General features: G+C 35.9%; 9 protein-coding genes and 1 pseudogene across 16 annotated transcripts; 8 read left to right on the top strand and 2 right to left on the bottom strand.

Moving 5' to 3' along the window:
- Nucleotides 1-4,594: 4,594 nt before the first annotated feature.
- LOC103947613 (probable serine/threonine-protein kinase At1g54610) lies at nucleotides 4,595-11,890 on the top strand. 3 transcript variants are annotated; one of them, XM_048585615.1, is made up of 9 exons: nucleotides 4,595-4,886; nucleotides 5,287-5,757; nucleotides 6,644-6,928; nucleotides 7,152-7,469; nucleotides 8,156-8,383; nucleotides 8,908-9,008; nucleotides 9,692-9,803; nucleotides 10,505-10,960; nucleotides 11,163-11,890. In XM_048585615.1, exons 2-9 carry the CDS (start codon nucleotides 5,350-5,352, stop codon nucleotides 11,367-11,369), a joined length of 2,115 nt encoding a protein of 704 aa, XP_048441572.1. In that variant the 5' UTR covers nucleotides 4,595-4,886; nucleotides 5,287-5,349; the 3' UTR covers nucleotides 11,370-11,890. The 3 variants fall into 3 exon arrangements, with proteins under 3 accessions (XP_048441572.1, XP_009356809.2, XP_009356808.2); XM_009358534.3 differs by having other exon boundaries at nucleotides 4,595-4,917; XM_009358533.3 differs by having other exon boundaries at nucleotides 4,595-5,757.
- Nucleotides 11,891-12,600: 710 nt separating this feature from the next.
- Nucleotides 12,601-13,516, top strand: LOC103947669 (lectin-like protein; the record flags this gene model as incomplete). Its single annotated transcript, XM_009358597.3, is given in 2 exon segments — nucleotides 12,601-13,077; nucleotides 13,079-13,516. Coding segments are annotated over 2 exon segments (687 nt in total), but the record flags the coding sequence as incomplete, so codon positions are not given.
- A 7,136-nt stretch (nucleotides 13,517-20,652) lies between these two features.
- On the top strand, nucleotides 20,653-26,505 carry LOC103947612 (protein SPA1-RELATED 4). Of its 3 annotated transcripts, none has more exons than XM_009358530.3 (8): nucleotides 20,655-20,963; nucleotides 21,246-22,305; nucleotides 22,457-22,614; nucleotides 23,280-24,222; nucleotides 24,300-24,446; nucleotides 24,578-24,889; nucleotides 25,430-25,489; nucleotides 26,027-26,505. In XM_009358530.3, exons 2-8 carry the CDS (start codon nucleotides 21,412-21,414, stop codon nucleotides 26,213-26,215), a joined length of 2,703 nt encoding a protein of 900 aa, XP_009356805.2. In that variant the 5' UTR covers nucleotides 20,655-20,963; nucleotides 21,246-21,411; the 3' UTR covers nucleotides 26,216-26,505. The 3 variants fall into 3 exon arrangements, with proteins under 3 accessions (XP_009356807.2, XP_009356805.2, XP_048441619.1); XM_048585662.1 differs by having other exon boundaries at nucleotides 21,148-22,305; XM_009358532.3 differs by lacking the exons at nucleotides 25,430-25,489; nucleotides 26,027-26,505 and having other exon boundaries at nucleotides 20,653-20,963; nucleotides 24,300-24,492; nucleotides 24,578-24,736.
- A 2,318-nt stretch (nucleotides 26,506-28,823) lies between these two features.
- LOC103947611 (beta-glucuronosyltransferase GlcAT14B) lies at nucleotides 28,824-32,086 on the bottom strand. Of its 3 annotated transcripts, XM_048585734.1 has the most exons (6): nucleotides 31,758-32,057; nucleotides 31,398-31,461; nucleotides 30,385-31,113; nucleotides 30,223-30,298; nucleotides 30,007-30,122; nucleotides 28,824-29,447 (listed from the first exon to the last, which is right to left on the bottom strand). In XM_048585734.1, exons 3-6 carry the CDS (start codon nucleotides 30,953-30,955, stop codon nucleotides 28,948-28,950), a joined length of 1,263 nt encoding a protein of 420 aa, XP_048441691.1. In that variant the 5' UTR covers nucleotides 30,956-31,113; nucleotides 31,398-31,461; nucleotides 31,758-32,057; the 3' UTR covers nucleotides 28,824-28,947. The 3 variants fall into 3 exon arrangements, with proteins under 3 accessions (XP_048441691.1, XP_048441692.1, XP_009356803.1); XM_048585735.1 differs by lacking the exon at nucleotides 31,398-31,461 and having other exon boundaries at nucleotides 31,952-32,086; XM_009358528.3 differs by lacking the exon at nucleotides 31,398-31,461.
- An 8,382-nt stretch (nucleotides 32,087-40,468) lies between these two features.
- Nucleotides 40,469-45,605, top strand: LOC103947610 (proton pump-interactor 1). 2 transcript variants are annotated; one of them, XM_018647545.2, is made up of 8 exons: nucleotides 40,469-40,776; nucleotides 41,412-41,806; nucleotides 42,492-42,680; nucleotides 42,808-42,975; nucleotides 43,105-43,299; nucleotides 44,289-44,387; nucleotides 44,481-44,981; nucleotides 45,083-45,605. In XM_018647545.2, the coding sequence occupies exons 2-8, from the start codon at nucleotides 41,441-41,443 to the stop codon at nucleotides 45,389-45,391; spliced, it is 1,827 nt and encodes a 608-aa protein (XP_018503061.2). In that variant the 5' UTR covers nucleotides 40,469-40,776; nucleotides 41,412-41,440; the 3' UTR covers nucleotides 45,392-45,605. The 2 variants fall into 2 exon arrangements, with proteins under 2 accessions (XP_018503061.2, XP_009356802.2); XM_009358527.3 differs by having other exon boundaries at nucleotides 41,403-41,806.
- Nucleotides 45,606-49,457: 3,852 nt separating this feature from the next.
- Nucleotides 49,458-51,590, top strand: LOC103947668 (receptor-like protein 2). The gene has a single exon (XM_048585621.1). It carries the CDS (start codon nucleotides 49,458-49,460, stop codon nucleotides 51,588-51,590), a length of 2,133 nt encoding a protein of 710 aa, XP_048441578.1.
- A 13,140-nt stretch (nucleotides 51,591-64,730) lies between these two features.
- Nucleotides 64,731-68,046, top strand: LOC103947609 (receptor-like protein 2). The gene has a single exon (XM_018647544.2). It carries the CDS (start codon nucleotides 65,188-65,190, stop codon nucleotides 67,459-67,461), a length of 2,274 nt encoding a protein of 757 aa, XP_018503060.2. The 5' UTR covers nucleotides 64,731-65,187; the 3' UTR covers nucleotides 67,462-68,046.
- Nucleotides 68,047-86,756: 18,710 nt separating this feature from the next.
- On the bottom strand, nucleotides 86,757-87,267 carry LOC103947607 (protein GRIM REAPER). The gene has a single exon (XM_009358524.3). It carries the CDS (start codon nucleotides 87,246-87,248, stop codon nucleotides 86,796-86,798), a length of 453 nt encoding a protein of 150 aa, XP_009356799.2. The 5' UTR covers nucleotides 87,249-87,267; the 3' UTR covers nucleotides 86,757-86,795.
- Nucleotides 87,268-93,882: 6,615 nt separating this feature from the next.
- On the top strand, nucleotides 93,883-98,866 carry LOC103947605 (dynamin-related protein 5A). Its single transcript, XM_009358523.2, has 8 exons — nucleotides 93,883-94,329; nucleotides 95,075-95,266; nucleotides 95,345-95,551; nucleotides 95,723-96,151; nucleotides 96,544-96,771; nucleotides 96,855-97,050; nucleotides 97,361-98,030; nucleotides 98,462-98,866. Exons 1-8 carry the CDS (start codon nucleotides 93,952-93,954, stop codon nucleotides 98,646-98,648), a joined length of 2,487 nt encoding a protein of 828 aa, XP_009356798.2. The 5' UTR covers nucleotides 93,883-93,951; the 3' UTR covers nucleotides 98,649-98,866.
- Nucleotides 98,867-109,045: 10,179 nt separating this feature from the next.
- Nucleotides 109,046-110,104, top strand: LOC108867255 (annotated as a pseudogene).
- The last annotated feature ends 6,879 nt before the right edge of the window (nucleotides 110,105-116,983 follow it).

Below are 116,983 nucleotides of genomic sequence, written 5' to 3'. Positions count from 1 at the left end.
TCTGTGGCGGTAATCGCTGTGGTTGTCCTTTTCGGGATGATGCGGCCTTTTTCTTTCTCAATTCTGGGGCTCTTGCAGGCGTGATCTCTGGTGCTTGTGGCGGGCCACGATCAATTGCAGTTGTGGCACCAACAGAGTTGCAAGGATTTTTTATTTCTATGTATTTGTTGTGGGCTCAACCATTTTTTTCTAAAAGGAGACAACTGGTGGCAAACTACAATTATTTATTTATTCTGGGTCTGGGAAGGCTGTGGGGAATTTCATCCTACTCGTGGCCACAGTTAAACGGACTTACCAGCTTGGAGCATCGAAGCCAAGACCTCCCAACTTTTTTTATTTTATTAGAGAGCCGCAATTATTGTCCTAACCACTAGACCACTTTATGTAATTTGGGCTCATTGTTTTGGGTTGTTTTTGCTCTGTGAGTCCATCTTTTAATCTTAGCTTCAGCTCATCTGATAATCTTAATTTAGATATTTTTTTTTTTTTTTTTTTTGGAAAAAAAAAAAAAGCAGAGAATTGGTGAGTAGCTTTGCCTTTGCCTAGTACATGTAAGAGTCGACTGCATAGTGGCCAAGAGCGTGGGGCCCCAAGCAAGAAGTCTGAAAATTGATAGGGGTCGGGTGGGATTGAGATTCTTTCTAAATCTCACACTTTGCCAAGCAATTTGAAACGTTCAAGAGAGATAAAAATTTAGGCTTTCATAAGAAAAATTGTACAAATAATTTAGCTGTAAAATAGACTAATTGGGACTACAAAATTTAAACCGAATTACTTGATTCGCAAACCCCGAGTATAGGATCTCAATTTAGAGAAATTTCTAGTTATGACGTAAACCTATATTACATCACGTATTTTTATTTAAGTAGTGAAAAATTTTAAGTTTTAAGTTATTAAGCTTTTAACACACATAACCTATCATTTATATAAAACATATAATATACTATCTCGTGTGACGGTCATATTAAAAAATATCTTCCCAATCCGATGGATTGATTCCCACGGACTAGTTTATTTGTCCGAGCGGGAGAAGAGACGGCCATAAATTTCATGGAAGCATGATGACGTGGCAAACTGGTAGTATATTAAATAAGACAGGAGACAGCTCTCGTTGGGTCATTCATGGGTTTTGTAATCTAATGCACCATTGGTGGACCCACCCATTAATGATTATTAGCATTCATATTATTAACTTATTTACATGTCTCCTCACTCGAACTTTTTTATATGTCTCGTATCACATCAAATGGGTCCAATTATTATGAACCCTAAATTTCACACAGAATCATTTCATAGCACGCAACATTTATACCAACGTAATAAGGTTCGTAGGAATATGCCTAAATTTACAATACTTATGAGTATTGAATAATTCCTCACTTATAGGCGTACAATCCAATCTAATGGTTCTAAAAATTGGATCTAAGTGGTGGAATATTGTGGCCTCACTCAAAAATATGAATCCAAATTACCATGTTTTCGTTGCACTTCTTTTGGAAAATGATTTCGACATTCATTGTTTTTCACACATTATTGTATATTTTGAAATTGGGTCGAATCGAAAAAAAACAATAATAAACAGAAGTGCATAAAATGAGAAAAAGAAAAACTAATCTTGAAACTGGGTGAGAGAGAGAGAGAGAGAGAGAGAGAGAAAAAAAAAAAAAGGGCTCAGGTGTATATCACCTCGACCTTGTACCTTCATTATACTAATTATAATGAGTTTTCTTGCCTTATAGGTAATACAAAGCTTATAAGGATTTTATTTCAAATCCTATTGAGATTGTACTTTAAATTTACACAATCACAATCCTAAATGAAACACGCTAATTACAATACTCTCCTTGAGTATGTACAACTTAAGATGTAGTCCCATTAGGTTTTCATGATTAAGAGATGGCGATTGTTGTCGCTAATTCTTGGTAGTTACAATAGTTACTAACACGAGTCTCTTAGTAGGGGGCGCGTATCAAAAGAAAATTTCACAAACTCTAGCTAAGGTAATTAAACTAGCAAGACAAACTCATAGTCTAAGAAGAAAAGTGAGTTACTGTAGGCTACCAATGTTTCGCATTTTCAAAATGATTATTAACACACACAAGGTTATGGCCAGCCTAGAGTAAGTGTCTCATCAAAACCTTGTCAAGCTAGCAAAAACTCAATGGGAGAAAATGCTCCTGATTGTAAGGCTACTTATTTATAAGCCCATGTAAGGTTCATCCTCTCATCAATGTAAGATTCATTTTCAACACACCTCACACGTGTGACAAATTTTCAAGCTAAACACCTGGATAAAACAAACAAGGTGACATGGAGCGCGTGTGGCCATTTGCTTCACATGTGAGACAATCTGTTCTGATACCATGAAGAAATTGAGATGCCACTAAGAAACTAATTGACAATATGAGAAATAATGCAACTTTTTTATTAGTCCATGCAAGTTTCTTTGTCTAATCAATGTTAGATTCTTTCTCAACGGTAACAGATCAGAAGGTAGGGGACATGACAACTGACATGTCGTTCATGACCTGGGCTAGGTGACGACTCAGCGGCTCATGTGATTCAAGGTTTGGAATCCTTCGTTTTTATCCTTTTTTGATATGCCTATACATATTCATCAGTAACATGCATATACAGGGACATGATCTAATCACGGGGTAGTATTATATCATGAGCTCGAACTTCGTGAAGAACTCCGTTCTATCTCTCCCTCGTTACGAACAAAAAAATGGTGGTGTTCTACACTGGCAGTGGTACACCACCTCGTAGAACAATAATAGTACCACCTTGTAGAACAATAATAATAGCATGTCATAAATTAAATTGGAACCAAATAGATTAGGGTTTAGGATTATTTGAATTTTAAGATGGCAAAAAGCTCTCGTGGGGTTTCCTTCGGAATCCTCTCCTTCCTAGAGATATACTTTATGCTGATAACGTATTGTAAAATTAACTTTGAGAGTAGGTGAAAAAGAGAAGGTCGACTGATAATGTATTAGTTCATTTATTTTATTAATCATGATCGGTTTTCTTGTCTTACAATTAATACAAAACATATAAAAATTTAATCTCCAAATCCTATTGGAATTTAATAAAATTTACACAATTACATTTCTAAATAAACGTACTAATTACATTTTTAATTCGATTGAATGAGGAGCGATTTTGTTAGGCGAGTGAGAGGAGTGATATGGTTGTATGGAGTTTTACCGTGTGAGCCGAGTCGGACGGTAATTCCGTCAGTTAAACAGTTTTGACGAAGCTGAGAAAGCAGTGGAAAAGCCATCGACATGAATCCTCGAATCGGCGAAAAACGTTTACATCGCCAACCCAGATGTTTTCTCTACGGACTACGTTGACAGTAGACATAGACCAAGTGTATTTGCAACAGTTTCACTCTCCTTGCAAGCATGTGAAATGCACTCGCGACTTCTGAAAAGTGCTGCTCTGCCATCACTCAGACACTCACCCCAAAGGAAATAAGTTATTCATGCTTATTCTAGTTTCTTAATTATTCCTTAATTTATGTTAACATGGTCTGAACTTGGACGTTGTTTCATTACATAAAAAGATTAATAAAACTTTCTTTTTTATAATAACGTTAGTTATTAAGAGAAAAATGGTTGGTAAGAATCAAACTCGCACCATAATAGATTGGTAAGAATCAAATCTGCACTATAATGCATATGTATTATTATTTTTCGCTACTATAGTAAAACACTCACTTTGGCAAAAACATATCTCTAATTTGAATCCTTCACTCCTAAGACCATCTCCAACTTCCTTTTTTATTCCACCCACCTTCACTCCTAAGACCATCTCCAACTTCCTCCCACACACCCCCCCTTCCCCCCCCCCCCCCAAAAAAAAAGAACCCAACCCAAGTGGAAAATTAGACCTAAAACTTAAAACCTAAAACAAAGTCAGAAATAGCTCAGGATTTAGCTTAGAAAATGGTGTGGGCACCATCAGTGGGACCTCACCCACATGGGCATGTCCCCCATGATTTATTGAATCGAACGAGACCGTATATAATCAAATCTAACGGTAAAAAAAGATCTAATGGTCTAAATTTAAATCCAATGACTAAAATAATTAAATCTAACGGTACCAAAAAAAGATCTAACGACCCAAATTTAAATCCAACGGCTAAAATAATTAAAAAATTATTTAACTCAAAAATCATCCAAATTTAGTGATTTTTCAATATTTATTGGAATCTAAATATTTTTAGGTTAAAATGTTTATAAAATTAAACTAGGATAGTATACATAAATTTTTTTTTAAAAAATTACTTGAAAGAAAAAAATTAGCCTAAATTTATTCTTTAATAATCTCGGACTAAAAAATTTAGGCTATAGAGTTAGAGCTGGGTTAAAAATTTTAGGTTTTAGACTAAGAGTTGGAAATGATCTAATAGAAAATAAATAATTTTTCTTAAAACGGTAAGAATAATTACTTAATTTGTTTAAGGTAGACGGCGCGTGTGAAAGATGGTGAAAGAGAATGTCATTTTTGATGTGTTGGGACTCTACAAACTACACAGTCAGTCGGTCAGTTTCCCAAAAAAAAAAAAAAAAAAAAAAAAAAAAAAAAAGACTAGAGAGTCAGTCATTTCTCTTTCACTGAAAGCTGCTGCTACTGGTAGGGGACACTCCCCCCTTCTTACTTTACCAGTTTTTTCTTAATTTTTTTTTTGCTCAATTTTATTATATTATTCCAGAGATTTGATGTTAATTTTTGTTTAATTTTTTTAATTCTCTGAAACTCTCCAACTTTACGTGTCTCTCTCCATCCCCCGAGAGCCCTTTGATCCATGTCCTTCTTCTCCAAAAGCCCTAAATAATTTTCTAGGGTTTCAGTAAAAGAGGTGCTTTATCTTCAAGGTACTCAACATTCTGCAGATTCTGCAAAAAGGTTTGGACTTTTTGGAAATTGGGGTTTTGTTTGTTTTGAATTTGTGGGTATTGTTGTCATTGAGAGTCTGCATTCTATATTAAAGAACTGGCATTTTTGAAGATTTTATGTGCTGAATTTGAACCTACTCTGGTGAAAGATTGAAGATTTTCAAGATTTCTAGGGTTTGGGTTTCTGAAATTGCGGGTTTTTGCTTCTGGCAAAATGTATGTTTTTGGTGGGTTTGTGAAGGGGTGCTTGTTGGATTATATATATATATATATTGGATGAGTTGATTTCTGGGTTTTTGTTTTGAGTATTTATATTTTGAAGTTTTGAACTTTTTGTATATGGGTTTTGGTGATGAGGATTGTATTGTAAAAATGCAAGATTTCTGAGGGTGTGAGCATTGGTTCGAAAGGAGGGGATTGTTGGGGGTGGTTTTGGTGCATAATGGGTTGCATTTTCTGTAAGCCTTCTGCAATTGAGGATAGCAAGGAGAGCCCCAGAGAGAGATTGTCAAACATGGGGGCATCAGACTCGCGGACGACATGGGTTGCTTCATCCAGGAGGGAGGAATCTTATCGAGCGAAAGATCGATATGATGGCAATGATGGGAGAGCAATGTTGATTGATAAGCAAGTGAATGGGCCTGTTCGATTGAACGGGGAGAATTTTGAAAGGAAGAGGGAAAAGATGGAATATGTTGTTGCTCAACATCCTGGGATTGGTATCATTCCGAAAGCTGCAGAAGGGGAACAGGTTGCAGCAGGGTGGCCCTCCTGGCTAGCTGCAGTGGCTGGAGAGGCCATCAAAGGATGGGTGCCGCGACGTGCAGATTCATTTGAGAAGCTAGATAAAGTATGCTTCTTTTCTTGTTTAGTTCTCAAGTACTTTATGGTGCAAATCAAATCTTCATTCTTTCCTAGTCTTTGTTGTTATTTAATCTTTGATTTTGGGTTATCCTATTTTTTATTATTGAGATTGAATTTGGTATTTTCTATTTTATTGAAAGCTGTTTCCTTGTGCATCATAACTTATTGAGGAACAATTTCTTACTTAGTAGTTTGGGGTCACAAGACAGTATTACTGTTATTACTTTTTAGTTATTTCCGAGTTTAAGAATGTTGTGTCAAGGTATACTTATGAATAGGCACATGGAATTCTTGTGGTGCAAAATTCACTCTTTACTTTCCTGTGAAAGTATAAGAAACCACATTCACTAGACTTTGAGACAAGAATATGTGTTACATTTGCTCCTCTTCTTTACTGGCATGCAATTAAATCAGTTGACATGGATAAGTAGTTTAAGCATAACGGTTTTACGTTGGGAGTCTAGACTTTATGTTGGTGGAGTAGTTGGGTGTGCAAGTTATGAGCCTGGATTATCAAAACTTAGAGGATTTTGTTGATTTGCATTTAAGCAGATTTGCGTTTCTTATTTTTTTAAACTCTTCCAGTTTTATGTTTTGGGTGCTCTATTGGATGCTACCTAGAATCATCTTCCTCTTATCTGTTTTTTGCTTGTTGGTTACTATGCTTATATACCTAACTGGTTTTGACAATAACACTGAGAAAAGCAATAGGTTTGTGGCATTCAATAAAGACTATATCATTCTATCGGGTTCTTCCATCTGGTGATATGATATTTCTGGTGTTTTTGTTTATTTTTCCTTAGCACTATCCTCTTACAATTTCTGTAACTGTTGGCTGGCTTTGGTTGTGTCCTTATATTTATATTTTGCAGATTGGTCAGGGTACTTACAGTAATGTTTATAGGGCCCGTGATCTTGATCAAAAGAAAATTGTTGCTTTGAAGAAAGTGAGGTTTGATAACCTAGAGCCTGAGAGTGTTCGCTTTATGGCAAGGGAAATTCACATTTTACGAAGGCTTGATCATCCAAATGTGATAAAACTAGAAGGTCTAGTTACTTCAAGGATGTCTTGCAGCTTGTACCTTGTTTTTGAGTACATGGAGCATGATTTGGCAGGGCTTGCTTCACACCCTGGTCTGAAGTTTACAGAAGCACAGGTATTTAGTGGTCGGTTTTGCCTCATAGACTAAACATAACAAGTTAGTGGGGGTTTTCGTCAGTTCTTGCTTCCTGTGTCTGCAGTTCATGATGTTCCTGTTATGAACTTTCTCTCATCAGCACCCATTATGCTGCTTGTGTATTTTGTTTAATTTTATATATAGGGAATATAGAGATTGTTCAGGTGGATGGAGGATTGAGATTCAGTTGATTTATTGGCAGGTTAAATGTTACATGCAGCAACTGTTATGTGGACTTGATCATTGTCATAGTCGTGGTGTTCTGCATCGTGACATTAAAGGTTCCAACCTTTTAATTGACAACAATGGCATGCTGAAAATCGCTGACTTTGGTCTGGCAAGTTCTTTTGATCCTTGTCAAAATCAGCCTCTGACAAGTCGTGTTGTAACTCTATGGTATCGTCCACCTGAGCTTTTGCTTGGTGCTACTTACTATGGGACGGCTGTGGATTTGTGGAGTACAGGTTGCATAGTTGCTGAACTGTATTCTGGAAAGCCTATTATGCCTGGAAGAACCGAGGTATTTAGAGTTTTTTTTTCCTTGTGGGCATGTAGAGTTGATGCTCTTCACTAATATTTATCTTCCGACTATTTGGTGGCAAAAACACACACACACACACATTTCTGCATTTAAATTGAATACTTTCTAGTTGGTGGAAGAATAAGAAATCAGCTAGGAACCTTTTTTATTTAGTGGAACTCACCATAATGAATCATCTTCATAAATATGTTCCATACACTTGTTCCCATCCGTACTCCTAACCTGGTTTGCTGTGATTTTACAACATAACCCTAGTGGTGGCATGTTTCATGTCTGTCTTGTGGCTCTCTGAATTATTGTTCCTTTTAGATTCATTATACACTATGAAGTAGTTTGAGTGTAAAATTTCAGTTATTCTTCCCCTTTCTTAGAAATGGTTTGCTAGATGTGAGATGGCTCTTTAGAGGTGGCTTTGTAAGTAACCTCATTGGGCCATGCAGCCATGAAAGATTTGTGGTTATTAGCTGCTAGGTTAGGGATAGTTTACGAACTGTTTCTAATTCCATTCAAATTGCTTAATTTCTCTGTTCCCTGTAGTTGTGCCGACTTTGTAATTATTAGGATGTCCCCTTTCTGATTTTTACTTTCAGAATCTCTTTTGCTTCTCTCCGATTTAAAGTGTTGTGCAACTGAATAACCGGAGCTTGTGGATTTTTGCCTTGTAGGTGGAGCAGTTGCATAAGATTTTCAAGCTTTGTGGCTCACCTTCTGAAGAGTATTGGAGAAAATCAAAGTTGCCTCATGCAACCATATTCAAGCCTCAACAGCCTTATAGACGCTGTGTTGCAGAAACTTTTAAGGACTTCCCTGCACCAGCTTTAGCACTTATGGAGACCCTTCTTTCTATAGACCCTGCAGATCGTGGATCTGCAGCTTCTGCTCTCAAGAGCGAGGTTTGGATCTTAAATTAATTCCTATATCATTTCGTTATGCTGTCATTATTTTTGCTGCAGTCTTTTAGTTTTTCATTTAACACCATTCTAGATCTCTGTGTGTGCCAGTGCATGCTTACATGTGCAGTAGATATTTTTTTTGTGCTTTTATTCTGTTGCCTATGTTGCTTTGGAAACTTCAACTTAACTAGTTAAGTCCTTTTCATAATGTTCTCTTATAGAATCTCTTCTCTTTTTCTGCCATTAACGACGATAGCTAATTACTAGCTCTGAGAATCATGTCAGCCAAACCACCAGATTGCAGCAAGTTTCTTTTGGTTTTCTTATTCTTGACTTGACTATACTTTGAAAATTGTTATAGTCCACATTGAGTATTTCAATTGGCAGGAACATTTGTTAACTCTTTTCAGTGTTAGCAACTATTTAGATTTAGAATGATCATGTTTTCATTACGAGTTTTTCTACCGTAACTTTGCTTTGGTGTTTTCTCATGTGTTATCATTTTGATCCTTTGTTTTTCACAGTTCTTTACAACTAAACCTCTTCCTTGTGATCCGTCAAGTTTGCCAAAGTATCCTCCAAGCAAAGAGTTTGATGCTAAAGTGCGTGATGAGGAAGCTAGAAGGTGAATATTGTTACACAAAATAGTAACTACTTATTTACTCTTTCTCAATTTATAGTTGGAAAGCACTTGCACCAATTTACATTTACTTATATGTACTATTTAAACTACTTAAATTTGCAGCATGAATGGTTCAAGTTCCCAAAAGACGCAAAAATATATGCCTAATGATACATGCACTATGAAAATTGAACAAGTCAGGCACATTTGATGAGCTGTGCTTCTGTGATTTAGCAATGAGCTTCTGAAAAGGGGTTGTTGGGCCTTGACATCAAATAAAGGGAAACTAAAAAACTTATCAGCTGTTTGTGCTTAGCACACATCATGGCATGGTTTAAGCTTGGTAATTAGTAAGTGAGATCATAAGAGTCTGGACTCTGGAGTTTGCCTAAAGCAACTGAGTTTGTACATATGTTTCTGGTTGGGATTATATATGGTTATGATAGTCTCATTTCTGAAGTGCATTGGTGTAAAACCATTAATTATTTCTGAGTACATGTTCATACACTGAAGATTATTTGTTGAATTCTGTCTTCTCATTTTCTTAAGATTTAATTTGAGTATTGTGAATCTGATATCAATTTTGGCCCTGTATGTGTAGTTTTTTCCTCTTTTATTTTTACCACTGAAAGTGTGGGTGATGTATATACTATATAGTAATAATCTTTTTTTCCACACATTGGTAGACAAGGAGCAGCAGGGAAGGGCCAAAGGCTTGACCACGAAAGGAGAGGAACAAGAGAGTCTCGAGCCGTACCAGCACCTGATGCCAATGCCGAATTAGTCATGTCAATGAAGGTAACCTGAGGTTATTTTAGCTAAAAACACTCACTTAACTCCATCATTGATTTATGTTCTAATTGTTAAGCATGATGATTTTTTTTTTGACAAACGATAGCGTTAGTGGGTTAAATTGTTAAATATTAGGAGAGAGGGGGATCGGTGGGGGTCAAACCAGCACCAGGGTGCATATGCATTTAGCATGATGATATTTATGCGTTGCCTTTTTGCTTTTTTGCATGAACTTGCAGTATTAAAATGACATATTCAGTGCACTGTTATTGCAAGGAATATGTTGGAAATTATCCTCTCCTTTCCTCTTCGATTTCTTCTTTAAAAATCAAGGTTTTTTTTTTCTGTTCTATTACTATGAAAAGGGGCTTTTACGGTCCACCCAAAATTTCCCTTGAGTTATATATACCCAAGGCTTGTGTTTTCTACCAGTACAATAACTCCACATAACATTGATGGTCTTGTTAATTAATAATTACAGACTTGCTGTTCTTCAACTATGGAATAATGTATTTTTCCAATCAGCTGTGAAATAATTTCTTTCACTTATAATCTTACGTGGTTCACATTGCACGTTATTATTCAATGAAAAGGACTTTTGGACTCAAATTCCTCTTGGAGACCCTTTGTTGTAAATTATTCAGTATTGTTTATGGTACCACACCATATGGGATATATATCTCAATACAAGGGTTTTCTTGTTACAGAAAAGACAAGACAGTTCCAAGAGCCGGAGTGAGAAGTTTAACCCTCATCCAGAAGAAGTTGCTTCTGGCTTTCCAATTGATCCACCTAGGCCATCACAAGCCGTAGATGCGAGTGTAGCACATCATGGACATAATCATAATCGAGCTTCTCATTCAGGGCCATTGGCTCACCGGGCTGCATGGGCCAAGTCTACTAAGAACCCAGATGATGCTCCAAAGGTTTCAACTGGGGTTGACTTGTCAGCAATGTCAGGTTTAGTGGCAGCAAGGAGGAGTATGTTATCTGAGGAACGCAGAAAAAGGTCTAGTTCTTCGCAAATGGAAGTTCCAAAAGCAATAGGCAGGTTTCCAGGCTCCTTCAAGGAGGCATCAGATCCCTTACAACACGATCAAAAGCAGGCCAATGCAGGTTCTTGTCAAAAAGAAGATATTAGAAGCAACAAAGATCCAATTATTGTGAGTAGTTGAACTCATGCCTTTTCCCCTATGATGGGGATTCCTCATTGATTTATAATTTTCTACAATTAACCTTAAGGGTGTGCCTACTGTTTTGATTGTGATTTGTGGGTCAGAAGCTATTCTTTTTGGTTTATGTTTCTTTTTTATTTTTGTTTACTCTTATTGCCTAATACAGCGTTCTTTATATTGGTTATTTTAGGTTGGTTACGGATCTACGGGTCACAAAATGCACTACTCAGGTCCCTTGCTAGTACCCTCTGGCAACACGGATCAGATGCTGAAGGACCACGATCTCCAGGTCCAAGAAGCTGTTAGACGAGCACGCCTAGACAAGGCAAAGGTCAGAAAATTCCACGCTGAGGCGAACCAAATATCCACCAATTCATTATTTGTTTCTGGTCGTTGAGCTGGCATAAGTAGAACTGAAAGCAGTGCATCACCAGCAGATAAAACTGCTGGTTTTGTCTTGTGAAATATGAGTCATACAATGGTGGGGGTGCTTTTCTTTTTCTGTATAGGAGGGGCACCCGTGGAAGAATAGCCGGTGCCCATTTTTAACTAAGTTTATAGCTTAGAACACACGCTCGCTTACTCTCTCACCTGTATCGTAATCATTGTCACCCCCTTGCTACTGAAAAACATGGCCCATTCATGCAGAGCTTGTTATAAGCCATAAGCTGTAGAGTATGTGGGAAAATGAAAATTGTGTTTTGTGATGTAAAAGCGTAATTTTCCATTGTACTGTTAAAACACCTTTCCCTTTATTTGTTTACATTTTTGAAGAAAAAAAAGGAGGGGAAAGGATGACTCTGTTTGCTCTTTTGAGTTCGGATTTCTCACTTCCACATGTAATTATGATTACTCCCATTTCGTACGGCTTGACTGGAGTGCTATATGCATCAATAACAGTTGCTGCAGAATTTCCTAGTTCTCCTTTGATTTTAAATAATATTTGATCTTGAAAAGTGTGACTACCCTGATGATTACCTCGACAAAGACTTGCCTAAATTGTTGGGGAGATTGGCAGACTAAGACTTGCCTGAATTGTTGGGGAGATTGGCACTTTTAGGTTGAAAATTTGTCTGGTTGTGTTTAACTAGGCGTTTGTATTTTTCTTCACACGTTATTCTAATCTAACCTAAAGTACGGGAAGGGAAAAATTTGAACTTCAATGGGAAAGGAGAAGCATATTACTCTAGCCAACTTGGTTACGTTCAGGTCTGCTCCTATTGTAGACATTGAAAGACAAAACTTTATAAGGAAATGATTTCCGCACAACTTTTTTCGTACCTTGAATCTCCTTTGATTTTTTAATCTAAAGGTCAGAAATGAATTGGAGTGTGGAAAGAAATGTGCGGAAATCAATTCTCAAGTCTCTATGCTTGTTCACTCTCGTGTTTTACCACGCAAATGTTGACTAGTAAAAGTTGGGTTTAATTCAATTTTGTTGCTTGTGGAAGGCAAGGCAAGTTGTATATATTTTGACCGCAGGATGATGCAGAAAACTCAAAGCTTGGTGCAGGTGCCATAGAATTCAATGGAGTCCCTTCAATTACTTGTACTATTCCTAACCAACCTCTTTCTCCTCCAATCGAGTTTTGCAGTTGATTTCTCCTCACTGGTTTCAACTCATCTGATATCTTGCTCTTTGGAAATGCAACAACAGATTCTGGTGTTCTTTCTCTCACAACCAACACCACATTTTCCATTGGCAGAGCTCTCTACAACGCCAAAGTCCCACAAGGTATCCAAACTCCTTAAACCTTCTGCCTTTCACAACCTCCTTCACCTTTTCCATAACCCCACACAAGGACTCTCTCCCCGGCCATGGATTCGTCCTTGTTTTCGTTCCCTCTCCCGGCATCCAATCCGCCTCTCCATCCCAACATCTCGGCTTCTTGAATAAAACCAATGACGGTAACCCCAACAACCACGCTTTTGGCGTCGAATTTGATGTGTTCCAAAACAAAGAATTCGGTGACATCAACGATAATCACGTCGGCGTTAACGTCAATTCTCTAACTTCTCTGGCTTCTTACAAAGCTGGATACTGGCTTGGTGAGGGCAGTAACGACACTAACTTGCCTTTCAAGGAAATAAAGCTGAATAGTGGAGTACAACTATCAAGCTTGGATTGAGTACTGGAATTACCAGCTCAGCATAACATTGGCTCCTGAAAATGTGAAGAAGCCTGAGCAGCCTTTGATTAGGGTTCCACTTGATCTCTCTGAAGTTTTTCGTGATGAAATGTATGTTGGTTTCACTGCATCAACTGGCCAACTCATTGAAGATCATAAAATTCTGAGCTGGAGCTTCAATAATTGAAAGCTAGTACAATTTTGAAAGTAGTTTGTCGATATACTCCCTGAACTTGTTGGTCACTTTCGATTTTTCACTTGACTGTTTTTTAGAATAATTGCGAATCGAACTATAACAAAAATAGCCAATTATCTCTCTGCCGTTGTATTTCCTACCGTTACATTCAATGTTTATCATGAATTTGTGGGGTTGGAAGATTTGTACCTTCATAAACAAGGCTCATGACATGCCTCATCAAGTTGGCTTAATGGAGGCAAGAAATATTTGTTTCTTGTTTTGATTTTGATTAAGTAAAGTTGATGGTATTGTAAAACGATTGTATTTCTCAGTTCCTTTTGTGACTTTATATTTGATATTTTCTTATTAAAGACTATATACTATTATAAATTATTCTAATTTATAAGCGAATTATTATTAACACTTTAAAAATCACGTTTGAGAGTCTCAATTTTTTACAATTAGAAAGAAAAATACACTTATATTGTTTGGTACGTGGGACGGGACGGAAGAGAGTGGGACAAGGCGTTCCGTCCCACGTTTGGTGCGTCTAAAACGGGTGGAACGAGCTGTTCCACGGGACGAGTTTTGGGTGAATTTTCGTTCCACCTTACCCCCCTGGAACGACTCATTCCACATCCGTGGAACACAAAATTATAACCTCTCCGTCTCCTTCTTCTTCTCCTTGTTTCCATCTAAGGGCATCTTTGCTCCCGCTCCGTTCCGTTCCATCCTGTCCCGTCCCGTCCCATCCCATTTCGTTCCGTCCCGTCCCGTTTGCATACCAAACGATACTATAAAAAATGTAGAATGAAATTTTTAGAAGTACTAATAACCGTTTTTATTTACAAAGAAAGAAATTAAAATTCGGTGCAAGAAGATGTGATCGCACTACGTTAGTCAAACTATACAAATTCACATTTGTTATGTCTGCCATTTTCAAAGTAGCATTTGTTGCATATGGCCCAAAGGCCACAAAACAGTAGATTTGAATGTTTATGTGTCCAACTAGGGCGTAAATGTCCACCACATATGATTCAAACGTGTCTAGTTGGGCAAACATGTATGTCCACCACCCACCGACAATTTTATTCACCAATTTGATCAATAATGTGCACACACACACACAAGTCCCTACCAAAAGACCTTCATTCAAAATAAATAAATAGGAGAAATAAAAAGACCTAAAATGAACTGAAAACAGACCTAACTCTAAGACCAAAGTCCCAACCTTAAATCCTTTTTTTGATCTACATACTAATATTTTTGCATCAAATTTGATTGATTAAATGAAATAATGTTGTCACGGTTGATGTGACATCCCACATCGCCCAGGGAAGTAATCCTTAAATGTATATTCCCATCCCTACCTAGCACGAGGCCTTTTGGGAGCTCACTGGCTTCGGGTTCCGTAGGAACTCCGAAGTTAAGCGAGAGGAGGGCTAGAGCACTCCCAGGATGGGTGACCCTCTGGAAAGTTGCTCGTGAGTTCCCAAAAACAAAACCGTGAGGGAATGGTAAGCCCAAAGCGACATATCGTGCTACGGTGGTGGAGCGGGCCCGGGAAGTGGTCCGCCCCGGGCCGGGAATGTGACAAATTGTATCAGAGCCTATCCCTGGCCGGAAATGTGCCGACGAGGACGTCGGGCCCCTAAGGGGGGTGGATTGTGACATCCCACATCGCCCAGGGAAGTGATCCTTAAATGTATATTCCCATCCCTACCTAGCACGAGGCCTTTTGGGAGCTCACTGGCTTCGGGTTCCGTAGGAACTCCGAAGTTAAGCGAGAGGAGGGCTAGAGCACTCCCAGGATGGGTGACCCTCTGGGAAGTTGCTCGTGAGTTCCCAAAAACAAAACCGTGAGGGAATGGTAAGCCCAAAGCGGACAATATCGTGCTACGGTGGTGGAGCGGGCCCGGGAAGTGGTCCGCCCCGGGCCGGGATGTGACAGTTGATCTTAAATCAACAATCGATCACATAACATATCACACGATATGATTAGAGAATATTATTATATGGGGTAGGATCATTAACAAATTCCCTTTGGTGCTAATTTTATGCTTATATCCAAAACATTATTATAAGTTGGGTAATGTTAAATAGACTAAATTTTTAAATCAAATAATGTGTCATCAATAAGAAATAAGCATGTTAATCAATACTTAAGTAATAATCAAATCATCAACAACCACATCATTTGGTTTCCAAAATTTGGTATAAAACTTTGGCCTCCCTAGCATTGCCCCTATAGGTTTACGGATTAAGCATTTTTTAATTTTTTTTATCGTAGTATGCAATCAAACTTCTCATTCTATCTTCTCAACTTGCAATGATGTAGGATGATTCAAACTGTTCATTTTCTTGGTCACCTCTTTAAACATCATCTCTCCAAAACTTAATTGAAACCAAAATTGTTTACTCACCTAGCAGTTATCCAATAAATAGACAATCCATTTATCACTTAAATATTGAAAACATTGTTCAAATAGTTAAATGATTTCTAATTAAGTTTTTTTTGTTTTTTTTTTTTTGCAAAGTTAATTCTTAAAGGGTTAGGCTTCAATGCTAGAGAAGACTTGTCCGATATGCATTTGACCGACCGCAAGGGTTATGTTGAATTGTATGCTTCAGTGCCTACAGAACCAACCTTATTTCCTCGTATTTCAAGGAAAAACTTCTCTGTGTTTTCTTTCCCCATTTTTTTTGCTAATGAAATTAAAGGGTGATCTAGAAATTAAAGAGTTTTAATCATCAATAGCATTGCAAGATAAAAAGAAAGTCGAAAACATACAATGAGAAGGTTCGAGTGATTTAGTTTTGTTAGGTTGGAAGTTCAAATTTGATGCTTAAACAACATACAGTTAAATGGATGGATTGCTGACTACCGAGCACTAAATCTAATCAAATTATTTACATTATCCGTTCTAGTAGGTATTTAGAATTTGAGGACATGGACATGTACCAAACATGTTAAATGTTGGGTACCTTTCAAGGGAGGTTCTGTGGTGGGACAAAATATTTTTTCAGTTTTTATATTTTTGTAAATTATTTATGAAATCTCGTTTGATAATTATTTTTAGCTTTAAAAAAAAATTAAAAACCAAAACTTGAAAACTCAAGTACAAATTTTGAAAATTCAAGAGAGTATTTTTCAGTTTTCAGTTTTTTTTTTTTTATAACCAAAAGTAGTTATTAAAATAAGATTTCGATTTTTAATTTTGTAAAATGTAAAAATTGAAAACGAAATGGTTTATTAAGGTATAATTTTTCCTAAAGATAAATCACACACATGCATGCTTTTATAATCGTGATATTTCCGTTGCGGTTTGCATAGTGTAAGAGTGGTTAAATAAAATATGGAAACACACATGCTTTACAATTTTTTAATACAATAATTATATGTATCTTTATATTAAGGAGTAAGAGTATGAAAGTACAGAATGATCAGCTATAATAATTTGGTTTAAATTTGTCATCCCAAAGAGTAGAGTCTAAGATTCTCACTTACATGTTTATAATTAACATTTTCATTCCATGAGAGCGATTAAATATGGACACCGTTTGGTCATTTCTCTTTTAATGACGGTGTGACATCTTTTCATCGTACAAACATTATAATCAAATTTCAATATATCATAAGCGACGGTTCACCTTGAAAATGTTACTTGTTAACTTAATCGTCGTCGATTTGTTGGACACATGGATGACTACATGGTCTCTAAATTGAATGAATCTTCTAGAGATGATATGCTAATAAAGATAATGAACAATTTTGATTATAACGTTTATACGATAAAATGATGTCACATCGTCATTAAAGAAAGAGTAGCTCAAGCCATAGTCTAAGCTAATTATCATAAAGGTTTGAGACTAAAAGTATGAAAATATGGTAATGACAATATATCATGAATTTCCTACTAAAACCAAGGAATCTGCAATGTTTGATATATGCATGAATATGGGAAGATGACAATATGCAATTACTACTGATGCAAAAAGGGCCACAACTCTCAGTCTCAGCCAACTTACAAGAAACAAGTATTTCTCATTCAAGTGCTTTTACAATTTGTCACAACATAACTTTCTCCAAAAATGATATACTTTAAAATATCTCACATATATGAAGAGAGGCTTCAATTAATGACAAGTAACACAGCACAGAAAACTTCAGTGATGATAAAAAACTTGCTACTTTGATACCACCACACAATTTATATCTTCATTACCAAAAATAAAGCCCAAAACTTCAAATTCAAGTTCTACAAGTGCAAGCATAAATATCTAGAGTGAAGGACAAACGAAAGTATTAATCAAGTATACAGATTTGAAACATGTATTAGATATTCGTTGAAGAATGCTAACAATACTCAACATTCCCGTCAAGGGGGTCCAAAATGTATTGTGAACCCTAAATGCATCAACAATCAAAATCAACTTACGCACGTGTGTATGTCCGAATCTTATATTTAGTTGTATTAGTTGTGAACATATTGAGTTTTGTGGTGGTTATGGTCTTTAGGAATAGTAATATCTAAGAGTTAGGTGTGTTGATTTATTACTATATTTACAATTCGTGCGTGGATAAGTGAGAATGGAAGGGTTAGGGTTTTCTGGGATTTTGGGTGGTGGGATGGTGTGTAGCTTTTGGGAGATATGTCCCTTTTGATTTGAGGTTAGGGATTGTGTTATAATTTCTACTTTAATATTTAATTATTAGGTTTACGGGGAAGATTAGGGTTAGGTTCGCAGATGGCATCCTCATAAAACATGGAGTAGGATTATCTTATCTTTCTTTTTTTTTCCTTTCATTCTCTCTCATTCTATTTAAATAGTTATGATTAAACCACATCAACATTACATTATAATTTTTTATAGAAAGAGAAAGATAAAATAAAAAATATGAAAAGACAAGATAGAAGGAGATAGAAAGAGAATGAGAAAGAATCTTAGTCTACAAGACATAGTCCATAAGATTGATTTTTCTATGTTAATCTTTAAATTATTAGGGTTTAAGGGGAAGATTAGGGTTAGGTATGCAGATGACATCCTCATAAAACACAGTACATAAGATTGAGTGACAGGCCAACCACTTCCCTAAATAAAATGTGGCTTTTCCAATTAGATTAGATCAATTGTGTTGAGTTTTATAGTGAGATCTAAGTAATCATTTGCTTATTTATAAACTACTTAATCTTGTCCCTTTCTTTCATTTGTTTATTAGTTTATAAACCCATAGTTTATTGCTTTGCTTTTCAACCTAGATGGTTTACTACTTTCTCCTTTGGGAAAGAAAACGTTCGTTTTTCGATTTTGGGTCAACGATTAGCCGTTTCTTGGTAAACTAATCAAAATTAACTCCACTAATGAAAGTAATTAAAAATTATAGTGACCAATATTACGAATTCTGATCATTTGAGTTCTTTTTTTTTTTTTTTTTTTTCACAAGAAATGATAACAAGATCTTTGCCGTTCTACCGAGAGATGAACTAAGGACCGGCAACCCCTATATCTCTGAACGACTGAACAAGGCTTCTTTCAGCAATTGAGGATCACTTTGTGCCTACTTAGGAGTACGGTTTAGTGATATTCCTTTTTACTTGTAAGTGAGAGGTCTTAGGTTCGATTATGACCAAAGACGAATTTGAACCATATTATTGCTAGCCCATTGTGAGGCTTAGCCCACTCGACCTATCCTCTGAGTGTAGATAATAACGTTTATTCAAAAGATAATGAGATCATTTGAGTGAATTTGAAACATTGGATTCATTTAAAAGGCTTTTAAAATGACTGAAAGCGTTTTTAGAGAAAATACTCTTTGGTATCAAAGATTCAAAAGTACTTGAAGTACTTCATTCAAGAATACGTTTTCAACCATTTTAAAAGTACTCCCAAACAAGCTCATTATTTTGTCACGTAAAATATGAGAAACACGTACTCATAGGGTGCTATTGTTTGGACTCTACTTACTGCTATTTTTTTATGATCACCTCTTGAATACAAGTAGATCTCACATACATAAGTGAAATTTATCAAGGTCAGCAATAAATTTCAAATATTTTTATGCCGTATGTTCTAACTTCAAATTCTATTTGGAGAGATTTAATTAACTCCTAGTTAAAGAATTCAAAATGAACGAATTCGCTTATTTTTTATAATATTTAGACGTGCAAAATATAATTATACTGGATATTCCGTACTCTTACCCCATTAGAAGATACAAGCAATCAGTACACTATTTCTGCATGTGCAACTAAGTATGTTTTTTATTTTACTGCAACTTATCATGACTACGGATGACAATTGAAAAATAGAAAAAGAAAGCAGTGCACAAACTGATCCGTGCGTCTCTCTCTTCTCCATCTTCCCACGTTCGTTCGCACTATACCAAACAACCGAATCGCTTCACGTGGCGCCATGGTTCCACTGAATCCTCCAACTTCCCTACTCGTTATTCCCCACTTCTCATCGCCCCCGACTATACCGGTTCATGTAAAAAACAACCCATAATATTTGTTTCTATTAAGTTTTGATTAGAGAGTTTGAATGATAGTTTTATGAAATTTTAGTTGACAATTAGGATTATATTAATATGTAATTAGTATTTACCTACACATTTTATGTGGATGAACATATTTTTTTAGAAAATGAGAAGAAGAGAGGAAAAGAGAGAGAGAAATTGGGAGGTTTTTTTTTTTTTTTTTAATTTAATTTAATTTTAATATTAGAGGTATTTTAACATCACATGTAGGTAAGACTTCAATAAAAAACAGTAAAATTTAGACTTGTGAAATTATATTATTGACCATCAATTTTTTTTTTTGCAATACTCGTTCCTGTATTTATAACTGTTGGATACCTATTCAAGAAATAATTTAAACAAAACTAGGTAATACTCATTACTGTATTAATAACCGTTGGATACCTAGGGACTAGGGTGGTGAAAAATATCACCAAGCATGTTGAACAAAAATCCAACAAGATCCTCTCCGGATCCTTTTGATGAGGATTCTGGGATCCGTTCATCGTATATTATGCGATCAGTTTTTGTAGGTACTGTTTGTATTTAATTTTAAATAAAAATATTTAAAACAATTTTTGACCACACGATGTACGATAAACGAATAAGATTCACAGATCCTCGGAATCCTCACAATGAGAATCCGGATTTAACAAAAATGCACTAAAAAGGTAATATAATATTTTTCTTCTGCTTCCAAGTTTATAAATTGTTTTATAATTCCATGATGGCCCACAAAGGTTTAATATATTACTGTTTTGCCTCTGATCTGTGAAAGGAAGAGGTCTTTGTTGAGCCACGTTGGTAGTTTGGAATAAAGCGGGAAGATAAAGAAGATGGTAATGCTGAAAGTTGAAAGAGTGGCCTCTCTTAGCTGCACGCACAAAAAAGTAATGTAATAGGGAACTTGACAAAAATTATATAAATATATAAAAATTATATAAATATATAATCTTTTTTTATTTATTTTTCTGGGTTTCTAATTTTCAAACGGTCTGTGTTTTTTCTGGGGAGATTTTGTATGTTTTCTTGTCGAGAAATATTGGGGAATTTGTAAGGCTGTGGAGGTTTCGTTTGAGCAGTGCTGCTGCTAAAAGTTCTGTTTCTCTTCAGGTTAATAACCTAGCAGAACACAGAACACGGAACTCCGTTTTCATTGTGATACCGGTAACTCACTCTCTCTCTCCTCTCTCTTTCTCTCTCATGCAATATATTGAATTGTCTCTGTGTTTTGAGTGTTGGGTAAGAGTTTTTTCTTTGTGGGTTTTTGTTGGTGATGGTGGTTGAGATTGTTTCTTTGTGTATATGATTATGAATTAGGTTTTGTATAACTGTTCTTACTTTTTGTCAGATCATTGTTATTGTGTTGGTGGTGGAAAGCTTTTTCCTGTTTTCTGTGTTCAAATTTGCGTAGTTAAGGTAATTAATTAGTTTCGTAATTGTGGGCAGCTGGGAATCTGTCATTTGTTTGTGAAGTTAAGAACTTGCTGTGCCTGATGAGAGACTCGATTTTCGCCGTATCTGTTTACGCTGCGGAAATGAGCTTCTGATTCAAGATGGTAATGGTGGAAGTGAGGGAGTGCAATACAAGTCGGAGAACTCCTCTGTTTGTTGGATGTGTGTGTTCTGGCTTTCATGCTGCTATAGGAGGATAACAATGGAAGGCTCATCTGAGTCTGCTTGGCAGAATTCTGATAGTTCTAGAGGATTGAATACTTCCAGAGTTTCAAACCGGAATCCAAGGCTTCATCGTGGTGGAAGGTTTGGCTTGTCGGGTGAGGCATCTCAGGATTCGGACTTAAGAAAGGATAGAGATAGAGTTGTGGTGGCACACAATGATGACCTTACAAACCAGGGTGGGTTATCAGGGGTTTGTGAGGATGAGGTGGCGGTTGACCGTTTTGTTGGAGCTATTGAATGGGGTGATGTTAGCTTGAGGCAGTGGTTGGATAAACCGGATCGATCTTTTGATGTATTTGAATGCTTGCATATATTTAGGCAAATAGTGGAAATTGTTAATGCAGCACATTCCCAAGGGATTGTTGCTCATAATGTGCGACCTTCATGTTTCGTTATGTCATCTTTCAACCACGTCTCCTTTATCGAGTCTGCCTCTTGTTCGGATTCTGGCACTGATTCTCCCGAGGATGGGTTAAACAGCCCAACTGAAGAAATTAAGGATTTTCCCTCTCTCTTGCATCGTAATTTGCATCAGCAACGAAGGAACTTAGGAAGAGAAAATTTTCAGTCTATGACAACTCCAAATGCCTTGTCGGAAACGAGTTGCATGCAGTCAAGTTCAATCTATGCAGCACGTGAATCATTGGTACAAGAGAGTGAAAATAGAATCAGAGACCGAAATGTTGAACTAGAAGATAAGAGACAACCATTTCCAATGAAACAGATATTGCTTATGGAGACCAGTTGGTATACTAGTCCCGAAGAGGTTTCTGGTGGATCAAGTTCATGTGCTTCAGACATTTACCGATTAGGGGTTCTTCTTTTTGAGGTTCGTAAATAAAAGCTTTCAATTGTTTATAAGTTAGATAAGATTTTCAGATGCATTCAATTATCGTTTTATATAATGGTAAAAGATGATTTTGTTCGGAGTTCGTTTTGTTTTTGTTTTTGTGGACTAACGTGGTTGTGCTTGTGACCAGTTATTCTGTCCATTCAGCTCAAGAGAAGAAAAAAGCAGGACAATGTCTAGTCTGAGACATCGAGTTCTTCCTCCTCAATTGCTGCTGAAATGGCCGAAAGTGGCTTCATTTTGTTTATGTCTACTGCACCCGGAGCCAAATAGCCGGCTAAAAATGGGGTGAATACTTCTTACAAAATGGCCTTCTATCCCAGACTTTGATTTTTCTTTTCGAAAGTTATATATTCACCCTAAAATAATACCGTGCATAAGTGCCAATATATCTTGAAAGTGGAATTCCATTCCCAAAGAAGTCCGTGCATGTCAAACTTAGGTTAGGTCAGTCAGTAGGAAGGTTTCCGTAGATTTTCCAACAAGTGAAATTGATATATTCGAATAAAGGATTAGAAGCATTATGAGAAGAAGCCACTAGATTAGTGTGTCTATATAACTGGATGTACATTTTTCATTTTCACTTAGAAGTTGGTTGATTGACTTGATGTTACAAATTTTCTCGGAACGGAGGATATCTAGTTAGCAACTGCCTTACATATGCAGGTTTATCTTGTATGGTGTAATAGGAATTTTGTCCCACGAGTTTCAAGCAGTAATTGCTGTTTATTTAAACTCCGTTACATGTTTCTGTAATTCACTACGTCATGAAATACTCCATTTATGCCACTTTCTATAATTTGGACTTGTAATCCCCTTGTATCTTTCGCTTTATTCTGCATCTTTTCCTCTTCTATTGACTTGTAAAATAACTCTCTCCTGTTTCTTTGGTGTTATGCACTATACCTCCAGCGAGGTCACAATTTCTAAATCTACTTTGTCATTTGTTTCAGTGAGTTGCAACAAAGTGAGCTTCTGTATGAACCACGAGATGATTTAGAAGAACGCGAAGCAGCAATAGAGCTTAGAGAGAAAATAGAGGAGCAGGAATTATTACTGGAATTCCTGTTGCTTATACAACAAAGGAAACAGGAATTTGCAGATAAGTTGCAAAATACTCTTTCGTTTCTGTGTTCTGATATTGATGAAGTTATGAAGCACCAAATAACTTCTAAGAAAAAGAGCAGTTCAATCCCACAACTGGTGAAGGAAGATGATTCAACATCAAGTTTCCCATCTATGAATATTTTTGATGATGATGATTCTGCTAGTGGGTCCAGAAAAAGGTCCAGACCAGGCATCCGGATTCACAATGTAGAGGAAAGCGATGATAATTTGGAAGGTCAGAAGACGGATGCTGAAAATAAAGAAGGTGTTCTCTTGAGAAGTTCTAGATTGATGAAGAACTTTAAAAAGCTAGAGGCGGCATATTTTTTAACGAGATGGAGGCCTGTAAAGCAGTCAAACAAACCGGCTAAACATTCACCAATAAGTAGTTCTGTTGTAACTGAAAGAAGTTCTGTCAATAATTTGCAATCAAAAGAACAACAGAGTGAAGGTAGACGAAGTGGTTGGATAGATCCATTTCTTGAGGGGTTGTGCAAGTATCTGTCTTTCTCTAAATTAAAAGTCAAGGCAGATTTGAAGCAAGGGGATCTTTTAAATGCTTCAAATCTAGTATGCTCACTTAGTTTTGATCGTGATGGAGAATTTTTTGCTACAGCCGGTGTTAATAAGAAAATTAAAGTATTTGAATGTGACACAATAATAAATGAGGATCGCGATATCCACTATCCCGTGGTTGAAATGGCTAGCAGATCAAAGCTAAGCAGTATATGTTGGAATAGTTATATTAAAAGCCAGATTGCTTCAAGTAACTTTGAAGGTGTGGTGCAGGTAAGTCAAACCTTACTTGTGATTCAAGTTACGACCTTCTATTAGCTTGTTTTAACTAAATTGCTTAACATGTTCAGGTATGGGATGTTACAAGAAGTCAAGTTCTTACGGAGATGAGAGAACATGAAAGGCGTGTATGGTCCATTGACTTTTCATCAGCAGACCCAACAATGTTGGCCAGCGGGAGCGATGATGGTTCTGTAAAGCTATGGAGTATCAATCAGGCAATTCTACTTTTGCATTTGGTGGATGTCAGCTTTGAAACTAAACGTACTGCATTGATCTATATGGATGATGTGTATGTCTAATTCAGGATGTCTGATAAGCTGATTCTCTTTGTGGGTTGCTTCTGCAGGGTGTAAGTATTGGTACAATTAAAACAAAGGCGAATGTCTGCTGTGTACAGTTTCCATTGGACTCTAGTCGTTACCTTGCCTTTGGTTCAGCGGATCATAAAATTTACTACTATGATCTTCGTAACTCAATGGTTCCTCTGTGCACATTGACCGGACACCATAAAACCGTGAGTTATGTCAAGTTTGTAGATGGGACAAATATCGTTTCTGCATCCACTGACAATACTGTGAAGCTTTGGGATTTGTCAATGTCCTCATCTCGGGTCATTGACACTCCAATTCTATCATTCACCGGCCACACAAATGTGAAGGTACTGCCACTCATTTATTATATCATAGCAATTCTAGGCATACTTTATGAGATTGATGTGAGAATGGTATGTGATAATTTTGTGTTCTACTAGATGCAAAATATTTCAGAAGCTTAAATACATGATAACATTTGCATCAAATGTTTTCGTGTAAATATTTCAAACCCTCCAAAATAGTCTGATTCTATAACATAACCCGTGTGGTGAACAATGATATATTGTTCTCCATTGACCAATATACTAATTTAAAACTTTTTGACCCTTTCGGATGACCAAAGTTTTCCACCACGAGTTCTTTAAATGCAAAAGCTTGTCATTCAATTCCAATCTTCATTGTTATGGATATTTATGAAGGAAAACTGCTAAAGAGCATCGTTTGTAAACAAGTAAATTCTTTTATACAGTTTTTCGAAGTTAGCCATTTGCATCTACACAATATTACTTTTAGCTGTGATGCATTATTTTCGTCTATTAGATGCAAGTTTAATATGGGCCTAGTGGTCTATGATTTATAGCTTATTTGTGTTTTCCTCGTTGCAGAACTTTGTGGGGTTGTCAGTTTCTGATGGTTATATTGCTACAGGCTCAGAGACTAATGAGGTAATTTAGACAAACATCTTTACTTTACCCTACGTGCAGGTTGTTCACATCTTGCTTCTATCATACTTCGACCAATGAACCCAAATTTCAATTTTCTTATTTTCACTGGAAAGCTGTCTTTTGGGTTCAAAGGAGGGCTAATCTGAGAGGATGAACTTTCATTGTGGGTATGGAGACGAAAAATGTATAGTTAGAGGTTTCCAAAGCTTTGTTCTAAAAATTTAAGAAAAATGACCTCTTATAGTTGTAAAAACTAGGAAGAAACATGCTTTGAGAATAGCAAATCAGCTAGCTACGTAGTTTTCTTCGGTGTCAGTGTTCTAGTGAGTAGTAACTCATTTAAAAAGAATTTGATGTGCTGGTTGAAAAGATAAGGTAAATTGCAGAAGTTACCTATGCAAGCCTAAGAAGGATCTTACCTATCTGTTTAGTAATCAAATGTCTCCTAAGAAAACTGTCCTACGAATTTTGAACAGACAATGCAATCTGTTTTTATTCATATTTAATGAACAATGATTATGTGCTTTGATTCATCAGGTTTTCATCTACCACAAGGCTTTTCCAATGCCAGCATTGTCGTACAAGTTTCAGAACACAGACCCACTTTCCGGCCACGACACAGATGACGCTGCACAGTTTATCTCTTCCGTTTGTTGGCGAGGCCAAACGTCCACTTTAATTGCTGCAAATTCGACCGGGAATATCAAAATTTTGGAGATGGTTTGATGGTCTCCCAAGGAAATTCTTGCATCTGGCAGGATAATGGGGTGTTGAGAAGCTTGTTAGCTCAAAGGGGCTTTAGAAGGTGATAGGAATTCAATGCTTGCAAGCAAGATTGCAAATTTTGGTATTAGATGATAGCGGGATAAGTGGTTAATGTGAAAAGTGAGAATGTTCTTGTTGAAATGCCATGTGTAGATAGAAATTTAAAGGAAATAGGAGGGTACAAAAATTGGTATTTCTGTATAATTTGTAATACAATTCAAATCAAATTTTATACTATAAGAGTTTTCGAATTCTTCTCTTTCGTTGTTTGTCTTCTAAAATGGTGATCAAAGATACCACTTGACATTTGTAACGGAAATTTTATTTGAACCAATATAATTTTTTTCTACATTCAACTTAAACTTTAAATATGAAATGTTTATATAATTCTATTGCATAATTACCAGCAATTATAATATACAATTTACAATAAAAATAAGGTTTATCAATAAATCCACACCTAATAATCAAATCCTAACAAAAAAATGGCAGCATCCAGTACAAATCATGTTATTAAAAAAATGATCAGCAATACAATTTTTATGTTTATGTTCATACGTCTTTCTCTTACACCAAAAATGAAAATATTCAGTACAAAATTCTTAACTCAAGTCCCCACCCCTTAAAATATGCAGTTCAACAAAATTCTTGTATTATAGTTGACTTATTGTGTGATTAATGCAAATTACCTACCTTTAGTGTTATAATAAAGATGTATTTAAAAAATACTTGACCAATTTAAAGCAGTAAGCAATTTACTCGAAAAATTCAAATTCAAATACCACATTTAAATAGATTCTCCCTTTGTTCAAAAAAAAAAAAAAAAAAAAAGATTCTCCCAAATGGACCAATTCTGTTTCTTTTCGGTTAATGAGGTTTTGGTCATGCATGTTCATGTTTTTATTACCAGTTCTGTCCTTTAAAATTTGATTTTGTTTTAAATTTAGAAAAAAAATTATTCAAATGAAAGTTTTATTTTTTATGATTTATAATTTTTTACACATCTATGTTTATTTTTGGTTATTAAATTTAATAAATCAATTGGCGAACAAAGAACAAACATAAGCGTGCATAAGACAAAAGTGTATAAAAATCATTTCTCTTTTCTTACGAGATTATTGCTTCGTTTGAACTTGCTTTTAAAATGACTAAAACTGTTTTTTTTTTTTTTTTTTTAAATAGATTTTGGGTCCGAAACCATTTTAAGTGTTTTTTGTAAGAAGCACAAAACATGAAGCACTTTAAAGTACTTTTTCAGGATCCTCTTTAATTTTTACTAAAAATTGATTTCAAAAGCATTTTACACCAAAAGCGTTTCCAATTATTTTAAAAATACTTTCAAACGAAGAAAAAAGATAATTCAAATTTGAGCAGCAATAGATCGATTAACAAAACCTAATTCACTACAACATTTGCATTTAAAAAATGAAGGCTCAATGATGGAAGTCCGGCCACCAATTTTCCTAATTAAAACAATCAGTTCTTGATTTCTTTTAATCTGGAAGGGTCGAGTCAAACAGTTGATATCTTCAGCCACCCAATTTGATGTAAACACCACAACTAAGTTAATAATTATTTTAAGATTTGGTTTACAATGGAGGATTATCCTCACCCACCTTAGAGTCTAGTCAGCGTGATGTCATTATCATTCATCACTATTCACTACGAGTGCTTAAAATTGCTTTTGTCAATTTCTAATTTTCATTGCCAACGAAAGTTAGGTAAATTTCAGACATGTCAAGGAATTTTTAGGTCAATCAGAAGGAGTGAGTCAAGTGAAAGCCAGCAAAAGTTTGAAATTCCAATCTTAGTTATTATTCATTAAGGATTTCGGCTCTGCTTTGGTGTAGTATTTAACTAGGAGACCGAAAGATGATATCGCTTCATGTGTTACTGAGGTTGCACGAGGAGAGAAATTAATCTGTCATCAATATGTGATGAGATACTTCTTATATTCAAAACGACTTACCTAAAACTTAGAGAATTTGAACCACTCGATAGGTGTTCAAGCACTGCTCAAGGGCCTCAAGAGGGATCCAGAACTGCTCAAGGGAGAGAAAAAAATAACGAAGAATGAAAACAAAATCGAAGAAATGAAAATAACTTGGAACGACTTTTGCTTTTTTGTTTTTAGTTTTCACTTGGTGTTCGTTCCCCCATCTTTTATCTCTCATCACCCTTCCTCCACTTCTCAATTTAACCAATGTATTTATACCCTTTCTCTAACGTCAAAAACTAAAACACAAACTAAAATCAAAATGGTTATCAAACCGACACGTGGTCGAACTATTAAGAATACAAAGCAAGGCCAAAATTCAAGTTCCATAGAACATCCAAGTTCTGAAGAGAAGATTTACCCAAAAGGATAAGAGAAGCAAGGTGGAAGAACAGTAAGAGTATCCAACATATAATAATGTATGATTGTAAAAGTTGCAGATATAGATCAACCTACAGAAACAATGACTACGACGACCAAACACCTGTTTGGTTTCAGGAATGTGACAACCTATGGATATGCTCAAATGGACACTAATCTTAATCTTCCTCATCAACCTTAATTCCATCAAAGTTAAGCATAAAAAACAGATGATCCCTTTAAATTCCCAACAAACTGCTGTCTTAGACTGTTGATACAAGTATAACTTCTATTCTTTTTCGTTCACTAGTTCAACTTCCAAGAATGTCAACACAAACTATTTACACTGGTTTTGACCAAACTTGGCTGTCAAGGTAAGCCTACCCACGAGGTGGCGAAGCCTGTCGGCGCCTGGACTTGGTTTGATCTTGTTCAGGTTCCCAACCCTGGAGCATTTCGGTTTGCCAGCACACCAACCGCCGGGAGTGAAGCTCCCTTTTCTTCGGTGAAGTAATTCCTTGTCGATCCTGTCCAGGACGGGGTCATCGTGCCCGAATTTTCGAGCAAAGGCAGCACCACTTGCAATCATCTTGTTTGTGTCATTAATGTTGAGGGTATGGGGATGCTGCTTGGGAGGAATGTCCCAAGAAATGTAATGCAAATCATGGTTGACGGCAGTTTTAGCAAACTCCGGCTCATTGCATAAAACAGTGTGAAAGTAGCCTTCTGGCGAAGAAACAAAGTTTGTGTAGTACATGAGAAGGGTCCTCGGAAGATTGTCCCAACCCCAGACACAGTACTCAACAAACCAGCGTGATAAGACCATCCATGCCGAACCTGCAACAGAGGCGCATGTTAATTGATTGTGCAAAACAAAGACCAAAACTGGCAATCTAGAATGAAATGATATATCCTAAGTTACAGCCAATACTATCGTTTTATACAGAGTGAAAACAAACAACTCTATATCAATTTGAGAGCTACTTATCAGCTAATGTAGTCTGCTCACTAAAATTGCTCGAAGTAAATACATCTAGTTTTCAAATTGGTTCACTGATCAAATGTTGAAATTACAAATTTCATCCCCTGACAAACGGGGTAGACATGTTACACAAAAGGTAACAAACAATGAGATTATCGCACCAAGTTGTATGCTATGTAAATCCCCCAAAAGACTCCCTAAGAATTCCAGCAACCAGGCTATTTCTTCTCAGCAGAAGAAAGAACAAACTAGGCAACAACATATACAAAATATCATTAATCAAAACATACATTTCACTGAATTTCCCATGTTCAGATTCATCAGTTAAGTCTTCTCGTACATGAAGATTTTGAATTTACCAGGTTACAAATTTTGTGAGCGACCAGAGATCTAGGAACTAAGTAAATTACTCACCAGTAAACAATTTAAACGAAGTGGGCAATGTTCGCCGTGGTGTAACCCAAAATACATCTTGTTTTTTCGATGAGTAGAGGCCAGGGTCTAAAATCAAAGGCATTGCTCGTTTATCCCTGGAAGGCAAAAGTAAACATAGCATTAGTGATAGTAATAAATATGTAAACATTCTGTATATGTCCAGAGAGAGAGAAGAGAGAGAGAGAGAGAGCTCACTCCTTCCAGCCAAGTTGGCTTGTGTGCTCAATGAAATTCAGATTTCGGTTTAAAGGTGAAAAAGTGTTAATAAGATCTGCAAAAAACAAATCAAACAGTTTCTTTTAGCACAAAAGCTCACACTTTAAGAAAAGTTTACAACTATAATTGATATGGACCTACCATCTTGGGTAACAAGGGGATAATCTGAGGCGCTGAGATTGATAAACCAATCCCAATCCTTACTCCTCCTGAGAAGAATTGCGCAGGCATGAAGAGTATTAGCAACCATTGTTGGTCCTCTGTAAGTTACCATATTAGCTTTCTTGATCATGAAAACATTCCCAACTGTATTAAAGAGAGTCTCGTTGTCCACTCGCGAAGCAAGCTCCAATCTTTCTGCTAATGGTGACTCAAGGTCTAAATGAAGAACATATTGATTCAATGGATGGTATAGCGCTTTGAGAGTTCTCCAAAGCTTTTCCAAATCCCCCTTTGACCCGGAAATTAGATAAGCAAAGCGGGGAATCGATGGCACTGGAGGAGGGGGTGGACCTTGTGAAACTATAGTCTCAGCAAAAGCTGGACTAGATTGGTTTGTTACTACCCTAGATGGTAAAAAGGAAAAGATCGAATTGATTGCTTGTCGTGAAGAGACGAGACCCAAGTTCAAGGAAGTGGCTAGAAGGAATATGCATATGACAGAGCTTATGACAAGAGGGAATAGCCATTTCTTCTCCATTGCAGACCCCATTACCAGACCTTAAGATGGGTTGTTCCAATCAACAACTATGGCCATATAACCCTTTTCCTCAAATGACCAAGCACGCTCGCAGATTTAAACAACACCGATGAGATGCAGATTGAGACTCCTTTCTCAATAATATTCCAAAATCCAGACTTTTGAAACAGCTGTTGAATCAAACACCAAATATTAAAAAGCATGCATTTGATTCATAAATTGTACTTTATAACTCTGGTAAAACAAAGAATATTGGAGCTTTGCCGTATAAATTCAGCAGAAGAATTGGTGCTAAGAACTGCCAAAACAACACTTATTTTATAAAATTTTAACCAAGCAAGCAAAAGCAATAGCAGAAGAGACACAATTGAAGCATCAAGAAAATCGACAAAGGAACAACAGAGGATTCAAGCTAACAAAATCAGAAATATATAATTAAAGAATTGATTGTAACCTTGTTTCCAATGAGTCAATACAAAAAAACCATCAGATATGTGCGTTGACAATGACACAATTGGCTGCAAAAAACTATGTCTAATCAGAAGAAAATTCCTAATTTTGTATCCCAAATAACAAAATGCAATATCGGCGGAGAGTCAAAGAAAAACACAACCCTATTGATTCAGTCATGCAAAACAAAGAAAACCCAGATCAGAATATTACAGTTCCGTGTAATCCAACCAAAACAGAGAATCAGATGTCACATGCAGCTGAATCGTGAGCTCAAAAATAGAAAATAAATAAAACCCAGAAAAATTGGAATGCGTTTCGATACAAAGACTTTAGTGAGAGAGAGATGTGAGAGAAGTAGAACCTGCTGATTTTTTTTTTTCTGGTGGAGAAGATGAAGAGCGTCCGTGCACGTTGTGGAATAAATAAATGGAAAAACAAAAACAAGATTTGGAGAGAGAGAGACAAAATCATGCGAGAGGAGAGAGAAAGAGTGGGGAAGTGGGGAGATTGAAGATTGATTGTTTTTTATAGGGAATGAATGTGTTTCTCTCTCACCTGGACTCGGAGACTCAGGGGTTTCCGTTTTGCTGGGTCTCCTCTATCTGGGATTCACCAACACGGCAACTGATTTCAACTGTTTTCCATCTCTTGTTTTATCTGCTGTTGTTTTTGTTTCTCAGTTACAATCTCTGCGGTTTCATTCCGCTCTCCCTTTTTGCTGTTTTTCCTTTTCTTTTTCTTTTTTTTTTTTTTTTTAATAAGGAGAAACGGTAGCATTTTTATTACTGTTAAGAACGACTACGGTCTTGGTGAATAACGTCACGGATAATATCTGGAGGTTCATCAAACCAACGAAAATTAGTTTCTTGTTTTAACTTTTTTTCCGCATCAATGTGTAATTTTCAGCTGTAATTGCTAGTTAGTGTGGTGATTCCATGTGGGGGAAAGTAATGCAGATCAAATGCTGTCGTTTGTCATGAATTGAGTGTTTGATTTCATGGAATTTGTTATCTTTGCCATAAATTTCATCAATATTTCATATGGTAAAATTAAGGAGAATAAATGATTGTTTATTTGGTCAAACCAATATCATAAATGATGAAAGAAAGCAGTTACAAATAATGATCCATTTAAGGAGAATTAAAGGTAGAAGCATCTCTAACGGAGATGTCAAATTTTAAATATAAAATTTAAATTTGACAGTTTATATGATATTTTGACATCTTTTAAAGTTTTGACATTCACTTGATATGTCAAATTAAATTATTATTTTATTACATTAAGCTATTATAATTAATGTTTTAAAACAAAAAATAATAATAACTAATCAAATTTGTTTAATAACCAATTAAAAAAAATTGAAGCTGCTGTCAATTTTGATAGCAACGGTGAGAGTTGCCAATCCATATCACGCTACATCTGTTTTGGCGTTTCTGATAGAAAACACTGTTGTTGTCTTGTTTTTTACTATTACTACTGATTTGGACAATTTGACGTCTCATTTGGAAATACACTAATTTGTTCTGCAAATACTCTAATTTGTTTGGTCAAACTAAAATCTCCTATTAACCTGTTTGCGCTACGTTTGTAGCGAGTGCATCTTTGCTCCCCTTTCCTCTTGGTTACCATTAGATTAGTTTGGTTAATTGATCTAAGACACGAATCTCAAAATTTATACTAATTTAATGGCAATCAATGAGGGATGAGCATCACCCTCACTTTAGGGGTGAACAAAAATTTAACAAGACAAAAATTTACTATAAATATTTTTACTATAAACATGATGAAATTTAACTAGAAATTCAAGCACTTCTTGAAAAAAAAACAATTTTGGTTGACATAAAAAACATCTAGTCCTGAAGGAAACAGGGTGCATTTAGAAGGTTTGGCTTCAATCTAAGGGATTTAATGAAGAAATATTAGGGTATCTCTAAAGTTAAAGAGTCAATATAACTTTTGACTTCAAATTTAACTCAACTTCTCTGCAATGCATTAGAATATTTGTAGTCATATATAACTCAGGGTCAAATATGACTCTCGGAATTAAATGCAAAGTCATATTTAATTCTTTATGTGACTCTAAGCTCTTCCATAGTATGCCAGAAAAAGTTAGGATACATAGTGTTCATACTATTGATTGTTTTGAGCCATTTCAAATCCAAATTAGTTTACCTATTTGTTTATATCCAATGATAAAAATATTTTTTTTCACAAAAAAAAAAAAGAGGGAAATATTTTGTTTGGTGGTTTTCCAATATTTGCCACTAGGAGCATAGTTTATGCAATGATTATGAAGTTTGGTAAAATTGCATATAAAGTCAGATTTTGGAGTGGAAAATTATGTTGCTAATAATATTACTAGCATTTGCTTACATACTTTGTGTGTATGAACACATTTTTTAAGAAAATGAGAAGGAGAGAGGGAAAGAGAACATAGGGTGAGTGGGATGTTTTTCTTTACTTTTATTTTTAAAAAATTAGATATATTTTAACATCACAGGTAGGTGAGGCTTTAATAAAAAACAGTAAAATTTGGACATGTGAAATTACATTATTGCCCATCATTTTTTTTTGTATGATAAAAGATTAAGTTGTCTTTTCACCCTATTTTGGTTGACAAGGAGGATTTTATTAATTAATAAAGATAAAAGACTAAACTCTAAAATTTGACAAATAAATCAAGTAACCAATGAAATTTTAGTTTTAAGAAAATGAAAATGACAACCAATCAGGCAGTGGGATGCCAACTCTTCATAGGCTTTCTACTTGTTTGACTTATGAATTTCTTTTCTTTTATTTTTCTTTTATTTACTTTTTTTTTTTTTTTTTGCCTCATTGATGACATATAAAAGTAGGACCACAACTTTTTTGAATCAATACCGGACCATAATGCTTGACCTATATGCGAATTTGTCCCCTAAGTTTTAGACTTTTTTCACTTCGGTCCTTCCACTATTTTCCGTTCCAAGTTTGTTCTGAAACATTTTAAAGTCTGTTTAACATGAACTTATTTTGTCACAGTACTACAGTCTAATAGTATTCCTCTTTATTGGTAAATGAAAGGTCTTAGGTTCGGTTCTGATCAAGGGTGAATTTGAACAACATTATTGCTAGCTCATTGTGAGGTTTAAACCACTTCTCCACCCTTAGTATAAATAATATTGTTTGTTTCAAAAGTTACCACTTCATTTTAATGATACCTCTAATTTGACCAAAATGCCCTCGATCTAGACCTTTTAAACGAAGATGAGTATGTTATCGGCTAGCCGAGTGGGCACTTTCAATTGGTACCATTTGTGGAAAGAGGCTCCTTATGATGTTATCGAGGATGTCCTCCTTCAAGTAATGTTATCGTCCCCTTTTTCACCCAAAAATAAAAAAAAGTGGTTAAATTGTTTTATTCTCGCTTGTCATCGTTGACAACAAACATCACTATTGTCCTTATTAATTACATTTAAAATAGGAAACAGTTATTAGCATTCAAAAAATCTTATTACACATTCTTCACAAATGTATTTTTCTTTTTAATTATAAAATGAGATTTTTTAAGATGTTTAAATGTTTAAAGACGTTTATGTAAATAATGAATTATCCTAATTCATAAGATATTTTTTCTATAATTCATCACGTACTGAATTCAAACGATTTCTCTCCTCTTATAACTTTATATCGCTCGTAATAATATATAAAACCAACATTAGACTCAAAAAAATTTGGAGCTCAAAGTGGAAGAATCACCAAAAGGCCCGAATTTATATTTAATTACAAGGATTCACCGTGGACCCGACAACATTGCATCTGAACGCCATCAATTAATATGTTACACGTGCATTGTCCTCTCATGAACATTAATTATGATGGTTTAACTAGAACCAAACCTTCTTAAAGAGCTTTTATGGTGGTCTATATATATAATCTCATTCTACACTATTTACAAGTGTATTTTTCTTTCTAAATATAGAAAGCTTGAAGTGTAGAATGAAATTTTTAAAATGCAAATAACAATTCTCATATATATATATATATAAATCGAAAACGTATGCTCTCAGTTACTTGCGTTTACTGTGGAGGCTGTTCCAAATCTGATTAGATTCAACGTCAAGTGCAACGCATTGAATTTAATGCAGTAACAAACTTTGTGGACTAGTGTTGAATTTTTGTTTTTGATACAAACGACAACCGTGAAGGAGAAATTGAATCTAAGATTTCAGGTGCTTCACCATCGTTCACCTTTCTCTATCTATATCTTCTCCACACCTGTATTCGTTAACATAAAATGAAAAACAAAAGCAAAACCAACATAGAGAGACAAAGTACTGAAGCGTAAGGAATAAAAACATCAAGTACATTGTACGTTATTGTTTCAGTCCTGATTTTGCGTATGTACACACACTAGTCCTTCATGCTTCTTTGAAAAATGTTAATTTGTATTATCTCTTTAATAAAAATTGATTTTACCAACACATGTGGATCTCATCTCTATTAAAATGACATTACAAATATATAATGATATAACATTTTTTAACTTAATTTGTTAGACTAACTCCAATGGTTGGCTAAAAGCCAAATTACCCGTCAAAATTTTCCCCCAAACCCACTCTAACCCAAGGGGAAATTTTGGGCTAAATGCTAAATACTAAACCAATGCCAAATTCCCCCCAAAATTTAGCCCAGAAATCGAAGTGGACTCCACCCCATATTTATCGGAATTTAAATTTTTTTGGATTAAAATGTTCAGAAAATTAATTTACGATAGTCTACATATTTATTTAAAAAAAAATTAATTTAACAAAAAAAAAAGCCTAGATTCATTCTTTAATAATCCCGAGCTAAAATTTTAGGCTAGAATGGTTGGAGCAGAAAAATTGTTTCTGTGCTAAAAGCTAAATTTTTCGGGCTAAAAATTTTAACTTTTAGCCCAACCATTGAAGATGGTCTTAGCCTAAAAACAGTTTTTCTGCTCCAACCATTCTACCTTAAAATTTTAGGCCGGGATTATTAAAGAATGAACTTAGACTATTTTTTTTGTTAAATTAAATTTTAAAAAAAATAAATATGTAGACTATCGTAAATTAATTTTATGAACATTTTAATCTAAAAAAATTTAAATTTCGATAAATATTGGGTAGAGTCCACCCCGATTTCTGGGCTAAATTTCGGGGGGAATTTGGCATTGGTTTAGCATTTAGCAATTAGCTCAAAATTTTCCCTTGGGTTGGAGTGTGTTTGGGGGGAAATTTTGAGGAATAATTTAACTTTTAGCCCACCATTAGAGTTGATCTTATAGAAGTAAGCACTGCAAGTAAATTGGTAAAAATAAAACATTTCAAGCCGTGGTAAAAAAATATGTTATTGCGTGTAAACATGCACCGCGTTGGACCCAACGAACATTCTTTGCATTGAATGGCCAAAAGATTCCACGTGGTCGTCACGTTAATCAACCATCCAATCATTACATTTGCGCCAGTACGGCACAAAACTTTCTGGCCGTTCGATCAGCGGACCAAATGTGGATGGAAAATTATTTTAAACATTTTTTTAATGTTCTTCTGGAAGATAAACTATTATAACATGTTGGAAAATTCAATAGAAATATTTAATACCAAGTAAGAAAATGAGGGTTGGTCTGCAATTTAAATAGGCCTCAAGTTGAAATCTTATATCTTCTGGTGAGTGCATTTTGCTCCCACCTTCAACTGGGTGGTATTGCTCATCATCTTATTTATCATTGTCGAATATGTAAAATTTTAAAAATTGTGTATACTTATTATACATATTTCGAAATTTAAATTTATTTAACAGTTATAAATAGGGTATTGAGTAAAATTACTCTTTTACAGTTATTAGTATGACAACTTTATGTTTGTTCTCAAATTGTTTTATTCAATTTTTTTTATTTTAATTTTTGTCACAAATGATCATTTTGGTCTGTGAAACAATTGATAACACGTTGCCTTTGAATTTGATTAAGGACATCGATGTCGTCATATGATTTAACTTCTGTCAAATATTCTATTAGTGTGAAGCTTACAAGTACAATACATTTGAACTTGGTGTGGGATGAGAGTCCGATGGCCAAGTTTTATTTGTAGTTTCGCCCACCCAATCCTTCATATCTTACCAGTTGTTGTTTCTTCTTATTTTGGATTGCTAATTTTCTTCAATAATATCATATCGCCATTTCCTTCAAATAAAAAACTCTTTATCTTGATTATGTTTAAATATTGAATTTTTTTAGTTACATATCATATACCCAATACTACTTAAAAAGCATAAAAGTAGTGTCACGCAATTATTTCATTTGAGTGTTGACAGATATGCACATAAATTATATCAGCTAACCCAATATAGATTGTGTTTAATACTTACAAGAAACAAAATTCCAATTGATTTTCCATTTTTTGATGATTTGTCTATCCGAAAATTAGGGGAGATAATCCACATATTACCACCACTAACCTAAGCAATACATTTGGTATTTATTATGTGTTGTATACGTGAACATGGATAGCGATATTGAAAAAGAGAGACGTGTTGATGCCAGAATCACATTGGATTGGTCAAGGAAGGTTAGAAGGATGGTCTAAAGCCGAAGGCTTCACCAAAGGGACTAGAAGATTCAAGTGTCGAGGAGATCCGGCCTCACAATTCATGTGCGACCAACACTTCGGTGTTGCCCGGCGACATCTTGCACGCAGAGATCCAGGCTTTTGTCACTCTATGTGAGGTCAATAAAGAATGTCAGGTGGTAGATATTAGTGGTGTACCTCTCGCCTACTATTGACTATCATCTCGAAAAGATAACTACAAAGAGAGTGCACAAAAACTAATTTCCTTCATCAAAGTACAAGAACACTACTTCCAAAAGCTCTTGCGTTGAGTCATTTCTATCACCATTTGGAATATAATTCTGACATAGGAATGGAGGAGTTTAAAACACAAAACTTCATCTTTAAGTACAAGAGTTAATGCTCTTAAACGATCAATGTTACAAACCCCTTGCATGAAAATACTAATTTTTAATATGCAAGACCTTTAACATTAGAGATACAAGTTGGATTGGAAATTCCGACTCCAATTCAAATTTCCAACTTTTTTTTTTTTTTGGTTAAAAGGTAATATTATTACCAAGAAGAGAAAATCACAGAAACATTAAACACAAAGGGGTCCAAAACCACAATAATTACAAAGAACAAACATGGACCTCCAAAAACAAAAAGCAAACAAGCCCAACTCTACATTGGAGCCCAGCATACACAAACCACAAAAAACAAAACACAACCCTAAGTTTCTAAAGCTAGAAGGAAGCTTAAAGCTAATCTCCATCACCATCCAGAAAACCAAAGTTGAAGAAGAAGAAGGCCGCACCATCCTCCACGAACCACCAAAACTTATGCCACCCAGAAACAAAGGAAGCCCGCAGGAAGAAATATTCGACAAGCGACATCACCAACATGCAAATTTGATATAACGTGTTCAATTTTTCGTTTTGCAAAGTTTGATCTTCAACTTAATTTTATTCACGAATTAGTGAGAATATGTATGATTTTCTTTGATATATTACATGAACACTCTGCTGAAAGAATAACAATAGTTGTTACTGAACACTAATCATAGGTGGACATGTGTCCAAATAATTGAAATTGAAAACTATGATCGAACACGTCCATCTGTGATTGGAAGTTTAGCAACAATAATTGCTGTTCTTTCAACAATGGTTGCGAAGTAGTGTTCCAATCTACATTGTGTCAAATGTGTATTGACTAAATTTTACTTATACACAACTTGCAAACGACCGTAAATTTTTTTTTTTTGGTTGTTAAGTCCACTCAACAAAAGATAAAAATTGAATAAAACCTAATGCAAATTAGTCCCTAAAAAAGCAATAAATCCACAAATACCATAAATAGCGAATCATCATCAAGATTCTAAACCAACCGCCCATTATAGTTTGACTTTTACCACTACACGTGTACAAAAGTACCCTTTTTGTAGACCATTCAAGATGGCTACTTTCGTACTTTCATCATTCCATGGTATCCGCATCCGTGTCTAATCTGATTTTCCTATGCGCTTCCCCGTGACGCGCTGCCAAACGAGGCGTAGTCAAGCGCGTGCGAAGGACACGTGTATGTACTTACCATCGATGACGTCAAGTCCCCTTCCAAAGCCGCGTCGTTTCGGGAGCTCTAACGCGTTCTATTGGTACTTCCGTAATTTCGAATTTTTTATTAAACGAGTTTTAATGAAAAATCTGTGGTACTTTTTATTTTAACAAAAAATCATATTTTTATTCTAAAAAATCAAACCTGATACTATTTACTTTACATTTTATTTTGTTTTTATTGTTAAAACTTAAAATTTTCAAGTTTTTTTCATTGACTCTGACTCTATTAAAAAAAAGGAAAACTAATGAAAAAGTTTTGAAAACTGACTTTTAATGATAAAGGCAAAATAAAGACTAAAGTGAATAGTATGAGATTAATTTTTTAATGTAAAAATATAATTTTTCATTAAAATAAATAGTATTGATGACTTTTCGTTAAAACCCTCTTAAAAAAATTATTTTGATATTCTTCCTCATCCTTAGGCTACGTCTGGTATGCAAGAAAGAGAACTTAGAATGAAAAAGTGTTGACTTTCCCATGTTTTGTAAGTCCACAATTGAGAAATAATTTCCTGGATCGTGAGAAAAAAAAGGAGTGGGGAGTGAATTCCTCCTCCCTCTTGGTATGCACTTTTCTCATCCATGAGAAACCAGAAAAATACGGGCCCAATTTTTATTTTTTATAATTAGAGATATATTAGTATTACATATAAACAAGTTTTGAAATAAAAAGATAAAAAATTTGGTTGTATGAAATTACATTTCTGCTTCATATTTCTTATTCATGTTCTGTTTTAATTAAAGAATTAAATTGATAATTTTATAACTAATAATTTCATATGATTTTGATTGATAATAAGTAAATTAATTAGTAAAGATTTGTTGGGGGTGAGACAGGGAAAACGCTTGTCTATTAAGGCCAACAATTACTGGATGCAGAAGTAAAAACAAAAGAAACCCCAAATGCTGTTGCCTTACCAGAAACGTTTCTCTACAAATAAACACCGCCTTCTCCTAGTAATTCTCCTTTTCACCTCTCTCTCTCTCTCTCTCTCTCTCTCGGAAATAGGATTCAGAAAGAGAGAGAAATTGGAGGAGGGAAGGAAGGAAGAAGGGGAAATAATAAAAGGGTAAGGAGGAGATCTCTTGACCATATTCCTTTTTTTCCGTTTTCTGGGTTTTCCTATACTTGGATTTGGGGCCCTTTTTCTTTTACCAAAAGGATATTCCTTGTCTCTCTCTCTTTTACTGCTTCCGTTTGTTTCTGTTCCTGGTAAGAATCTCCCCTTTTTTTTTTCAATTTTTTGTTTCTGGGTAAATTTTGGTTAATGGGTTCGATCCGATTGGTCTCGATTGTTCTTGTCAAAGAATTGTATTTGGATTGTGTATGTTGGGTTGATTTGATTGGATTTTGTTGCTTGTTCGATGTAAAGTCCGAATCTTTTTTGCATGAATTGATTCCGTAATTCGATGCGTTTTTCTTTTAAGTCGTTAACTGTATACGTCTAGTCTAATGGCTATTTTCATCTTGTGATTTTGATTGTCGGATAATTTTGTATCGTTAATTTTATGATATGGGTTTATCTTCGTTTGGTGTTTGAATGATCTATGAAGCGTTTAGATGCCCATGCACTGCATATTTCAGCTGGGTTTCGATCCAATTTTTTAAGATTTGTTTCTTTTGACGATCTGAATTCAAGGGTGTGTTTTTAAATCTGCAATTTTTCAGATTTTATTTTGTGATCAGTTAGGTATTCCTATGATTGACTGAAATGTGATTTCTTGAAGAATGTGTTGGTTAACCCTGTGATTTAACTTGAACCCTGGTAAAAAAAATCTAGTTTTGGATTTGCGTTCGTTATTTTCGTGATGTAACATGATATTTGCCTTCTACATCACGAATTTCAGTTTTGTGAGGCTCTTCTTTGGTTGAAAGCATGGGTGTTGAAGTTGTGGGATTTGAGGCGATTCAAGGACCAGTGGGGGATGTCACCGAAGGAGGGAATTCTGCCATGGAAAATGGAAAATTGGATCAAGGTCCGGGCGGTAATGAGCCCATACAGTTTGGATCTCATGGTGATGAATCAGACAAAAAGGAAGTGAATGAGGTTTCGGTTTCAAACTTCCCAAAGGATGCAGTTGATGAGTGGCCTGCCCCCAAGCAGATCCATTATTTCTATTTTGTCAGGCACCGAACAATTGACGATCCAAAAATAAAAGCCAGGATTGATCATGCTTCTAAAGAGGTGAATGAGAGGAATAAAGCCCGTCAAGACATCATTGAAGAACTAAGAGCAAAAAGGGTTAGTCAAATCTTCTGACCTTATTAGTGATTCTCATTTGTTTGAGCGTTGCAGTAAACATAACGTAATTGTTTATCTGTTTGTTTAGATTGTTGATTCCTTGTTGTAGCGATTGTTTACGATATATGACAATAGAATAGATGCTAATAGACATCCACGATTGCCTAAGTTGTCATTTTGCAACAACTAGAATGGACCCTCTTTTGTGTGGCCAACTGGAGAAATTAGGCTGCGACATCCTGTTGGAGACAATGTGGTTTGGGCGGGGGATGGGTATAGCTCACATGTTTATTTCAAGGTTATTAATTATGTTAGTTGGTGTCTTAGTGGGAGCTGATCCCCCATCCTCCCCCCAAAACCAGTTGTACTGGTACGTGCAAGATTTTATTTCCAGTTGGTTTGTATTATATGATGATAGAAAAAGAAAATTACATTTTGATTTTAAAGAAGTATATGAAAGTTCTACGTGTGAAAATATCTTATAGATTCAAGGGGGTCGTACTTGTTTAATGTTGTGCTATTAAAATTATTAAAATTCTGCTCTATCTATTTTTTAAAAGGATCTAATTAGTATCTTTCTGAATGCAAATTGGAAATTTGTGGATCAATGTACTTTTGTTTATTTTCGATTTTAGAAAAATGACTGATTTGACTATGTTATTGGCTCCACTTTTTATTTATGCAGATTGAAAGATCAGAATTGATTGAGAAGATTAAGGCTCTGAGGAGTGACAACAGGCAAATTAGGTCAATTGTGGATGAGAAGTTTAAGGATTTACAGCCTCTACGACAGGCTCTTGGAGAGCTGCGCAGTGCAGACACTGCTAGTCGCAATGGTGGTTTATGTTCATCTGAGGAAGAGCTTAACAGTCGCGTATGTTTCTTTTCCAAACTCTGTGCATCACCAAATTCATCAGTTTTTTTTTTTCCTTTTTCTTTCTGTCTTTTCCTACTCCTATGACCTCTTTGTTTTTTCACTCATTACATATTGTTGGAAACAGATCCAAGGGTTGCAGTATTATATACAGCATGAGAGCATTCCATTGTCTGAGGAAAAGAAAATACTTAAAGAGATGAAAGCTCTTGAGAACACAAGGGGACAAGTTATTGCACGTGAGGCTGAGCTAGCTAAACTGCTTCCTAAAGAGGCCCTCAAGGACCAAGTTAAAGTAAGGGGATTCTGTTTTACTTGTATCTTTTGGTCTTTTATGCTTCATTGAATTCCCGAAAATGTGTGTTGCAGATTTGCATCATTTTTCTAATGTGTACTAATCATTTACAAAATCTTGTTAATGTAGCTTATGGATGGTGACTTAAAGGAAGTAAAAAAGGAGCAAGACAGTGTTAGGTCCAAAATTAAGCACCTTGATGATGCAGTGAAGGTGATTGACAAGGCAATTGCATCATTGCAGGAAGAGCTGAACATTGCAACTGAGAAGAGGGATAAAGCATTCGAAAATATTCGTCAGCTTAGGTTACAGATTGATCAGGCGGTAAGCCTTGAATTGTTTTGGCAACATTTTCAGTTACTCTCTCTTTCTCTCTCTTTATCTCTTCCCCCACCTCCCCCACCCTCTCAACCCCACCCCCCCCCCCCCCCCCCTCCCTCCTCTCTTTTTATGCTTCTGTATCAATTATCTAATTTGGGGTACTCAAAATCTCATAGTGTTGACTGTGATTTTAATTCCATCAATTTAGCAAGCCAGGGATCCTTGGGTTTTCACTGTAAATATGTGGCATATTTGTACTAGATGAATTATTGGGTTGAATCTGCTCTGCAAAAATTTATTTTCAGAATAGCTGTAGGTGCTGTTGTATCTGACTTTTAACAATCAGGATGAAAACCGTATCTCTTTCTTGAGATGCAATTTAAATAAACAAACATTGTCAGTCTGTTATGCTGAAAGACGAAATTTTTAGCAGGGAAACCAGTATATTTGGTGAAGGGTTGAGTATATATAAGTAGTTGTAACTAGAATTACCTTAGCTTTCTTTTTATTTTTTCATTTGGACATTGTTTATTGTTTCTTAAAATAAGTGCTCTCTTTGTCCATCAACTTTCGGCAACACTTCTCCATCAGTCCTTTTCCTTGTCCTTTTTAAAAATCTAGTGATCTTAAAAAGATGAAAAGGCACATTTTGAAGAATTATATTGGAAACAAGGTGTGTGAAATTTAGTTCAGTTCTAATTTCTTTGCTTTGTTAGAGTTGAGTAATTTCGGTTGGTATGTAGCCTCTTATTTGGACCATTTTGCAATATGAAACGTAAATCGTGCAAATAGGTGTGTATATATAGTTATATAGTTATATACATTTTTTTTTTGGGGGAGGGGGGGGGTGTGGTGATTGGGGGTTGCTGTCGTCTAAATTGTAACGAGCCCTCAAGATTAACAGTTATCCTTCTGACATGAAGGGGTGCATGTAATGGTTGTATTGTACGTGTGATATTATCACCCTTTTATTACATTGTTCTGATTTTCAGAATGCTGGCTTTTACCATAGCCGTGGGGTCATGACCAAAGCGAGAAATCTTGCTGCTAAGAACGATGTTAAAGCACTTGAAGCACTTTCACATGAAGAGGTTTGTTATATGACTTTGCATTGTTTATAACAAGTTAACTCCTCCATATAAAGTATAAAAACTGCATTCTAAATATTGGTATTTTTTCTTTAGGTCGAGAAATTTATGGCCCTCTGGAACAGTAACAAGGATATTAGGGATGATTATGAGAAAAAAATTTTGCCATCTCTCGACAGCCGGAACATGAGTAGGGATGGACGTATAAGAAACCCAGATGAGAAGCCGTTGGTGGTTGTGGAAGCACCTGTAGTAGAGACAGCACCAAAAGCTAATGCAAAACAAGTTAAGGAAGATACCAGATCTGCTCCATCAGATACTTCGCCTGTGCGGAAAGTTCAGAAAGAAGCCAAAAATAAAGCAACTGCTCCAAAATCTACTTCAGAGGATATTGACGTGGCAGACGAGGAAATATTTGTTTCTGAAAAGGAAACCCTAAATGAAAATAAAATTGATCCTGCCAAGTTGAAGGAGATGAAAAGAGTAGAGGAGATTGAAAAAAATAAGCTGGCCTTGGAGAGGAAGAAGAAGAAGGCAGAGAAAGATGCAGCAAAAGCAGCTATTAGAGCTCAGAAGGAAGCCGAGAAGAAGCTGAAGGAAATTATCTATTTATTTTTTATTTTTTTTGTAGTAGTTTGCTCTATTTAATATTGTTGGAATTAGAAACTGACAGGGGTTACCAATTTGACTTGCTTCAGGAGCGTGAAAAGAAGGCAAAGAAGAAATCATCTGCACCCGAGAGCAATCCTGAGGAACCGATAGAACCTGTTGCCGAGGTTGCAGAACCCGAAAAGGTAATTGAAAAGGTTGAAGCTCCTGTCCCGGCAAAGGCGAAGGGGCAAAAGGATAACGGTCCGAGGAACAGAGGTCGAGCAAGAGGTTCCGACGCACTACCAAAAGCCATCATGAAGAGGAAGAAGTCGAGTACTAACTATTGGCTATGGGCCGCTCCTGCTGCTTTGTTAGTTGTGTTGTTTCTCGCACTTGGTTACTACTATCTTCTTTGAGGAAGGTAAGCTGGAACATCCCGAGGTAGAGGAGAGTCGAGAAGTACAATTTTCTGCTTGATAAAGCGTTCGATAATGCCTAGGTCTATCTGTTTAGTTAAACTAAGTTATTTCTGATCTTTACATCCATTTTCGGGGTGGACGCAAAACTCATAATGTTGGTGGTAGTCAAAACTATCTTTCAATGGAGAAGAAGAAACACACATTTTCTTTTCGTTGTCATTTCAAAATAGAGAAGATCTTGGTTCTGTTATATTTCAAGCAGTCATCTGCAATCATTTGAGACCGTTGGATGTCCATCTCGTTTAGCGGAGTGATTGATTTTTACACTCCCTGTTTACCTCTTGCATTCCTCTGTTTTGAACCCTAAGAGCACTTCCACCTTGTGCTCCAGCCCGAGGGACAGGCACAGGAACAGGGCCAAAGAGCCCGAGTGATGAAGTCCAGCGTGTGCTGGCGAGCAAGCCCGAGCAGGCCCGAGCGAGAGGCCAGGCAGGAATCGACATCCCGAGAGCCTGAGGGCTGTGTGACGTGTGGGTGATGTGCGGCATCGGTGCATGCACCGACCTTGACATCTCCCTGTCCTCCTTCCCCTCATTTGACCTGGATCTACACAACCAAACCCTCAATTCGAACGAAAAACATCAAATATGTAGAATCAATTTCAAAAAATTAAATTAAACTAAATTTTCTAATAAAACTGCGGTTCTAAAACCACTGCATATGGGATCAAATTCAATTGGCAACAAATAAATCAAACAAGAAATAAAATAAAATAAAAGAATGAAAGCAGAGAAGAGGAGAGGAAGACGAAGATTGGAGAAGAAGGAGAAACCGAGGAGGGAGGGAATGAAAGCAGAGAAGAGGAGAGATGATGATGGTGGAATGAGGGAAAAACGTAAATGAGGGGAAGAAGGAAAAGAGAGAGAGAAAGAAAAGAGAGATAGAGAGAGATGGAGAAAGGACGAAGAACCGGTCAAACAAAAAAAAAATAAAGGGAAAGGGTGATGGGTTGGATGAGAAAAAAAAATAATATTTTATTATTCATTGCCAAAGCTATTCAAGTGCAACGGAGATGCAAAAGACGATTACTGTTCATCAATGACAGTTACTGTTCATTGAGTGGATTAAATAGTGTATAACCTGGAAGGAGGGTTCCCACGCTGGAACTGCTCTAATGGAAAAATCTCTTTTGTCGACCGAGAGGTCTGCTTGAGGAGTTCCAGGTGGTGGCAGTGAGCGACGTAGAGGTGCTGATCTACGAAATCAGCGTGGACGGAGCTCTACGTCGAGGGTTGAAAATCCACTATTTGTGAGACAATAATGGCAAATATTTCTTAAAAAATAAGTGAAAAACATTTCATAGCCCTATATTCCATAATCAACTATTTCTTAAACTAATAGTGGCAAATATTTCATAACCGACTCTCTCTTAAAAAAGTGGCAAATATTTTAAACATTTATGGTTTATAACTTCTTATTTTATTTTATTAATATTAGAGAGAAAAGAGGTTAGAGCCTAAATGCATGAGTAAAAGTTTAACAACTTATCTCTAGGATATTAGACCACATAAATAACTCAGATGATATCAGCTCTCTTCTTATATCAATCTCATTATTTTGTAAATTTACATGAATTAAATTAATTTAATTATAAATATAAACATTAACTTAATTTTAATTAAAATCCATCTTTTGCTTGTGCGCGATAATGACTAGGTCTATCTGTTTAGTTAAATTAAGTTGGTTTTCCTTTTTTTTTTTTTTTTTTTTTTCTAAAACTTCGACGGTACGAGAAATTTTTTTATTGATAATAAAAAAGAAGTTACATCTAGTCAGGGGGATGTAAACCTAACCCCTTTTGATACAAGAAAAAATGATTAAAAATACATGAAAATGAAGGGGAGACATAAACATTACCCTCTAGAAATGAAAACGACAAAAATACAAGGAAGAGGGGAAGGGAAGAAGACATGAAACCTAATCCCTCCAAAGCTAAACCTAAAAACCTAGACCTGCAAAATAGATTAAGCAACATAAGGTTAAAAAAAAAAAAAAAAAAAAAAAAAAGGTGAGTCAAACCTAAATTTTTTCTGATCTTCACATCCTTTTTCAGGGTGGACTCAAAACTCATAATGTTGGTGGTACTCCAAACCATCTTTCAATGGAGAAGAAACACACATTAGGTTTTCTTTAAGTAATTTCAAATTTTGATGGATGTTATCTTAAGAGAATATCATGGTTCTGTTATTTTTCATGAAATTCTGATTTTGAATGTCATTTGCAATTCTTTGGGACCGTTGAATAACCATTTCGTTTAGGGGAGTGATTGATTTTTACACTTCCTGTTTTACCTCAACGACAAGTTTGCCAATTTTTTTCTTTCCATTGTTTGAAGTATGGCAGCTTGCACTCGCTGTCTGTTTTGCAAAATGTCATTTACTCTAAAAATAACAAGGTCCTTTTCAGAGTGGAAAATCTGGCTTTGACGCATAAGGGTTGGGAAATCTCTCTTCGACGCATTCAAGGGTTTGCAGATGTACATTCAATTTGTGGTCATGGTTGTTTGCCAATTTTCTCAGTTTGGCAGTGCCATGCGATCATGTCTTCTATGCTTGTTTGAAATTTTGTTTGAAATTAGACCGAAAAACTATTAATGTTTTTGAGTCTTTAAGGATATGTATAAGTAATGAATGAACACTAAATTAAACCTTTTTGATGACACGTAATATTATTTGCAAATTTGGTCTAAAAATTTAGTCTACGTATTACTCTTTGCTGAAGATTAGACTTGAATTGGAATGGATATTTAAAAATAGCAACGTACACAGCTACTAGCTAGTAAATAAATTAACAACCAAACAAAAATTTGTAAAAATTGAAAAAAAATAAACATGCACATGGCATTTCGAACTTAGAACCTCTTGTTAATTTTAAACAACAAAAATCATTGCTTCTAATTAAACTTCTTTATCATTTAGCTAAATTTTATAAATTTATACTATTATGAAAAGAAATTTGTAAAAATTGAAATGTAAATAAACGCACACGGTGTTTTAAACCTAAAACCTCCTCATTCATTTTAAACAACTAAACCATCAGTTCTAGTTAAAATTTCTTTGTCACTAAACCAAATTTTATAAATTTATACTCCTATAAAAACATATATAAATATAACACCCTAATAATTTTGGTGTCCTCAATATTTTTGGACCCCGGACGGTCGTCCCACCAACACTGGGCCTGGGCCGGGCCTGGTGCCGGGGTCATGGCTGCCACCAGTTTCGTTGCAGCGTCTGTTTGTCAAAGAGCAGTTGTGGCTTTTGCTCTCTCCCATCCTCTTCCCCTGATATGCAGCAGGCTCTGTTACCACCACTGGACCGTTAACACCTTTCCTCTCACTCTCTCGCTCGAGTTCTTCAGGTGCCAACATAGCCCTCTTTTGGGTAATTGATTGTTGAGCATAAATCATGTTTGTTTCCCTCTCCATTCTCCAATTTCTTGTAATTTTGACTACCCATTTAGCTGAATCAATTATAGCAACCAGATAGACGGTTCTTAATTCTTTTTATTAAATCCGTTTGTTTTTTAGATATAATTTTTACCTAGTGATTTATATATTAATAATTATGATCATAAGCATTAAATTATGTGAATCGGTCATGTAGTGAATTGAAGAGCCAAGTAAGTTTCGTATTAAAATGGGGTTGAACAATATTTTTATTGAACTCACAATTTACACGAATTTAACTTAAAATGTTTTAATTATAGATAAAAAAGAATATCAATAGTAGTGATAAAACAACTTTATAGTCTCTTTATTTTTGGCAAGGAGCAACTTTTTAGTCTTTAGCTCTGTTTAGTTATTCATGTGTGGCCCCATCTTATGAGTTATGACGCTTTTTAGAATTTGTGTTCAAACATGGGTTTGAATAATTCAAAGCTAAAAGGAAACAAACAAATAATAACTAGAAAATGAAATAAATAATCGTCATGCATAGCTACCTTTAGTTGCTCCTATATATAGATGTAGGCTTGTTACTGTAAGCAATATCGAAGTTAAAAAATGGCTCATGGCTTCCTCCTCATCTTCTTATTCTCTTGCATGATATCGATAACAAATATTCATGCATGCAACCAAGCTGAACACATCTCTCTCCTGCTCTTCGCCCGCACTCTATCTTTTCCTCCTGTAAATTGGAGTAGTCTAGTTGATTGTTGTCATTGGAACGGCATCACTTGTAATCAAGAGGGTTGGGTCATACATTTGCTCTTATCCTTCAAAGGGCTCAAAGGAGGTATGTTTCTCTCATCACTTAGAAATCTCACACATCTCACCCACCTGAATCTTTCCCACAATTCACTTCATGGTGCACTTGAAACTAAATTCTTCTCGTCCTTGAATCGCCTCAAAATCCTTGACTTGAGCTATAACTTTTTTCTGGAGAGATACCGTTTTCTCTACCACCCAAAAAATATTCAAACAATAGATTTGTCAAGCAATTACTTTCATGGTGCAATTCCATCTTCTTTTTTCCAACAAGCTTGGAATTTGACTAGTTTCAATGTCAGCAACAACACCTTCTCTGGGCCTATCCCATCATCTATTTGTCTCCGATCATCCCCTTCCATAAAAGTGTTGGATTTTTCCTACAATAAATTTAGTGGAAACATTTCTTGTGGGTTTGGTGGGTGTTCCAAACTGCAAATTTTTCATGTCGGTCATAATAATTTGTCAGGATCACTTCCAGAAGATATCTACAACGTTACCAAACTTGAGGAACTTGCATTACCTCTTAATTCACTAAATGGAGTCATTAGTGAAAGAATTACCAACCTCACCCACCTTACAATCCTTGACCTCTTCTATAATCATTTGAGTGGTGTCATCCCTCTCAATTTTGGGAAGCTCTCCAAGTTGAAATTCATGAATCTTGGTTTCAACAGCTTACAAGGTAATGTGCCCCCATCTTTGATGAATTGCACAAACCTTGTAGAACTACATTTGGGATTCAACTACTTGGAAGATGATCTCACCAAGCCTAATTTCTCCAAACTCAGCCACCTTAGCAAACTTGACCTAGGTGGGAATAACTTCACTGGTATCTTGGCAATAAGCCCTTACTCATGTAGGTCCCTAAAGGCAATTCGGTTGAGTGTAAATCCTTATCTAAAAGGACAAGTACATCTTGAGATTCTTTCATTGAAATCATTGTCATTCCTCTCTCTTGCTAGTGTACAATTGACCAATATCACAGGGGCAATAAAGATATTAATGCGTTGCAAAAGTCTTCATGCACTCTTCCTTGCCAGTTCGTTTAGCGGTGAGGCAATGCCAACTGATGATGACATGGTTGACTTTCATGGATTCCAAAATCTTCATCTCTTGAGTTTGGGCGGATGTGGGCTCGCTGGTCAGATACCTGGATGGTTATCAAACCTAAAGAATCTAGAGATGTTGTATCTGGGTTTCAATCAAATCTTAGGGTCAATTCCAAGTTGGTTAGGGACTCTTCCAAAACTCTTTTTTGTGAGTCTATCATCCAACCAAATTTCAGGTGAATTTCCAAAACAACTTTGTAGCTTACCAATGTTAATGATGGATGAATCTCGACTAGACGATTATGAATTTGAACTTCCTCTCATCAGCCTCCCAATTAAAAATCCATGTTTTTGGCCACGTAGGTTGTCTAACTTTCCCGGAACAATAGACCTTGGGCTCAATAATATTAGTGGTAGTATACCTACTGAGATTGGCCAATTGCTATTTCTTCGTGAGTTGTATCTTAACAACAACAACAACAACTTCTTAGGAGACATTCCCGACCAAATATCTGACCTAAAATATTTAGAGGTTTTGAACCTCACCACGAATCATTTGTCCGAAAAAAATCCCTGGTCAATGGCGAGCCTTAATTTCTTGAGAGAATTTAATGTCTCGTACAATAATATTGAAGGACAAATACCAAAGGGCACACAACTCCAGAGCTTCAACACTTCTGCATTTGATGGGAACCCTAAACTTTGTGGTGCTCCACTTCCAAATGAGTGCAAAGAAATTGATGCGGATAATAAGAATGACAACCAAGATGCGAACAATGAAAGCGATGAGCATCCCTGGTTTTATATCTTAGCAGCCCTAGGTTTCATTGTTGGATTTTGGGGAGTTTGCGGTACTTTAGTTCTTAAGAAGACATGAAGGCACACATATTTTCAGTTCCTTGATAATGTACAAGATTCGCTCTATGTGAAGACTTAGATACACAAAATTAACACACTTGGTGACACGCTTTCTAATAAAGGATAGTCTTACCGTTGTATTTGGACCGCACTTGTATTAGAGAGTGTGTCAACAAATGTGTTAGTTTTGTATATCCAAATAGTATGACTCCTTAAGACGAACTGTTTGCTCCATGCCTGCTCTTAGTTCTCAATCTAACGGTTACATACATCTTTGATTACTTGTTTGGTGTAGAGATTGATTACTAACCCAGTATTTATTTATGTTAATTTCACTGCAATCCAAGATGGTGCGGTACAATCGCCCATCTTGAACTGCAAATTTATTCTTACTGCGATCCAAGACGGTGCGGTATCATCGCCTATCTCGGACTGCAGATTTAATTTTAATGCAAATTCTAGGTGGAGTTGTATAATCGCCCACCCTACCCTGCATATTTAAATTTACATGCTGTTTAATTTCATTGCAATTTTATGTGGTGCGGTATAATCGCCCACACTGCTCTGCATATTTAATTTTCCTGTTACTTGAGTGGTGCGGAATAATCGCCCATTCTATATTACATTATTTCAATAAGAATGGTGCGGTACAATCGCCCTTCTCATTCACCCTGAAAATCTCGAACCAGAAGTTTCGAGTGCTTATCATTTTGGCCTGAAGATCAAAATAAAAAATTTGTAAGAACCAGAAGTTCTAACATCATATTCCTCCAGGAATACATATTATTGCAAGTTCTTACACATCTCATTTTCTTTCAGAAAAGAAAATGGCGAACTTGGCGAAGCTTGAATTTGCTGCCCTGAATATTACCGGGAAGAATTACCTGACCTGGGTACTGGATACCAAGATCCATCTGGAAGCAGGGAATCTTGAAGATACCATCAGGGAAGAGAGCAACTCATCCTCTCAAGATCGGGCAAAGGCCATGATTTTCATTCGCCGCCATCTTGATGAGGCGTTAAAGAGCGACTACTTAACGGTTGAAGATCCGTTAGCTCTCTGGAATGCCTTGAGAAACAGATACAATCACCAGACAACGGTGATTCTTCCAAGGGCCCGCTATGAGTGGACTCATCTGAGGATCCAAGACTTTAAGTCAGTGGCAGAGTACAATTTTGCGTTATTCAGAATTACCTCTCAGATGAAGCTCTGTGGGGATATTATTACTGAAGAACATATGCTGGAAAAGACTCTCAGCACATTTCATGCCTCCAACGTGCTCCTGCAGCAGTAGTATAGAGCGCGAGGCTACACTGAGTACAACCAGCTGATATCTGTGCTCTTAGTAGCTGAACAGAACAATGAGCTCCTGATGAAAAACCATCATTCCCGACCTACTGGATCTGCACCATTCCCAGAAATGAATGCTGCTTCCCTCGAAGTGAACGCCACATCCTCTGGTGATGATAATCATAAACGAGGACGTGGCCACAAGCGAGGTCGATGGAATAAGAAAGGCAAGAACCATGGAGTTCAGTTTCATAACCAGGTTCCTAGGCATAATTTAGGCCCGAGCTTCAAAAATGCGAATCGCCACAAAGGCAAAGCTCATATGAATAATGCTTCCAGAAACTCTGAAGGAGCCTGCCATAGGTGTGGTGGCAATGGGCATTGGGCACGTACTTGTCATACCCCAAAACATCTAGTGGATCTGTATCAAGCCTCCCTCAAGGAGAAGGTTGTCGAGACCAATTTTCTCAACCAGACTAGACTAATGGATATACCTGATCCAGTATTTGACTTATTAGGGCAGTTGAACACAACTCATCTAGATGTTCCAGACTTTATTGTGGAAAGGGGAAATGAAGTATACCAGTCCGATTGAATCATTAATGTACTTTTGTTATGCTGAACTTGTAGTATTTCAGATTCAATAAAAGTGGCATGTAAATTTCTTGTTATAACTTGCTTTTAACTCTGATTCTCTTACTCAGAGAGCATGGATAAAAACTGTGGTTATTCTCAGAACATGAGAAATGGCGGAGATATTTGTCTTGCAGACAGTGCAACCACACATACAATACTTCGTGATCGAAAGTATTTCTCACGCTTAATACTTACAAGAGTAGGGGTAACAACAATATCAGGACTTTCATATGTAATTGAAGGTTCAGGGCAAGCCCAGATTATGTTACCAAATGGAACAATATTGTCCATACAGAATGCATTGTATGCTACTCGATCTACTCGAAATTTGTTGAGTTTCAAAGACATATGTTTAAATGGATACCACATTGAAACAAAAAGTGCAGAAAATGTGGAGTATCTATGCATTACCTCCAATGATACCCAGAAGTGTATATTGGAGAAGTTGCGTGGTATGTCGACTGGATTGTATTATACATACATAAGGACAATTGAATCACATACTGTCATGAACCAGAAGTTCATTGATTCAAAGGTTTACATGCTTTAGCATGACCGTCTGGGTCATCCAGGATCTACCATGATGGGTAGGATCATTACCAACTCTAATGGACATCTATTAGTGAGCAGACACATTGCTGCCTCAAATGATAACCCTTGCAAAGCTTGTTCTCAAGGGAAGTTGGTAATTAGACCATCTCAACTAAAGGTTGATGTTAAATCCCCATCATTTTTGCAAAGAATTCAAGGGGATATTTGTGGGCCTATTCAACCATCATGTGGACCATTTCGATATTTTATGGTTTTGGTTGATGCATATACCCGATGGTCACATGTTTGTCTCTTGTCTACTCGGAATGTAGCCTTTGCGAGACTTCTTGCTCAAATAATTAAGTTACGAGCACAGTTCCTAGATTATCCCATTAAGTCAATCCGACTTGATAATGCTGGTGAATTTACGTCTCAAACCTTTGATGATTATTGCATGACATTGGGCATTGATGTTGAACACCATGTTCCTCATGTCCATACTCAAAATGGTTTAGCAGAAGCATTGATCAAGCGGCTTCAGTTAATAACCCGCACTCTGCTTATGAAAACCAAATTTCCAGTCTTTGCATGGGGACATGCCATCTTACATGCTGCATCATTGGTTTGATTGATACCTATAGCCAACCATCAATACTTTTCAGTACAACTTGTGTTTGGACATCAGCTAAACATTTCCCATTTACGAGTTTTTGGTTGTGCTGTTTATGTGCCTATTGCACCGCCGCAACGCACTAAAATGGGACCTCAGCGTAGACTAGGAATTTACGTGGGTTTTGATTCATCATCTATCATTAGATATTTGGAACCCTTGACAGGTGATATGTTTACAGCTTGTTTTGCTGATTGTCACTTTGATGAGACAATTTTCGCGTCGTTAGGGGGAGAAAAGACCGTTCCAGAAGAACAGAAAGAGCTGACATGGGTTGTTCCTACCTTGTCTCATTTTGATCCTCGCAGCATTCAATGTGAAAATGAAGTGAGAAGGATCGTTCATCTTCAAAGCATTGCCAATCAAATGCCAGATGCATTTAATGATGCTATGAAAGTGACAAAATCACATATACCAGCTGCAAATGCACCTGCAAGAATTGATGTCCCTGTTGGACAAAATAACGTGGCAGCGAATGATTCATCTGGTGCACGCCTGAAGCGTGGTAGACCCCCAGGTTCAAAAGATTCAGCCTCTCGAAAGAGAAAGTCGAGGGCACAATTGAATCCAAATGAAGTCATTCAGGAAGAGAAAATGAATGATACATCCACAATTCATGATTCTGGACTTCCAGAAAAAGAAAATGTCCTTAATGAGACATATGTCCCTGAAGAGACAGAAGTACATGAAAGCAAAGAAATCTCCATAAATTATGCATGTACAAATTAATTGTGGGATCAGAATGAAATAATCATCGATGATATGTTTGCATTTGCAGTAGCCACTGAAATCATCTTAAGTGATGATATTGAGTCCCGCTCTGTTGATGAATGCAAACAGAGATAGGATTGGCCTAAATGGAAAGATGCAATTCAGGCAGAATTAAATTCCTTGGAAAGGCGGAATGTTTTTGGACCAATAGTCCAAACCCCGCCTAGTGTAAACCTCGTGGGTTACAAATGGGTATTCACAAGGAAACGCAATGAGAAAAACGAGATTGCAAGATACAAAGCACAACTTGTTGCACAAGGTTTTTCTCAAAGACCTGGAATTAATTATGAGGAGACATACTTCCTGTAATGGACGCAATTACGTTCCGTTACTTAATAAGTTTAGTGGTTTCAGAAAGACTTGACATGCGACTTATGGATGTCATCACTGCGTATCTATATGGAGAATTAGATATTGACATCTTTATGAAAGTCCCAGAAGGACTTAAGTTGCCTGAAACAAGTAATAAACCACGAAGTATGCTCTCGATCAAATTAAGGTGATCATTGTATGGTCTGAAACAATCTGGACGAATGTGGTATAATCGTCTCAGTGAGTATTTGATCAAAGAAGGGTATATCAACAATGTTATTTGCCCTTGTGTGTTCATTAAGAAATCCAATTCTGGATTCGCTATAGTGGCAGTATATGTTGATGATATGAATCTAGTTGGGATTCTTGAAGAGCTCAGTAAAACTGCTGAATATCTAAAAAGTGAATTTGAAATGAAAGATCTTGGAAAAAAAAAAATATTGTCTCGGCCTGCAGATCGAGCATTGTACTACTGGAATTTTGGTCTACCAATCAGCTTACATTGAAAAAATTCTGAAGTGATTCGGTATGGACAAGGCTTATCCACTTAGCACGCCAATGGTCGTTCGTTCTTTGGACATTAAAAAAGATCCATTCCGTCCAAAAGAAGATGATGAACTGGTCCTTGGTCCAGAAGTACCATATCTGAGTGCAGTAGGTGCTTTGTTGTATTTAGCACAATGTACTAGACCAGATATAGTTTTTTCAGTTAACTTGTTAGCAAGGTATAGCTCTGCTCCAACAATTCGCCATTGGAAGGGTATCAAAGATGTATTGCGATACATTCGTGGGACAACAGACATGGGTCTCTTCTACTCAAAGAACTCCACAAATGATCAGGTCCTTGTTGGATATGCAGATGCTGGTTTCCTCTTTGATCCGCATAAAGCCCGCTCACAAACTGGATATGTGTTTAAGAATGGGGATACAGCAATCTCATGGCGCTCAACCAAGCAAACATTAGTTGCTACATCTTCAAATCATTCAGAAATACTTGCTTTACATGAAGTAAGTCGTGAATGTTCTTGGTTAAGATCAATGATCCATCATATCTGGAATTCATGTGGTCTAACTTCGAAGACAGACAATCCAACTGTCATCCATGAAGATAATGCAGCATGTGTTGCCCAAATGAAAGAAGGATTCATCAAAGGCGATAAGACTAAACACATATCTCCAAAGTTTTTCAGTGCACATGAGCTTCAGAAGGCTAAAGTTATTGAAGTCAAACAAATCCGTTCAAATGAAAATCTGGCAGACTTGTTCACCAAATCTCTACCAAAGTGCACATTTCAGAAGTTAGTGCAAGGCATCGGATTACGTCGACTTACCAAACAGCTAAATTTGGAGAATGCGGAATCAGGGGGAGATACATATCAGGGGGAGTATCCATGATACATGCTTGTTGTACTCTTTTTCCTTCGATTAGGATTTTTCCCACTGGGTTTTCCTATCAAGGTTTTAACGAGGCAACATCAGCATACTCGACACTATATCAACGATCCAGGAAAGTTGTACTCTTTTTCCTTCGCTATTGTTTTTTCCCACTGGGTTTTTCCAAACAAGGTTTTAACGAGGCAACTCATGTTGATATGTGGGCATCCAAGGGGGAGTGTTGAAAAGTCTGATGGGCAATGAATGCCCACAGTTCATTAGCAGAATTCTTCAGCATGGGCAGAAGTTTTCAATGCCCATGCAAAGTGAAAGTTGAAAATGTAAATACATAGAAATTGTATTGTCAAAGGAAGTGTCGTAAGTTTCAAAATGCATTAACTGCATCAGTTTGGAGTTGCTCTATAAATAGAGCACTCCATATATTTTCAAGTTACAGAAAATATAAGAAGAAGAGAACGAGAGAAAAATATTAGTAACATCATCTATTCATCTGTCTTTATTTGTTATCCTCTTGTGCTATATTTTAGTGTGACATTTTACATCTATCTCGTACCTACCATTTAAAAAGGTTATCTCTCAAACTTTGACCTATTTATAACACTTTTTGATTTTTAAGCAATTATTATTTATTATTATCATTATTATTATTATTATTTCCAGAAAATTTTGTGGATTGGAAGTCTAGGATGGAGCCACATGGCAAACATTCTTAGAGAACTTTAACGAAAAAACAAATTTTTATACTAAAAAGTCAATTTTGGTACTATTTATTTTATTCTTTATTTTATCCTTATCGTTAAAACTTAAAATTTTCAATTTTTTTTATTAGTTTTCCTTGATGAACATTGCAAGCGAATCCCACACCTTCTTTTCTGTTTCGCATGCGAGTGCTAAAAAAACTGGACTAGCGTGACTGACGTTACCCTAAAGGCAACCAAAGCCGGCTGGGCTTGGGGGTAGAATCGCCAAGGCTGCTGCCAAGGGTCCAAACAACCAAGGCATGGAAAGGTGGATGGAGTTTTGGAGTGCATTTATTTTCAGAATAGCTATAGGTGCTGCTGTTTTGTGACTTTTAACAATCAAGATGAAAGCATATCTCTTTCTTTAGATGCAATTTAAATGAAAGAAAATTAATGAAAAAGACTTGAAATTTTTTTGTTTTAACGATAAAGACAAAATAAAGAGTAAAGTGAATAGTACCAGAGTTGACTTTTTAGTGTAAAAATATGGTTTTTGGTTAAAGTAAACAGTACCGTGAACTTTTCGTTAAAACTTCCTTAAATGTACAAATTTTGTCAGTCCGTTGACGATGAAACTTTTGAGCAGGGAAACCAGGGAAGTTCGTGAAGGGTTGGGTGTATATAAGTACCTTAGCTTTCAGTTTATTGCTTCTCGTTTGGACTTTGTTAAATGGTTGCTGATAACAAGTGTTCTCTTCGTTTCTTAACTTTCGACAACACTTTTGCATCAGTCCTTTTTCTTCTTAAAAATCGGCAACAGGGCTTGGGGGGTGCTGTCGTCTAATTGTTGTAACAAAAGCCCTCAAGATTAACAATTATCCTTCTGACATTAAGGAATGCATGTAATGGTTGTATTGTGTGTGTGATACTATCACCCTTTAATTACATTGTTATGATTTTCAGAGAGTAAGAGTGAAAGAGCTCCCGATAGAGATTTTTTGGGAATTAGTGTAATAGGGTGTACAAGAGTTTTGGGTTTGCGTTATGATAACTTAAGTGTATCTTATATTTGTTTGTGGGTTCGGGTTCGGGTAATATAGATAGGATTTTGCTTAATCTCGTAAAATTTTCAATGTTTTTACATCTTGTTTATTTTATTATGCTCAACTGTGGTTTGTATTCTGTTGTAATTGTGCAGAACTGAGATTCAAATTACAATCTCATGAGAATACAAACCAGCAAAACCACATTTGAGCATAATAAAATAAATAAAAAATAAAGATGCCGACAAATTTAAGAGATTTGAAAAAATCCGTGTTGTGGCGTGGAAGTCTTCCAAGAGAAGACATGATTTGACTGCTGCAAGCAATGTTGGAAGCAGGTCTTGACTTTGTGGGCTTGCATGCAATTGTGCATGCATTAAGTGGCAAATGGAGAAAAGTGTTGCACGCTATAAGCTGGCTAGGTACAACGTAAGAGTTTAAGTATTGCGTGCGAACTAAAGACCAATTTGGTCTTAGTTGTTGACATCAATTTAATGGGTTACTGGTGGATACCTAATTAGATGCACTATTTGTGCATTTATTAAGCATTCGACGTTGAGAGAAAATTAGAGAGTAAGAGTGAAAGATCTCTTGGGAGAGAGTGAATACTGTGAGAGTATGTACAAGGTTTCCAGTTTGGGTTATGTTAATTCAATTGTATCTTGTAGTTGTTATTCTTGTAAAGAAGAACAATATTTCTCCTAGGACATAGGCAGAATTTTGTCGAAAACTTCTCGATGTTTTTATTTCTTGTTTATTTTATTCTACAAACCTTATGGTGAGGTTGTAAATTATATCTCAGTTCTACATAACTATACTAGAATATAAACCACAATTGAGCAAAATAAAATAAACAAGAAATAAAGACACCGAAAAATTTACGAGGATCAACAAAATCGTGTGCTTACATTCTAGGAAAGATATTGCTTTTTACTATAAAAATATTAAGTACAAGATATACTTGAGTTAACATAACACAAACAGAAACCCTTGTACAGACTCTCACATTATTTTCCAAAAACTCTACTCTCTCCCAAAAGATCTTTCTCTCTTACTCTTTGATTTTATCTCACCCCGTGTTCGACTTCGAATGTTTACCAAATGCACAGACATTGCATCTGGGTATAGACGTACACCGGCAATTCATTGAATTGACGCCAACAACTAAGACCAAATCAGTCTTTTTGTTCACACGCAATACTCAAAGCCTTTGTTGTACGTAGCCTATAGCGTGCAGCTCTTTTCTCATTGCCATTTATTGCGTCCACAATTGCGTGCAAACCCACAAAGTCAAGACCTACCAACTTTGCTTGAATCATGTCTTCTCTTTGAAGACTTCCACGCCACAACACCAATACTAGTTGAACTTCGATTGTTGTATAACACAATATACATAGATAACAAATACATGAGCTAATCCACATTTTGATGAACTTTGTAAATTTCTCGTTGTTTTTAATTTTTTTGTGTATTTTATTCTGCTCAACTATGGTTCGTATTTTGGTGAGGTTATAAATTTCTTGCTGTTTTTATTTTTTTTTGTCTATTTTATTCTGCTCAACAATAGTTTGTATTTTGATGAGGTTGTGTCCGAATCTCGATTCTGAACAAATTGGAGACTTGAGAATCAAGTATATACTCTTTGTCATCAATATCATTAGGCCTGGCAAATGAGTCGTATTTGTCGTGTTCATGTCATTTTCCTGTAACACCTATTATCTTAATAGGTCATGTCATGTCACACCTGTTATCTTAACAGGTCCTTAACAGGTTGGGTCACTTTACCCAAGTGACCCAACCCGATATGACCCGTTAAGAAAAAAAAATATATTTTTCTTAAATTTGCACATACCACACATTGCTACATAAATATGACTTCAAAACATTAAAAAACATTTGTCGTTTAAGTACTACATTTACACTCGAAAATAAGAGCCTAATAAACAAACATCCATACACTACTAGTCTATTACAAAATATTAAATGTGCAAGGATATGCAAAATGAAAGAGTTTTTGTTTTCAAAGTTGTGAAGCCTTTCTCAAAAGTTTAAACCTTGTCAATGAAACTCAAAGCTTGCATGTTATTCCTTTTACAAAATCCTCAACTTTCATTAAGTATAGCATAAAATTTTGTGGTATCCACTAGTGTAATATTTTAAATTGAAGATCGAGTTCATTCATTATATTCATATAGGGTCAAGGAGTGTAGCTGTAAAAAATCATTAAAATCGGAGTTCAAATAACGGTTAAATCGTGATTTTTCGTTGATAATTGCCGAAAAGTTTTGTCCTGTTACTTGATCTTTGAATGTTCGTATTTTGCAATTTTTGGCATATGCGATCTCGAAGTATATACAAACATCTTTGACGGTTGGATCGTTGAAACTAGTTTCGTAGAATGCGTATCTCATCAAAACAATAGATTCACTAACATTTAATAGTTTATTTATACTTTCATTAAGTATAACATAAGATTTTGTGGTATCCACTAGTGTAAATATTTTAAATTGAAGATCGAGTTCATTCAATGTATTCATATAGGGTCAAGGAGTGTAGCTATAAAAAATCATCAAAATCGGACTTAAACTAACCGTTAAATCGTGATTTTTTGTTGATAACCGTCGAAAAGTTTTTTCCGCTACTTGATCTCGAGATGTTTGTTTTTTGTGATTTTTGGCGTATGCGATTTTGAAGTATATACGAACATGTTTGACGGTTGGATCGTTGAAATTAGTTTTCGTAGAATGCGTATCCCATCAAAACAATAGATTCACTAACACTTAAGAGTTTATTCATACTTTCATTAAGTATAACATAAGATTTTGTAGTATCCACTAGTGTAAATATTTTAAATTGAAGATCGAGTTCATTCATTATATTCATAAGTGTCAAGGAGCGTAGCTATAAAAAATCATCAAAATCGGAGTTAAAATAACCGTTAAATTATGAATTTTGGTTGATAACCGTCGAAAAGTTTTTTCCCATTACTTGATCTCTGAATGTTTGTTTTTTGCAATTTTTGGTGTATGCGATCTCGAAGTATATATAAACACGTTTGACGGTTAGATCGTTGAAATTAGTTTTCGTAGAATATGTATCCCATCAAAACAATAGATTCACTAACACTTAAGAGTTTATTCATACTTTCATTAAGTATAACATAAAATTTTGTGGTATCCACTAGTGTAAATATTTTAAATTAAAGATCGAGTTCATTCATTGTATTCATATAGGGTCAATGAGTGTAACTGTTAAAAATCATCAAAATCAGAGTTAAGATAACCGTTAAATCATGATTTTTCATTGATAACCGTTGAAAAGTTTTGTCCCGTTACTTGATCTCTGAATGTTTGTTTTTTGTGATTTTTTGTTGATGCGATCTCGAAGCATATACAAACAAGTTTAACCGTTGGATCGTTGAAATTAGTTTCGTAGAATTCGTATCCCATCAATTTCAATGGTGTGTGTATATATATATATATATTTATTAAGTAGATTTTAAATTTATTTATTTTGTACGTATAACACTTAAGAAATTGAATGGTATGTATATTTAAGCCGATCTAATGTTCACCAATATTATATATTTAATATATATATATAATTATTATAGTATTTTTTTAGGATTATAAAATTAATATTTTGCTTATCGTGTATCATGTTACCCACATGTATACCCGAACAAACCCGTTATCTTAATAGTTGCTTATCGGGTTAGCCAATAGCGACCCGACTCGTTATCGTGTCGACTCGAATACCAATTAATTTTGTTTTGTGTCATGTTGGATTATCGAGTTGTGTCAAGAATTACCAGGCCTAAATATCATGAGTAAAGTTACAATAAGGGACAGAATGGATTGAGGCTCAAGAAACTTGGCTATTCTCTGATTTGTTTTTTATTTTTTATTTTGAATTGTTTTGATTTTTAAACAATTATTATTATTATTTCCAAAAAATTTGCTGACTATTGGGATCGGAAGGCTAGGATGGAGCCACATGGCAAACATCCTTGGAAATAGTTGCTGAACTTTGTAAGCGGGTCCCACACATTCTTTTACGCAAGTGAGCATCAAATTGGGGCAGCTCATGGCTGACGTCAGCCTGACGTCAGCCAAAACAATCTGGCTTGGGGCTAAAATCGCCAAGGATCCAAACCACCAAGGGCATGGAAAGATGGGTGGATAGGGTTTTAGAGTGCATTTATCTCCATAATCGCTATAAGATGTTGCATCTGATTTTTATCAATTAGGATGAAAGCATATCTCTTTTTTTGGATGCAATTTAAATGAACAAACTTTGTCAAATCCGTTAACGATGAAACTTTTGAGCAGGGAAACGAGGGAAGTTGGTGAAGGGTTGGATATTTAAGTACCTTAGCTTTCTGTTTATTGCTTCTTATCTGGACTTTGTTTAATGGTTGCTCTTCGTTTCTTAACTTTCGACAACACTTTTGCAGCAGTCTTTTATCTTCTTAAAAAATCAGCAGCACGGGTTGGGGGGCTGTCGTCTAATTGTTGTAACAACTTTAACAGTTATCCTTCTGACATGAAGGGGTGCATGTGACGGTTGTATTGTATGTGTGATATTATCACCCCTTAATTACATTGTTATGATTTTCATATAGTAAGAGTGAAGAGAAAGAGTGAGGTCTTGGGAAATACTGTAAGAGGGTGTACAAGAGTTTCAGATTTGGGTTATGGAGAGATTTTCCACAGTAAAAAGGGCCTCGTTATTTTTAGAGTAAATGCCATTTTGCGAAACAAACAGCTAGTACAAGTTATTGTAGTTCAAACAATGGCAAGAAAATGGCAAAGTTGCCATCGAGTACAAATTGTGTGGAACCGAAATTTAGATTACTCGTCACTAGAATACAAATCACAATTAAACAGAATAAAATAAATAAAAAATAAAGATGCCGAAATCTTTCCGAAGTTCGACCAAATTGGGATTTACCTGTATATTTGTTGTCTATACGTGTCGTGTTACAACAATTGAAGTTCAACTTGTATTGGTGTTGTGGTGCGGAAGTCTTCAAAGAGAAGACATGATTTGATAACCACACGCAAAGTTGGAAGCAGGTACTGACTTTGTGGTTTTGCATACAATTGTCATGCATTGAATTGCAAGCAAACTCAGAAAGTCAAGACCTGCTTCAACTTCACTCGTGGCAGTCAAATCCAGAAAGTTAAGACACGCTTCCAACTTTATACACGTGAGTACTCCTTGACGCATTCAAGGGTTTGCAAAATGTAAATTAATGTCCCGCCATGGTTGTTTGCCAAGTTTTTCAATTTGGGAGTTTGCAATCTGATAATATCTTTTACGCTTGTTTTGTGTCTAAGATTGGATTAGATTCAAGCTCAAACGAAGGTCTTTGAATGATTTTTCAGTTTTAAGGAATTAGAAGGGGTCAGATTAGGCTTGAAAGAAACTTATTTCATTTTAGTCCCCAACCATTCTTTGTGAATTGAAAGTGATGAGTTTTCTTAATGAGTAACTCCTCTTCTAATTTCACTCTAAACCGGTTACTGTAATTTGCATGCATTCAGTTAGGGTCATATCTTTTGTTTTCTTGCATACCATGTATGCCACTAAATACTATTAAAATGGGACCAACATAATAATATAGATTAAAATCGTAATTTACATGAGTGAAACCTAAAACGTGTTACCTCTAAATAAGAAGGAATAAGAAGGAATATCAATGACTTTAGTTGCGTTTGCTGCCCTCTTTCGATTCCATGACCAACTAAGGTCTTCACTTTTGTTTCTTTCATGCAGTGCAAATTCTCTTCAAACGTCCAGATAATTCAAAGCTAGAAGAAAATTTGTTTCTTTCATGCCGCGTGTAAATTCTATTCAAACGGCCAGATAATTCAAAGCTAAAAGAAAAGTTGTAATAACAACAACAACAACAACAATAATAATAATAATCTAAACTACATATTAATAAAATATTCTTTGTCAATTGAAAGAGCACGAAAATAATGTTTAGTCTTCTATCAAAATAAAAAAGTTAAGAGCAGTCATGTAATTGCCCAACTCAAAATTTTGTTGATTTTTGTTTAAGTCTCCCCACTGCCACGTTCTCTCCTTCCTCTCTCCTACATTTAAAAAAAAATAATAAATAAATAAATAAATTCATGCACACTTTGTGTGTGTGTGTGAGTATATACTAATAATAATAACAACAACAATAACAACATAACCACACACACAAAAAATATAAATAAATAAAAATAAAAATTCAAAGCTGCATACCATTGCTTGCTCCTCTATATATATGGATGCAAACTTGTTACGGTAAGCAATATCTAAATTACAAAATGGCTCATGGCTTCTTCCTCCTCTTCTTATTCTCTGGCATTATTTCTACAACAAATATTCAAGCATGCAACCAAACTGAGCACACTTTTCTCCTGGCTTTCGCCCGCACTTTATCTTCTCCTCCCGTAAATTGGAGTAATTCTGTTGATTCTTGTCTTTGGAACGGCATCACTTGTAATGGGGAGGGTTGTGTTATTCACTTGCTCTTACCTTCCAACGGGCTCAAAGGAGGTATGTCTGTCTCATCACTTGGAAATCTCACATATCTCACCCGCTTGAACCTTTCCCACAATTCACTTTATGGCACACTTGAAACTAAATTCTTCTCGTCCTTGAAACATCTTGAGATAATTGATTTGAGCTATAACCTTCTTTCCGGAGAGATACCATTTTCTCTACCACCCAAAAATATTCAAACAATAGATTTGTCAAGCAATCACTTCCATGGTAAAATTACATCTTCTTTCTTTCAACAAGCTTGGAATTTGACTAGTTTCAATGTCAGCAACAACACCTTCTCTGGGTATATCCCATCATCCATTTGTCTCCGATCATCTCCTTCCATAAGAATATTGGATTTTTCCTCCAATGAATTTAGTGGCAACATTTCTTGTGGGCTTGGGAGGTGTTCCAAGCTACAGATTCTTCGTGCTGGTCACAATAATTTGTCAGGATCACTTCCAGAAGATATCTATAATGCTACCAAACTTGAGGAACTTGCATTACCTCTCAATTCACTAAATGGAGTCATTAGTGAAAAAATTGCCAACCTTGTCAACCTCACAATCTTTGACCTCTACTTAAATCATCTGAGAGGTGTCATCCCTCTCAATTTTGGAAAGCTCTCCAAGTTGAAATTCATGAATCTTGATTTCAACAGCTTACAAGGTCATTTGCCCCCGTCTTTGAACAATTGCACAAAACTCGTAGAACTAAATTTGGCATTCAACTACTTGGAAGGAAAGCTCACCGTGATTAATTTTTCCAAACTTAGCCACCTTAGTAAACTGGATCTATCTTGGAATAACTTCACTGGTACCTTGCCGATAAGCCTTTACTCATGCAGGTATCTAAAAGCAGTTCGGTTGAGTGGTAATCCAAACCTAGAAGGACAAATACAACCTAAGATTCTTTCATTGAAATCCTTGTCTTTTCTCTCGCTTAGTTTTGTACGATTGACCAATCTCACAGGGACAATGAAGATATTTATGTGTTCCAAAAGTCTTCAGACACTCATCATGGGTTATTCATTCAACCACGAGGCAATGCCAACTAATGATGACATGGTTAATTTTCATGGATTTCAGAATCTTCGTGTTTTGAGTTTGGTTGGTTGTGGGCTTACTGGTCAGATACCTAGGTGGTTATCAAACCTAAAAAATCTAGGGGTGCTGGCTCTGGGTAATAATCAAATCACAGGGCCAATTCCAAGTTGGTTGGGGACTCTTCCAAAACTCTTTTATGTGGATCTATCATCCAACCAAATTTCAGGTGACTTTCCTAAACAACTTTGTAGATTACCAATGTTAATGGGGAATGCATCTCGAGTGGACGATTATGAATTTGAACTTCCAATCTTCAGCGGCCTAAATAAAAAACTATTTTTGTATTTTGCGCCGCGTAGACTATCTAACTTTCCTGGATTAATATATATAAGGGCCAATAACATTAGTGGAAGTATACCTGCTGAGATCGGCCAATTGCAACTTCTTCGTCAGTTGTATCTTGATGACAATAACTTTTCTGGCGAAGTTCTAGACCAAATATCTAGCCTAAAATATTTAGAGCATTTGGACCTCTCTGGAAATCATTTGTCTGGAAAAATCCCCTGGTCAATGACGAGTCTTAATTTCTTGAGAGTATTTAATGTCTCATACAATGATCTTCAAGGACAAATACCGACAAGTACACAGCTCCAAAGCTTTGACTCTTCTGCATTTGAAGGGAACCCTAGACTTTGTGGTGCTCCACTTCCGAATAAGTGTGGAGAAATTGATGTGAATAGTAAGAACAATGTCGACCAAGATGTGGACAATGAACATGATGAGCTTCCCTGGTTTTATATCTTTGCAGTCCTAGGTTTTATTGTCGGATTTTGGGGAGTTTGCGGTTCTTTAGCTCTTAAGAAGACATGGAGGTACACATATTTTTGTTTCCTTGATAATGTACAAGATACACTCTATTTGAAGATGACAATGTGTATGGCGAGGATGAAAAGAAGACGTAGGGACTAGATTTTACTTGTTATTATATATTTTTCATTTTCAATAAAACTATTTGGATACACAAAATTAACACAAGTGGTGACACACTCTCGAATAAAGATGGGCTTTACTATTGTCAAGGGACCGCATCTGTATTGGAGAGTGTGTGAACAAATGTGTTAAATTTTTGTATATCTAAATTGTATGACTCTTTCAGATTTTATTTGTTTTTTTTTTCCCCATCTCGATGTAAGGATTGTTCTACTATATAATAGTACAATAAAACTATAAGACAAATGGGAAAATAGGGAGAGAAATAGAGACTTGATTCGAAGAGAAATGGTGAAGCCCTAAATCGAGCTGCTTGGTGCAGAGAATAGTGAGGCGAGGAAGAAGACGGGGAGAGGAGTCAAGCAGAGAAACAGTGGGCCTAGAGTCTGAAACGGTGTGAGAAGAAAGGACAAAGTTGAAATAACAAAAAAGAAGTAGGGGTGAAAATGGAATAACACTGTTAATGAAAAGTATTTTTTGTGTTGAGGTTTAGTATACGTATAATTTATAGCATTTTATTGAGCTAACATGCCCTACGAACAAATAATTCAAATGTTGTCCCGATCCGCACAGCTTACACAACCTAACTTCAATAACTCCTTGGGTTTCTCATATTTTCGCTGTAAATTCATGTTCTATTCACAAATTATATTTTCTAGAAAAATCGTACAGAACACATTAAACTTAATAATTTAACACAAATTTACGATTAAATAATACGTAGAAGAGGTATAAAATATTTACAAAATGTCAACCTAACAATCATATACGTTGAATTATTGTCACTCGCACATTCTTTGTAGCTTATCCAGGTTGTTGTTTTGCTCAGTGCACCATTCCCACATTGTTTGGGCAATTGTGCAAGTGACAGGACTAAGTACATACGAGGAGTTAGTGTGGTAACTGTACAAAGGTCAAAGAGCTTGGAGCCAATAGGTTACCCTTCCACCATTCCTTGTATTATTTTTGGAGAGTCTATTTTGGGAGCCTACGAGCATGTTATTGACACACCCCGACCTGGGAAGGTCAAAGCATGTTGGCCATCACCGTGAGGTGACGTAACCATAAGGGTAAGTGATGTGAAAAAGTGAATAAATTTAAACTAATTGAACTAATTATACCAAGCAGTGAAAGAGTGCGCAAGTCATGGGAATAACCCACTACAATTATTCAGAGCTTAAAAGACAGTACGACTACCAAATAGTAGTCAAAGTAGCTAAAGTACATTTATTACACAACAGTGATAAGTTCGTATGCCTAAACTAAATGTCATAATTGCCGAGATTCCTCAAGTGCCACAAAGAGTACAGCTATCTAGGTCTTGGAGGGGCGAAAAACAAAGTTGAGTGGGTCAACAAAACAATGGTTATAAGAACACCTTTCTCACTGTAAAACAAGTATAGTTTTCTTAAAACATACTACATAGGTATGTAAACAACAATAACAACAATATAACCAGAAATATGCCAAGTCATAAGATATCAAATGCCACAGTAATATAATCATGTGATAATCAAGTACAACTAAGTGCTCATCTATCTAAGCTGACACATGAGTTCGAATAGATAATCTTTGACACGAACAGGACTGGGTGTAATCAATACGCTCTAGTACTACGATCACGTGAAGGCTAGTGCAGAAGCACGGTCACATACAAGTCGGATTGCCTAACGCAATCTACCTGACAAGACTGGCAATTATAAGCGTAAAAATGAAGTAAATATGCATTTAAGGAAACTATAACTATGTATAGGAATTAAAAAAAATAAAAAAATAATAAAAAAAAATAATAAAAAAACAAACTACCACTCACAAGTATGTCGCTGGATAATAGCCCCTGAGCCTAGCCTGGCCCCGTAAGTCCTCAGGATACGTTTCCCTTATATGTGAAATAACTATATTATAATTAATTAAAGCACATATATGGAAACCTAAATAAAACTCTCATAGTTTGCTCAAACCTAGGGTTTAATACATGAAATCGATCTACTCGACATCATGAACGTCCCTAAATTTTTAGAAATAATTTTGGACCTTGCACGTGCCCCCACGTGCCGGCCAAAGCAAGGCTAGACGTGCCTTTACACGCGGCTTAACCCTAATAGAAGCCTAACGGCCATTAGGAATATTCCGTTAAGTCCTTAACAGATGTTAACTGTGTTACCTGACACCGTTAGAATATTCCGTCAACTTTGATAGAATATTCTCCTTCTTTTCCGACGAGCCCCATCGTCTGCCGCTGTCCTTCGCCGCCTACGCCGCCATCTGCAACCAAATCTCGTTGGTTTCTGGAAAATTTTCAAACTTGCATAACTTTTTCATTTTTCAACCATTTTCGACCTACTTTATATGAGTTTGAAGCTTATGAAGAGTAGAATCGCATTATACCTATTTGGAGTCCAAAAAGTGAATAGAGGTTGTCAGAAATCACCTCGAAAGTTTCGGACGAAAACGAACTCTTCGAAACTCGATCAGTTTCATTTCCAAACTTCTTCCAAATTGTTGAAGGAGCCTCGAGGAGTTATGTAGGAGTTTCCCCAAGCTTCAAAACTTCCTAACTCGCTCAAAAATATGTCGAACTCAAATCGTCCGAGTTCAGACCTTCCAAGTTAACGAGTCAAATCTCGTCTAAACTGAGTTCTAAGGGAATGGTTGTGCACGTGGAAGTGAGAAGAGCATGAAAATGAGATTCTTGGGTTCGATCTGTGACCTTTGAAGCTTATAAAGGGTTGATGCAGAGGGATGGTATACGGGAATGAGAGAGAAGGAAGAGAAAGAGAGAGTTCATTTTTTTTTAATTTTTGATTGGGTACCGTGTAGAGGGAAATGATGGGATTGGTGGGAGGTTTGAGGGAGTTGATTGGTGAGTGACACAAAGGGAAGGGCACGGGTAGGATAAATAGGAAACTAGGGATAAGTTTTCTAATTTTCTACAGTAAGAGGAAATCGAAATCTATCTGTAACAGTGTTTTCACACTGATAAAAATTCACGTACACTCGTAACAATGTGTACAAAATAATTACGGAAGTGAGAATATAAAGTAAGAGAGAAATAAACATGTCTATGCCACTTGCCTCTAAGGGCATAATAAACAATTCACAAGTCAGGGTAGAAATTACATAGGAAAATTAGGGATAGGTCGTCACAATCTACCCCCTTAAGAAAATTTTGTCCTCAAAATTTCAATACTGAATGCAATCAAAACCATAGAACATACATGGGTACATATCTCGCATGCACTTTTCTGTCTCCCAAGTAGTTTCTTCGACTGTGTGGTTTCTCCACAAAACTTTCACCATCTGTACAATCTTATTCCTAAGAACCTTATCCTTCAAATTGAGGATAGTTACTCGGACCTCATCGTAGGTCAAATCTGGATTGATCTCCAATGGTTGAGGAGGGATTACATGTAACAGATCAGAGACGTATCTCCATAGCATCGACACATGAAACACGTTATGCACTCTCGCTAACTCTGGCCGCAAAGCGAGTCGATAAGCAACTTCACCAACTCATTCAACAATTTGGTACGGTCCAATGTACCTAGGGCTGATCTTCCCTTTCTTTTCGAATCACACAACACATTTCCACGACGATAATTTCAAGAATACCCAATCACTAACCTTATAAGCTCTGTCAGTGGAATGTCTGTCGGCAATACTCTTCTGTCGATCCTGGGCCACTTTCAGGTTAGTCTTTATCACCTGAATGTTTTGTGTAATCTCATCCACGATCTCAGGGCCCACCAAAACTCGTTCACCAACCTCAAACCAACATAGTGGAGCACGACATGGTTTCCAATACAATGCTTCAAATGGTGCCATACCAATACTAGAATGGAAACTATTATTATAGGTGAACTTTATCAACGGTAAGCGTTTGTGCCAAGCGTCTCCAAACTGGAGGACCGATGATCTCAACATATCTTCCAAAGTCTGGATAGTTCTCTCTGACTACCCATCAGTTTGAGGATGATAGGCGGTGCTGTAGAGTAATCTCGATCCTAAAGCTTCTTGAAAAGCTACCTATAACTTCGAAGTAAATCGGGGATCCCGGTCATAAATGATATTAACTAGAACTTCATGGTACTTAACAACTTCAGAGATAAACTGTTCGGCCAACTGACTCAGTGAATAATTCTCACGAACATGTATGAAGTGTGCTGACTTGGTAAGTCGATCTACTATTACCCAGATACCATTATAACCATTTCGTGTACGAGGTAATTTGTACATGAAATCCATCGTAATATCTTCTCATTTCCACTAGAGTATTGGGAGTGATTGTAGCAATCCAAATGGCTTTTTCCTTTTCACCTTAATCTGCTGGCAAACTGTATAACGACTAACATACTCTGCAATTTCTCTTTTCATACCTGGCCAATAATAGACATGGTATGATACATCTTAGTACTCCTGGGATGCATCGCATAAGTAGAAATATGTGCTTCATCCAATATGTCTCTCTTTAGTTCCTCAACATTTGGCACAAACATTCGATCACCTTGCATTAACATGCCATTAGGATCTCTAATCCTGAGGTCTTTCTTTTCCCATTTGACATTGCCTGTATCAATTCCTGAGATTTTGTATCGTTCCTTTGGGCTTCGAGGACACAATCTAATAGAACTGGCATGACCTGAAAACTGGCAATTAGGGCTCCACGTCGCTCCACTTCCAAAGCTACTCTAGTGGATCTTAGATCAGTCAAAAAAGGAATGCGACTTGCATAAAGAACATTAAGTCGGGCATAAGACTTCCTATAAGAGCATCAACTACAGAATTAGCACGACCTAAGTGATACTCAATGGTGCAGTCATAATCACTTAGCAGCTCTACCCACCTCTGTTGCCGGAGATTAAGATCTAGTTGAGTGAAGATATATTTAAACCTCTTATGATCAGTGAAGATCTTACACTTTTGCCCATAAAGATAATCCTTCCAAATTTCAAAGCAAAGATAATAGCCGTCAACTCGAGATCATGAGTAGGATAGTTCATCTCATGGGGCTTTAACTGCCGTGATGCATAAGCAATCACCTTTTCATGCTGCATTAACACACACCCAAGACCATTTAGAGATGCATCACTGTAGATCTCGAAGTTCCCACCGTCATCGAGAAGTGCTAAGACAGGTGCGTGAGTGAAAAGGTACTTCAACTGTTGGAAACTCTGCTCACACTCTTCACTCCACACAAACGGAACTTCTTTTCTAGTCAACTTTGTCAAGGATAGTGTTATAGTTGAAAAGTCCTTCACGAAGCGTCGATAATAACCAGCAAGACCAAGAGAAAGCTTCGTACTTCAGTAACTGTTTGAGGTTGTTCCTAATTCTCCACGGCCGCTACTTTCTGAGGATGCACATGCACACCTTGAGCTGATATCACGTGCCCTAAAAATGACACATGATCCAACCAAAATTGACATTTGCTAAACTTGGCGTACATCTGATTTGCCCTTAGTGTCTTTAGAACCAAACGTAGATGCCTAGCATGATCAATCTCGTTCTTAGAATACACCAAAATATCATCTATGAAAACAATGACAAACCTGTCGAGGTATGGATGAAATAGTTGATTCATCAGGTTCATAAAAACTATCGATGCATTAGTCAACCCAAATGGCATCACAAGAAACTCATAATGACCATATCGAGTTCTGAAAGTTGTCTTCGGAACGTCATCGCTTTTGATCTTCAACTGGTAGTAATTAGACCTTAGATCAATCTTTGAGAACACACAAGCACCTGTAAGCTGGTCAAAGAGGTCATCAATACGAGGTAATGGATAACGTTTTTAATCGTCACCCAGTTTAACTGCCTGTAGTCGATACATAACCTCAAAGTTCCATCTTTCTTCCTTACAAACAGAACTAGAGCTCCCCAAGGGGATGTACTTGGCTGAATGAAACCTTTATCGACAAGCTCTTGCAACTGAGTTTTAAGTTCCCTTAACTCCGCAGGAGCCATATGGTAAGGTGTAAGAGAAACAGGATTAGTACTTGGAAGTAGATCGATGGTGAACTCCACTTCATGATCTGGGGGTAAGCCAGGTAACTCCTCAGGAAAAACATTGGGAAAGTGTCTAACTACTTGTGCATCTCCTCATGCTAATGTATTAATGCAACTTGTAGGCGACTTAAGGCATCAAAGGTTGGTGTCGTGTTACTTCCAAAGACTTGAAAAACTTCTCCCCTCGCTCGATCTTGCCAATTATGGTTTTGACTTAGTAAAATCATTGTCCAAACAAGCAACACTGAAGTGGTATCTTGCTCGGCAAAGTAAAATAGCTTACATTCATCGATCATATCTTAGATACTCATTCCAGCATTTTTGTTGTTCCTGCCATTTTCCTTAATTTCTTTGGAGTTGGACTCCAAAAGTATACCTAATAAATCATCTTTTGGGGCTTCACCTGTCTTAATCGCTTATTCTCTTTTGTTTATGATACCCTTGAGTAACTGTCTTAGTTCTTTGTCGATACCCTTCATCCTCTGTTCATCTTGGTTGGTATAAAACTGTACAAATTGAAGCACTTTCTTTAATGGTTGTAACATTATTTTTCTTCTTTTTCCATAAAAAGATATTTAAATTTTACCTCCATCCTGTGATACAAACACTTCTTAAACTTATTGAGAAAATTCTCATTTGCTCCTTTAGAAGTTGGAATATTTGCCTTCCCTCCTCATAGCTACTTCCAAATGCAGCTCGAGAAATCACATCGCTTGCCAAACTCTCAAGCGAAGACCACACATCTAACGCACATGAACACCCTCTTTGGCCACCAAGCTTTCCCATGTATTAATCATTTCTCTACAGCTTTGGTGAAATGTCGGTAACAGACCCTGCGGTGTGCAAGACAAACCAGAAAAAGAAAGAAAAAAAAAAATCAGAAATTATCACCATTAATAGAAGAAAACAGAGGATAGAAAAAAACTCAAGAATTTTGAATGCATGCATGTTGCCAAGAGTAGAATACCTTTAGCTTCTCTAGATGGAATGCTGGGTTGATAATCTTTCTGTGTTAAGCCCATTTCTCACCATTAATAGTCCCAAGTCCGGAGAGCAACTTCCTAAGTGAAGTATCATATTTATTGAAGGGGTCCCTCAAATCTTCTGGATTCATAATGTTCACCCTTGGTCTGGTACCCATCCAAATAAAAGAATTCTTACCTGCAAATTAAATTTAGGCTTTTTAAGCAAAATGGTTCTTGAGATTTGCATAACTCCTCATTTTGGTCCTTGAGATTTCAAATCAATAGAAGTGGTTTCTGAGATGTTCACCATCCATCATTTTGGTCATTTCGTTAAAAACTCCGTTAAGTGTCTCAGAGCCCTTGGTTGGAAGTTTGGGCAATTTTCAAAGCTTCGTAACCCAATTGTTTCTTAACAAAATTTGACCCATAATATATCAAAATGAAGATAGAAAAGTTTAGAATAAAATTATAACTATTTGGAAGCCTAATGGTTGCCGGAGATGGTCAGAAAATAGCCTCAAAGTTGACTGGTCCGAGGGAAAATTGGAAAACTCACCGGAAACTGGGCAAACTTTAAACGTTCATAACTTCTTCAATACTCAACGAAATCAAGTGATTCAAAAACGAAAATCATACTTTTTGACGAGAGGAAGAGAATGATACCTTTTTCAGCAGCTAACTCGCAGTGTTTGGCCGGAAAACGACTCAAAAATGCCTGTCTTGGTCTCGAGTTAGGATCATAAGATGTCATTTTTTTTACTATATTTCACTTCTTTTTTTTAAAGGCTTTTGGCCGAGACGATCTAATTTCAGTCTCTGACTGCTCAAATGATAACTTTTTAAATATGTTGTTGATATCTCCTCGCTATATCGTTGACATCTCATCCATATGTTGTCGATTTAATTTTGTTCAATTCAAAAATTGAAATTTGATGTTAAATCATTTTAGCCAGCATCCCTTATTTTAATAGAGTTAATAATTACTTTTAAATTTAAGGATATTACAGTAATTCCAATTTAAACTCACTCGAATCTCTCATATATTTTCTCTCTTTTTTTCTAATGTCGTTATGTCGCCAATATGTTCAACATGTCCTCGATTAATTTGTGTATATCTTTCTGTTAGGGTAAAATTGGCAATCCCTGACAAATTGCCTGAGTCTGTAATAGCTTAGACTTGTTATATATTTTCAATTGTAATAGTTTAAGTCTAGGAAGGGTTCTCACACTTTCGATGCAAAGATGTTACCTACACGCGATAAATTCAGGTACGTTTGCATGCATGCATGCATCCAACTACATTCATCTATATTTCATATTATTGTTTTGAGATAGGACTCTTAACCATGGTGTGGTTTATCTTTTCAAATAACTTATCCTTTCTTTATCACTTAATAAAACATGCATGCAAAAGAATCTGATTGTATTGGAACTTATCAAACCGAGTGTTCAAACCGTGTTTTGAAACTTAAGTGATTGCATGTTGGTGGGAGTCATCTAACTCATGGATGTCGTCCTTATCAATTCAAACGGTTGCAGTGCTTTTTGTATTTATATGGGAAGTCAGGGACGTGCTCGTTTTTGAAGCCGCATATATGCATGTTTTTCTTGAAAGATAGATTGGCAGCAGCTTTGTGATTTTAAATAATATAACATTATTTTTCAGTGGTTGCCATATTGTGGTTTCATTAGCATGTGTTTTTAAAGGGAACCACTTTATGCATAGAAACTGATTTTATTGAAAATGATTTTTGAAGAAGCATCAGTTGGGTTTTTCGTGTGCGTGGAAAAATAATTGAAATACTGTTGTTTGCTTATGGTTCCAACAACATGGGTTTTTAAGAGAAGATATTATTTTTCATGCTGTTTTTCTTTGAGGTTTTAAATTGAATATCAATTATGGAAATGAGCCTTGTGATTTTCGTAATTGATTGTTTTCCAAACAAACACTTCATCATATAAACATTCTGCATGATTGAGTTAGCATCGTGCAAAGTTCGAGGGAAAGGTGATTGACGGTTGCGTTAGTACCGTGCCACTTCAACTCGAGGACTGAAGAAAGATCGAGTAGCAAAGCGCGAAGACAAAGCTGCCAACTGGTATGAGTGTCTAGTTGATGAGTTTTGTAAGTCTTTATGTATTCTTTCTTTCTTAGTGCTTCCTGGCTTGGTAGCCCGAGGATTTTCCCAGTGGTGGGTTTTGCCTCGTTAAATCCTACATCATGTGTGTGCTTTTTATATTCATGTTGAATATTTGTGTAGGATTAATTTTGCATAACTGATTAATCGAAACCATAATTTGCTTTAGTGTTAAGTTGTCATTTATAGATTAAGTTAGTACCCATCCTAGGACTTTCAATTGGCACCAGAGCAGGTCACTAAAAATATCTAGTGAGATCCGTGGGTAGTCTAGGATGAATCTTGCTATGGGTTCAGTTTCTCATCCACCACATTTTGATGGTGACAACTATGCTGCATGGAAAGCAAAGATGAAATCATTTCTTTGGGCGCTTGACGACAGAGTATGGCTTGCGGTTGAAGAAGGTTGGGAACCTCCAACAGTTAAAGAAACCAAAGACGAAGGACAGTCTTCAGTAACCATGTCGTTGCTTAAGCCTAGAAGGGAATGGAGCGAAGAAGAACGCAGCTCTAGCACGTTCAATCAAAGGGCACTGAATGCGTTGTTCACTGCCGTTTCGCCTGAGCAATTTAACTACATTAGTAAATGCATAATGGCGAAAGAAGCTTGGGATATTCTTGAAGTTACTCATGAAGGTAACTCTACTGTCAAAGAATCCAAGCTTCAAAATCTCATCACTAAATTTGAAAATATCAAAATGCTAGATGATGAGAGTTTTTCTGACTTCTATGCTAAGCTTAGTGTAATTGTCAATGGTTGTCACAATCTTGGTGATAGCATTCCAGAGCATAGGTTGTTAAGAAAATTCTAAGATCTTTTCCTTCAAGGTTTCATGCAAAAAGGACAGCTATAGAAGAATCGAAAGATTTGAACACTTACAAGTTGGAACAATTGATTGGATCATTACAAACATATGAGTCCGACTTTACAGAAGGCAAGAAAGGGAAAAATGTTGCCTTTAAAGTCAATAATGAAAAAATGAATGAGGATCCATTTGAAACCTTGACTCAAGATGAATTTGCTCTTCTTACCAAACAAGCTAGGAAATTTTTGAAACTTAGAAGTTCTAGGGGACGTGAAAATCGAAACAATTTTGATTCAAACTCCAAAGTCCCTCGTTCTAGAGATGGTTCTCATGGAAATACATCTAAGTCTGTCAAACTTGGTGAAAAGAAAAGTTGGAATGACAAAGATAAGTGTTTCGAGTGTCAAGGGTATGGACATCATGCTCATGAATGTGCCAATACTCTTAAAAGGCTGAAAGATGAAAAGAACAAGGCTTTAACTTCCACGTGGAGCGACAGTGATTCAGAGAAAGACACGGCATCTGAAGATGATGAGGAAGTGGTTGCATTTTTTGGAACTTTTGATGGATATGAGACGGATGATTCGGAAGTTGAAGAGCCTGATTCCGTAGAAGTCTTACAAAAGTACACTGCACTGTATGATATCACCATGAAAGTGAAGAAGGAAAATGAAGAACTGAAAAATAAACTCGTGCAGCTTGAAAGTGAGAAGAATGAAGCAGAAATCGAGCATCAATCTCAAATGGAACATGCAGAAAAGCTACGAGAGTCAATGTTGAAGAAGTTACATATGCTAGCATCAGACAACAAAGGTCTTGAAAATGAATTAAGTAACATAAAGAAGAAAGTTGAAGAGTTTAGCATTGGCTCAAGCAAAATTGACAAAATGTTGAGCTATGGAAAGATTTCAGGTGATAAAAGCGGTCTAGGTTTTGATATAACTGGAAGTTCGTCCACTTCTGTTACCAAGTTTGTTAAAGCGTTACAAGAACCTAGCATGAAAGTGAGTAGTGATGAACCTTTTGGAAATTCGTGTATCACTACAAAAGAGTCAAATTTCGTAAGAAATTTTGTTGGACCAAAGAAGTTCATTAGGTCAAAAACTTTTATTCCTATTTGTCACTTCTGTGAAAAAATAGGACATATCAGACCTAGGTGTTACAAGCTTCAAAAGGAAAATAAGACTAAAACTTCTTGGATTTCTGAAAAATCAAATCTCAAAGGGAGATTTGTGGCTCACCCAAAGGGAATGAATAGAATTTCAAAAATAATGCCTAACTTCCTTACTCCAAACTTAAAGCAAGTATGGAGAAGAAAAGAGACTCAAATTTGTCTATTGGATAAGGTGTCACCTTCATCTGAGGAAGACAATTTTACATGCTTGGTGGCATTCACTGCTCTCTCATCTTGTCAGTCTGATACTTGGTATCTAGACAGTGGCTGCTCAAGGCACATGACTGGAGACAAAAGATGGTTCACATCTTTCACCGAGGATTGTAAAAATGGAGCAGTCACGTTTGGAGATGGAAAAAGAGCAAGGATCGTTGGAAAAGGAGAAATCAAAACACTAGGAATTCCATGCTTAAAAAATGTCATGTTAGTAGATAGGCTTAAAGCTAACCTAATTAGCATTAGTCAAATTTGTGACGATGATGATGCTAAAGTACTTTTCAATAAATTGAAATGTAGTGTAAAGGTTGCTAAAGAGGTTGACAGTTTTGAAGGAAAAAGGTCTAAGGACAATTGTTATTGTGTGAATGCAAATGAGTTACATGTGCCTGACATATGCAATAAGGCAACTGATGATATTTTGGATTTATGGCATAAACGATTAGGTCACATGAACTGTAAGGATTTGATCAAGCTTTCCAAGAAAGAGTATGTGAGGGGCTTACCGATGTTGACTGGAGAACTTGGAATTTGTGGAGAATGTCAAGTGGGAAAGCAAACAAAGAGTGCACACAAATCCACAAATTACATCTCAACTTCACGGCCTTTAGAACTGATGCACATGGACTTGGTTGGACCAGTACAAACCGAAAGCATTGGGGGAAAAAAATACATACTTGTCTTGGTGGATGATTTCTCACGCTTTACTTGGGTTGCCTTCTTGCGAGAGAAATCTGATGCATTCACTGCATTCTTTGGTTTATTGAATAAAATTCAAAATGATAGAGTTAATTCAAATGATCGTGTGGTAAAACTCAGAACTGATCATGGAACTGAATTTGAAAACATATCGTTTTCTAAGTTCTGTGATGAAAAAGGTATTGATCACAATTTTTCTGCTCCTATTACTCCTCAACAAAACGAAGTTGTGGAACGAAAGAATCGTGTTTTACTTGACATGAGTCGTGTCATGCTGACCAACGCTCGTTTGGCAAAGCATTTCTGGGCTGAACCAGTTAGCACTGCGTGCTATACGGCAAATAGAGTCTATCTTAGACCCGGTACAAAATGCACACCTTATGAGATCTGGAAAGGGAAGAAGCCAAATATTAAGCATTTGTGAGTATTCGGTAGTATATGCTACATTTACAGAGATAGAGAAATGTTAGCAAAATTTGACTCAAGAAGTGATATTGGAATTTTTCTAGGATACTCTCTCACAAGTAGAGCATACAGGGTGTTCAACAAGAGAACACAAAATGTTATGGAGTCCATTAATGTCATTGTGAATGACTCTCTCTTAAATGTTGAACAACCTGCCTCAGATGAAGAATTCTTTCAAAGCAAATCAATTGATGGGTTATCCGCTACTCAGGGAGAAGTGCACCAAAATATTGACTCAACAAAAGTTTTGAGGAAAGGACACAAGCAAGTGCAAAAAGATCATTCCAAGTCAGACATCATTGGTGACGTAGAAGATCAAATGTTGACAAGAAGTAAAACTACTGCTGTAGTAAACTTTACGTGCTATATATCAAAAATTGAGCCAAAAAATGCCAAGGAAGCTCTTTTAGATGATGACTGGATTATGGCCATGCAAGAGGAACTCAATCAATTTGTTCGCAATGATGTATGGTACCTTGTTCCCTGACCCCAAGAAACAAATGTTATAGGAACAAAGTGGGTGTTTCGGAACAAAACTGATGAACATGGCATCATCACGAGAAATAAAGCTCGTCTTGTGGCTCAAGGATACACTCAGGTAGAAGGTTTGGATTTTGATGAGACGTTTGTACCCGTTGCGAGATTGGAGTCCATTCGGTTGTTACTGGCTTTTGCTTGTCATCTGCGTTTCAAATTATATCAAATGGATGTCAAGAGTGCTTTCTTAAACGGAATACTTCAAGAAGAAGTCTATGTGGAACAGCCAAAGGGATTTGTTGATCCAAAGCATCTTGATTATGTGTACCGTTTGAAGAAAGCCTTGTACGGTTTAACACAAGCTCTGAGAGCATGGTACGACAAACTCTCATCGTACTTGTTAAGGAAAGGTTATACACATGGAGCTGTTGACAAGACTTTGTTTGTCAAAAGAATCAAGAAGGACGTGGTGATAGCACAAGTATATGTGGATGATATAGTGTTTGGTTCCACATTTGCCACACTTGTAAAAGAATTTACTGAGGTCATGCAGAGTGAATTCGAAATGAGCATGTGTGGAGAACTAAATTTTTTCTTGGGATTACAAGTCAAACAAAGTGAAGATGGTATTTTTGTCTTTCAGACAAAATATGCTAGTGACCTAGTTAAAAAATTTGGCTTGCATTCAGCAAAACCCGTCTCAAATCCCATGGCAACAACCACAAAACTTCACAAGGATCCAAATGGAAAAAGTGTTGATCAAACACTTTACAGAAGCATGATTGGAAGCTTGTTGTACCTTACTGCTAGTAGGCCTGATATCTCTTTCAGCGTTGGTGCTTGTGCACGTTATCAAGCTGATCCAAAAGAATCGCATCTGGAAACTGTCAAAAGAATCATCAGGTATGTGAGTGGTACAATTGATTATGGTCTTCATTATTCCTTTGAAACCAATTCTGAAATTGCTGGATTTTCCGATGCCGATTGGGCAGGAAATGTTGATGATCGAAAAAGTACTTCTGGAGGTTGTTTCTATGTTGGAAATAATCTCGTTGCTTGGCATAGTAAGAAACAAAACTGTGTTTCTTTATCCACTGCCGAAGCTGAATATATTGCTGCTGGTAGTTGTTGTACGCAATTGCTTTGGATGAAGCAAATGCTTCGTGATTATGGCATTCATCAAAGTTCCTTTTCTGTTTTCTGTGACAACACTAGTGCCATAAACATTTCCAAAAATCCTGTTCAACATTCTCGTACCAAACATATTGACATTCGTCATCACTTTATTCGTGTTTTGGTTGAAGAGAAGGTTTTAGTGCTGGAATACATTGCCACTGAACATCAACTTGCAGACTTGTTTACTAAGCCTTTAGACACTCATCGTTTTGAAACCCTTCGCAAGGCTTTAGGAATATGTCGTGTGTCTTAACTTCTGTTGGTTTTCATTTTTCATGTTTCTTTTTCTCTCTTTTCATTTTTCTAGCTTCATAAAAAAAAAAAAAAAAAAAAAAAAAAAGAGGGTTTTCCATATCTTTTTATGCACAACTTTTGTCCACAAAATTCTTTGCTTTGTGCTAAACATGTATGCATTTTTCATACACTCTTAATTGTTTCTGTGTGCTATATCTTATGTGATTTGACTTTCTAGAACTTGCTTTGAGATCTCTCTAAGGCTTTGTATCACTTCTTACTCTCCTCTTGAGATGAAAATTAGGACTTACGTTCTTCATCATTATCCTATAAAGCCAGTGCCTTATTATTTTTCCTATCTGCATTATTGAGCCTCTCCTTAAGTGTATCTTACCCTCTTCCATTTTTATACACTGATTCTTACCTCCGTTGCAACATAAAAGACAGTTGCATCAAATTTTTTTTTAAGAAAGGTCCACGGTTGGTTCACTACTGCAGACCACAAATATTGTGATGATAGCACCCTCCCCAGTTAAGAAAAGATTTGAAAGAAAAAAAAAAAAAAAAAAAAAAAAAAGGAACACGAAAAAGGGAATCAAAAGGTGTATGTATGACATACATGGTGGGTGTTTATCTCTGAAAATCCTGAAAGGTCCAGTTGTACTTGAAGACCTCGAATATATCAACTGCATCAAATTCTCTCCAGTTTTGAGTCTCAAGGACTCTATAGCTTCTCGAACTTATGTTCTCCTTATACCCTTCTAACTTCATCCAGTGCCTACGCCCTATTCCAATCCTTCGTAAGAACTTACTTCATCTCTTGAGGGTAGGTTGTTGATGTGTGGAGATGAGATTGATCTGCAAGCCTATGGTAGAGCATTCACATAATGATTCTTTTTGAGTGTATACACTTTAACCCAAACACTTTGAGTGATATTTGATACTATTCCGTGTGAATCTAGGGGTTGCTGGTAAGTTGGCTTGTTTCATCATATTGCATGCCTATGGTTTCGATTGTTTTGGCAGTCTCCCGTTCGTATTATGTTTCTGTGGACATTACATAGTGTATTTTGTTTTATTCTTTATCCTTTTGGTCTTTTGGTTGCTTTGCAATTGGAGTCACTTTGTGTTTCTCTATTACTTATAGTCGGGTTTCTTTCATTGTTCATTGCACGTTGTACACCAACATTTTTTTTGTCATGGCATCCTCACGCAAGTCTGCAGTTCCTCCTGTTCTGAAAGGCAAGACTCCTGTTATTAATCTTCCTTCTCTCCTCCCCGTACACGTTCTGTGAAACGTCAATTGTTTTCTTCTCCATCTAATTGTTCAGCTTCGCCTGATATTAATTTTTCCTAAGCGGTCTTCCAACAAATGCTTGATCTGAACAAGAAAATTTCTTTGCTCAAACGTTTCATTAAGTCCTCCACAAATGATCTCAGTCATCGTATTTCTAATTTGGAGCAATGTTTTCATCGTCTTCCCAGCCACTTATTTGCTCCTCTTATTCATATTTCTTCATCTGATGACGAGATTGACTTCCGCGCTGATTGTGTTCCACCGTTTACTAGTACTCCTTGTCCACCTATTCAGGACCACTCACCGCTGCCTACTCTTACTCCAGAAGATGATTCCGAAGAGGATCCCGAAGAGGATCCAGAAGAAGATCTCTACTAGATTTCTGATGATGACGGTTTCGCCAAGCATGATTAATTTACTATCGTCTTTGGCTTTTCCTGTGTCAAAAAGGGGGAGAGCCTATAGTTAGGGGGAGAGACTTTAGCTAGACAGTTTAGTTAGGGGGAGAGATTTTAGCTAGCAGTTACCTTTTAGTTTTTAGTTGTGAGAGTTTCCATATTTATGTTCTTATTTGGATTTCTTAATAAAGTCTCTTTTTAATTGTTGAACGATGAGGGATGTTGATATGTTTGAATGATTATCTTAACATTCTTGCAACATCTATCTTTTGTACGTCACGGGTGTTTTGTTTAACTGTGTGCAGATTACAGACTTCAGTGCATAAGGATTAAGATTTCTAAAATGTTGTTATTGAGGTTTTTGTCAAGGAAATGCCAAAGGGGGAGATTGTTAGGGTAAAATTGGCAATCCCTGACAAATTGCCTGAGTCTGTAATAGCTTAGACTTGTTATATATTTTCAATTGTAATAGTTTAAGTCTAGGAAGGGTTCTCACACTTTCGATGCAAAGATGTTACCTACACGCGATAAATATTCAGGTACGTTTGCATGCATGCATCCAACTACATTCATCTATATTTCATATTATTGTTTTGAGATAGGACTCTTAACCATTGTGTGGTTTATCTTTTCAAATAACTTATCCTTTCTTTATCACTTAATAAAACACGCATGCAAAAGAATCTGATTGTATTGGAACTTATCAAACCGAGTGTTCAAACCGTGTTTGGAAACTTAAGTGATTGCATGTTGGTGGGAGTCATCTAACTCATGGATGTCGTCCTTATCAATTCAAACGGTTGCGGTGCTTTTTGTATTTATATGGGAAGTCAGGGACGTGCTCGTTTTTGAAGCCGCATATATGCATGTTTTTCTTGAAAGATAGATTGGCAGCAACTTTGTGATTTTAAATAATATAACATTATTTTTCAGTGGCTGCCATATTGTGGTTTCATTAGCATGTGTTTTTAAAGGGAACCACTTTATGCATAGAAACTGATTTTATTGAAAAGGATTTTTGAAGAAGCATCAGTTGGGTTTTTCGTGTGCGTGGAAAAATAATTGAAATACTGTTGTTCGCTTATGGTTCCAACAGCATGGGTTTTTAAGAGAAGATATTATTTTTCATGCTGTTTTTCTTTGAGGTTTTAAATTGAATATCAATTATGGAAATGAGCCTTGTGATTTTCGTAATTGATTGTTTTCCAAACAAACACTTCATCATATAAACATTCTGCATGATTGAGTTAGCATCGTGCAAAGTTCGAGGGAAAGGTGATTGACGGTTGCATTAGTACCGTGCCACTTCAACTCGAGGACTGAAGAAAGATCGAGTAGCAAAGCGCGAAGACAAAGCTGCCAACTGGTATGAGTGTCTAGTTGATGAGTTTTGTAAGTCTTTATGTATTCTTTCTTTCTTAGTGCTTCCTGGCTTGGTAGCCCGAGGATTTTCCCAGTGGTGGGTTTTGCCTCGTTAAATCCTACATCATGTGTGTGCTTTTTATATTCATGTTGAATATTTGTGTAGGATTAATTTTGCATAACTGATTAATCGAAACCATAATTTGCTTTAGTGTTAAGTTGTCATTTATAGATTAAGTTAGTACCCATCCTAGGACTTTCACTTTCCTACTAATCTTTTAATCGAAGATTTATGTTGGTACAGAGAGGGCTGAACTAAGCCCAAAACGGTAGACGCTCTCCCTAACATTCGCAATGCCTGGACGCCAATTGGTTTGATCGAATGTAACACCAATTGGTTTTATCAAAGTTGCGAGCACTTGTTACATGTTATATAATCTCCACCCTATGGACTAAATCTTCACGAGTCCCTGGCTTTCTTATGTCATTTTTTTCATGACATTGGTTAGGGTATAAGGCGAATGCAAACCCTAAGATGTTAGAGAACTTTTAGGAAGGAGAAACAGACAATTTCAACACTTGCACCTACTTTTGCCCACTATAACAAAGGTTATGATTGACTGTTTGATTGGAGATGTGTTTTTTTTATGGTTTTACATTAGTAGGCTCACCAAATATGCCCCAGTCAGCTCAAGAGTTTGAATATTAGCATCACCCTCTCCTCAGTTATGTTCAAGCTTTAACTCTTAATGTCTTTAGCCTGACATTTCTGATGTCCAATTTTACATTGGTTCAAATAGAGGAAATTAACTCTAAGAAGGGGAAGTTTGCAAGCTCATTATTTATCTGTAAGTTTCAAAACGGGGAACAATCTAACATAACTGCTCATGGATCTGAAAGAGTCTTGAGTTGGCATTTTTTGTAGCCTAAAAGCCTGAGGTTCTCTTCAAAAGATCAGGCATACCCTGCATCGAACTTTGGCTCTATTTTGTTCACGTCTCATGGTGGCGTTGGTGCGGTTTACCCTGATTAACCAATAGCATCGTTGGTGGTTCTGTGTGCATAGTGCCTATTGTTGTGGTCACTATTTGTTTCTTTTGCAATTTTTCTTTAAGGTCAGTGATGCTTGTATATATGCAAAAGAGTGTTCCCTTCCTAGTTTTGTTGGTAATTTTGTGTGCAAAGTCTCCCATGAGGCGGATTATGAAATGATTGAATTTTTAGTTGTCGGGATTAAAGTTCTTTTGGCTTTGGAGTGCTGGATGTGTTCTCATGTTTTTCACACTCAAAAATCCCCCAATATAGTGGCTATTAGCTTGGCAAGTTGGCCTTGTCTTTTGTTTTGGAGTCTTTTTTGTTTGAGGATCCTTCAGATTTAACCTAGGACGTCCTATTTGAAGTTATCCTTTTTCTTAAAATGCTAATAAAACCACTATCATTAATTTCGCCTAAAGAAAATGATACATTGACGACCTAGATCAAATCCTAAAAAAGAATCATTTCAGTTATTTAAATTTGTAAAGTATATTTCAGCAAGTTTTCCAATCTCTCAATCGCATTTGGAAAACAAAACAAACAACCTTTACAGGCTTTGAGCGAAAATTAAAGAGGACTTGCTTTTGAAGAAAATTGGAAAAGAAGCAGCTGTTTAAACAGATTACAAACCTAGCTTAGCTACTAAATTGCGAAGAACATGCTAATTAAAACAAGATGAACACTCTAGCCACCTTATTAAAAGTAGTTATATCGTTTATTGTGACGTATAAACGCAATAATGAAATACAAAACTGGGGCTTCTAGCTCCCCAGTGATACATGTATTTCTCTACATTCACAATTAGTGTTCAACTCAACCTGTCCACCACATCATATTTATTATTAACAATGAATATATATTTCTAAGCATACCCACAGTATCCATACTCACATTTAACCCCATACTTGCATTTTTTACCACACTTGCCACAGTTGTTGGCATCCGAAATAGTATTCATGCAAGTTCCATTGCAACAACGCATTCCAAACTTGCATTTATTCCCACATTTTCCACAATTGTTCTTATCGCTAAGAACATTTCGGCAATGTTTCTTGCAGCAATAGAGAATGCCGGTCCCTTTGTTTGCAGAAATCCCATTGCAAATGTTCTTGATTGGGTTACATTGTGCACCTTTTTTGATGATGCTGGCCAAGAACCTGCTTCTTGATCTAAAGTTGGGATTCGGGGAGTCGATTACGTACACTTCATCATTGTTTTCGAGCTCCGACGATGAGAAGGCCATTTGAAAATGCAGAGCTAGGAGTGAATGTATCATGAGGAAGAAAATGGTGGTGAGCTTGAGGAGGTTGGCCATTGTCTCAAAAAATACGGGGTTCGTTGGCCACAAGAGTGTAAAGAAAGGGAGGATGTGGATATTTATACTGTAGGTTGTTTCTTTAAACATAAAATTAAACATTTATAAAGTTGAGTTTTTAATTTTTTTTTTTCTCTATTTTATTAAAACTTAAAAGTTGAGTTTCAAGGAAAGTCTACATTGCAATTGATAAACAAGGAGAATAAACCAATTAGTCGCAACTAATGAGTCAAGATTAATCCATTGATTAGTGCATTATATTCGGCTAAAGCACATGAGATCAAAGAGGTTGGCTTCCTAATTCTCCGCCCTTGGAAGAGCCTTAGATTCGTTGTCACATTGGCAACCTATACATATAAAAGAAGAAGAAAACATTTGTGTGTGTGACTTTTGTACATGTATTAAGTTGTCAACTAAGACTTTTATTTATTTAATAATGGATTTTCAGACAAATAATTTTCAAATTAAGTAACAAAAGTTGAAATTAGAGCATATATAAGAATCACTTAATAAACAAATAAATATGTATAACCAATAGTCTTTGGTCTAGTGCTACTTGTGATCTCCACCTTGGTTGAATGAGGGTTGTGTGTATACATGTATGTGTGTGTGTGTGTGTGTGTATATATATATTTGTGGTGAATTTACTAATAAGTTAATTGTGGTTTGTCTTATTGTAGTGTCGTAATTTGTTTTGAGTTTATTTTATGTAATATTTGTGAATATTTCTATATCATTTATAAAAAAAAATAACATAAGAAAATATTGTAAAAGTTACTAAAAATTATCATTTATAAAAAATAACATAAGAAAATATTTGTAAGAGTTACTAAAAAAATTCATATATTCGTTGCATTGTGTCTACCGTCTAACATGATGATAACATGTTTATTGACAAAAGGAAGATGTGTCACATACAATCACCATACGATCAACATATTTGTAATTCTCATCCACGATATTGAGAGTTCTTTTACTATTGCTAAAATACTTTAATATATTTATTGCTTAATATTGATATTTTTCAAAATATGTAAATTGAAGGTCATGTGTTATTCGGGATTAGTGAGATTCGGCAGATAGCTTGTCTTGCCGAGATTTTCGTCTTCGATGTGAGTGGTTTATGTAATGTGTTCAAAACTTCTTATTTTTCAGTAAATGTAAAAACCATGAGTTGTCGTGGATTTTGATCTATTTACAAATATCTCTCTATTTTCAAGTAAAAAATGTTAGCTTTCAGGACATGTGTTGATGTGTAAGGTTCTAAAAAATGCTAAGCGCTAGTAGAGCGTCAGGTTGGGGCTTAATGGCTAGATGGGGCATATAGGCAAGGGATTAGGCGGATTTAAGTAAACTTGTTACATATTGTATAAATAAGTGTCTATTAATATTTAAAAGAAATACATAATTATATTGGGATTTATGAACTGCTAAGTAGAATGACATGTAGATCATAAAGTATTAGAACATATTAAAAATATGGGGAACAAACATATAATGAGTGTTCATCCAAATATTCAACAAGCCTCTAACAATTTAGTGAAAAATCAGAATGCAAAATGTAAGCTATCTATGTTTTGTTTAAGTGAGAATTGTGATATGGGTGGGTGCCTAAACATGTTTAGGCATCACTTCTTAATTTTCAAACATCTAGAGATTAATCGGAACGGTAATTATCTGGTTAGTACCTAGGCGGGACCTAGGCGGCATTAAGCGTAGATTTTTAATTAGAACAATATGTGTACATATACATTATTTTTTTATTTCTGTAAATGATGATTCAATACCAAATTATTATGCTAACTTATTGTGTAAACTTAACATAAAATTTTAATATTTACAAACAAAATACAAACCGTAAAACTTAATAAGAGTGATATATTTAAAAAGGAGTAATATGAAATTTTGAGTATAATCATTGAAAAATAAGTAATAAGCATTGCTCGTTGAGGATCTTCTATTTCGGCAGAAAGTGCGTTTATGTCACAATTAGGCCATGTTACACCCACTAAGGTTGATTGGTTGATCCAATGTTTTGTCGACGTATATAAACAAATCAGGACTGCCAAAATCGGAAGGGTTTGACTACTCTCGTGCATTCTTGCCCTCTGATTTCTGACCAAATCAAACAGAGATTACGCGCGTTGACCTAATTACTAGCTAATTCTTCTTTTTATTCTGGCCACTTGCACGTGACGCTTTATGTGAAGTTTTGTCTAATGATGGCAACCTTTTCGTTTAAACTTTTTTGTTCTATTTTTTTTTTTTTTCTTTTTATATTATATTTTGTATATTGCACGATGATTCAAATTGTTTATTTTTTAAATTATTATTTAAAAATTAACTCTACCAAAATCAACTGAAACGAAAATCATTTAGTTATCTAACAATTGTCATCATGTCATTTTGTTAAACACTAAAATTATGACAACATTAATCGAGCGGTTAAACAATTGATTGGTCTTTCACAAAGTTGATATTTAAAGCATGAATTAAAAAGTAGACAGTTTCTAATTATGGTGCAAGATTGCATAATGTGGTAGAGAACCAAGAAGATAGAGATAGAAGGTACGAATTAGAAGGTCAGTAGCAACCCTTATTCCTATTTTTTTATTTTAACCTTGTTAGAAAAAACTAGAAACATAGTAAGGCTAAATGAGTAATATACGTTTATTTTTATTACAAACGATATTCTACACAAAAATAAGGGAGAAAGATTTGAATTTAGACCACAATAAATTAAAAATAAAGACCCTTAACCATTAAGACAATTCACTATTTACCATGCATCAACATTTATTTTAATTTGTCACAAGTTGTTTACAAATTGAGGGGTTTTGGAAACTGCTATGATAGGTCTCCTCTGACGTGAAATTTTAACTCCGCCATGGTTTGTCATTTAAGAAGTACAATGCTAGCTCCAATTGAAGTGAGGTAACTTTTCATGAAATCCAAATTGAAAGACAAAGTGCATGTCGCGCCACTTGGAACCCAAATTAATGTCTATTAGGGCTTTTATTTATACACACTCTCAAACAGGGCGATTGGAAATAAGGATCAAGGTGGTCTCAGGACCATATGAGTGAGAAAAATATATAGGTGAAGTATTTCGATGACTCTTCAAATGTTTTATACGGATCTCTTTTGTGCCTACTAAATGTTTGATATAATGCATGCTAGACATATCTCGACATGTTACGTCAACAACGCTTGACAAATTTTCTCTATATCACTCATATGATTGCTTCGGCATGTGCTGATATCTGTTGACATGTTTACGACAAGCCCACCAAGTGAATAAACTGATTTTTGTTTTTGTGTGCTTTGCGCTTTGTTTCTATCTGAAAAACTTGAATTTAACACTGGAATCCCAAGGTTCAAATCCTAGATCCACCACTGCTCTCAAATCCTTCATTTGAGTAATTAGAAATGTTACGTAGCACGCACGTTACTCCATCCATACGTAGCTAATTGATCTGCCACCATGTTTGCTTCACAAATTATATACTCGATGACGACCACCTGCAGATTAATTGCAAGTGTTTGAATATCCTAAATCAACGATAACAGACGCGATGAGGGATTTTACGATCTTGGAGAAACATCAAAATTGCTTCGGGCTTGAGAGCAGGATGAAACTCAACGGCTTTAATTAAAGGAAGAACAAATCCATCAAAATTGAAACAATCTTAAGTCTTTACTTATCATTAAGAGAAATGCTAAAGGGATTCTCTCAAAATGAGACTCTGCATGGACTATCTATCACCTCATGCTTTTGACACAATATTTTACATTGTTGGCACGGAAATAAACGTTAAACTGTGAGCTGATAGAGATATATAGAGAGTTTCGCTTTTGAGAGAGATCACCTTAGTATTCTTCTGTCATTAAAGCATTAAATTTGTTCTGGATTTTTTTAGTCTTTTTATAAGACTTGGAGAATAAAAAGAGGAGTGGAACTCAATGATTTAATTTAATTACTTGTAAAACAAGAGTCTGAAGAGCTAGACATTGCTGAGACAAAATGCTTCCCCAGTTTTGTGGTGAAATTATTTTAAGGTAACTTTACTAGCACTCATGTGTCTCTTGTTTTTCCAGAAACTGCGTACTACGTCTCGTGCATACATACATATGTTTTGAATCTTAATGTTGAAAGTAACATTACCAACATTCCTCTTACTCGGGAAGCTTTTCCTTATTTTGTGTTAACCATGGCTTTTATGCTTCCCTTCAAGTCTTATGTTTTTCTTTATTCAAGTGATACTGGAGAAGAGGGAACTTGGATCGATGAGGTACCCAAGTTCGAGATGAACGTTTTACTTCAGCTCTAAATCATTTGTCTTAAAGTCCTATGTTACGGTAAAATGTATGGTTAGTCATTGTGTTCCTCGAATTCAATTTTGGTTATTGTGATTTTATTTTTTTCAATTTGGTTATTTAATTTGTTTTGTTTTGTTTAGGTAACAGATTAAGGGCCACATTGAAAGTGTGATAATTAATTAGATATGTTTGTACCATACTTCATCATTTCCGAAACTACCAAACACCGGTCAACTTCATACCTTCATAGATCCACTAAAGCAGTCGTGCTAATGCACCCCTGCCGAAGCACAAGAGTGTCTCTCTAACCAGAAGGCCAATCACAACACAACACATGTCAACATCAGAATAAAACTCTTAGAATCCCTCATTAACCGTGGACGGAAGCCATAGATTCTCCTCAACTATAAAAGGAGACCATTCTCCAACAAATAATCCCTAAGCCATTATTGTACTTAAACTTGTCATTAGAACTCACTAATGATGATTATATGCTTGAATCTATGTATTGTGTAAACTCTTTACTATTAATGAGAAGCCCTTGACCCTCATAGACGTAACCTAACTTAGGGTGAACCATGTACATCTTGTGTTTGCTTCCCTATCTTTATCTTTCTACATATTTACCTACACATAATGATCAAAGCAACCGTGTGAAGGTCACAAACTTGACATTTTACGTTGTTCCAAAATCTCACTGATTTTGTGCACCATCAAGATACAATCCAAATTTTCAATTGAGGCAAAAACAATCCATTTGTTTTCGAAAGAAATATTATTGTGGTTTTAAAAAAACACTATGAGATTTGTCTCCGAGTGTGAGAGACTTTCTCTCTTCTTGAGAGTCCTTCCCACCGTTAGTGTGAGTAGCATCTAACCCGTTCATTTCGTTGCTACCTGCCCTCGCCATGGTGGGAGTCAGTGGAAGATCTGGCCTTTTTCTTTCTATTTCCTCCTTTCATTCCTTTTGCTACCTTTCTCCCCATTTATACTTCCCGTTTTAACCAGTCATTTATACCTTATGGGTGTCCATCTTCTTCGAACTTTTTCGATTAGGTTAATTTTCAGTGCATTTTGATGCGTTCTTTCGAGAGGGTATGTAAAGTTCCTGTGGTTACGCCGGCTCGGGTGTTTACAACACCACCGTCTTCTCTCTATCTGCCTTTGTTGGCAGTGTTATTTGTGGTAATCCCACAGTCTTCTGTCAATTTCTAGCCTAGACTGGTGCGGCATTTGTGGCTGGGCGATGGAGTATCACTTCATTTTGTCTCTGTGGTGCCACTTGGTGGAAGTTGTGGCGTCAATTGGGGAAATCGAATTCGATTGATGGGGAAGAACTGTTGCGGCAATGGGAGGAATTTGGAACATTCTGGTGCTTTGTATCAAACTTTGGGCTCTTGGCGGGGCTTTTTAAAGTTAGCTTGGGTGGCACCTTTTTGTTTTGTTAATATTTGTTTGTGGGCCTTTGTCTTTTAAATTACTTTTACAATAAAATTTCTTCCTTGCTAAGGAAAGGATTTATAAAAAAAAAAATTAAAAAAAAAAAAAGGTTTAATTTTCGTCTTTATTTGACAGAAAAATTGTCTCAAAGTATTTTTAGGATTTTACTCCCAAGCTTCAAGGCTACGGACGTGATTTTCAACACTCATCGAGCGATATTCATGACTTCAAACAAGTGTTGGTTGTGAATTGAAGTGTTTTAAGTAAAAATAAAAACGAGAAATGTTAAGGGGGTTCTCTCAAAGTAAACATTTTTATGAACTTTCTGTTACTTTATAGTTTAACGTCAATTCTCGTTTGAACATTATAAAACATTATGTGAAAAACATGAGATGACAAATAGTCCACAAAGAGTCTCATTTTTGAGAGAGTCTCCTCAATATTTCTCATTCAAAATTGTCCTTATTAAACTATTGACAAAATAAAAAATAGTAATCAACTTCATAATTAAGCGGTATGTCTTTTATTAAAGATGTAACTTTAATCTATGATATTCATGTTTGGTATGAATAATTTTGTGCTATTCAGTGTACTATCCCTTGTGCAAGTGGCCCTTTACCACAGTAGTAGAAAGGTGTTGAGCCCTTTCATGATGACGTGAGTTCAAACACCATCGATGACTAATTTAACAAAATCTATCGTTTGTCAGGCAAAATAAACGATTAACGGGACCTAAAAGAGATTTGAGCCGAAAATCGAGCCCATCTTCTTCTCACCCCCGAAACCAAACCCAACCCACAAAACAACGGCATGCCGTTCGCGTCCTCTCTCGTTGAGAAACGAGATAAACGACGATCGGCTTCATTTCTCAAAATTCAAATTCAAAAATCCCCCCAACGCTCACACTCCCTCTCTTCTTTCTCTCACTCATCTCTGTGCAGCAATGTCCGCAAACACCACCACCCTCACAACCCCGACCAAAACCCCGTCGGGAAAATCATCCCGCTCCCGGAAACATCCTCACCCCGATTCCACCGCCGAGAGCGAAATGTCATCTTCGTCGTTGGCCTCCCTTGCCAACTCCAAGTCCCGATTCGAGGCCTACAATCGCCTCCAGGCAGCCACGGTGGCATTCGGAGAGAAACTCCCGATTCCAGAGATCGTTGCCCTCGGCGGACAATCGGACGGCAAGAGCTCTCTCCTCGAAGCACTCCTCGGGTTTCGCTTCAATGTCCGGGAAGTCGAGATGGGCACTCGCCGTCCTCTCATTCTCCAAATGGTCCACGACCCCACCGCACTTGAGCCCCGCTGCCGATTCCAGGTCTGCCTTCTTTCGTATGCCATTCGTAGCTCCTTCATGTTTTGCATTTTGTTGTTTTAGTTAGTTCATGATAATTTTAGGGTTTTTTAGTCGATTCTGTTTGGTTGCTGAGGATTCTTGAGAAAATTGACGATAGTTTGAGCTTTAAATGTACTTGTTTTCTGCGGATTCTTAATGTTTTCGACATTTCGAAGCATATGGGAATAGAAAAAGCACATTTGGCATTGCGTGTAATGAACTATGTTCTGTTTCTGAGAAATTGGGGGAAATAAACGGCCATGAAGATTTGAGTTGTATTAGTCTTTGTCATATGCAGAAATGTGGAATACAAACGCAATTACGATCAATGCAGAAAATTTGTTTTAAATGGTGTACTGATCGAGTTTTTGGCACAAAGGTTGGGTAGGATGGTTTCTGAAATGTGTTTTCCTTTTTGATATTTTATTTTTGGGGGGTTTAAAGCGAATCGAAAAACTGATAGAAACGAAAAACGGAAAGAAAAAAAGGTTTTCATTTATCTGGTGTTGGTTCCAAAGGAAAGGAAACTCTACTCAGTCATTTACTACACAACTTTCGACATAACTAAAGTTTCGTACCGTTGAAATCTAAACTTTCAAGCCTGACTATGTAGGTGATGTTGTTGCAATTTTTTTTAATGCCCTTGGACTTCCTCCAATAATTTCAGTTGTGTGATATATGATGGTTTAATTACACAATGTATTAATCATTAGAGTATTGTAAACAGGAAGAGGATACTGAAGAATATGGAAGCCCAGTCGTTTTGCCATCGGCCATTGCAGACATCATTAAGTCCCGCACAGAGACACTGTTGAAGAAAACTAAAGGTGCAGTTTCTTCAAAGCCAATTGTTATGAGAGCAGAATACGCACACTGCCCGAACCTCACCATTATAGATACTCCGGGCTTTGTTCTTAAGGTGGGTTTTACGATTCAAGTACTGCAACGTATGTGCGTTTATTTTGATTTGTGTTAATGGTTTGAATTTTATTGGTAGGCAAAGAAAGGAGAGCCTGAAAGAACTCCTGATGAAATTCTTTCCATGGTGAAGTCACTAGCTAGTCCTCCACATCGTATACTCTTGTTTCTCCAACAAAGTAGCGTGGAGTGGTGCTCCTCGTTGTGGTTGGACGCCATTAGGGATATTGATCCGACCTTTCGAAGGACGATTATCGTGGTCTCGAAGTTTGATAATCGGTTAAAGGTATGTAGTTGTTTAAATCTTCATGAGCCCATTTATGGCATGGTAAATATATGAATAGCTCACCAAGTATTCATGGCTTGGTGCAGTGTAAATTGGTTCTGTACTTCTGTTGAAATGGTGTTTATGTTGTTTGATATATTAATTTTGGATTTATGAATGTAATATATGCAGGAGTTTAGTGACCGGTGGGAGGTGGACCGCTATTTGAGTGCAAGTGGTTATCTTGGCGAAAACACTCATCCATTTTTTGTTGCACTGCCAAAGGATAGGAATACTATTTCAAATGATGAATTTCGCCGGCAGATATCTCAAGTAGATTGTGAAGTTTTACGACACCTTCGTGAGGGTGTTAAGGGAGGCTTTGATGAAGAGAAGTTCAGACCATATATTGGATTTAGCTGTTTGAGAGACTATTTGGAATCTGAGCTTCAGAAAAGGTACAAAGAAGCCGCACCAGCAACTCTTGCTTTGCTTGAGCAGCGCTGCAGTGATGTCACCTGTGAACTAGCCAAAGTGGACTCAAAAATACAGGCCACCTCTGATGTTGCTCAGCTCAGGAGATCTGCAATGCTGTATGCAGCTTCTATAAGCAATCATGTGGTGAGTAATATCTGTGACAGGTTTTCAAAACATATAATACAAAGTATAAGTTTTACTTGAATTTAAGTTTAACTTTCCATAGTATTTCCGGCAATTCTCAACACTTATTATATGCGTATCTTTTCAATTTTTACCAATCATCCTCCATTGCTGCTTCATTAATGCGAATGCCACATGTAGTCAGGAAAAAACTTAGTCTTCAAACCAAAAAAGCACTCGTCAGAGAGAAATTTAATTGTTAATTCTCATTCTATTTACAAGTAATTCGTCAGCGCATTTATTGTCATTTATTCAGATGCTTCAATAAAATCTTCTCTTTTTGAGGTTCTGATTAATTTTGAGTTTAAGAGGTATAGCTTGACTGTATTCCCTCTTATTTGTAAATTTCGAAGGCTACTTTGATTGATGGAGCAGCAGACCCTGCCCCTGAGCAATGGGGGAAAACAACTATGGAGGAGCAATCAGAAAGTGGTATTGGGGGATGGCCTGGCATCACAGCAGATATAATGCCTCCCAATGCTACCCTTCGACTTTATGGAGGAGCTGCATTTGAAAGGGTTATGCATGAATTTCACTGTGCTGCATATTCAATTGAATGTCCTCCAGTGTCTAGGGAGAAGGTAATACATATTCTGCTAGATCAATTTAGCTAGGAATTTTTTATAATTTGTACAGAGGCAAGTTCTAAGTCGTCTTCTAACAGGTGGCAAATATCCTACTTGCCCATGCTAGCCGAGGAGGGGGTAGAGCAGTGACGGAGGCAGCTGCAGAGATTGCACGTTCTGCTGCACGCTCATGGCTTGCTCCTCTTCTTGACACTGCATGTGATCGGCTTGCATTTGTTTTGGGAAATCTTTTTGATCTTGCCATAGAACGAACTCACAACCATGATTCAGAATGTAAGAAGCTGTCTTCCTTACACTCTGATTTTTCCAGATCAAATGTTTTACATCAAAAGTGCATTAACAGATGAGGGAATGAGTAGAATGTGGAATTTTGAGTAATTTCATGCTCCTTGGAATTGAATGTTCACTGTATCTTTGGCTTCCTGCATTAACACCTATTACATAAATGCTTCTCTTTTATATTTTCCCCTGATTTCTTTTTGTTGAGTTCCAACCTAGGATTCAAATATGAACCTTTATATTTATGGGACTCATAGTACTCAGTTCTGATAATAAAACCTTGGGTTCCTTGTTTACTGTGTAGGTGGCAGGAAATCCGGAAATATGGATGGATATATTGGTTTCCATGCTGCTCTTAGGCAGGCACACAACCGATTTATAAAGGAGCTGGCTAAACAGTGCAAGCAACTAGTTCGGCATCACCTCGATTCAGTTACAAGTCCCTACTCTTTGGTTTGTTATGGCAATGACTTTCAAAGCGGTTTTGGCTCCAGTACAGCCTCTTCTTATAACTTTAACCAGCCTTCAGTCACATCATTTTTACTCGAGTTATCTGATGCCACGATGAAAGATCAGGAGAATATACCTCCAGAAAAGAACGCACAACAAACTACTCCTGGAAAAGGTGCAGATGCCAGAGATGCTCTTCGAGAAAGCCAAATGACGGTGCCTGAGACCCCATCACCTGATCAGCCATGTGATGCTGGCTTGAAGAAGGATCTTGGGAATGGTATTGACGTAGGAGCAAGAAAGCGGATTTCAAGAATGCCTGGAAATAACAGAAGTTCTGACAATACAAGAACACAACAAAATGGTGGTTCCCTTTTGTTTGGAAATGTTGATGGCACTTTAAAATCAACCACAGCTTACACAGAAATCTGTTCATCGGCTGCACAGCACTTTGGGCGGATACGTGAAGTTCTTGTGGAAAGAAATGTGGCATCAGCTTTGAATTCTGGTTTCCTAACACCTTGGTGAGTTTCCTTAACTTTATTTTGATTGCACACACAGGTTGCTGATCTTACCAATGACCTTGCTTCAATATTTTAGTAGTTAGTCTACTTCTGCAAGTCAAACTTTCAAGACCGCGAGATTTTTCGTGAAATTGAACATTTCGAAATATACGCGTCATTTCGCTTTTCATGTTTTTGTTTTCCTCCTGTCTGTCTTTCGTACTTCTTTCATACGTATTTTTCGCTTTCCTACAGAACCCTGCAAAATGCCCTCAAATACTTAATGCTTCAGAACCTTTCTACAAAAAAACAAATTCGTCGTTCTTTAAATTCTTTTGTTTTATTCCACATAATTTGGCTTGGATATAGATCATACTAATATGTACATTTTCATGGAAATCATTCCTTGGCAGATTTGGTGACATTGTTATATATTTTCCTGTTTTATGCAGTCGGGATCGGCTTGTTCTGGCTATTGGTTTGGATTTGTTTGCTGTGAACGATGAGAAGTTCATGGACATGTTTGTCGTACCTGGCGCAATTGATGTACTGCAGAACGAGCGACAATCGCTTCAGAAGCGTCAAAAGACACTCCAGTCTTGTTTGAATGAGTTTAAAAGTCTTGCTCGCGCACTTTAATGGTAGAAATAGTTTTATAGGGGTTGTAGCTCAAGGTTTACTGCCAGTGAACAATTGAAATTCACTCCGAGGCTAAAATTTGTTGTTGCTAATCATTGAATGCCTCATCGGCTGCGCTGTCTGTAACGCCATTTTTTCTCATTTGGCATTCATTTTTGTGTATATGTCACTCTGAACTTTTAATATTGATTGAGCGATGAATTCATTCTGCAGTTTCATATTATTTAGTGTTCTGCAAGGTGCAATTCTGAGACGTTGATCTACAATACGACTGAGTCACGGAACGATTCAATTGGACTGTTGTTTTCTGAAAGGGACATTGTCAAGAGATATACTGCTGCACCAATTACAGGGTTTCGCCAAACCGCAGTGGCTTGAATCTCCTAGCATGACAGTGTTATTAATTTATCATTTGCGATCCAAACTAAAAGCATATATGCAACAAACGTGTGTAAAAACCCTATAATTTTTTATACGGATGATGATGACGGTGTCATGCTCACCTCTACCTTCTTCTCTTCCGCCAACTGAACCTGGACCTGACAGTCCACCGTATTCGTGCGTATAGCTGGCCTCGACCGAAACTTCGATATCCTACCTTTCATGACAAATGGAATCCTGGTTTCACAGGTGATCTTGGCGCCCGCCTTAATTGATGCGCTGTTGTTCTATGTGGTGGTCGTGGAGAAATTGTGTGCGAAGCTGATGGTTATGGCGACGGGATCATCTTTGCTAGTTTTGTTTGTGGCAGTTTGGCTGAGCACGGCGAGCGGAGTCCCGCATCATCGAAGGGAAATCAACGGAAACGGTCCTCTTCAGAACGGGCTCTTCGAAAGCAAATATGTTTCTTTAGTCATGCTCGGTTCGATGGCCGTTAAAAGTAAGCTAAAACTCTGCTAGTGTTGTCGGTATTGCTGTCATACCTGCAAAACTTGTTGTACAAGCTCCGGAGAGCGATGGTCTTACTGTCCACCGTAACTACCTGATACCTTTGACGCGACTTGTCGTCTTTCTCTTCGAATTCAACGATAGTCGAGCCCGGAACGTCACTATCATCGTAAGCCAATAGGTTTTTCTCCGGTGGATCTGCTCTTTATGCAAACTACGGTACCATTAGCGTTATCCGGAATGATTTTTTGGGCAACCGAAGCAACTCCGATGTCATCGCATGAGAACTGCGGTAGCCCGGTTTCGGCACTCGGATATAGGTATTTTCCATTGGCGGCGCTTTTCAAGGCCACGTATTTGGGTAGTATAATCAAAGACTCCTAGTTGGTTACTTTGAAGACGTCTGCCGAGTTTGGGTCTGGCGTTCCGCTGTTTGCCATGCATTGTAGCCGGGTTGTAACGGACCTCTACGTTGTCATCATCCACACGACGTACCTATTAAAATCGTTTGTAACTCAGTTACTTGTGAGCATTCACATTTACACTACATATTTCGAGTTTGATTTTTTACTCCCACAATATCAATTGAAATAAAATAAAAATTCATTAGTACAAAAAAAGAGTTCATTTTCACACACCTTTTTATTCTATCAATCAAATTAGTTGAATCATATACGATCAACCATTATAATTAAACTTGTGTGTTTATCATTTCCGTAAAGAAAATGATTATCAAAATGGTTATAAAAGGGATGTAAAGAAAGCAATGCCTGGTTTAGGTGAATTTAGAGTTTGACAGGATGTAAACAGTCGAAAACTCGAAGGATCATTTCTCGCTCACCGGCTCAATTGGATTCACTTGGGCAATGATAAGAGAACGGATTGGACTAATCCCACACATTTTTTCTTTAAATAAGAGCTAAACCTGATAATGAGCTAGACATAATAATTTGGTTCAAATTTGTCTTTGGCGAGAATCGAACTTAAGATCTCTCACTTATAAGTGAAGAGAAATATCACTACCATAGTACTAAGAGACAATTTAAAAGCCTAATATTTATGTTTTAAGCTCAAATTAGAGATTGGATTGCCATAGCTTGTATAAAAGTTGGCAATTCCTTGCACGACCATTTAATCCGATACGAAACGACACGAAAATAACAGGAATCAGGAAACACGTTAACTAATCAAGTCGTTATCGAATATGTTAATAACAAGTTCTTAACAGGTCCACAAGCGGGTAACCTTTTTCAACCCGTTAAGAGAAGGTTAGTTTGGTAATTTTAAACTACTGAAAAAAACCTTACTTAGTCAAGTGAGATTAAATCCTTATTGTTGGATTCTATATCATACCTCTCCCAGGCCATAGTCCAAAGGCTGACAGTCCTAACTTTGTTTGTATTCTCTCTGTCTCGACTCTCGACGTACGCTCAATCTCTCTCTACCATCGCCATCTCTCTGTCTCCATCCAAGCCACTACCACAAGCACAGACGTATCTAATCTCGTCGCCCAAACCACCACTACAAGACATCACCGCACCAGTGATGAATCACGACCACCACCGACTCCGCCCATAGCCCAACTGCAAGGTTGTACATCGAGATACAAATTCCCAGCTGACAAATGATATTTGACCACCAATCTCTCCCCACCATCTTAGATCTCCACCGCCACCACCATCGAAAGCTTCCATTGGAAAATCCAAAGTTCTATACTACTTGGCTCAATCCGTAAGTTTTCCATGAATTCATGAACTCTATTATTATTATTAACATGATTTTGATATTTCAGAGAATTTTTATTATTTTATATGGTATTGGGAGATCTTGTCAATTTCACCAAATAAATTTGAGGTTTCCTCGTGCTCGTGCTCTACGGTTGGTTGTTGAATAACTCCCATCATTTTGTTGTTTTTCGTCACGATAATTGTGCAAGATAGTTGTGGAATGTAAAGTAGCCAGTGCAATTGTTAGACCAGCCACTCACATCCCAAAACTATTGAGCAAGCGTTTCTCGCCCGTTGGAAATTATATGTTCAAGCACACTCCTAATCTTACGCACTAATATTTGTTGTTTTTTCTTTGAGCACCATTATCATGGTGCATGATTATGATATTAGAATTCTCATATATATTACCTATGAAGAATTTGGGATGAGCTGAAAAGGGATCGGAATAAAATCAATCCTCATTTTTTTTTTTTCAAACTTTGTCATGATAATTTACGATTGTTGGGGCGCATGCAGGGTCATTTTCTTCTCCCCCAATGATTCATTGAGATTGTTATGTGATGGTCTCTGAATTCTTGGGTTTTTCTACTTCTAATATAAATATATTGATAATTATTCACTTTGACTTTTAAGACAAACTCACAAAAAAGTATTAATAAAAAGTTATACGGTAGACAGCTAATATCTGCCCTAAAAATTCAACGGAATTATCATGAACCTGTGACAGAGGAGAGGATCAGGATATCAAATATGTGAGTGTTGAGTGTGGAGTGTGGTCCCTCGAACTTCCATGTTCCATCCTCAAATGTCCCTAATCTCAGAGACCTAATCCGACAAGATAAAATTACTACTACTACTTATAATAAGTTTACTATAACAACCTTTCTTGCTGGTTGGAGTGCCTGCTCGCCATACCTACACAACTTTATTTGCTCAACTTTGTCGCATTATCGACCTAAAAATTCATCCCACTAATACCATTTTATGCAGCGTTTTATTTAATGGTTAAAGTAAATGAAAATACTTATGTCTTTATTTGAGAAAGTTTCATTCCTTACGATGAGTCTCACTTAAAAGAGAGACGATGGGAGAGAAAATCTTTTAAGGTATAATCATATCATTTTAGATAGTCTAACATGTTATGCTATCAGATTGTTTGTTAGAATTGTATATCTAACGTACGTTATCAACTCAACAATTTGATTGATAATACCTAACAAGATAATATGTTCAATTGTGTGACAAGAAATTTGTATGCTCATACTAATTTTATATAGCAAAGAAATAATACATCATAAGGTTTTTTATTAGGTAAAAACTTTTGTTGCCAAAAAGAAACTCTCAGTAGAAGGCATACAAGACAAATACAACTTGGTATGGTCAGCAAAATACAACTTGAATTATCACACTAAACTTTTATGTGTTTTATGCACTGTTTTATTGAAGGGTTAGAGTCAATGGTCTTTATACCTTTCATTTGATAAAGTGGCTTACTGCATTTGAGTCTTGGTAAGAGGATAGATAGGAGAGAAAATCTTCCATAGATGAATATTCATCTCTTCTCAGATAGACTGACATGTTCTTAAATATTATTATTTAATATCGCATATACATTCTGATTTATCTACTTAGCAAATATAATTGGCAACTAACAACATAATATGCTGGACTGTGTGATAAGAAAGTTACTAACGTTCTTATTTAATTGGGTATAACAAAGGGATACGTCATAAAGTTTGATCATTCGGTGAAAGCCAACTTTTGTTTGCCAGAATAAATCCTTATTAGTGGGCGCATATACAAGACAAATACGAGTACAACTTGCTATGGTCAGCAAAATACAATTTGTGAAAAGGACTACATATTTTTATCTCAAGCATTTTGGTCTCAAATTTGACTTGGTTCATATGACTATTGTGTCATCAGCATAAAGAACTAAGAAGATCTATTAAATTCCAAGTAGGACTAATAATTTCTTATCAAACAGGTCTGTCAAATTACAAGCATGGTGTTGAAGGACTGATCCATCATCACGAATGACCATTAACAAATATTTGGAGTGCCATTGATACCTTCAATACTTTAGGCTATTTTTAATGAACGAAAAATTTAGAGTTAAAAGTTATATTTGATTCTTAAAATGACTTAATTCTTCTACAATGCACCGAAAAAGTTAGGGTCATATATGCCTTTGGAGTTATATGCAAAGTCACATTTGACTTTAGGTTTAACTCTAGAGTTAAAAATGACCGTCACCTTAATTACAAGATAAAAACGTTCTACATGACTCTAAATTTTGACTCAATGTCTCTCTAATGCACAAGAGTTAAAAAGTTGAACATGGATTTGCATGCATTAGAGGTAATAAAACTTACCCTAGTATATTTAGAGTCAAATATAACTTCACAACTTTTAATTTTTGATTTCTAAACTACTCAAATAATCTTTTGGATTCATATTGTAACATGTCAAATTACCATCCCTGAAGAACCTCAACTTGGATACAGAGATAAATATAATAGGAAAATATCGAATATTCAAAAAGAATTGGAATTGGAATTACCACTATATTGACAAATTTATTTACTCTGTGCCTGGAACTAAACTGAGAAGGGTTGTTTTATTGTCTTCCCAAAATTGTCGAATAGACCTAACATTTGATTTGTTTAAGTTGGAGTAATCACTTCGTGTCGAAGACAAAGTATATACAATGTTATAATCTCCATGGATGATGAGTCTGGAGGATAGCATCTTCGATCTTCTTACCCAAAACCTGAATGAAATTGCACCCCACCCATCTTAAGAACTAAATAGAAAATATTCTTAAATAATTTATAGATTGATGGAAATTAAAAAAAAAAAAAAACAAAACCAAAAAAAGAAAACAAATATACGTCATTCGGAGTCCCTAAATAGTCAATTTCATATTCCATTCGTCAGAAGTATATAAGCTTTTCTTCATTAATGAGTTTGCGGTTTTAGTGATTAGGATTTTGTACAACAATGGAGGGTGTAAATGGGTTTGAGAGCTTGAAAAAAAAATAAAAAGAATATTAGGATATAGGTTATCTAACTTTGGGGTGTTCAGAAACAAAAAACCAAAAAATTTTGTTTTAAAAACCTTATGGATTCTAAGCAGTCATTTCATTTTAGAGTATGCAAGTCATTTATCATTAACTTTTTACGTAGGGTGTATTCAAGAAATATGTAGGGTGCCAATAAGACAACTCAAATGAGAATGAAGTTGATTCTCATTAATCTGTTTACTAATTTTTTTTTTAAAGCAAATATTTGTTTACCAACTTCTACAATGATATTCAGTTAGTTCGCTACCAAATTACTTTTTCTCCACAAATAAGAAGAAAAAAAACATCATTTAAGTTTATTATTACAAGTGATATTATCATTTTAAACTAAGATAAGAGGAGATGAATGATATGAATTCAGAACGTTATGAGTTGAAAAAAATGGCCTTATTTCCATAACAATTCAATACTTAGTATTTTAGAATAAAACTAGAAATTTGATAAATGTAGTCATTGACACTTAAAAAATCATTTTACACTAAAAAAACCACTTTAGTCTTTATTATATCCATACGGGCTGGGGATGAGCTATTATTATCATCATCGCAAATACCAAATTAACGTGAGGAAGCAGAGATGTAGGACATCTGCAATTTTGACTCAGAAAACAAGGGCTTGCATATGGACATATCTCTCTCTCTAGTCTCTACAAATATAAAAAATAAAGAATAAAAGATTCCAGGTCAAGGTCCTCCTCACTTAAACAATCAAATTGTTCAGGTCCAACCAAAACACTCACCCACCACGACACTTTCTGCGTGCTTTCTTCAACGTTTCTGTACCCTCCATATTCTCCCTCTACATTGATGCATGCATGACTTGTTTGTATCTATCTTCTATGAGATCAGATTTGATTATGATATGGTTTTCTCTTACATGCACACACTCACATTACATACATATCGTTTAATACAATCGTCGAAGATATCGAACTCTTGGCTCAATCTAATCTTAGTTCGTTTCGCTATCTGTATCACATATCTTCAGCGACCAAAGAAAAATTTAGCAAGCCGTGTGCCGTGTTATGCTACCGAATTAAATCATAATTTTCTTTTTATTAACAGGGGAGTGATGATCCAAACTAGAATTTTCTTTTAATATAAAAAATGAGAAATATCACTAAACTAAGAGCTAGTTAATTGCCGTCAAAATCATTGGTTGACTACCTAATAGTGCACCAAATACTTTTGAAAGGCAACAATTAATATTTCTCTCCTTTTTCGGTTAATTCTCTTACTTGTAATATATTACTCATACAATTAGCATCCAAGGGACGTCCATTTCATGTAGCCTTATGAATAGAAGTTACCTTTTTTGCAAGTCATTACTTCAAATCAGTAGACAACCAGCCGAAAGAGATCAGTTTGGATCTTGCTTAATTTGGACAACTATGTCATCTGTTATATTCAGCATGTTGACTATGTCATCTGTTATATTCATCATGTATTAACTTGTCTCACCCTTTTTTTGCGACATATCAAAGAAACTTTTTCCCTTGATCATATTATAAATGGTTGATAAAGAATAATTAATATGAAATGAAATTTTTGTTCCTCCTCCTTAGTGTAAATAATATTGTTTGTTCAAAAATAAAAATAAAAAAATAAATTGTTAAACGGTAAAAGGGAAGAGGGATCAGTGAGGATTGAACCCACATCAAGGTGCATAGGTATTATTACGCATTAATGGGTTAATTGTTAAATGTTATAGGGGAGAAGAATAAGTAAAGATCGAAACCATATCAAGGTGAATAAATATTATTATTTTCTGTCACTGCGGTAAATCGTCATCTACTAATATAAAATGGAATTTCATTTTACGTTTTTTTATACTTTTTATTCAAACAATTATTTGAGCATAATAGGAGGTGGCTTTGGCTTCTCCCAAAATCCTTTTGGCCAATCCAACAGTTTTTCTTTTTTTTTTTTTTTTTTTTTTGAAGTAAACGATATTATCTACAGGGAGGAGTGGGCTTAACCTCACAATGAGTTAGTAATAATGTGGTTCAATTCGTTTTTGGCGATAATCGAACCTAAGCCCTCTCACTTATAAGTGAAGAGGAATACAACTAGACTGTACTACTAAGTGACGGCCAATCGAACCGTTACATCCTTAGATAAATTGATACCTGTTATGGGGGAAAAAACTATGTACACCACTTGGTTCTAACTTGTAATGGCTAATTACATTGCGAATTAAATATTAAAAATTATATTTCTAACAAGAAATCATGATACTTTGGCTGCTTCAAAAAACTAGTGAGATATACGGAATAGTTTTTTTTATATTACGCAAGAAAGACGATGGTATTAAAACTAAAACCTTCTCACTGTTGTTAGAAATGCTTTTTGTTTATTGTACTAAAAATAGTTGTACTCCAGGATCCTCTAGTTAATTAATTTTACTTTACCACAAAAAAAAAAGTATTAAAAGTGAACCTTCAAGTACAAGAAACATCTGGGAGGAGGACAAAATGAATAATGATCGGAGGAACCTCGTTACCTATACCCTATATATTATACTATATAGGTAAATAAGTTATAATTTTTTAAGTTCCGTCTTACGAAACTTGCCTCAACATAATACTAATTTTTAATAAATTAAAAAATATGTCTTATTATGACAAATAAATGTTTAGATCAAATAAAATACTTTTCCAAATATGCACTAGTTTTCAGAAATTAGAACATCTGCAAATGAGATGTTAAAGACACAAATGAATATTTTTAATAGCAAAAGTGGCTCCAACTGATAAGCCAATGCTGACTTGAATTGGAGGTGCTCCCAGAGTAAAAAATGACGACCAGGATCCTCTCCGAATCCTCTTTGTAGAGATCCGAGATCAATCAATCGTTTCCATTCATCGTACATCGTGCGGTCAGTTTTTGTTAAGTACTATTTATATTCAATTTTAAAGAAAAAATTTTAAATAATTTCTAACCGCACGATGTACGATGAACGGATACGATTAATTGATCTTCTGAATCCTCACAAAAATGATCCTATTCCAAAAATGACAGCAAGAGAGGTTGATGCGAAATTATTTTAATTTAATTAATGCTAGGACTCACAATAAATACAGCCTTTTTTTATCAGAATAAATACAACCTATTTAATTTGTTTCTTTGAAGCTGTTACTTTCTACCTTTTTAATAAATAACTCATAAGCCACTTAGTACTAGGTATAGTGGTATTCCTTTTCACTTGTAAGTGAGAGGTTTTAAGTTCGATTCTAGTCTGTTATGACGCTTAGTCTACTTCCCCACCCCCTCTGTGTAAACAATATCGTTGTTAAAAAAAATTAAATAAATATATAAACTAAAACATTTTGACATATCGGGTGGAGTAAGAAGTTTTGCATGATGCCAAGTTTCCTTTTAAGCCATCAAATTTAAATTTGATATTCTGCATTTAACATCTATTTTGGAGATGCTCTTAGGTGTCTTACTTTATTCAATGTCATATCTTGAAAATTGACATGATCCACTACTAATACGGTTTCATGTATTTAAATAAATGTCATTAAGGATAACTAAGTCATTTTATATTTTAACTACACTGCTAATATATAATAACTTTCCTATAATTATAAAATTAATTTGATCTTAACATTATGACTATACAGAATTTCTAATGTATTGCTTTGAAAAAGTAGGTCAATGAGTGTAGTGATTAACTGTGGAAATATATTTTCAAAGAGAGGGTTTGTACAAAACGAGTCATGCATGCATGCATGCATCAAATATAATTATGCCTCAACTGAATGATTGTCTAATACGGATCGATCCTATTTCTATAACTACGATGTCTTCTAAATTGCATCGAAGTTTTGAGTTCATATATATACACAAAAGTTAGGCACTTTGAATTTATTTTTAAAATACTATTGCAACTGTTGTGTGCTTTGGTAGAGGTACTTTATATATAGGAAAAATTAGTATCTGGTACCTAATTACTAATGTTTATTGATTTATTAGTTTTCGGATTTTGATCCAAGTCTCTAGCATTAATGTAATAATGAATTTACATGTCAGTTACATAATGTTTTAAAATAAAAATTAATAATTGATTTAGAATTTTAATACTCATACCTTGATTAAACTTCTAATTAATTTTCAATTCAAAACATTTCCAAAATTTTAAAAAAATAATAATAATATAAGTTTGTACCCATTAGCTTTAAAAAAAAAAAATGTTTTCAATTTTTTAATCTTACATGTACCCATTCATGTAATTTTTTCAAATTTTTAATCTTAAAATGTACTCATTCTTACATATACCAATTTCTTATATGTAAAATGTACCCTTTTATTTTATATATAAAATCTATTCAATTTTTTTCTAATCGATTTTTAAACTTATATGGGTACATTCTTTTTTCTTTGATTTGAGAATGTATCCATGTCAAGTTTAATCGAAGAAATTTACTAATGTTATTAAGCCTAATTTTTTTTTTTTTTTTTTTTTTTTTTTTTTGTGATTTTGAAGAATGTACCCTTGTTTTGGTACAATAAATTTTTGCTTAATTTTGATGAAGGCTTTTTAGCCAAAATGGTCCTGAGATTTGCATAAAACATAACTTTGATCATTGAGATTTAAAATCAATAGAACTTGTCCACCATTCATAAATTTTGTCATTCCGTTAAAAAGCTCTGTTAAGTTAAGGGTATTTTTGTAAAATCAAATTCTCCACTTTCTTTTTCACCAATTTTCTCTCATTTCTCTTATAACAGCTGGGATTTTACTTTCCGAGTCCCTAAAATTTCCCAAGAAAATTGTCCTTGATTTTCTCGTTGGCTGCTCGTTCTTCCCCATCCATCAGCCCACCAAAATCATTGGATTTGGTTGCGGACCGAAATCGCTGCCGTCCCAATTAAAGCTCTCCAAATTCTCTTACTACTTAATCTCCCATAAATTCGACAATACCCCACAAAGCAGTGACCTTGTTCTGTACACCGGCAACAGCAGCACTGATGAACCCCCTATTTCTTCGACCAGAAGAAACAAAATGAAAGCTCAGAGCTCGATCTACACATTGTTTTAGAAAAACCCAGGTCTTCCAAACTCTGCATTTCGCGAGTACTACTCCATAATGCTCAGAAAAATCATCATGGGGCAAGAAGCACGTGAAGATTTCGTACAAGTTTCTCGTCCTCGGAGCCGACAGCAGTGGCAGGATGATTGTGGATTCCGAATCGACCATCACGTTCATGGAGAAACCGGTTTTCGAAGCTATGGCGCAAGGGTTTGAGTCACAAATGGAAAATTACACGAGAGCAAAGGACTTGGAAACCAAAATGGGATTGAGTCCCTGTTTCGATATTTTGAAAGAGGAAAAATTGGAGTTTCCGAACTTGGTTTTCCAGTTCAAAAGGGGTGCTAAGATGGAGCTACCATTGACAAATTACTTTTCGCTAGTTTCGAGCTCGGGGGTTGTATGCTTGACGATTGTTAGTGATAGGGTTGTTGGTCCAGAGAGTAATGGTGAACTTGCCATTATTTTGGAGAATTATCAGTAGCAGAGAGTAATGCCGGACTCAACCCTTTTGCGCAGAGAGCTCAAATGGCTCATGGAAGACTCAATCGAAGAACCCAAAAACGTCGATAACAACGACATAAGCGTTAGGCTAAGGGTGAAAATTGAGGAGCTTTATATGTTGTGGAAGCAGAGGGTTGAGGAGGGGAGGCCCTTACAGTATGTTGTCAAGTGCGAGCATTGGAGGGACTTGACGTTGTGTTTTGAAGAAAGGGTTTTGATTCCAAGGCCAGAGACTGAGCTCTTTGTTGATTTAGTGGGGGTGTGGTTTTGGGGAATGAAGGGTTGAGGGAGGGGTTGTGGGCTGATTTTACAAAAATACCCTCAACTTTATGGAGCATTTTAACGGAATGACCGAAATTATGGATGGTGGACAATCTCAAGAACTATTTCTATTACTTTTAAATCTCAAGGACCAAAGTTATGTGTTATGCAAATATCAGGGACCATTTTGACTAAAAAGCCTTTTGATGAATGTACCCATGTTTATACACATGCACAAACAATAGTATATTTATATTTCAATATTTTTAATCGCACAAATTATGATTTTTTATTTAAAATCTCATTAATATAAACAACTATAAATTTTAATTTTTAATTTAAAAAATATAATAACATACATAGAAAAAAATTATCACATTAATTTCAGAGACTTTGATCAAAATTGAAAACCAACAAGATTTCAATAAAAGAATATTCATAGTTAGGGACCGCATTCAAAGTTTCCCTTATATATATTACTTCTGAAACCTATTACTTATTTCAAAAAGTTATTTCCTACGAAACAAATATTTAAAGCCAAAACTTAAAAATAATAATAATAAAATAAAAATAAAAATAAAAAATAAAGAGAGAGAGAGAGAGAGAGAGAGAGAGAGAGAGAAGCTTTAAATAGATAACAAGGCATGCTGCAATTCAAACAAGAAGGGACCAGTATTATATTCCCTTTGACTGTCTCCGATTTGAACCAATTCAATGTCGACAAATTTTAGTCTAACTCAATCTCGCGAGACTCTCATCTCATACGATACCCACAGCCTCCTGCAAAATTTTATTTTATTTTATTTTTAAAAATTTGGTTTGAGTGTTAAAAAAAAAAATTGGGATAATTAAATTTAAACTAGCGGCCGGTTTGTATGAAGAAAATAAAAAATAACAACATGTGCCAAACATTAAGGTGCACCGGCTGCGATGGTGAGGTAATAAGAAGACTACCAAAGTCGGCGGACCCTACAAAGTCAGCAATATCAAGCTATATGATTCTTCATGAAAATTGTCGCCTTTCGAAGCATAAGAAGTACCAAAAAATGCCACCTAATATTTGCATTGTTTATGCACTTTGGTCAAGCCGGCCGACCTAATTAAACATATTATAAATAATTATTGTAGAAAAAGTTTTGAACCTAATAGCTATGTGTTTAATTTGCATTTCGATTAGTGACCTTAATTAGGGTTGAAGCACACTAATACTACCACATCATGAAAATTCATGTTGTCAAAATGTGGGAGGACCACAAGAAAACCCAACTTCTTTTGTATTTTTAAATCAGCACTTGTGTAAGATAAGTTATATATATTGACACGAATACACTTTAATCTTTATAGCTCTACATGTTGAATTTTTATAGTGAACTTGGAAAAATAGGTATGGTCAAAACAATAAAGCGAACATTAGCTAGCATTAGTTACATAAGCGAGTTTAATTAGACAAATTAACTAAGTACAAATATGATTCTCATGCACTTAAAGTTTGAAAAACTTTTCCTGTGATTTGGATTAGAATAGAGCACAATATCGTCATTTCAGAATAATAAAATATGTTAGCATTAGTCCTACTAAATGTTTTATCAATTGTTTGATCAAGAAGTTTTACGGTAGATTTACAACATATTATTCAATCGTTAAAAACTCTGTGCACATACGCACGCGAAGAATTGATTGATAACAAATTAAACTTTACACCATCTCCAGTGAACATGAAAAGTTGAAGTGAAATGTCAGTTCTGAATTCAAATTTGACTTATTTCTATCCAATGTATTAGAAAAGTTGGAGGAATAAAGGTTAACTTGCATGTTTTGTTGCAGATTCAGACACTGCAAGTCTGCAATGTAGTTTTTGTTTTGTGGTTCTGTTTTTTATAATTGTCTAATTTGATTATAATAAAGCAAAAACTGTAATGCTGGGTTTACAAATTCTGTATAACATAAATTGCAATGCATTGTCTAAATCTGTATTGACCTATTTCAAAATATAAAAAATATGAGAAAAGAGGGTGTCAACTATAGTATGTGTCAGCTGGCATATTTTATAATTTGTATTTATATTAGATGCATTTATGTAACGTAATACATGATTAACCTATTTATAATTGGATAAAACTTGCGTTATTCCTATAGGGGAACCTACTTGTCTCCCACCAATGATTAACGTATCTTCAATGAATGAACTTCATAATAGGAACCATTCATTCTCTTTATCATTAACTAAACATTTGCAAAAAATCATTCAATTTGAATATTGTTTGGCCGTCAATACATGTCAAAACAATCAACAGTTTCGATAACAATTAGCACCCTAATTAATGATGAACCTTCTATTTGTTTGATGCATGTGAATGGGTAAAAGTAATCTTAATTGAATGATTTTTTTCGCAAATGAGATCTTTACATGATTATAAAAAGAATGAGCGATTCCAATTATGAAGTTTGTACGTCAAAACTATGTTAATCATAAGTTGGGGAACAAGTAGGTTCCCACACAAGGTGAACACAAGCAGTATCTTTTATAATTAGTGTAAATATTGTTGATATATTGTTAACATTGTAACTTTGTATTAGTTTAATACAAAGTCGCCATTTTCTTTACTGACCATCCTTGATTTCTTCAATTTGAAAGTTAGAAATAAACTAGTATTATAGGAGGAGAAAAAGTGTAATAAAATTACTCGAAGTAAAAATCGGTCTGTAAACCAATTTTAAACTTAATTATCGATGGCTCATATTTATCTTTGTTTGAACTATTTTAAAGTTTCAATAATATTCTTTATAATCTCTCTCTGGATTTAGGATGAACCCTCTCCTCATCTCAATGGACAACATGCATGTCCTTCCCCCATAATGAGGGGGTCCATGTCTCCCCTCTATTTTCAACATGAGAGCTTCTTTATTTTGTCTTTTGCTCCTCAGATTCCTTTTTGCATTGATGAACCTGTTGACATAGGGATATAAAAAGTTTATGGATCCAGAAAATTTAGACAAAAAAGAAAAGAAAATATGGTCCTGCAATAATACTCAGTACAGTGAAAGATCACTACAGACTCCACATTGCTGGTATTTGCTCATTGGTAACCATCCCTTCGCGACCAACTTGATAATTAAAACCATCATTTTGCCACGAGCAATACTAAGGAGATCAAAATTTTAAACTAAATTTTACAAATCAAATTATGCGGTCGTTGATAATTGAATTATAACTCAAGTGTTAATTAACGTATTTATTTTTTATTTATGATACATCATTTAGTTTACAAATTTAGTTTAAAATTTTTATCTTTCTAATATTATCCTTTTGCCAAATTTAATAATTGTGAGTCTTATTAGGAAGGATAATGTTAGGGATACCAAAGTTAATAATTGTGATTCCACATCATATAATTAATAGTTCCAAGCTCCTTGCGAGTTGATCGGGTTTCAAAAGGAAGGAAAATATTTATGGCTACTTTCAAGAAACCATAACTTTTAAATCAAATTTTCACTTAGTGTTCAATCTAGTTGTATTTCTTTTTACTTATAAGTGAGAGGTCTTAGTCCGAATTTCGTGAATAGTGAGTTCTATACTAATTTATTTCTTGCTCATCCCTTTGTATATATATCATTGTAAACGCATTCTAATTAGTTGAGTTGAAAATCATAATACGCAAAACAGTTGAAAATCATGATACGCTGAAACACTATAAAATTGTCAAGAATGCTACACACTCCAAAAAGACTTCTTGCCAGACTCACATCACCTGAATTACAAAACATCATATTTATAAAGAACTAACCGTAATCTTAATAGACAAAAAAATCCAAATATTTAACCTACGAAAAAATCCTATATACAAAATATAAAAAATGGATAATTCTAGGGAGAGCCAAATTTGCAAACCAAATGATGTGTCACCAATAAGAAATAAGCACATAATTAATAATCCAATTATCAACAACCCCATCATTTAGTTTACATAATTTGGTTTAAAATTGGGTAAATTACATAAAACTACCTCAATTATTGGGTCAGTCACAGTTTCATACCCCATCTTTAAAAAAATTTCAATGTCATACCTCATTTATAATTTTTTTACAATATCATACCTTCTGTCAATTCTTATGTTAAATAGTGACGTGGCTTGAGACGGGACCCACTTTCTATTAAAAAATTAATTAAATATTAAAAACTAAAAGAAAAAATCATTTATTATTTTTTTTTTGCATGGGGACCCACCCCTTATCCCCTCACACTTTCTTCCCCCTCCCGTCTTCCCTAAACCCAAACCCAGATCCCACCCACCCCTTCCAGCAATCCCATCTGCACCCAACCCCTTCTCCCGACCCTCCCTCATTTCTCTTATCTGCACCCACTCAACCTCTGCGCATCCATCATTACCTCACCCCACCCCCCGACCCTCTATCCCTTCTCTCATTTGCACAGCCATCCACCTCCACCACCCAAAATGATGACGTGGCGATTCCGCCCCAGTAGACCTGCCCTTTAAAATCCATGGTCATGGACATAATCTTCAGCCACCGCTGCGGCCACGTGTGGTTGTGCATCTAGCACGATCGCCTTTCCACCAAACCCACCCTCCTCCTCGAGCTCTCAGACTCGACCCACCAACTAGTCAACGAGATGCAATTCTGGCTCATCCGTGTGACCTTCAAATGCGACTAGTCGGACCGGCCCCAACTCGCTGATTGCCCGCTCCGATCCATCCCCATTTGAACCGTTCACTGCAACGGTCACAAAATTAGGTCCGCGGCAAGAAGAAAAGCGAGCGAGAATGTGAAATTGATGCTAAAGATGATGCAGTCGACGACGGTCAAAGTTGGAGTAATGTCGGCCGGGTTCTGGGTTTGGGTTGGGTGTGGTGAATGAGATTGCTGGAAGGGGTGGGTGGGATTTGGGTTTGGGTTTGGGGAAGACGAGAAGGGGAAGAAAGGATGAAGGGATAAGGGGTGGGTCCCCATGCAAAAAAACATATATATATATATTAAATGATTTTTTTTTTAGTTTTTAATATTTAATTAAATTTTAATAGAGAGTGGGCCCGTCTCAAGCCACATCACTATTTAACGGAAGAATTGACAAAAAACTGACAGAAGGTATGAAATTGTAAAAAATTTGTAGATGAGGTATGACATTAAATTTTTTAAAGATGGGGTATGAAACTATGACTGACCTAATAGTTGAGGTAGTTTTATGTAATTTACTCTTTAAAATTTTAGTCTCTCTAGTATTACCCGTAAAAAAATACCCTTAACTAATAATAAGCCAAAAAGCTAACAAATTAACCTTTCCAACAAGTTTGTATCCGTCCTTGAACCTTCCCATGTCCCACTCTAACATCGCAATGGGATATTTATTCACCTTATGTTGGTTTCTTATATATACACTAATCAAATCTTACAAGTTAATTAAGCTAATAATTTCTATGTTTATAAGTAAAGACTTGTCCACATTACAAACAACAATGATTGTCATTATGAATTTTTTTTTTATTTATATTTTTTTTTAGTTGAAGATGTGTGTAATGGACTTTTGGTCCCTCCTTCCACTTTTCTTGCCCTCTTCCCACCCCAACTCCGATAACTAGAATTTGATTCTTTTTCTTTTTATTTCTTTGCAATATTTTAAAGTGCAAACAAAATAAGAACCACAAGTAATGTGGGCAGGGAACATACTAAGAATTGGATTGGAGAAAATGAAAGTTAGAATCTAACCATTACTCTCATCGTGGAACCGAACTGATTCATGTTCCAAGACTTATATAAAATACTAATAACCTTTGGGTTAATGGAGATAATAACATTAATTAACATGATAAAATATGAGATTTTTTATACGTTGGAATCTTACTTTTGACATCACAAATGAGATGATGAGGTAACTAATTAAATAACTTGCGTGCATGTAGATGTAGTCTAAAAGTTGCGCCACTACATGAAACTTAAAACCCAAGTTTGTCCTTAAAATAATTAGAGAAAATAACGGTTGATTGTAGTTTATGAAATACAAATTCAACTCTCTTTCTCCCTTCTATCAATTTTGTTCCGTCTAAATGGCTCTACATGTGTGAGTTTTCCTGACCCCCAGAAGGGATGGATAACCATGACTTGCCACCAGTTGTCTCCCCTTTAAAAAAAATGGCTCTACATGTGAGATTCACTTGGGGTTATGTGCGAACTAGTGTCATACACATTGTGATAGTCTCACACCAAAATAAATCCAATTTTAATGTCTATAAATCCCAAGTTTTATGTTCTTAATAAGTTCTAAAAACAAATTTCAAATGATGGCAAAGAGTATATAAATAGTTTCATATGTCTTATGAGATTTATGAGTTTAAGATTCAAGATTAGGGTTTTTTATTACAGATATATTAGTATAGTATTGTGGTAGCAAATTTTCGTTGTCTTCAGTCTTGACGAATTTGTATATACAAAAGAGATAAACATCCTTGATTAGAGCCAAAGCCTCATGCACCCACGAGGTGAGGGGGATTTGGCCAATGGATCTCTCTCTAAAAAGAGTGAGTGTCTAGGGCTTGATTGCGTCACAAAAGCTTACCATGAATTGATGGAGATGGGGTATTTAGAGGGAGATGATTGGCCATAGGGTTAGGGTTTTGCCCTACACATGGCGGCTTCCCATTGACCAAGGTTTGTCATCTGTAGGATGGATGAGGAAAGAATAATCCCAAAGATACTAATTATCTTGAGATGATGATGGAAGTATCCTTAATTGATTGTGATGAGGATTCCTTACTTGTTTGAGTTGATCTTCAATTATAAGTATATTAAAGATAGGATTTAGTAATTAAAACTTTTCCT

Source organism: the organism of the source record quoted next, unplaced genomic scaffold (genome assembly GCF_019419815.1).
Source record: "Pyrus x bretschneideri cultivar Hongxiangsu unplaced genomic scaffold, Pyrus_bretschneideri_v1 Contig23, whole genome shotgun sequence".
NCBI lineage: Eukaryota > Viridiplantae > Streptophyta > Magnoliopsida > Rosales > Rosaceae > Pyrus > Pyrus x bretschneideri.
Note: the sequence above shows the minus strand (reverse complement) of the source record. Positions and strands in the feature narration are given on the sequence as shown.

Bases quoted from the DNA above. Each gene is read 5' to 3' on its own strand.
- LOC103947609 (XM_018647544.2), top strand. From the start codon at position 65,188: ATGCAAACTTGTTACGGTAAGCAATATCTAAATTACAAAATGGCTCAT.
- LOC103947613 (XM_048585615.1), top strand. From the start codon at position 5,350: ATGGGTTGCATTTTCTGTAAGCCTTCTGCAATTGAGGATAGCAAGGAG. The intron at 5,758-6,643 runs GTATGCTTCTTT...TATATTTTGCAG, and splicing joins CATTTGAGAAGCTAGATAAA to ATTGGTCAGGGTACTTACAG. The intron at 9,804-10,504 runs GTAACCTGAGGT...TTCTTGTTACAG, and splicing joins AATTAGTCATGTCAATGAAG to AAAAGACAAGACAGTTCCAA.
- LOC103947605 (XM_009358523.2), top strand. From the start codon at position 93,952: ATGTCCGCAAACACCACCACCCTCACAACCCCGACCAAAACCCCGTCG. The intron at 94,330-95,074 runs GTCTGCCTTCTT...TATTGTAAACAG, and splicing joins AGCCCCGCTGCCGATTCCAG to GAAGAGGATACTGAAGAATA. The intron at 95,552-95,722 runs GTATGTAGTTGT...TAATATATGCAG, and splicing joins AGTTTGATAATCGGTTAAAG to GAGTTTAGTGACCGGTGGGA.
- LOC103947668 (XM_048585621.1), top strand. From the start codon at position 49,458: ATGGCTCATGGCTTCCTCCTCATCTTCTTATTCTCTTGCATGATATCG.
- LOC103947607 (XM_009358524.3), bottom strand. From the start codon at position 87,248: ATGGCCAACCTCCTCAAGCTCACCACCATTTTCTTCCTCATGATACAT.
- LOC103947610 (XM_018647545.2), top strand. From the start codon at position 41,441: ATGGGTGTTGAAGTTGTGGGATTTGAGGCGATTCAAGGACCAGTGGGG. The intron at 41,807-42,491 runs GTTAGTCAAATC...TTATTTATGCAG, and splicing joins AAGAACTAAGAGCAAAAAGG to ATTGAAAGATCAGAATTGAT. The intron at 42,976-43,104 runs GTAAGGGGATTC...TTGTTAATGTAG, and splicing joins CCCTCAAGGACCAAGTTAAA to CTTATGGATGGTGACTTAAA.
- LOC103947612 (XM_009358530.3), top strand. From the start codon at position 21,412: ATGTGTGTGTTCTGGCTTTCATGCTGCTATAGGAGGATAACAATGGAA. The intron at 24,223-24,299 runs GTAAGTCAAACC...TAACATGTTCAG, and splicing joins ACTTTGAAGGTGTGGTGCAG to GTATGGGATGTTACAAGAAG. The intron at 24,890-25,429 runs GTACTGCCACTC...TCCTCGTTGCAG, and splicing joins CCGGCCACACAAATGTGAAG to AACTTTGTGGGGTTGTCAGT.
- LOC103947611 (XM_048585735.1), bottom strand. From the start codon at position 30,955: ATGGGGTCTGCAATGGAGAAGAAATGGCTATTCCCTCTTGTCATAAGC. The intron at 30,299-30,384 runs GTAGGTCCATAT...TGTTTTTTGCAG, and splicing joins TCCCCTTGTTACCCAAGATG to ATCTTATTAACACTTTTTCA. The intron at 30,123-30,222 runs GTGAGCTCTCTC...TTTGCCTTCCAG, and splicing joins AGCCAACTTGGCTGGAAGGA to GGATAAACGAGCAATGCCTT.